This window comes from Mustela putorius, unplaced genomic scaffold, assembly GCF_011764305.1.
Source record: "Mustela putorius furo isolate JIRA1106 unplaced genomic scaffold, ASM1176430v1.1 tig00000174_pilon_pilon_pilon, whole genome shotgun sequence".
NCBI classification, from domain to species: Eukaryota; Metazoa; Chordata; class Mammalia; order Carnivora; family Mustelidae; genus Mustela; species Mustela putorius.
In genome coordinates, this window is record NW_025421304.1 from 22051593 (window position 1) to 22195771 (window position 144179).

The following is a 144179-nucleotide window of genomic DNA, read 5'->3' on the forward strand; positions in this document are numbered from 1 at the left end:
TGGGCTCTGGCATGGCACCAACTAGAACCTGATTTGCAAAGGTCAAAGTGGGTAGAAGAGGAACGGAATGTGTGCAAGTGTGTGAATGAGAAGTGAAGAAGAATGTGATGACCAGTGTGCACAGGAACACAAATGAGCCCTTTGCCTGCCTCTCTTCCTGGTGTTAGCATCGATGCTCTGCCACAAGCATCTTTCTCTTTGACTGCTGGAATTAGAAAACAAGATTAAGCCATTTTGCAATGAACATTGTACCCCAATATTCCCCAAATGTACCCCAAAGGCCACATTGGCCAAACCGTAGAAAGAACCAAGATGCCCTTCATCAGACGAATGGATAAGGAAGATGTGGTCCATATATACTATGGGGTATTATGCCTCCATCAGAGAGGATGAATACCCAACTTTTGTATCAACATGAACAGGACTGGAAGAGATTATGCTAAGTGAAATAAGTCAAGCAGAGAGAGTCAATTATCATATGGTTTCACTTATTTGTGGAGCATAAGAAATAACACGGAGGACATTGGGAGATGGGGAGGAGAGGTGAGTTGGGGGAAATCAGAGGGTGAGATGAGCCATGAGAGACTGTGGAGTCTGAGAAACAAACTGAGGGTTTTAGAGGGTGGGGGATGGGCCATTGGGTGAGCCGGTGGTGGGTATTATGGAGGGCATGTATTGCATGGGGCATTCACTGGGTGTGGTGCATTAACAATGAATTTTGGAACACTAAAAAAAAATTAAATTAAATTAAATCTTAAAAAAAAAAAGCCATTTTGCAAATTTCAGCTAGCCCTTGAAAGGAGTAGTCCAAAAATTCCAAGCCACTTTTGTAGCTGGGTTTTAAAAGCCTAAGACTTTTTGGTTTATTATAATTTAAGAATAATGAGTAAAGCCACCTTTTTTCTTTGGTTCCTTCCATCTATGGTTTCAATGTCATTCCCAGCTCTGAGTATTTAACTCTAATTTCTCACTCAGTGACAAAACTCCAGATTTGTTGGAACAATTTTGGCATTCAAAATGAAATGGGCTCCTTATATTACTGTGAAGCAAGGTACCCAGAAGCCTCTATGAATTTCCTATTTCCATATGCACCAGATTTTCACATTCTGAAATGTTTCTTATGGGAACATGAGAAAACAGTTATAATTAAACTTAAGTAGAGAAACTATATTTAACATACTCTCTGGGATATATTCTGGAGAAGTGGCCTTGAAGATGAATCCTGCCTTAGCAGGCACCTGGGACGCCCAGAGTCAGAGAGGTTCCCTCCCATCCTGCATCAGCTTGATCTTATATCTTATTAAGTAAAACAGATAATGATTATTTGGGGGCAAGGACAAAGAAACAAGGACCTTCATTTTGCCCATGTCCACATTTGACTTTCAAGCAATGCATACATTTTCCCCACTGAGACAGAAGTAGATTTGCATTCATTTACAAAAATGCCATCTTACTCAGGAATTAAAGCAAAGAATTTACTAAAGAATCATCTGCTACTTGCTTTGTGGAAGAAGGTAAAATAGTCATCAGATTCTGAGAAAGAAAAGGCAAGATATATCCATCTATCCATTGCCCACCTCTCCCACTCATTTTCTCCTACATCTACACCTATTAGTTTCCTATTCTTGCTGAAACAAATTGCCATGAAATTAATAACACCAATTTATTATTTTATAGTTATGGAAGTCGAAAACCTAAAATGGGTCACACTAGGCTAAAATCAAGGTGTCAGCAGGGATCCATTCCTTCTCAGAGCCCTGGGGGATGATACATTTTATTCCTTTTCTGCATCTTCAAAGTCAGAAGTATAGCATCTTCACATCTATCTCTGATTCTGAACTCATCTTCAGCCTCCCTCTTCTTCTCCTTCTTTTTTTTTTTTTTAAAGACTCTACTTATTTATTTGACAGGCAGAGGTCGACAAGTAGGCAGAGAGGCAGGCAACGAGAGAGAGGGAGAGAGAGAGAGAGAGAGAGAAGAGAGCCTTCTGCTGAGCAGAGAGCCTGATGTGGGGCTTGATCCCAGGACCCTGGGATCATGACCTGAGCCGAAGGCAGAGGCTTAACCCACTGAGCCACCCAGGCGCCCCTAGCCTCCCTCTTCTATTTATAAGGACCAGAGTAATTATGTCTGAAGGATATGAGCCATTTGAACAATTTGAACAATTCAGGATAACCTTCCCAGTTCAAGATCAGCTGACTAGCACCCATAATTCCACCGACAACCTTAATTTTCCCATGCCATGCTCCACAACACCTTCACAGCCTCTGGGGCTTGGGACACATTATTCAGTTTATCATACTCATCAACCCAAGTTTCCGGATTTCAGTTTAGTCATTTAAAAGGAGGGTAGACAATGGTGTGCCCAGCACTGTGCTAAGATAAAACTGCTCTACAGGGGAAAAATGTGTTTCCCTCAGTAATTTAATGGAAACTCCATGAATGTAATCTAGTCTATCACACAGCTCCCAGGTGAAATATGAGGCTATGGGAGGTGAAATGTCACTAGAAAAAGAGACTTGGGTTTTGCCTTATTTTCACCAAATGATGCCCTTGTACAAACAATTTATATTCCCCATCCACTTCACTCACTTATCTGAAAACAGAGTGAAACGTGTTTTGATTGTAAAGGTATTTCATGATCCATAATAAGTCTTGCTTTACCTAAAAATACTGCAAGGTGAGGAGGGAAAGTAACATTCAAATATGAAACTGTATTTTACCAGAAAATGACTTACCTGACATATGGAGGGCCTGACTGTATGTGAATAGTAATTCAAAAATTTAGATAGATTAACTCTTTAAGAGTATGATGATCCCAAGAAGTGTTTTAGTCTCTAATGTATGGTTTATAGGAAACAAACAAATTTGCAAAATATTTAATATTGAGTAAGATTTTTAAAAAATATCTGTGGAGCATAACAAGTAACATGGAGGACATGGGGAGATGGAGAGGAGAAGGGAGCTGAGGGAAATTGGAAGCGGAGGTGAACCATGAGACACTATGGACTCTGAAAAACAACCTGAGGGTTTTGAAGGGGCAGGGTGGGGAGTGGGAGGTTGGGGGAACAAGGTGGTGGGTATCATGGAGGGCACAGATTGCATGGAACACTGGGTGTGGTGCAAAAATAATGAATACTGTTATACTGAAAATAAATAAAAAGTAAATAAATAAATTTTAAAAATGGCTATGGCTATATCAAATGTCATCATATGAGAATCAACAGTATACAACAAGACAGATAAATATAAAGGAATGTCACAAACATGATGTTTAGAGAAACCAGACAAAAGCAATTATGTACCAAAAATAAGATTACACATTGCATGATTCTATTTTTTTAAATAAAATATAATAGAAGTCAGGGTAATGGTAGCATTTTGGAGGGTTTAGAAGCCAGAAGCAAGTACAAGAAGGGGAGATTCTAAGGTGCAGGTAATGTTTGTTCTTTGATCTTAATACTGATTACTTAATGCTTAGTCAGTGAAATGTGTAGTATTATATATTGATGATATGTGCATTTTTCTATATGTATTATGCTTAGGTATATTATGTATATTATTCTTCCATAAAAATTTTAAAGCTAGGTTTTCCTGAAAATTTATACATTTACCTTTCCATAAGTCACAAATATTAAGCATCACACATATATCTCAGGACTCAAAGTTACACCAAGAATTTCTCATTCACCAACACATCTCTAAATTATTTTTTAAAAATTGCATCATGTAGGAATTTTAATGAATTTTAAAATATATATTGAAAAATATTAAAAATCTGAGAAGCTTGTGGGAGAACCACCTATCAATATTCATGAAATTATCTGATAACTTAAAGGACAGAAATGCGATCCTGTTCTTTGAATAAGTGTTAATTTCATTTATTCTTCTCATGTCATTCCTTTTCTCAATTTCTCACTTAAGTTGAACTGGGATGTTATTAAAGCAAGTTAACTTTTTTCCCTCTTGAAATCAATTAAATTTTCATAACAAGCACTGGTTTCTGAAAAGGCATGTCTATCTTAAGATACTCTGTACTACCCTGCTCTAACGTGTGGAACAGGCCAATGTGACACCCCTGATTAGCTACTCACAGTCCAGAGTTTGACATAACCAGGGTATATTATCATGGAAGAGGAACACGATTTCCTTTTTAAAAAATTGAAGTGCCTGCATGATGAGACAGACACTGAAGTAAATGATCTTCTACTCTGTCATAATCGAGCATAACATACATATTTCACCAGGCGCTTTTATTGAAAATGATGCCTATTTTGCAGGTCAACACAGGCAAGTGATTTCTATAGGACCAATTTCAAGAAGGCAGGGATAGTCTTGTGGACACCTGGTCTTATATACCTAAGGAGATGAGAAAAGAACTCTTTGTGATCTGAGACTTAGAGAAGGTTAGTTCTGAGTCCTACAGTTGGGTATAATGTGAGAAGGCAAGATGTCATGGTTGTGAGATTTATGTATACACTTGCGTGCTTCGCTGAAACCAAACTACCTCTTGCTATCAATAAAGATTACGGGAGCAAATAACAGATTCTATACGGCCTAAGTTTTCAGTGAAATAATTTTTTTTTTTTTTATAATCTTGGATGTTCCTTTCTTGTTGGTACCTGGCCTTTCATCAATAAAGAGTGATAAGAATCCAGCATATAGCAGATGCTTGAAATTATGCGTTAAACTAATTACTGAGCAACTGGGTCAAACCAAATTAAAAAAGAACATACCTAAGTTGGTAAATTTTATGCTCCTTATCATGGGAAAGACGCGGCTATAGGCAGCTGCCTCAAAATCAGTGCTTGTGTTCAATTACTTGAAACATTTGGAAAGTAAACAAAACAAATCCCAGGAGCATTCCATGCCTAAAGTGATCATCAGGGAGATTGGTTTGATGGTCTGAACCATGCCTGGAAAGAAGTGGGTATTTGAATGTTTGGTTCCATTGACATGTGGAATATTTATATCCATAGACATGAGTACTTATGGAGATATCTCTATCTATCTATCTATCTATCTATCTATCTATTTCCAGTTAACATAGATTGATATACCCTGGATCACAAAACTAGAGTAATTGTGGTTGTTAAGAAATGAAAGTGAGAACCCTACATACTTGTCAAACTGCAATGCAGCCCAGAAGTCATAGCAGCCGGGGGAATGCCCATGGCCAGTTATGACCATTTTTTTTTTTTTGTAAGCATCCATTTACCTGTATTTACAAAGCATTTGTTGTGATTCACCATGTTCAAAAAGTAGAGGTAGCAAAAGGTGGAAGATAACCAGAGCCCTACTCCTTGGAACTCACTATTGTAAGACCTTATAATGCAAGTTTATTTATTCTTGTAGAATTGTTATTATATGATTTGTATATATGTTCAGTATCCTCTGAAGATTATTTAGTATAGTATACAATCAAAGACATCTACTGAGGACCTACTGTGAGTCAGACATTTTCATAGATATGAAACATATTTCATAACAGAAATATGTTATCATCCTTGTATTGGAAACACTTTCCTGTCCACCATCTGCCTGATAATCACATGGTGTGGACCACAAACTTCCATCAAACACTGCTGAGTGGTTCTCTCCTTCCCAGCATAATTCTCAATTTGGCCTTGAAAACCAGCCATCACTATTATCAGTTTAAACTTGCCCTCTACCTTCTGGTGGTCTGGCAACATATTTAGCAAATGTATCATAATCCAAAGACAATCTTAATTCTTTGGAAAACCTCCAGTGGCTTACCAGAAAGAATACTTTACTAAAATGGATAGTCCTTGGCAGGCATAGGCTCTGACCACTCTAATGTTTTCTCTTCTGTCTGGTCTTCAACTAAAAGAAAAGGAGGGAAGAGTCCTTAATAAAAGCTCGACACAGAGCATATGCAAGTGAGAGCAACTAAGGAGGCTAAATTCTTACCCAAGCAGCCAACCAAAGCCAAGGGAGCCTAACAAGTGGCCATGAGTTTGCTCTAGAATTGGTCCTAAGTATCAGGGGGCAGAGGAACATATTTGAGAAGAATTACATTAGTATGAAAGTTCAGCTGATCCCCAGGAAAAAAGTTAAAGACCTTACTAGTTTATCCAAATATATACTTTCATGAAAAACACGGGGGAGTTCAGTCAGGGCTGAGGGCAGACCTGAATTACCAGTGAAGAAGACACTTCTGACCTCAAGAAGATAACGCTATTACGAATTCGCATGTTAATTTTGAAAGAATGTCAGGTGCTCAGTTCACCTTTTAGAGCAGTAGCAAAGTGGGAGGCTTAAGCTAGGCAGGCGGGCATAAGAGGTTTTCTATCCTGCTGCCATTTCCGGCTATGGGGATTTCAGTAAGTCAGTAAACTACCTCTAGGTTTCTTCATCTACAAAATTACACTGAATTGAGAATTCCATGTGTCTAGTAAGAGTTCCCTGATGCTTAATAAAACAATACAATGTGTCATATATGTAAGACCTTACAATGCAAATTTATTTATTCTTGTATAATTGTTATTATATGACTTGTATATATGTTTTATATTGGGGAGATTGTGTGGAACTTAGGGTTATCATGACATGAATATGAAAATGACATATCATCTACTAAGCTAGTATCTAAGTGCCAGTTTCCACATCTTTAAAACTAGGGAAAAATGGGTCATATTTTCTGGGATATAAAGAATATACAATAAGACAATATAAATTATTGAACACCTTCTGGGCATTTGGAATGCCCAAACCATTTTACCCTCATTATGCTTCAAAGATGTTTCTCTTCAATCTTTGCTTTTTTAAAGTTAAGCTCCAATTCAGCTATCTAAATTACAATAGTTACAATTTTACTTATAATAAAATTATAATATTTAATACAATATACAGACTAAGAGATACAATCTTGAAAGAGATGTCTATTGAAAACCTGATCTAAGTATCAGAAAAAGCTACACAATAGTGAGTATCTGGTGTTTATTTTATTTTTATTTTTTTTAATTTTATTCACTCATTTGAGACAGAGTGAGAGAGAGCACAAGTAAGGGGAGAGGCAGAGGAAGAGGGAGAAGCAAACTCGTTGCTGAGCTGGGAGCCCAACAGGGGGCGTGATCCTAGGACCTGGAGATCGTGACCTGAGCTGAAGACAGATGCCCAATCACCTGAGCCACCCAGGCGCCCCACAAATATCCAATGTTTAGTCACAAGGAGTTAGCACAAACAAATTCCACCCCAAAATAAAGACATAACTATTTCCCAAAGGGATTGCATATTAACACACTAGTAAGTGTTCTTTTTGAAAAAAATATTTTATTTATTTTATTTGACAGACAGAGATTACAAGTAGGCAGAGAGGCAGGCAGAGAGAGAGAGGAGGAAGCAGGCTCCCCACTGAGCAGAGAGACCGATGTGGGGCTTGATCCCAGGAACCTGGGATCATGACCTGAGCCAAAGGCAGAGGCTTTAACCTACTGAGCCACCCAGGCGCCCTATAAGTGTTCTTTTAAAGTCTTTATTCTATTCAGTCCCTTATAACCAGAAACATAATCCTATGAAAGTGGTGGGAGAATGCATAGGTAAGTTAGATGTTGATTTTTCAGGACAAGAAGCTTTTTGGCACAACAGAGGTAGTAGAAAGTAGCAAAAGATCACAAGCTGTAGAATCATAATGACCTTGATTTAAACCAGATTGCACACTTACCAATCATATGACTCTGGGTGATATTCTTAAGTTTTGTTACCTTGTTTTTTCATTTGTAAATTTGGGGACATCCTGGGGACATATGTCTCTAAATTTACAAATTGGTCATCTTGCTTCTTCTTGATAAAACCCAGTACAAAGTGGAGGTATGGTGTATCCTTGTGGTTCTGCCTGGCCACAGAACAGTAGCTGTCATTTTCGAAGTTGTTTTTATAGACATTTTGAAGGTGGTATGATGCTTTCTAGGTGCTGATTTTGTCGCATGGCAATGTTGTCCCTCTGCAATTTGGCCTCTGATGAAAATCTAGCAAAATCAGCTACTAAATCCCCTCCTAATTATGCTTTATTCTTTGTTTCTTTCTTCTTCTTCTTTGTCTTTTGTCTTAAAGGAGGTGTGGTTGCATTCAGAAGTCTCTTCTAGAAGCACACACACAGCCACGAATGTGCACACACTTACACACATACTGTCCCCTATTTCTACCTGGAGTACATTCGGTCTGCTTGATCACCTGGTGTGATTTCTCTAGCCCCATAATCCCTCCTCTATCAGGCAGGCTATCTTTGCCTTCTGGGCCTCTGACCACCATGATACCACTACCTCTCAGGCTCTACCCAGAACAGTGTGCCTTACCGTCCTTCAACATTCCATGTAAAAAAAAAAAATTTTTTTTCAGGGAGGTGGGTTTTTTGTTTGTTTGTTTGTTTTTTGTTTTTCAGCCTCCAAACTAGGTTAGATTCTTTTATGTTTATTTGTACAGCAGGATGTCTTTCTTTCTTGACCTTCGAGACTATGTCATTAAGAACAGTAAAAAGTAATACTTGCAGAATGCTTCTTATCTCCTAGGTACTGAACTAGCTGCTTTTTATGCATTATTTCACTTAGTACTCATAATATTTCCATGAGTTATTTTCCCAACCTGTCATGTGACAACTTCTATTATTTTCTGAGACCTTAAGAAAATAAATATTTCAATTTCACACAATTAGTGAAATACTGAGCTGTTATTTTAACTCAGGTGAAATGACAAGGGAGACTATCAGTTTAAGCTACTACAACAGCCCTGCCTGACATTTTCTCTACAACCTCATGAGAGATGCTTAGCCCAGCCTACCCAGCTAAATAAATCCCAGAGGATTCCTGAGTTTCAGAAATGCAATGAGATGATAAATATTTGTTGCTTTTCGCTACTGCGTTTAGGGGTAATGTATTACACAGCAATAGATAACTTAAACACTTCCAAACCCAAATTTGGCACTTTCTTCCTATTTCACTTTTTTAGAACTCTAGTATGGTTAACAGAGAGTGTTACATTTCAGGTGTAGAATATAGTGATTCAAAAGCTCCATATATTACACAGAGCTCATCATGATAGGTGTACTCTTATTACCAAATTTTGCTAAAATTGCTAAATTTGATCATATGCTAAAAAGAAAAAAAATCAGGGCATCTGGGTGGCTCAGTCAGTTAAGTGTCTGCTTTCAGCTCAGGTCATGATTCTGGGGTTCTGGGATCCAGGGAGCCACGTGAGGTTCCCTGCTCAGTGGGGAGTCTGCTTCTCCCTCTGCCCCTCCCCCTGCTTATATTTTTCTTCTTCTCTGTCAAATAAATAAAACCTTTTTTTAAAGAATCAACCTTAATTATTTTTTTCTCCAATTTTCCTTTCTTATTGCCTTTTATATCCTTCCTTCTTTCTTTTCTTCCAGGTAGGGAAAAAAAAATAGTTCTTAAACTCTTCAAAATACCAGAACTTTCTGTTTGTTCCCTGAGACATACGGGACTTGAAAATAAGATGGCGCCATGAAATACTTGACTATAGGGAAAATACAGTGGTTACATCCAAGATGATGATTATTGACAAAAACAAAAACAAAACAAACCCTCAGTAGGAACAAAAGGTAAAGTACTTTCTTGAGCTTATATAATGTCCAGTACAAGGAAGAGTACACAGCGAGGGAACGATGCTGATTTGATCTAGAAAACTATAGGAAATTAGGTGATTAAAGGGGGCATCCATTGCATATAAATTTACATCTTCTACTTAAAATAAAGTCTTGGTGACATCATACAGTTTTCTACTCACCCTATTTGTAAACAGTATTACCGTGTACAAAGAAATCATTTTGGGAGGAAGCTAACTTTTTTTTTTTTTCTCTTTTTAAGTTCATTTATTGATATACCATTTTGTATGGACAATGAATAGATAGAAAGATGTACATTGACATGTACTTCTTCTCCTTTCCATTTAATCTTATATTATGTGATTTATTTTAAAAGGGAGAACAATAAGGTTAATGAGGAATAAACTCCTTAATTAAGATCACATATCTCATTTCCATACTAACAAATCAAACAGACTTTATGTCATATCGCTTTTGAAGTGAGGTCTTGTGTAAGAGCTTAGGCTCCACTGTGAGACCAATTTGTGTTATATCTTGCTGTGTGGCAAGGGAAAAGACTGCATCACCTCTCTGAGTCTCCAAAGTTTGAAGAATTGAACTACGATTTCGTTTTTCACTCTACAGTTATGGAAAAAGACTAAGTGAGATAATGTCCTAGAAAGTGCTAAATACTGTATTTGGTAACTAGAAAGCAGAAAAGACATACACTTTTCGTAGCTAAGAGATGCAGGGGGAACTATTTGATTTCGGAACTTTCACCAGGCTACTTCACTTCTTCATTTTCCCATTCTCACGAACTCTTTATTACATCAGTCTTCTCTAACAGATGAACTCCTGGAGGGCACTATTTTTTTTAAGTTTTATTTATTTACTTGACAGACAGAGATCACAATTAGGCAGAGAGAGAGAGAGAGAGAGAGAGAGAGAAAGGAAACGGGCTCCCTGCTGAGCAGAGAGCCCGATGTGAGGCTCGATCCCAGGACCCTGGGATCATGACCTGAGCTGAAGGCAGAAGCTTTAACCCACTGAGCCACCCAGGTGCCCCCATGGTTTTTTTTTTTTTTTTTTTTTTTTTTTTTTAATCATCCCTGGATCCAGAGCATCTTGTATAGTACTTGGTACCCGACTACAGTGATGAATGATCTGACCGATGTTTGGGAAGATTTCCATGAGCACTCAAAAATAGAACCTATTGATTGTAACTGGTGGCTTGGCCTGGATGGAGGAAAGGGAGGAACATCAGAGAAGCATTCCAAAGATAATGACATTTGAGCTGAGTCTGAAGTAGATAGGATTTGAAGCTCAGCTATGAGCTAGTGGCTTTTGCTCTCTTACTCAGCATTATGTATTTCTTCGGAATTGACAACATGGCACAGAGTGAAAGGGGCTATAGGTTATCCCTTAGAACGTTCACTTATACTAAATTGATGTGCCTGGCCAAAATTGAACTTATGTGAAGGACAGTGCAACAGAGGAAGTATTTCTAATTTATCTCATATCCCTAGAATATCATTAAATATAGATCTGTTCATTAATCTCATTGATATAATCAGAAGAGGCTTATAAACTAAGCTATGCTGTGGCAAGAGAGTTCACTGTGAATGTTTCTTCACGCTATTTTGGGCCACCCAATTAAGTTGAAAACCAAAGAAAAGGTCTAATTACCAAACTACCTTTGTTCTGTAATTGGGAATATATATTGCTACGAGTGCTCAACACATGAGATTAGGTTATCATTTGAAAATCAAACTAGTAAGGGTAAAGTTATTAGCACTTATAAAAAATAAATTGCTACCCAAAGTGCTGTAGGATGTTAACAGCAATTCCGGAATGTGAATATATCCTAAAGTCTTTCTGGTGAACACAATCAAACTTGGACCTTTCCCATATATCTATTCCCTCTAAAACCCTTGACCAAGAGATACGTCTTGTGTGCATTTTCATAATAGCAATATTTAGTATCAGGGAGATGAAGGTACTTGTTCAAGGCAACTGAGATTGGAATTTGAGATCAAATCTGTCTGATTCCTCCATACAGAAAGGTAATAGCTAAAGGGAGACATTCTTTTCTAGTCATATTCTTTTAATTTCTGCCCTGATCTCCACTCCCTTCCTCCAAGTACTTCTGTGTCCTTATCATTAAGGGGAGGACAAGGAAAGGAGGAAAAAAAACCTTACAGCATAAGTGTTATGTCTCCCTCCTTACTCTATTGATGCTGATGAAATAGGACAAGCAATTACTCCAGAAGCCCTTCGATTGCATGAAACATAAAATCCTGGCTACCCCGCATGTCAGTCAGCAGGACTAACCCTTGAGTGTCTATGCTGTATTTAGGGTGACAGCCACAAGTAAAAGAAGTTTTCCCTATCAAAACCCTCACCATGCAAGAAAAGCTCTATTATTCAATGGATAAATTCTTCAAAAGACAAAAACACATTCCCAAGAAGATATGGAACAGCTGGATGGTTAAAGAAACCATTGAAAAAAATAAGACTGCAAACCAGTATAGATTGTGAAATCACTGGAATATGTACAGAGAGAAGAAAACACGAAAGAGTATAATTTTCCCAATTAGTGTTACAAATATAAACCGAACAATTAGTGTTCCTCCAAGCACAGTTCAAGGACATTCAACTTCAGTATCACTTAGAGTGCTCTGTAAAAAAAAATTAAAAAATAAAAAAAAAAAGGGCGCCTGGGTGGCTCAGTGGGTTAAGCCGTTGCCTTCGGCTCAGGTCATGATCTCAGGGTCCTGGGATTGAGCCCCGCATCAGGATCTCTGCTCAGCGGGGAGCCTGCTTCCTCCGCTCTCTCTCTCTGCCTACCTCTCTGCCTACTTGTGATCTCTCTGTCAAATAAATAAATAAAATCTTTAAAAAAATTTAAAAAAATAAAAAATAAATTAAAAAAAATACAGATTCCCGGGGCACCGTGAAAATATTATTTTAGTAGCTAAGGGATATCTTCTGGAAATATTTATTTTTCAAGTACCTAGAATGATCATTAGCCACACAAAACTGTAAGAACCGCCACAATGGAGAGACAGTAATATTTGGAAGTCAACATTAGAGCAAGGTCCTCTAGCAAAACAGGACTTTGTCGTCCATTCATTAGGGCCAAATCTGAGCGGAGTGAACCAATAGTCCTAGGATGGTTGACAGAATTCATTCATTCTCTTTTGAACTTGCATGTACAGATCTGAAGCCAGGTTAGTGTTTGACCATGCCGCAGACCACAGCTGGGACTCTGCAATCTGAGTGGTGCTTCAGGAAAACGCCACACAAAATATTTGACAAAACTTTATTAAAGTAGGGCTTAGCGCCTTCTCTATATACAAAGATGCAGAAGTGAGGTTATTCGAGCTTCTGGCTAAATTCTAAAGGTCAAAAACCACTTCTCTGTTTAAGCGAGTGCAATTCTCTTCAGAAATCCTTAGTCTTCTTCCACATGAGACTTTCACCCCACATCATCATTTCGCAGAGAAATCAGCATCCCCACTTAAGAATTTGGAAACCATAGCCCTTGAGCATGTGCCAGTTTTCATCCCCCTCCTATGATTAATTTTTGTTGCTGTTTTTTTACGTTCCTTGACACCAAAGTTTGGGTGTCTAGAATAGAGTATCTTCTTTTTAATGTGTAGGGAAACAAGAAAACCCCAAGCTCTCTTTTTGAGCCTTAGAAAAAGCACAGCCCAGAATAATACATTCATTGTTTTACCAAGGAAAAGTATGTGATGGTGTCTGAGGAATACAGAGAGCTGAAATGAAAATGAGTCTGCAAAGGAAATGGAATGAAAAATAGGTTTGTTTGGTCACCCAGAAGCAAAACCGATCACGCACATATGCACAGGAACACACCTAAAACCGAGCAGCCACTTCAGACCGATTCCTGACACCAAAATGAAATAAAGATGGAACTTCAGGGGAATAAGACAAAGAGAAGGAGTGGAAATGAAGCTGCCAAGGAAAACAGAACTGATTTTGCAAAGGTCAGTGCAATACGGGATTAGTTTGGACTAAGCCTGTACTCCGGTGTAATTTGCAATATATTTCAACACTTCGGAACAAGTATTTCTAGCTACTTTTAATACCAGCTCTGAGCCATGACTATCTAAAGAGACAGTGGGCATTAAAGTTCACAGGGCTTGATATTGCCTGTATAAATGGAACCCAGCAGAATTTGATTTTATTTCCCTCTCCCTTTTATTAGGCCCATAGCCAATGACGATTAAAGTGTTGGGCCGTATCTGTCAGCATGCATGGATGCATGGGGATTATTGGTAACAGAATTTAAGTCTAGGAGCCAAGTTCCTCAGCCATAAGTCTAGAATACTAATTCTTTCTTTTTCATCCCCTCTATCAGACCTATGGCACTCAGAGTATCACTGGAGGAACCAGGACAAAAATTCAGATTTTTCATCTAAAACAATAGGGTTTAGGAAAGATTAAGGGGTCAACCCTGCAGAAGCGGGGTCAGGGAAAGGCTTGGACATTTTCTGTGTTATTGGCCCTTTAGAATCCAACTTCCTCTCCCGAGAACGACTCCAGTCTCCCTTTGGAAGAACCACCACCTTGAATCTAATCTTGGTTGGTGGCATTTTCAATGTCCTACTTCAAAAGCTCTAGATGTCATGCTTCCCCTGAAACTACCTATATGATTCGAAAATGGAGTAGTCCAGGCCCAGCACAGAAGAGGACATCTGTCAGGACTCTGAATCTTGAGCAATAGTCATAAGCGAGTTGGAATCAGAAGGCCCTATTCGTTTATTGGCTACAGAAGCTTGGACCAGAATGCCTCCTACCTAAACTTTGAACATGTTACCGCTGCCCGCATCCCAAAGTGACTTCATTACTGGCCCATTTTACTGGCCTTTTCCTTCAACTTTGTCTTTCCTCTTCATCTGTATCTCAGCTTTAAGCTGAGAGTTGTCCCCCCCACCCACCACCTCATTTTGGTTCTCATACTCACCCCTGTTCCTTTGTGGTATGCCCCTACCTGGCCAAGACCATTGGTGAAACAGCCTTGGGAGGCACATTCGTTATTTCATTTAATACTTCATTCAGCCCATTCGCTTCTCTTGCCATCAGTTCTGATTCTATTTTCTCTAGACATGGTAAGTATCTTCCCAACTCTGACCTCACTCAGTGTTTCCACTAATTTGAGTCCCCTTCAGTTGGAACTCCATTTGGCAACAAGTTAGGAAACAAAAATCAGTAGTTATATGGTGATTCAATGATGCCAACAAGACCTAAGTTACTTGTGTTTTGCTCTATATCCTTAGCATGTCTTTCCTGCTCTATGCTTACCGGTTAATTAATATTCCTCCTGACATCCCACTCATCTTAAAGGTGGGAGAAGGAGAAATATGATTCCCAGCTACAATGGAGTGAGAAGGTGTTTTAACCAAGGAATATCACTATCTTGAAAAAAATAAAAGTTTGAGTAAATGAGAAGATAGTAAATGTCGGTGTATCCCCTCCAGTTTCTGGCTGGTAATTTTGCCCCATCCCATTCTCTTTATGCAGCAACAGTTTTAAGAAAACTTTCCTTGGCATAGCTCTGACACTCCAAAGTCCACCCCCACCCCCAACACACACTCTTCCTTTCAGGACCTCTTCCGACTTTCTTTCTTGCATTGATTATTCAATGGTCACAAACATTAGATCAGGACAGCTGCTGTCACATATAGAATACTCAAATAACCTGGCAATATTTCTTCAGTGTGTTGGTGTCTTAGTCAACTCAGGCTGCCATGGCACAGTATCATAAACTGGGTGGCTTGTAAACAACAGAAATTTATTTCTCACCATTCTGGAGTCTGGGAAGTCCACGATAAAGGTGCCAGCAGATGTGATGCCTGTTGAGGGTCCACTTTTTTGTTCATAGGTGACCTTATTCTCCCTATGATCTCACATAATGGAAGAAGCAAGGGAGTTCTCTGGGATCTCTTTTATAAAGACACTTAATCCCATTCAAAAGGATTCCACCCTTACGACCTAATCACATCCCAAAGACCTCACTTCCAATTGCCATCAAATTAGAGATCATGTCTCAACACATGAACTTTGAAGGAAAACACGTATTCAGTATCTAGCAGTTAGTGGCTAAAAAATTTCCATGTGTTCTTTGGGGTCAAGACAGCTTCCTACAGTGTTAATTTAAGTACATGGGTTGACTAATGTGAGGTGACTAATGTGCGTTTGAGTTCAAGGCTGACCCTAACCAAGTGAAGTTCAGTCAATAACTGAATCTCTTTGATGTGCCATTTCCATATCTGTAAAATGGGGCAAATAGCTTCTACCATCAAGGGCTGTTAGGAATTAGAAATCTACCATGACCTGTGAAGTATCTAGCACAACGCTTAACATACTCTTTTTAGAAAAAAAAAGTGGACAACACCCTCAAAAGTCATACAGTGAGTCATATATGCAAGAGCTTTTATCAACTCAAGTCAGATTCACCTGTATACATTCTACTAATGTACAAAGATTAAATTCTTCCATCACATTCCACAGAAAGCATTCCTTGGCTTCCCGTGGAGCCATTTACGTCTGTACTTAAAAATAACTCTTTGTGTTTCTGTCTCCAGAACAAGGCTTTGAGCCTTCTACATACCCATTATTTACCCAAAGCATCTAACATAATGTTTGCTACACTGTGGTTGGCCCATGAATGTCTGTTTGACTGAACATAAATACCCTATTCATAAATATTCTACTAACAATAATACATTAGGCCTCAACTTATTCATGTATAAACAAGTAAAAAAAAAAAGTCCATATTATTGTTGAGAAGACTTAATTTTTAAAAATACACATAAAATTTGAAGCATGGTTTCTGGGACTCAATTGCTACATTTTCTTAGCTTTAAATTTTAAGCCAAATCACCACATTTATTAAATTTATAAGTGTACTCTAACCATTTATCCTAACTAATGTTAAAGCTTATCACTTGTAAACTCACTGACCAAGGTATATGTTCCTAAAATAGCATTAATGACATGGTTACTTTTAAAGGTCTCAGGGAGGATCACAAATGCTTAAAATACACCTTCTACATAAGCCTTAAAACTTTGTGCATCAAATGGCCTGGCCTCAGAGAGGTCCACCTGTTCCTTCAAAAGTTCACAAAGACTAAAATCAATAAATACCGGAAGGTGAACTCTGTTAAATTCTAGATCCATTTTAAGAAATTTAGAAATTCGAAACAACTCCCTAAACACATGAACAAAACCTGCAAGATATTTCAAGTTACACCTTTGCTTCATGTCTCCCTTAAAACTCCAGAGTAAGAAGACAACTGGAACTTATTGTTTCCTCAGACCTTCTCTTGAAACAAGTAATTGATTTAATTAAAAGTATTCCTTTTATCTTTCAAACTTGTAGAAAATTTTCTCTCTCTGGCTCAGGTAATAATAAAATCATGTGATTTATTTAGGCAATTCTGCTTACTTTCCACATTAAAATATTTATATTCTTTAACTCAGTAATTCTACTCTAAGAAGTGATCCTAAGAAAAAAATCAGAGATGCAGACAAAGTTTGAATTTAAGAAGGTTCCTTGTGGGGCACGTGGGTGTGTCTCAGTCATAAGCGTCTGTCTTTGGCTCAGGTCATGATCCCAGGGTCCTGGGATCAAGCCCCACATTGGGAGCCTGATCAGTGGGGAGCCTGCTTCTCCCTCTCCCACTCTCCCCGCTTGCGTTCCTGCTCCCGTTGTCTCTCTCTGTCAAATAAATCAATAAAATCTTTAAAAAATAAAAATGACAATGTTCTTTGTGAATGCATCTTGTTTGCATCCATTTCCTCCATATGATGGTTCCATCTATTTCTTTATAATGTTAATTATGTGGCAATTTAAATTTATTTGCCAATATTATTGTAACAATTTGGGAAAGCCCTTATGATAATATAGTAAAGTTAAAAAAAAAAAGCAAGACACAAATTTTATGTAGTTTTAATTATACTATATATGCCACTATGAGTATACAGGAAAAATACTAAAAAGACAGACATTATAATACTAACAGTGATTGTAATTTTTAATTGATATGATTGATATGATTATGGTTGATATTAATTTTCATATACATTTTGGGTATTTTCTAGCAGGAGCTTATTTTTTATAAGAAAAATAAACATTTTAATTACACTGGCTAAGTGCCTAATGAACATATTGAAATAAATTTCCTTTTATCTATGATGGCATTTTAGAGAATGTAGAGTATGAAGACTAGAGAAGCTTCTCTATTATAGGCAGATCAAACTCCAAGTGGTGGAAGTTCAGACTCTCTTTAGATTGAACACAATTTAACAAAACTCCCATGATTATTTTTCCCGAACTAGATTTTCAAAGAGATCTGTTATCTCTTAGCCCTGCCATCATCAGGTAGAAGATATTAATTTTTTATTTTTTTTTAAACATGTATTTTTATCCCCAGGGGTACAGGTCTGTGAATCACCAGGTTTACACACTTCACAGCACTCACCCAAGCACATACCCTCCCCAATGTCCATAATCCCACCCCCTTCTCCCCAACCCCCTCCCCCCAGCAACCCTCAGTTTGTTTTGTGAGATTAAGAGTCACTTATGGTTTGTCACCCTCCCAATCCCATCTTGTTTCATGGATTCTTCTCCTACCCACTTAAGCCCCCATGTTGCATCACCACTTCCTCATATCAGGGGGATCATATGATAGTTGTCTTTCTCTGCTTGACTTATTTCGCTAAGCATGATACGCTCTAGTTCCATCCATGTTGTCGCAAATGGCAAGACTTCATTTCTTTTGATGGCTGCATGTCCATCAGGTAGAAGATAAACACTATTTTTGTTTTGGTTGTTTTTACCACATTAAAGACCGTTTACTAGAATGGGTAGATTTGATTTTGCTCTTAACGGTACCAGAAATCGCTGTCTGCTTTTGGAAATCAATTGTTATTTTTATATCAATAGGGAAGCAGTGTCTCACCTGCAGGAATCTTTAATTGCTCTTGAGGTTTTTACAACCTTCCTCTAATACTAGGTTTGGATTTCATTTTGATGCTAGAGTTTTGTCATGCTGTCTCGGGTGGCCTTTTGCCATGGCCATTACTTAGCACTTTTACTCATCTCTCTATTTCTGATTTTATTCCTTCTGGACTTGATTTCTTGCTGCTCTGACACCTGCTCCAGCCTGAGAAACTGACAGCTCCAATTGTAAATCTTGCCCCAATGCTTTCCTTTCCCCGAGATGGAAAATAGCGTGTTCCAATGGGTGATAACACTTGAGCAAACATCGGGAATCCTGTCCTTTCCACTTTAGAACCCTACTGTTTAAAGACAGGCACGCTATACCCTTTGTCTGCTAAACCTTGCCCCGTACGACCCCCTCCCTCCTTTCAGCTGTCACCTTTGGCCACTCCAACAAACAAGCTCAATTCAGGTGACATCCCCTTGACGCAGCTGCCTTGAAACACTCTCCCAGGAATAGTCTCAGATCTGTGCAAAGACTAGCTTATGTGATCCGCTAGCATTCTGGGTTCCCTTCCAACAGAGCATGGTGCCTATAATCACTTGTCATTATTTGTCTCCCGGTGTTTCTCACCACGAACAATGGTTTTCTCCTTCTCCTCCTCGCACACAGCGAAGACTGAGTCAACGGTCAATGCATGAAAGAAGCAGCATAGACAACAAGGGAAAAGTGATCCCACTGATTTCTCTCATTTACTCTGAGAAAAACACAGGACTCAAATTTGATAAAGCAAACTCTAATTCTGAATACTAAAGCAGCAGCGATGCAAATGAAACTTCTAAAAGTGTGTCTGTGCGTGTGCAGAGCTCCGTACACTTCCTGTACACAGCGACACCCTCGTTGGCAGAGGCACCTGCATTGGACTCTTGACATTGCCCATGAATATTCTGATGATAAAATACGGCTTTTAGGAACCAGATGTCCTTAGCAGATTTTACTCAATTTAAGTTTTTGATGTAGTTCTCCTTTGAAAGTTTCAGTACTGAATTATCATGGATATTTCTAGCCGGGGGTATTTGAGGTCTATAATTTATTTGGAAACGAAGGACACCATTTGGTATAGCGAGTAAGTTCTGGGGTCCATGCTTTATGAAACATTGCTACCTATTTCTTTGTCCACTTCTTTTTCCCTCATGATCAAGACAAATATACAACTGGTTCTGCAACGTTTTTTCCTCCTCTTGCCATAAAATCTTTCCTTCCCCTGAACACTGACCAGCTTTTTCTTCAGTATTGTACACATGGGAGAACTATATTTTAACATGTTTTGCTATAGTAAATAGCTCCAGGATAACGTGGACTCTATTTCCTTGGTTGTACTGGAGCTAAAATTTGCATTTGGTATGTGCATCATTTAAAAAAGAAATGTTCTTTTAATAATAAAATTAGCACAGGCTTATTAAAAATAATTGGTAATACTGACAAAACTAGGTAAAAAATATACACTCTTAGCCCTACCAAATGCATTATTTCATTATTAATACCTTAAGTTACTTACTCAGTTTCCTTGTTCTGGGTGGGTTTATATTTTTGCAGTCATGTTATATATTAAAATTTTGAATTTATTTTACTTGACATTGCCATACTGCTTGGGTTCATATTCTAGCTTGGCTGTTCAGTACTTGCATGGCCTTCTTAAATTTTTCTTAAGTTATATAACCCATGTCTGATCCTACTTTCTCCTCTGTAACACTGGGATCATAATAATGGTTACCTCATAGACTTCTAAATAGTCCACGAGACACTACAAATAAAACACTTAATAGGCATTTCTCAGTGAAATTCAGGACAATGATAATAACAATAAAAGAAAAACAATTTAGGGGGCGCCTGGGTGGCTCAGTGGGTTAAGCCGCTGCCTTCGGCTCGGGTCATGATCTCAGGGTCCTGGAATCAAGTCCCTCATCGGGCTCTCTGCTCAGCAGGGAGCCTGCTTCCCTCTCTCTCTCTCTCTGCCTGCCTCTCCGACTACTTGTGATTTCTCTCTGTCAAATAAATCAATAAAATCTTTAAAAAAAACCCACACACACAATTTAGGCTATTTTAATACTCGTTCAGGGCCAGGCACTGCTCTTCATATATTTTTCCTCCTTGGGAGATGGGAGATAATAACATAATGTTCTGGGAATGTTCCTGACTTCCAGAAAAGTAAAGTGTGGCTTTGGAACATGCTACTTGGAGCTGTCTAACGCAGATGAATTTACTTCACTAATTTTGACATCATTTCCCAACCGCTTTTTAATAAAAGTGTAAAAAAGATGATTGCTAACGACCTTCCTTCCTCTGTGCCCAAACAAAGTTGTCAACTCCTAATCATGAGAGTTATTATAAATTATACCCCAAAGGGACAGAGAAAAGACAGAAAAGAGATAATGATGTTTCAGCGGGGTGTGAATCAGTGCTGGCTTGAAAGAGGCATTGCAAAGAAACCCTTGTTCAGTGTCTTCTGCTCGGTCAGAGGCTTAACCTCAGATCATCGCCCTGCTCTAACGCATCGTTTAACATCAAATATTTGTTTTAAATGTTTACCTCCCCAAACTCTCCCACTTCAGAAGGCTATGATGTTGTTCTCTCTCTCTCTCTTTTTAAATTTTAGTAGCAACTATGTAGGTTTATTAAAACCAGTCTGTTGCAATTCAGAAGACCCACTTTCTGTAGAGAGGAAAAAAAGGTATAGCAGTTAAATAATGGAAGGCAGGAGTTAAATTAGTGAAAAAAGAAAGGGAAATTCTCTGGGTTAGAGGTTGAGGGGAAAGAGAGAGGTATAAAACAGACAGAAAAACAGGCAGATGCTTTAAGGTATATACATTTACGTTACCACAAAAGGGAAGGTGGCCAAGAACATGGAGAAAGGCACATCAAAACGGTACTTAGGTTTTAATACAGGTGGTAATGGAACTGCTCAAGCAGCTCCAGACGCACGGCATATAAGACCCCGTTATGATGAGAAAAACAAACACAAAGGAGGCAAAGCTCACCAGAGCAAGGCCTGTGCATGTTGGTTTAGTGATTCTTACAGATTTCACAAAGACCTTGGGAAGTGTCTCAGCTTCTAGGGGGTTGAGTTCCCGAGAAAGATTATTTGCATTAAATATAAAAGGGTTTGCCTGAGCTTGAGTGCATTTTCAAGTTTCTTGCTTCTTTTGATAACCCTTGTCAGGTGATTTTTAAAAGTTCCAGGAACCTTGCGTCTATCTGTTCTACTCACTGGCATCATGTCCGGCAGCCAAGCCCATGTGACTAGGGGAAAATGGCATCTTCCACACCCGTTAACATCCACACCTATGTAACCAACCCCTAAAAGGTAAGCCATCTCATTTCCAGCAATTTAAGCTGTGCTTCCAGTCCTTACTATTGCTACCAAGATTAGCATATGAGTTGGGTCTACTTGTTAGTAGGATAACTAAAACAGGAAATTAATTGGCTTGGTAGCCATTCTCTCTCTTCTGTTTCTAATATATTATTGAAATGTATAAAACATAAAGAAAGAGGAACAATAAAAAGTGTATCACTCAAAATATTTTCACAAAATATATACCATCATGAGAACAGCTTGCTCGAACTGTGGAATTCCCCCATCTCAATGTCCCTCCTCATAGTCATTAGCCTCCAAAGGCTAACTAGTATTGCAACTACAAACCACAGATGGTCTGCTGTATGGTTTTTACTTAACGTAATATAAATGAAACTACCCAATGTGTGTGTGTGTGTGTGTTACTTCCCATTTAACATTATAATTGTGAGAGTCATCCTTCTTGTCATGTAAAGGTAAAGTTCATTTATTCCCATTAAATTATATGAATACATCTTAATTGACTTATCGATCCTACTGCTAATGAATAGTTAGGTTACTGGCAGTTGGGGGTTTAATAAATCTTGCTTATACAGCAGACCCTCCTTATTTACAGCTTAGTTTTTTGCAGTTTCAGGTATACAGCCTGAAAGTAGATGGTCCTCCTTTCAATGTACAGTCAGAATGTCAATACTAGCCTAACACTACTTATATACTTGGCTTCATCTCATCACACAGACATGTTATCACCTCACATCATCACAAGCAGAAGGATACAGTAAGAAGAGTTACAGTAAGATATGTTGAGAGAGACCATGATCATGTAACTTTTTTTACAGTATTTTGCTCTATGTGTTCCATTTTATTACTAGTTATTATTAATCTCTAATGTGCCTATTTTATAAACTGAACTTTATTACAGATATGTGTATGTAGAAAAAAATAAAATATACATGGTTTGGTGCTGTCTGTGGTTTCAGGCATCTACTGGGGGTCCTGGACTGTATCTCCCGCAGATGATGGGGACTGCTGTATATGTCTTCTTCTTCTGTATGAAAGTCTTACATTTCCTTTTAGGGATCATATGTATGTTTTCGTGTTGGGAATATGGCCTAGTTGTAGGGTCCACTTACATCCCACTTTATTAAAAACTACCAAACAGTTCTCCAAAAATGCATATATCCACTCACATTCTGACTATCACTGCATGGGTTTTCAGTCGCTCCATGTTTTTGCCAACATTTGGTATTGGTATTGTCCTTTTATTTATTTTTCATTTTTATCTATTGCAATGGTAGTAGAATTAAAGGAATTCCATTGAAATAACATAATGAAATTCATTGTTTTCAGATAAGGGTATGATTAAACACAGATTCCAAAGCACCTGCATCAAAATTACTAGAATGAATTTAACAAGATTGACTGCTAAAAGAGGAATGAATAACAAAGAACTGTATCACAACATATAGAGTTGCAGAATCACTATGGGATATTGCTGAAACTAATGTATCATTGTGTGTCAACTATACTTCAATTTAAAAAAAACACTGTAGGGGCGCCTGGGTGGCTCAGTGGGTTAAAGCCTCTGCCTTTGGCCCAGGTCATGATTCCAGGGTCCTGGGATGGAGCCCCACATCGGGCTCTCTGCTCAGCAGGAGCCTGCTTCCCCTCTTTCTCTCTGCCTGCCTCTCTGCCTCCTTGTGATCTCTATCTGTCAAATAAATAAATAAAATCTTTAAAAATAAATAAATAAATAAAACACTGTAAAATACAACTTAAAATAGAATTTACTGTAACATTCAAAATATCAACTATTTCATAATGATTCAAATAAGTAAGAGTTTTATGTAGAAAGAAGCTGTAATTGAGAGAAAAATGTTTAATTAAATAAATGAATGGATGGTAGTAATGAATGCACAACAGAGTGGATGCATTTAATGTCACTAAACAGTATACTGAAAAATGGTTAAAATGGTAAATTTTATGTTATGCGTATTTTATCAGAATTAAAAAAAAAATTAAATAATATAGTCTTCTTTGTGAGTCTCAGTCTTATAAAAATCCAATAGTCTCAACATTTCAATCTCCACCAAATCCCAACCAGATCTAAAGAGACGCTTTTGATCAGTGATTGTATGATTATACAGAAACGCAAAGGCCAAAAGCTGAACAAACTTGGAGGGCTAAAAATACTGAATATTAAGAATGGTGTTTAAAGGATAGTGGCATTCATAGTATTCATGGTACTTTAATTAGGCCAATATTGTTTGGATACAAAGAGAGACAAGGAGATAATACAAAGTCAGAACCTGACATATAGACCCTTGGATTATGACAAAGGTGCTTTGACAGAGCAGACTTTTCAACAAATGTTGATAAATCAATTAGATATCAATTTGGAAGAAAAATTATTAACTATGAACTAGGGTTTACACCTTACAAAAACAACAATTCCAGGTAGATTATAGATCTAAACACTAAAACAAGAGAGCTTCTAAAAGCAAACACATGCAAGTTCAAATTGGAGTTGGCAAAGATTTTTTAAACAGCACTTCATAAAGGAGAAGACTCAGAAGTTGTACTGCATTAGAATAAGAAATTTCTATTTATTTAAAATCCCCATTAAGCTATTGGAAAGAGAAGCCACAAAGTGAGAAAAAAAATTTTGTTACATATAAAAATATCAGTAGACTAATGCCCAGAATATATAAATACCTTCTACAAATCAATAAATAGGAAAGGCAATCCAATGTTAAAAAAAAAACCAAAAAAAAAAAAAAAAGTGGGAAAAGCCTTGACTAGACATTTAACAACGAAGGACAAACTCTTGTGTATTTATAAGATTCAATAACTTCAGTTGACATTACAATGGAAAGAATGTTCAGCTTCTTTGAATTTAATTATGGATCGATGTGTGTATCAAACAAAAGTAAATAAAATATTGAAAATGATTTCAACTACATTTCTTCTCTGAGGGTTCCCTTATTTAGAAAGATATTGATTCTGCTGTGACAAGGAGATAAACATTATAATTTTATTATTACTCTCCCAGAACAAAAATTATCTTTAATACTGTATAATTATAACAAATTTATAATACCTTCAAAATAATGTCAGGTATATTTACTATGTTAGAATGAACTTCTAAATATTTTAATTTCATCAATTAGATAATAAAGTGGAAATTATATTGAAATTAACTTAATTGATTTTCTAAGTGAGGCATGTGGTGTCATTAATATAGGACCAGTATCATTTATTTACTTATTTCCAAGTTTGCTAATAGTTTTCTGACAGAACAAATCTGTTGTTGACAGCCTCTAACTAAATTTGATTCCTTTCTGTCATTGCTTTTTTCAACACTAGAATTTCAATTTGGTTCTTTTATTATAATTGCTGCTTTTGTTATTATTACACTATTACTGCCTCTTTATTGATGTTCTCTATCTTTGAGACTTAGTCATCATTCATTTCCCTTCTGATTTTTGACCAAGCTCTTATTGGCTCCAACTGAAATTGCAGCTGCAATATTAATAATAATAATAATAATGTTAATAAATGAATCAAATTCTCATTTCTTGGCAACTCTCTGTAAATGGAGCTTTTCCAAAGAGCAGTGATACTCATCATAATATGAACTGTATTCCGAGGGTGGGGCTTTTTAACCAGGCTCCAAAAGAAGTCAGGCCTTCTCTTGGCTATGAGGTCACTGGCTTTTCATTACTACCACCATCAAGCCAGAGACCAGTCCCAAGTCAAAACACCACAGTACTGCTGTTCTTATGAAATCCAGTAGTTTTTCTTGAATAAATATAGTCAATACCTTAGAATCATTTCTAGAGTTCTCAAGGGGTAGGTTGATAGTTTTGCTAGTGTATCATTGCTTTCTTTGGGTAGAAGACTCCTCAAGGTCCTAACCCCACCATTCTGGAAGTCCTGTCTGGCCAGTATCATTTAAATGTTTGCTAAAGTTCTCCAGTGGAGTCAATGAATGGAAACACTCACAGTTATTTCTTCAGTGTTCAAGACAGAGTTTTGTCAGGACTCCTCACCTGCTTTCCAAATATATGCTATACATGATGAGCTTTATAGGGAGGTGTTAATTATATACATCCACAGCAAAATATGAAATAGGGAGTGAGCAAAATTGATTTAGAAAACAGTCCTTTGATCTAAATAAAAAGTCATGATTCAGAGGACTATATAAATACACCTGTTGGTATATGCATTGAATTGTTCATTTTGTGTTCAAAGTTTGAAAATAAGGGCTAACTTTTAAAGTAGATACTGAAGATTTTCAATAGATTCTGATTTTCTAGTTTTCGTATGGTCAGTGATATCACTGTAGTTTCAGTATCAAAAGTAAATGTTGACAAACTTCTTGGGCATCTTAAATTTTCATCATCTCTCATGTGAAATGGAAATTCAGTAACTGATTTTTCACTAGAAAATTATTTTATTTCCCAGGTCATTAATTCTAAGACAGCTCACTTAAAAATTCTAAAAGCGTGATTCATTATTCATATAAATATTTGTATGTGATTTTTAATTAACAAAAGTACTCATTATCAAGCACTTTGACTCCTCCTCCCAGAAGAGGAATTTTATATGATTTTATATGACAGAGGATGTCAATAAATCACCACAGAAAGTATGTTACATAGTAACATATAAGCTTTACAGCAGTGATATGTAGACTTCATTTCTCAGACACATTTTACTTATGATATTTTTGAAAGGAAGATGTTGATTTAAGTTGCAACTGGAAAGGTACAGGTAAGGAACAATGGATTGTCACTGGTTGATTTTCAATTTAACTACGTTGAGAAAACTTTGTTTTCATAATATATATCTCATGCACTCCTAAACAAGAACATGTGTAAAAAAAAAATTTTTTTTTTAAATCTGGGGCAAATGTTAAACCACGCAAAGAAACTGGTGTAAACTGGGACTATCTGGGGAAAACCAAGAGTTATTTACTTTACTAAAGATATCTGAAAAGGTGTCCAAACTCATTAGTCACCAGGACACGCAAATTAAAAACAATTCTCTTTTGAAAAAATGACATTCTATCTGAACAGATATTGTTTCAACCACCGAATTGACTCTCTGCATCTGACCTTGTTCCACTACCATTTCAAAAAGAGTGTGAATATTTTTATACTATATTTATTGTTTTATTCTTAGAAGATAGGAGTGCTTGACACAAAGTGTGTACTCATATGTTTATGAAATGATAGAGTGAGTAAATGATTGGTAAGAAATACAAATGAGTTAAGCTGGCAGAATTGTTCAAAATCTCCAAGTCTATTGATCCTTGTGGCGAAACCCAAGTCAAATGTACTGGTTCCAGGTGCCATCCTGAACCATCAGTGGGATGGTACTGAGTTAACCACTCATGTACAAAGAATATGCAGCTGGACTACTTGGGACCACTAGAATACCTACTTTTCTTTCACAATATCCAGATAGAGTTGAGATTGCCAATAATCTAATATGGCTTCATGAATATTATATGAGCAACCAAAGTACATCTATGTTGCTGCTAGAGAATTACATTGGTTCTAAAAACAAAAGAAAACAAAAACAAAAACAAAACACAAAGCAAGTAAGCTCAATTATGAACTCACGAAGAAAATCCTTTGGCCTCATATTGCCATGACCAAGCAAGATGGCTGAGACAGAAAGACATTCATTCAGTCATTACTGACAAGTAAATTATTCAATTCAATCTAACTACTTATATAGGACCCTCAGCTTCAGTATTTCAGACGTGAGGTTTTTCTTCTCAATAATTATAAACAAAGACGAGTTTGAAAATCAAGGCACAGGAGCTTCTGGGTGGCTCAGTGGGTTAAAGCTTCTGCTTTCGGCTCAGGTCATGATCTCAGGGTCCTGGGATCGAGCCCCGCATCAGGCTCTCTGATCAGCGGGGAGCCTGCTTCCCCTCCTCTCTCTGCCTGCCTCTCTGCCTACTTGTGATCTCTCTATCTGTCAAATAAATAAATAATCTTTAAAAAAAAAAAAAAGAAAAAGAAAAGAAAATCAAGGCACAGAAACATATCTACAGACTTGATAATGTCATATAGTTGGTGAATATGCAGTTAATTAAAACGATGTAGATCAGTTAAATATATCTTTCTTATAAAGTTGATCCTCTTCACAAAAACTTCAGTAGAAACAAGTTTCCACTGAAATTGTTCAGTGAAGAAAAATGTATCTGCGTCAGACTCATATTTCTGGCATCCTTAACAATCAACTTGGGTCTATACTGTTTTTATTTGAAATTTAGTGGGTCAGAATTTTTTAATTATTGGCAGACATTCCTGTTCTGTTGGAATAAGCAGAATTCCCAAGGTTATTAGTGAAGTCATCTTGCAGGGATTATATTTTAAAAGCCCTACCTATATGGGGAACATGCGATGGGTCAATGCTACACTGTGGATGGCTTTCTGTCTGTCATTGTGAAAAAGGGTAAATGATTCTTCAAGTAACTGTCGGAGATACTAGAGAGCATTTTGTTGTTTGTTATTTTCAATTTTTCCATCACACGCTGAAAATAAATTTTAAAAATTGAGACTTTGCTCATTTAAATGTATCTCAAATGATTACTTATCCCATAAGAAGATAAAGATTATGTTAAAAAAAAGTTGGAAAAGACAAAAAACAAATTCAGAAAGTCATATGGATAATATAACTACATCTGTGTTTTATCAATAAAACTTGATGAGGCAGAAATTATATTTTCTCCCGGAGGCACTGGAACTAGTGTACTCATAATGCTATGATTGTATTCCTGGTGTCACGAACGAGGTTAAAAACTATATCTATGGCATTATTCCCAGCATCCAGAATACTAATGTACTAGCAGGGGGTTATCTCTTCTGGGCTGGAAGGATTGAATTTGGGAAAATGAGAAGAATGTGGGTGATTAATCTACTTCAGACACCTGAAAAGTTTTAAAAAGGAAATACTACCTATATAAGTAAACCTTCTCTTTTCTCTCAGAGAATTTTCGTCTGCTCTTGAAGATACCACGCAGGCTCAGTCTGATCGACAGACACATGTCCACGTATCTCAAATTGGGGTTCAAGGGAAATCTACATTACAATGACTTGAAAAACTAATGAAAATGCAGATTCCCTGGCCCTACCCTTTAAAAGTAATGACTCCTAATCTCTGGGAAATGGCCCATAGAGTTGCAATTTTAACAAGCTTCCCTGATGATTTTGCTGTTCACTAAAGAAGGGGAAATGTTCTACTACCACCCGTGATTCTCAAACTTCACCATGTTCCAGAATTATCCTGGGACTTGTTAAAACACACGTTGCTGAACCCACCCCGTTTCTGACTTGTCACATATGAAGTACAAAGCGGGAAATGGCACGTCTAACAAATTCTTGGGTGGGACTAATGCTATTAACCAGAGCACACTGATTGGAGAATTTCTACTTCACAAAAAATGCTTTTCAAACTTAAGCATAAGCAGGAATTTGCCGGGAGATATTGTAAAACAAAGATTCTGAAGTCCTACCTCCAGAAATTTTGGTTCAGTAGGGTCTGGAGTGGGACCTGATAATGTATTTCTAAAACGTTCCTAGATAATGACTTACGGTGCTCTGCCAAGAACTAAAAATCTTCGACTCTATTAAGCGCTTGGACTATGGAATTGAATCAGTTACTTTCCCCCTGGTTTGTCTATCTATTTCCAGTTCACCAAATATAATGAAAGTGCTAAGTGGGAAAAAAATGTTTTCAATTCTATTCACAGCAGAGCAGTTATGAACACATAGTGTTCTAAAGGATGGTTGCCGGCTAGCTGGGTTGGCTATTTCAGCAGCCAACTCATCCCACAACCTGAGACACTTAATCTCATCTTACACAACTAGCAGTCCTAAAGCCTTGTTCTGATTCTGTGTCCACTGGATGGGACAGGAAAGAAAAGATATATCAAGTGCCCAACAGGTTAGTTTTTATTACAGATTAAGCTTTGTCTGGGGGACTGGCCGGTGGATGGGTGGTGTCAGTTAAAAAATTCTAACAAAATAAAATGAAGCAAAATCTATGCAGATGATGACTGATGCTAGTAAGAGAGAAATAACTGATTTCAAAAATTGTATGATTAAAAGTTAACATACTGAGTAATCTTTCATTTTGTTGAAAATGCTTTCTGTTGCATTTAAAATAATAACAATCAATAATATGTCAATAAAAAATTGTATATATTTTGAGGGGGGAAATTCACAAATTAGGTAGCTTACAAATCCAGTCAAGGAAAGATAATCTAATTTTTCCCAAATGTTTCCAGCTCAAAGGTTTCTGGTCAATGATATAAAATGATAAGCAAATAGTAGAATATGAGAAAATAACAATGATAAGAAAAAATAATGTTAAAAATATTATATTATCTGGGGTGCCTGGGTGGCTCAGTGGGTTAAAGCCTCTGCCTTCGGCTCAGGTCATGATCCCAGGGTCCTGGGATCGAGCCCCGCATTGGGCTCTCTGCTCGGCAGGAAGCCTGCTTCCACCTCTCTCTCTCTGCCTGCCTCTCTGCCTACTTGTGATCTCTGCCTCTCAAATAAGTAAATAAAATCTTTGAAAAAATATTATATTATCTATGTGGAAGTATAATGTGCAAGTTGGCCTAAAAAATATTTTTAACAAGCTTCAGATTGGCCATGGGCCAAAATAATATTTCACATTTTTGGTAATGCCACTTCTCAAAAGAGTAAATATTATCCTGATAACTAGTAAATAATATTAGTTGTATCTTTTTTTCTAGAAATTTTCATCTTAAAGGGAATGTACTAACATCACCATACCCTCTCTATTCCCCAATATACACACATCCCCATGGCAAGCAGAAGAATGCAACTTTGGTTTTATAATGAAATCAATGGGGGAAATAGAGAGAAATATATTTATGCAAAGCGAAAGTGAATGAGACATATTTTGTAACAGGTTAACCTGGTTTCAGTCATAAACAAACAGAAGGCAGAAAATAATTTACGCAAGATACAATTCAAAATCTCATTTAACTGTCAGAACAATTTACAAGAAATTCATTTTATAAATGAAAATACTATAGGAAAGGGACAGTCTAATATCTGGTTCATCTGGAAGCTTATAGGAATTATACCTGGTTCTTTATGTATGTTATCTAATTTTGTCTTCAGAATGGTAATCTATGAAATGGACCTCTGGGAAACTGAAGCAACTCTATCTCACAATTTAGAAAAACACCTACTTCAAGGGTTCTGGAATAGAATAAAGGAGTTAGTGCCTGTAAAATGATTAGCACTAAGCTTGGCATATAAGATATATATATATATTTGTGTGTGTGTGTGTGTGTGTGTGTGTGTGTGTGTGTGTGTGTATGAGAGAGAGAGAGACCCACACACATAAAATATATGTGTATGTATATAGGGGGCTATATATACACACATATATATTTTATATGTGTGGACTCTCTCTCTCTCTCTCACACACACACAAAACATGTATTTTGTACATGTATATGTACATATATCTGTACAAGGTGTATATATATGTACATATATGTATATAGGTATGGTCCTATTTACTATATATGGCATAACAAATTTGCATTTCTGTTCTTTGAATAAGAACAATTCAAGGTAGAGGCTGGTGATTAAAGAAATTATAATTTATGGCTTTGGAATAGTATTACTAAAATAATACTGGTATAGACCTGTGCCCTCTTTGAATTAAATAGTGCATTTATATCAGGAATGATTTTTCATCCATCTCTAAAGTATTCTCAAAAGATACCTCCCAGGGCGCCTGGGTGGCTCAGTCAGATCAAATCAGCCAATTCTTGATTTCAGCTCAGGTCACGATCTCAGGGTCATGGGACAGAGCCCCACGTCAGACTCTGCACTCACCCAGTCAGCCTGAGGATTCTCTCTTCCTCTCCCTCTGCCCCTCACCCTGCTCATACTCCGTGTTTCTCTCTCTCTCTCTCTCTCAAATAAACAAATCTTTAAAAGATACTTCCCTTGTCACAGGAGATATAAATTTGTATTTCTAAGATAAACGGAAAACTCTAAAAATCCACTTTGCAAACTTCTAGACACACAATGGTGTGCTGGCAAATGTATCTACAGAAATGTAAGGCATATACTATAACAAATATTACTGATGGCATTGATTCCCTTAATTTAACTGAGAGATACTTAAAATAAATACTAGAATATTTCAAGTTTATTGGCAGTTTTTTTATATCAAAATGAAACAGTGTTAGTTTTAGGAAATTGCTGTATTTATGGAACCTTGTTCTGAAATGCATCATGAAACTTCCAAGGGTTGAATAAACTGAAAAAGAAAAAGCAGTTATGAAACCTGGTGCCCAAAGATGTGTTTTCAAATGCCAATAGTCAGAGATAAAATTTTAGGAGATTATGATAATATTGATCAGTTGTTTTGAGATAATGTTCTCTTGCATCAATAGCAATAAAAGATGAGTGAGGAATGATTACATACTCCATGACGGGAAACTGTCTTGGGAAATATGTAGACAGATCCATTTTTAATTTTGGAGATTCTGTAATCCATTTTCATTTCAGCTCATAATATGTTGATAGTGGATTGAAGGAAAAAATGCTATTAGGACTACTTGTTTATACAATTTTCTGCAGTAAATGAATTGATCTTTTCACTTATTTGATTTGTGATGATGGCATCTGTCATGTTTCCTTAGGACTGCAATCCAAATTTTAAGAAACCTCTGGCACGAGGAGTGACAGGAAAAATAATGAAAGCTTGTTTCTAGTGTATTTCTTGATGGATGCTATCATTATCTCCTTTTTATTTGCTTAAAGGTTTTATTTAGGCATTCCTTGAAAAAAAAAAAAACTAGAGAAAAGCTATTTTCCAACAACTGTGGTATTAAGTAGTCTTTATTGAGGTCGATATCTAGTAATACTCATACTTTACTTTTTCTCCAATACTAAAACTTCCAGAAGATACAATGTGGCTTATTCAAATCAAGAAGGAGCTTGCTTCATATTGAGGGACTGGAAAATCTAAATGGCCTAAAGTAAAGTGTGGTGGAGTTCAGGTATGGATGTTCTTGGGATAAAGGAAAGAAAATACATTCAAATGCCTTTGGAAAATGTGTAAGAAATAAAAGGGAAAATAAACTCTAATTCTGGCTACAGTATTGAAGCCTCAGAGGTTGAGTGTGGAATGATTAGACTGACAGAAGTCTCTATGCCTTGACCATGTGATTATTTTTGAAGGCAGAATACTCAGGTACAGTTTCGTTTCTTTTCTTTTAGATGTATTTATTTGTTTTAGAGAGAAAGAGAGAGGGGGAGAGTGTGAATGCCCGTCAGTGGGATGAGGGGCAGAGGAAGTGAGAAAATGTCAAGCAAATGTCCTGCTGGTCACGAAGCCTGGTGCAGGGCTTGATCTCAGGACCTTGAGATCACGATCCAAATGGAAATAATAAGTCAGAGGTGTAACCAACGGAGCCACCCAAGAATCCGTGGAATATTCAGATACAGTTTCAAGTTGTGCCATCTCCTATTTTCCTGACATTGGTTAAGTGATTTAATCTCTGTGTTTCAGATTAATGATCTCTAAAATGAGGGTCATAATCATCATGAAATATATGTTTACTATGATAATGAGCAATGATGATGAGGAGAAGGACATCAGAGTCCACTGTGAATCTTCCCCCCCCCCCCCAGAAAGGAGATTGTACTACTAATAAGAAAGAGGAAATAATCAATTTATATAATCCTGCTATGTCTGGTAGCATCTTCTGGCAAATAAACCTTTCATTTTTATTTTATTTTATTTTTTATTTTACTTTCTTTGAATCTCAGATATCTCTCTGGATCCCTCCCAGGCCCTTGAGTCCCTAGCCATTGTGCCGGTGACTATTTCCTATTTCAGAAAGTGGTCTGCTGGTGAATGCCGGACAACTGGGCATTCTTTGGGGGAGTGGAAGAGGAACTTGCTTTATGACACTTGCCAATTTTCTGTGGTATAATACTCCCAACATTACCAATTGCAAGTTACCGTTAGTTTAATAATCACACCATAAAATACTTAAAAACTTAGCAACTGTCTTTAATGAGCCAGTTGAGCTGATACTACACATCATTATCAGGTCTTAAAACTTTTATCCCTGACGGTCTTTTAGATTTCCTTTCAGAACCACCCTCAATTCCACACAAATATCTAATGTGATGTCTTTTTCTGCAGACTCCTCTTTGCTCTCTGATAAACAGATTCACTCCTCTTCACTAACTTTGTAATAATAGCACGAATAACAAGCTGGATACCTTAAAAAATCATGAAATTAGAAGATTCATTAAGCTAACGACCTATTCCATTTTGTTTACTACTCCCCTTCGTGTGACCCTGGGGAAGCAAAACCAGACTAGGTTCTTGACTTCAATGAGCTTATATTTTATCGGAGACAGACTGATGAAAGAAAGAAAGAAAGAAAGACGGTCAGAGGAGGGGCACCTGGGTGGCTCAGTAGGTTAAGCGTCTGCCTTCAGCTTAGGTCATGATCTCGGGTTTCTGGGATCGAGTCCCACATCAGGAGTCTGCTTCTCTTTCTCCCCCTGCCCGCCCCCACCTGGCTTAGGCTCTTTCTCTCTCACTCTCTCTCAAATAAATAAAGTCTTATAATAAAAGTTGCAGAGGAAAGGTAAAAATTCAGGTGGATATGTGCTCTGGAAGAGATGTATATAGTCAAGTGAGTCAGCAAGACCAGAGATAGCTGCTGAGGAAGTGAGAGGCTTGGGGTGAGATCTGAGGAAAGCATAGGAAGGAACCATGAGAAAGGAGATGATGGAGCATTTCCGGCACAGGGAATGATGCAGGCAAACAGCAGAGGTATGTAAAGATCAGCCTGCAGGTGGTAAAGGCGATGGGATTCTAAATGGACTGGGAGAGTATCACTAGGTATAAAAACAAACAACCCCTAATATAGGAAGCCTTTTGCAGTGTCCACACTAAAGAATATAAGGCAACATGACCATTGCTCAGCTGCAGAACTGGTGATAGAACTTTCATTTTTTCCTGGTTTTCATTTAGCATAATTAAAAAAAAAAACCCTCAACTCTAATACCACTAAAATATCAAATGTGAATCAACCCCCCAAGTATGAAAGTGATTATTTTATAAGAGCAAATGGCAATACATATTATTCGATTAAAACTTTAAAATAAAAGTACTTGAGAAAAAAAAGATGAAATATCTTTTTGCAATACACACTGAAGTCATATGTGACCGTGCTTACATCAGCCTTACAAACTAGCTTCAGCTTTTTCCCAGAAAGTAATAGCTAAAGGAAGGCATTCCTTCTACCTCTTCCTGATTGCAGTTAATTATGTCATACTGTATTATTTATTCACTAAAGTAACAAAAATCTGTTTTACCCTCATCCAGATAAGGGGATTAATTATTAAAATGGAAAGTGAGATAATACAACTTAATACAGAACTATCCAAGGGAAGCTGGGTTTTCTCCAAATCTCTTACTCTAGTTTATCTTTCCCTTCTCAATCGCTACTCATAAAGGTACCATCCATTTCCACAAACACATCCAGAGACAGAAATATGCTTACACACATGATAATAGAAACTAATGTTAATGGAAAGCTGACAAGTGATCAGCATAGCTTTAAGTACTTGACAGGCAATACCATGTCTGTTCCTTCCAAATCCCATAAAGAATACAGAATCATTAATTCTTTCATAAATGAAAGAAACCCCAGGATGCAAGAAAGCAGAAAGAACCACATGAGAAATTAGGAAGTTAAAAGAATCATGTTCCCAATTATAATGGTCTGGGGTAAATTTAAAAAAAAAAGCTTTGAGTTTAAAAACACCCCAAAGCCATAAGGAAGATGTGGTCCATATACACTATGGAGTATTATGCCTCCATCAGAAAGGATGAATACCCAACTTTTGTAGCAACATGGACGGGACTGGAAGAGATTATGCTGAGTGAAATAAGTCAAGCAGAGAGAGTCAATTATCATATGGTTTCACTTATTTGCAGAGCATAACAAATAGCATGGAGGACATGGGGAGATGGAGAGGAGATGGGAATGAGGGAAATTGGAAGGGGAGGTGAACCTTGAGAGACTATGGACTCTGAAAAACAACCTGAGGGTCCTGAAGGGGCGGGCGGTGGGAGGTTGGGGGAACAAGGTGGTGGGTATTAGAGAGGGCACGGATTGCATGGAGCACTGGGTGTGGAGCAAAAACAATGAATACTGTTACGCTGAAAAGAAATTTAAAAAAATTAAAAATTAAAAATAAAACACCCCAAAGCCAGAAATATACAGCTGCACACATAGCTGAGTTTACAAACAGAATTAACATTATAAAGGGATTCATCATCATCATCATCATCATCATCATCATTATTTCATTCTTTCTGTAGATGAGCAAGATAATGAAATAGTTTGGTTAAAAAATTAATTATTCAAATAATCAGGAGAAGATACAGTTTTAGAATCAAGTTTGTAAACTGAAGATCAAGCAAAAAATTGGAAATAGCACTGGTGGTAAATAGATCCTAGTTTGACAGGTCTCGGTAGATATCTTCTCCTAGGACACATTATAATCAAAAATTACATGCAGTTTCCCTTGCTTGGGTTTTCTTGTTTACATTAACTACTGGGACTCTTTAGAGCTTAAATACCACAAGGAGACTAGAGTCTTGCTGACTATTCTAACATAGTGTATGCACAGCAACTTTTTTAAGAAGCGTAAATAGTTTTAGCAAAGGTGCCTTGGGCATATTACGAAGATGCTATTAGAAGCATGGTGCTTTCATAGTTATTGATTCTCACATGTATCTGGTAAGGGCTGAACATTCATACATATTTGTTTATTGGCATTATGCCAGAGATATCTTCAATTGTACACAGAGCCAAACTCAGCCATGAAAAACAGAAGGTTAATTCCTCCAAAATGTAACCATCCCTGGGTCTGTAGGAATGACTACAAGATAATGAAACTAATTGCTTAGCAAATGTTTGGGAATGTGTCATTACCTTCAGTTAAATCTTTAAAATTATTCAAATTTACTTCAATGAGGCTGTTGCACAATGTAATTTTTGAAAATAATATTAAGAAATTACATCATACAAATATTTATCTTCCTTTGCACTGCCCTTGGAGGTGGCAGTGATTTCTTACCTACAAAGATAAGCTAGAATTAAGCATCTTTTGGAATCTAATATGTGAAGGACAGAAAGTACATCTGATGTTAGACAAACCACTGTATCAAAATTAGGCACTGATAATAGTATGCTGGGGGGGGGGGATCAAGAGCCAGATTTTAAAGTCCAATGTTGATTATAAAAGCGACACAGTGACAAAGAGCATGTACCCAGCAGCGACCAGCAGTTGCTGGTATCCACAATGAACAACAAGAAATCCAAAACATTTTTTTACTAGGCAAAACTGGGTACACCATTCCCTCTAACACTAATGAAATCACTTTGGGAAAAGCAGCTACACTGGCCATCAAGACTTTCAATCCTGATATTGCAAAGTCAAAAAAAGAGAATGAAATTAGAAACTGTTATTTTAGAATCTAGCAGAAGTCTTAGATAATATGAATGTGCAATATATAATGTTTTTATCATTTTTTTAAAAGGTTTTACTTATTTACTTGACAGAGGAAGAGAGAGATCACAAGTAGGCAGAGAGGCAGACAGAGAGAGAGGGGGAAGCAGAATCCCCGCTGAGCGGAGAGCCCAATGCGGGGCTCGATCCCAGGACCCTGAGATCATGACCTGAGCTGAAGGCAGAGGCTTTAACCCACTGAGCCACCCAGGTGCCCCATAATGTTTTATAAATAAAGACAATAAGGCATATCTCTCATGCTTAGTGTCTAAGAGCTATACTGACTGCAATCAAATAGTTACTTCTTAGTAGTGAATTAGATTTTGAAAAACATTATTATAATTATAAAGTTCAATTCATTGGGCCTTCTGTTATTTTATTATTTTTTTTATCACGCATTACTTCCAGAGAGTTGTATTTGTTTATGTGGCTTATAGATCAGTTATGATATGCAATTGCAACAGGAAAATGAGTATTATTCAATATTAATACAGAGGGTACCAGGCAAGACAGAGGGATGATGATGGCGACAATGGTGATGATGATGGATTAGACACTTGGATTTAAGCTTCATTATGGTGAATAAGAAAAAAATAGCTACTCAGTAAGAATAAAACACAGGATGAGCACAAGCATATAGTTTTGAATAATTGTATAACAACTGAGGCATGATTCATTCATTTGGGTATGGAGAATTAGTATATAAGTCACAGAATGGGTATGTGAGAACATCTTAAATATGAGTCATATCTATCAACATAGGACAGGAGGGAATAGGTATTCCTGGAATGTATGAAGAAATGGCCTGATCATATGTCCAGACATACGAAAATTCATGCTATAATGGTGGTGAGAAACACAGTTAAATTAACAAATGATATATCAGTTTCTTTGTGGTAGAAATGGGGTCTTTGTGCTAGAGCAGAGACTGTGAATATCCTTTCTTCTTTGACTGAATAATAAAAGAACACCTATATTGGGGAGGTAATACACCAGATAAAGCTATCTCCATTTTGAAACATGCTGGCTGATTGGCATGGCCAATGGTCATGAAATAGGACTTCCACAAACTCTTTTCTAAAAGGAATTCAATTGGCAGGCTCCTTTTGCCTTTCCCTTTCCCTGCTTCTTCCCACTTTAAACATTAACTGGGTGACTGCTGTTGCAGCAACCAAATCTCATGATGAGAACCAGGGTCCCCTTTTAGGAATACAAGAGGTTAAGACTGTTTCTAGGGACACTGAGGACCCACAACATCCAGTTTGGACAACCTACCTCTAAGTTTTTAGTTATATGTGAGAAAAATAAATTCATGTCTTAACTCAGCATTTTTAAAGTTTTAAGATAGAAGAGTAACCTTAGAGATGGACACTGGGCGCTCAGAAATTATATGCATACAATTATAAGTCTAATTTTTGGTACAGATTAGGCAGTTAATATTTGTAGCTGTTATTACTACTGACAATAAAAACAGATGAGTCCAAGTAACAATAAAAACAGTTGAATTCAAGATGATTCCACATGTCTGTGTATTCTCAAGATCTGAGAAAGAAATTCCTCAAAAGGTATATCCAAGTTTATGATACACTGACAGTATCATCAGAAAATTAGGGGTTTTGTTTAGATGCTTATGATCAAATTTTTTTTTTGGAAAAGCAGGACTCGTTAATATTCACAGCCATGTCTATGGAAACCTATGGGGAATTTGTTTTAGAATCATTCTAAAATTTCAATACGCAGTAACTTTTAAAAGAACTTTACTTTGATATGCAAGTGTTACTTAAGTATCATCAACTTTGAGATTTCCAGGTATCTTTTTTGATATAGGACCAAAAAGCACAAAGTCTGTTGAATATGAAAGTACCAGAGCTTCTGCCAAAACCTTCCACATGTTTAAACCTGGTCTCATGGCCTGGGCCTGGGGCTACATTTTGACCAATATGCTCATCCTGTGGTTATTTTCAGCTCTTTCTTTGTGTGTGTGTGTGTGTGTGGTTTTTTTCCCCTAAACTTTGCCAACTCAGAGTACCTGAGGTCTGTGCTTGCAACACAAAGGTTTTCCAAATGAATTGCTAAAATTATTAAAAATCTGTGTGAACATTTGTTGGGATTTGTTACAAGCTACCTATTCAAAGGGGAGACAAAGTGCAGCCCATATTGAGAGAAATGGAACAGATGGTTAAAAACAAGCAATCTGATATTCCTGGACAATTACAATGTTTATGTGAATGAAAGAGAGGAGATTAGATACTTTTTCACTCCCCCCCTTCTCATGGAACATTACTTTGGAGTTTTCAAATAGCTTTTTCTTGTCTATTAGATAGCTTTATCCCAACATTACCATATAAAAAGGCAAACCAAAGGTCATTTTCAATTGTTACTTTTTAACAAATAAGAACACAGAGGCTCTAAGAAGTTAAATAACTCTTTAAATTACTGTAGGTAGTAAGTGCTTTATTTTCTTCCTAGAATTTATTACTACCAAGGAATAAATTTGCAAATATGTATTTATCTTTTAGTAAAATACAAGTACAATAAAGTCAGGTTTTCACTGCTTGATTTACCTCCACATCACCTGTGACTAAAATAGCAACTGTCTCTTAGTGGGTTACAAAAATAAAATGTATGTTGTGTGTACATATGCAGTGTCAGAAGAAAGAACTGAACCTAAGGCTGCCTTTTTTCTTTTAAAGATTTTATTTATTTATTTGACAGACAGAGATCACAAGTGGGCAGAGAGGCGGGCAGAGAGAGAGAAGAGAAGCAGGGTCCCTGCCAAGCAGAGAGCCTGATGCGGGGCTTGATCCCAGGACCCTGGGATCAGGACCCAAGCCAAAGGCAGAGGCTTTAACCCGCTAAACCACCAGGTGCCCCAGAACCTAAGGCTGCTTTATTCACAAAGCCCTGACTTCTGAGGAGTTTTGGTTGTAGTGATGTTGTCCTTGCAAGAATTTGAATACCTGAATCCTATCAAGAAATTCAGTTCTCTCTCACATAAAAAGAAAGTCATACAACAAACCAGAGCCAAATGGGAATCAAAGTTTCATTTTATCCATAGATGTCTAAGTGGCTAATATTCTAATTCAGATCCCAATTAAAGAGGCTGAGTAAAAACCCTGATCAAAAATAAAGCCTAATTACAACCTTTTTTTCTCCCCTCAGTCTAAATAATTGAGAGCAATATGCTTATATGCTTAGCTGTAAATGGAGGAGAATCAGAAACAGGAGGACCAGAAGGAGGAAAGAGAGACTGATACACCCCAACAATGAGACTGAGCTCAACTACACTCTCTCATTCAGGCTGTGGAAAAGTTAGTGTGGCCATTGTGTTCTGTTGGTCCAGGACCTAAAATGGCTGTTTAACAAGTGGATGAAAAAAGAGGAAGCACATGAAGAAAGAGTTAGGGAGGAGACTCATTTTTTAATATATTTTTTAACCCTTTGAGATAATAATTCCACTCATTATTAACTGCAGCCAAATTCCAGTATGTTTTGACGAGTCTTATCACCAATATGTTTCTTACAGGCTAGGGATAGAAAGGGAGGTTCATAAAGGACTTCAGTGGGCATATCTTGTGCGAAAGAAGGGATATTTTGGTCATCTCTTCCTACGATCTTCCCTTAATTAATCCTCAGCCAAAAACCCATTAAGTGAGCAGTTTCCTCTGGTTTGTTGTTCTAACACTGAGGAAGGGTTAAAAGGAGGGACTGATTCTCTAGAGGCCAAAATAAAAGATATCAGTACCTAAAGTTTGCCTCAAACCATATTTTTCCAGTACGCCTGTATACAACATTGTGTTTTGGTATGCTACACACAAAGTTTACAGTGTCTCTCTCTTCTGGAAAGACAAAAATCAAACAGTGGTATTGGAAAAAAAAAAAATCACTGGCAATATGAGACGAAATTGTAGAACTGAGCAAGTAATTACACCCGTCATTCAGTCTGATAGTTTAGCTACTCTGCATGCCCTTTTCTCCAATAAAAGTGATATACACCCCATGTGTCTTGGTAATTGCTTCTGGTCTTCATTTTGGTTTATGGAATAGAAAGTCTTGTTAAGTGCTGGCAAGGTCCTTAGAGGTTTTCACAAAAGGTATAGTTGATAAAGATTTACCAAGCACAGTTTTACCAAGCCATCATTTTTATATGTAAAAAAAAAGAAAATTAAAAAAAAAAATAAGGATAAGGAAGACAGAATGAATAATCCATGGTCACACACCTCAGTTACTGGCAACAATGATCTATAACATGAGTAAACTAAATCCTAGCCTGTTCATTTTTTATCTCATATGCTCACACAATTAATCTACTTCCAATTCAATATTTTGGATTTATTGTGCTGCATCCCTGATTTAGCACATACACATTTTTTTTTACTTCCATGACTTTCTCCAATTGAATACACACTTAAAATGCAGTGAAAGAGACCAATAATTATAATTTACTCTCATAAGAACTGTAGCTCAACCTCCCTCTGGGCTATGTAGGATTCAAATATCTCTCAAAAATGGCAAGATAGAAATAATTCAAAAGTAGCCTATGTTCCTCCTCATTGTTCCTGGTATAAAAATCTCCCCTTTCTTTCTTTATTCTCTTTCAAGCACTCTGTCATCTCAACTCAGTATCTTATGTTAAAATATAAAAAGTAAATAAAGCAAGAAAGAGAAGGAAAAAAAATAAGTATCTAGGTTTTTGTATTTTAGAACTACAGTCCTCAGGAAAACTATGAACATCAGGGAATAGAAAAAATGGAAGAAAAGAAATAAATGGACACAGAAAATGAGCAAGTCTCCTTTCCCTACTCCCCACACCACCTCTTGCCTGGATTGTGGAAAACAATATTATTTTCTGTGAAAGCAGGATGAAGAAAACAGATCACAGCAGAGTCTTCAATAAGTCCTATATGGAGATGCAAAAAAAAAAAAAAAAAAAAAAAAAGGCCTATTTCTTGTTCCCAGAGCAGAGTCTTTAGAGGACAACAAGACATCAGAGACGGAAAGCTTGCATGGTCAAGGTAGGCAAATTGGAACAAAGTTACCCAGGTGGAAATGCTTGTGTCCCAGCAGGACTCAGAATCAATATAGTATTCTAGTGCCTCCAAGTGGTAGATTTATGTACTAAAGAAAGCATTCAAAACTGAAAGACAAGAATTTAAGATTCTAATGTATCTGAATGAGGATCTATGCGCACAAATTGGAGAATAGAGCCATCTGCCTTCCCAACCCTAAATTTAAGTTATGTCCAGCCCTTCAGAAACAAAACGCGGACAGCCAGCTTCCAGCCAAAAATTTAAAAATAAATAAATAAATAAATAAATAAATAAGAAAGCTTCAAATAGACCAAGATTAAGTTTCTGCCACCACAGTGTTATAATGAAGATTTACAATGGAAATAATCTTGATTTAACTCATTAAAAGAACACAAAGAAAAATATGTCTTTGTTAACTGGGGTCCATACCTGTTGCGAAAGTAGCAATCTTCTCCCATGATCCAACACTCTGACAAACTTTGTCATTTCTCCAGGCAAATTCTGCAATAAAAAAATTACAGTCAATCATCTACCTCAAAATATTTGTTGTATGCCCTTAAAGCAAACTGTTTTGCTATCAGACAGATGGACACTGACGATGAGTCAATCTGTGAATATATACATGCACATTATGGTCTGCCATAAAAGGATATATGGAATTTATAATCTGATAATCCTGTAAAGAAAAAAAAAGCATATACCAATAACTGTGTAATTCCCATGCCCCTTCTCTGTTAAATGTTCATATCAGTGCTATTCTATCTTTTGGTAAACTGCATGGACCTACTTCTATTGAGCACATGAAGTCCTCAACGCTTCTCAGGCTCCCACCTGACCCCAGAAGGCTCACATCTGTCAACATTGCCTCTTCTTGAAGAGAATGACAGAAAAGAGAATTCTATGAATCAGAATATCCCCCGTTATCAGTAAACAGTATGTGTTCAGTCTTGTGTTTATCATAGAGGTTGACAGAAACTCCAAATAGAAAATGCAGAGAAAGAAAGAGGGGAAGAAGTCATCATTTGATTTCCTGGTAGAGTTAGCATGCTGGAAATGCAAAACATGTGTTTTGACTCCCCTTTCTAAGCAGTATTAACTTTTCATAATCTGAGGATGCTCTGTATAATACTTACAGAGACTGCCTTGCATTTTGCAATTTCATTTGTATTTTTATGGCTTATTTTTTAAAAATGTCTGATCCACTAATTAAACAGTAAACTCTACAAAAACAATGACCACACCTATTTTCTCTGCTTTACGATTCCAGAAATTATGATAGTAGATGACACATAGCAAATAAATGCAAGATAAATAATTTTGAATGGAATTTTAAATTATTTGTATTCTAAATTAGAATTGTTTCATTGACTCAATCAGCCAGTTGGAAAGTGACTAAGAATCATGATATGTGTTGGGTAGAGATGTATCCAGTATTGTGTGTGTGTGTGTGTATACATACATATATATATATATATATATATATTTATGAATAGTACATCTATATATGCAATGAAATATTACTCAGCCACCAAAAGGAATGAAATCTTGCCATTTGTACCAACATGGATAGAGCCAGAGCATATTATGTTATGGATAATAGGACAGTCAGAAGAAGACAAATACCATATGATTTCAGTCATGTGGAATTTAAGAAACAAAAGAAGTGAACATAGGGCAAGAAAAAAAGAGGGAGGGAGGGAGGGAGGCAAACAAGATGCTCTTAACTATAGAGAAGAAACTCGGGGTTACTGGAGGGGTAGTGGGTGGGGATGGACTAAATAGGTGATGGGTATTAAGGAAGGCACTTGTGATGAGCACTGGGTGTTATCTATAAGTAATGGATCACTCAATTCTACTCCTGAAACCAATATTATACCATAGGTAATTAAAATTTAAATAAAAACTTAAAAAAAGAAGGACATTTATTATGTTTTAGACTGAGGGGGGAAATCCCAGAAAGGAAAGGGATAGACAGAAAATAGGACTCCAAATTCTGTGTGTAAATTCTACCCAAATCTCCCTTTGTCTAGTAAACTACTTAGTGATAACTGAAAAGGTCAAACAAATTAAAATAATCTTAGACGTATCAAGAATGATGAAACTACTCCTGTAGTTTTCTCAAACACCAAAATATTTTGTAAGAAAATATTCCGAACAAATTCACATCAACAAATTTGACAATTTAGATGAAATGGACAAATTCCTTTAGAAAATCATTGTATAAAATTGAAGTAAGATAAAACAAAATCTGAATAGCCCTATGTGTATTAACAAAATTGAACTTGTTAGTAAAAAAATGTTACCAAGAAAATGTGAGCCCCAGATGCATTCACTGCTGAATTCAATCAAGCATTCAAGGAATAAATAACCCCAATCTTACACATAAACTTTCAGAATATATACAAGAGAAGGAAATTCTGGATTAATGCCATGAAGCCAACATAACACTAATATCAAAAACTTGACAAGAGATTATTTTCTTAAAGATTATTATTTTTAATAAAGATTATTATTATTTATAGATTATTTATTTATTTATGTGACAGGCAGAGATCACAAGTAGGCAGAGAGGCAGGCAGAGAGAGAGAGAGAGAGAGAGAGAGAGAGGTAGAAGCAGACTCCCTGCTGAGCAGAGCACCTGATGCAGGGCTCAATCTCAGGACCCGGGTATCATGACCTGAGCCAAAAACAGAGGCTTTAACCTACTGAGCCACCCAGGCGCCCCAACAAAACATTTTTATAAGATCAAATTACAGATTAATGTTCCCCAAGAACAGATGTGCAAACATCTTTAATCATTGTAAATTAGGGATGCCTGGGTGGCTCAGTTGGTTAAGCCACTGCCTTCGGCTCAGGTCATGATCCCAGGGTCCTGGGATCGAGTTCCGCATTCGGCTCCTTGCTTGACAGGGATCCTGCTTCTCTTTCCTCTTCTGCCTGCCACTCTGCCTGCTTGTGTGTACTCTCTTTCTCTCTGACAAACAAATAAAATCTTTTAAAAAATTGTAAATTAAATCCATCATATATTAGGATGATAACATACCATGATCAAACAGTTTGTTCCAGAAAAACACAGAATAGCATTTGGAAATCAATTAAAATAATTCACCATATTAACAAAAGAATAACCATATGTCAATGAATGCAGAAAAAGTATTTGATATGTGTTATCACCCAATGCCCACCGAAAATACAAACTTTCAGAAAATTAGGGACAAAATGATCTTGGTCTTAGAGATAAAGGGACTTATACAAAAAAACTGAGAGCTAACATCAGAGTTAATATGGAATGTTTTCTAATAATATTGGAAACAAGGCAAAGACCTCTTCATGGATCTGTGTAACAGAATGGGAATACGTGTGTGTGTGTGTGTGTGCATCTGTGCACACATTGTGTTTTCAACAAAGCTGTCAGGGTAATTCATTAGAGAAAAAGTTTTTCAGCGAACTCTGGGTGGAAGGATTAGATATCCACACAGAACAGGAAATAATAAATTTGGCCTTTACCTTGCACCATATGTACAAATGAACGAAAACTGATCATGGTCCTCCATATAAAAGTTTAACTTGTAAATCTTCTAGAAGGAAACATTGAAGAAAATCTTGATGACTACAGAACAAGCATTATTATTATTCTTTTTTAGACAGGATACACTTTAAAAAGTACAATTTGGAATTCATAAAATTTTTTTTAAATGTTACCTCTTTAACAGGTACATATTTGTAAAACATTTCTGATAAAGGAGACTTATTCAGAGCAAAGCAAAAACCTAAATATGGGAATGGACAAATGATTTAAATAGACTTAATGGGGTTCAGGATACCCCACACCCATATAGGGCACCTTGGCATACTGAATGAGCTAAAATAATTTGAGAAATAGAAGGTGCAGTAAGAAATTTCTGACCTTCCTCTGAAGGAGTTCATAAAATGCTCTTGTGAGACATGCCCTCCCTATAACCTGGAGAAAAGGAACATTCTTATCTCCATGGCACCTGGAGAAATCTGGACAGGACCTGGTTTGTCCCCTAGTTGACTACACTTAGATCACATCCTTTTCATCCGACCATGTTTTTCCATCACTTTGGTTTTCATCACGTTTAGCATTAGGACACTCAGGTTTCACTGCTTCCTTGGGTCTTCTTACCTTTCTAAGGCTCTTGTGTCATGCAAAACCAGTATTAAAAACCTTTGTGTGCATATCCTGTGTCACAGGAAATCAAGCCCAGAACTTAGAAGAGTAGAGGAAAAATATAGTTTCCTTCCATACAAAAATACCCCACAAGTGAAGAAAAATGATTGAACCATAAGGGGGAAAAAAATTCAAAATTATTACACATTGGGGAAATGCAAACTAAAACCACAATGGTATGCCACTACACACCCAGTAGAAGGTTTAAAATTAACTGAGCTGATGGTACCAAGTGCTAGCAACAACACTGACAAGAGCTCACATACATGTTAGTAAAAGTATTAAATGGTAATACCATTTTTTAGAACTCTTTTGAAGTTTCTTTAAAAAAGTTAAGCATGGGGGCACCTGAGTGGCTCAGTGGATTAAGCCTCTGCTTTCGGCTCAAGTCATGATCTCAGGGTCCTGGGATTGATCCCCGCATCAGGTTCTCTGCTCAGCAGGGAGCCTGCTTCCCCCCTCTCTCTCTGCCTCTCTGCCTACTTGTGATCTCTGTCAAAAAATAAAATAAAAAGAAATCTTTAAAAAAAAAAAGTTAAGCATGCAGTCACAATATGACCCCTATTTAGCAAAGATAAATGAGGATGTATGTCCACACGAAATGGTGTACATGATGACCACAACAGATTTATCTTTAACAAAAGACTGTATGCCCTGGGCAAAGGTAAAGTCATATACAATGACTGGAGGTTCAAAGGGTTGGATAGACTACAAAGTGACACAAAGAAACTTTAGGGGTGAAGCAAGTATTCTGTGTCATGGCTGTGGTGATGGTTCTGCCGACTGTGGTGACTGTATCTGTCCAAACTGACTGTTTGTACAATTTAAATGAATTCAGTTAAATATATATTACATGTGCTTATAATATATATAAAACACCACAATAAAACTCATTAGAGAAAAAAAAACTACCATGAGTAAACTTGAGCTCTGGACACCTAACTTTAGCAAATGAATTAGTTTATTCTAATTTCCTCTCCAGCAGAGAAGTCCCACTTACAGTACTCCAGGTTGAAAGATGAATATAAAATGAGAAATTGAGTGATTTAAGTATATAACAGGACTTTAACAGGGAAGATACATAATATCCATTTTCAAAAATAGAAGAGAATAAGGCCAACACCCAGAAACAAGAAAGAGTGGGGAAGAGAATGAAAAGAAAAAGAGAAATAGGATAACAAATCCATTCAAATTCCTAATCTAGCCAGCCCTATCTCCAAACGGCTTCCACCTCTTCCAACTATGGGATGTTAGGGGTCCGAAGCGTTTGAGCTGCACTGAGTTGGGTTTTGGCCACAGTTTATCTATAATCAATCTTTTGTGTACATGCCTTTATCAGTGTTCTGGAAGGTCTTTTACAATTTTAAAATTTCTGAACAAAACTTATTTGATACTTTCAATAAATGGTGTTCACTCAGTTGGCTATCCATGTAAGAAAACTATATCCTGCCCTCATCTCTTATACTCAAAAATCAATTACTGATGGATTGCAACTCTAAATATCAAAGACAAAACAGTAGAGCTTCTAGGGACAAAGAACAGTGAGTATCTTTATAAACTGAGGTACTTATATATACATATATACATGTATATATATTTCATCATAAAACATATACATATAAATTACTTCACAGTAACACTATTCATGTTAATTAAGCATGGAAAGCTTATGGGGTGTTCTAATGGTCTGATTCTTAGTCTGCATGCTGGTTATGAGGAAATATCCAGTTCATGAAACTTTATCAAGCTCAATACTTATGGTACATGTACTTTCTCCCATACATAAAAACACAGATACAGTAACTAGCAAATGAGTAATATGTGTCATCATTGTTGTTATCATGGCCTATGTCTTCACTGGAGAGGATGGTCCGAAAAATGGCTAGTGATCTCTATGTCCTACTTTATACTGTGCTTACACAAGCACTTAAAAAATTTTACTTTTTTAAAAAAATTTCATTTTAACCTTCCTTTCCTCTTCTTTATTGTAAGTTCCTTAAAGCAGAAATTATGACTTATTCTGTCTTTTTAAAAATTTATCTTCACCCTACAACAATATTAGTGAAGGAAGACATGTGCCTGCATTCACACATATGCAAACACACACACACACACACACACACACACTCCTGTAAAAAGAGACCCTCTCATTCTCCTGAATCCTGAATGCAGGTAGGGAATTTTACAAAGACACACAGTAAGAATGATCATCACTCACTTCTGCAGTGTTTTGACATTTATGTGGCACTAATATAATTGTAAAAAATAACGCAACCATTATTGAATCATTATTGGCGTATTCATTTTATGTTCATTGGTTGAAATCTGCACCATGTGCATGTTAAGAGTTTAGTTAGAGACTTAGGAGCACAACATTTTATTCCCAGAAGTAAAATGGAAACACTTAGAGAAGTTAGAATAATTACTGAATATTTTAAAAGTGCATGTGTGTAAGCATTCATGTTCCCCTGATTCTCTTATTACATGATTTAGCCTTGTTTCTTTGCTTTTTTCTTTAATTCCACATGAGCAAAGGGGTTTTTCTGTGCTAAAAGATAGCGCTTAGCATACAGAGAGAATCCCAAGCACTGCAAAACGTATTTTTATCCTTATTTATTATTAATGGTAATGATAAAAATAACTACAATGTATTGATTGCCAAACCTACAACCACCACTGTGGTAAAAGATTTATATTAGAACAAATTCTTATTCTGATATATATATGTGTGTATATATATATAATTTATTTATTTATTTATTTATTTATTTATTTCACTTCTACAGATGAAGAAACTGATGTCCAGGGTAATCTAAAACATACTCAAGGTCCCACAATAAATAAGTGGCAGAACTGAGATTTAAATACAGAATCTCCTGACTTTGTTCCACATTTCAAAGCAAAGATACTAATTCCAGAATAACTTACAAATAATTTGTTTTCTTCCTTTCTTCAGTTCTTCATCCCTCTCCTTCCTTCTCTTTCTTATTTTCCTTCCCCTCCCCCCTTTCTCTTCTAAGACATTGTTCCCTGCTGGTGAGATCAAAGGAAGGGTTTACATTGTAGGTTTAATAAAGGCTCTGAAAGGTAAACTGGGGTTTCTGTGGGCTCTCAGGAGGAAAGAATTTAAGTTGGGGGGAAAAGGAAGAGCAGAGCTCAGAGAGGAACGTAAATGTGGAGCACATAGGAACAGAGAATAATCCCATTTGGACGGAGTATAAAATTAATCAGAGTCAGTGAGAGGAGATGGGGCCATTTTGAAACCATCCCATCATTAACTTTGGCCTTGAGGCTGGATGTGTACAAGGTTGTGGTTATACCCCGACTCCTGGTCCTGTTGGAAGTAAAACAATGATGGCTAGTGGAACATTCATTTCATAATGACATCCTGGTGAGAAAAATGAACCAACAAGAGTTTGCTTTGCAGTAGATTCTACATGCTTCCCTCCAAGTAAGTTCAAACATCGCGGACTTCACCCACCTCCCACTGCAACTTGGGGCAGGGATTTCCAGGAAGGTGGGTGTGAAAGGTGAATGAAGAAGAAGAGTATTGTAGCAGTGACAGAAATATGTTTAAAAGAGTGATGACAACCATCACCAGCTGCTGGCTATCTACAGAAGTTTTGCAGAACAGAAACAAAGACTTGTGAAGATGTCCAGAGATCTTGCGGAGAGCTATGGGCATAAACCTTGAGTGCCTTTTTTAAGGAAAACAAAGCAAACAAACAAAACTACAATGAATATTGCCAGTCAAGTCAATCAGTGCGACCTATGAAGTCCCATATGTGATTTCTTTAAGCCCCAATTTGTGAACAGCCTGAGTCATGTGGAATCAGAAATGATCAGTCCTATAAATATCTTTGCAATCTTATAATTCTTCTTCCATTCTTCCTTTCTCCTTTCTTTCTAACTCCCTTCCTTTACTCCCTCCCTTTCTTTTTGCTTTTTAAGAACGTAATCTTGTGGGGCACTTGGATGGCTCAATGGGTTAAAGCCTCTGCCTTCGGCTCAGGTCATGATCTCAGGGTCCTGGGATCAATCCCCCGCACCGCACCGGGCTCCCTGCTTAGCAGGGAGCCTGTTTCCCCTTTTCTCTCTGCGGGCCTCTCTGCCTACTTGTGACCTCTGTCTCTGTGTCAAATAAATAAATAAAATCTTTAAAAAAAAGAAAAATGAATGTAATCTTGACACGGTCTCTAGAGATGATAGCAGGAAAATGAGATGGTAAGCAATTTCAAGGGTAGATATAAGCAATTCAGATTTAGAGTTTGTGTGTGTGTGTGTGCACATACACATGCACATGTGCACCCTAGATAATATACTGATATTCAGCATGTCTCAATTTCCTCTATTACTGTAAGTAGATGAATTCCTGCCATCTGCCTGGCTCTGTGCATTAACTCAATCCTCACAGACATTATCTGAGGTAAGTACCATCATTTTCCCCATCTTGCAGAAGCAGCAATTGAACTATAGTGAGGTCAAACTACCCCAAAGTGGCAAATTCAGGATGTTAAATAAGGTCACTGTCCTAAATTGCCCATTTCAATCAGAAAGTCAGAAAAAGGTAATGATGAAAGACGTTGTCGTTGGTATCACACAAACTGTGATATTACCAAGACTTTAGTTTAGTGGGTCAATTTTTTGCAATAAGCTGGTTTTTCCTACCCATCAAAGGATATATCTTAGGAAAATACTCTGTGGTTTGCCAGCCACTGTGATAAATGGAAATATAAAATGCTGGTTGTCTTCCAAGTGGTTTACAGTTTCCAAGAGCTGATCTAATTTAAGTAGTTGGAGAAAAAATTAAACAAACACAATTTGGTGGACATCTCCTTATTTTGTTGACCCTGCTCAGACACAAATGATGACTTTCCACTCAGCTAACTGTGCATTTGCAAAGCTGTCTTTGTAGACATGGTAGACAGAAAGCTTTTCACTGTCAAAACAAAGCTACTAGCTGTCTTCTCCGGTTATCAATGTTTTTAACACTAGCCATTTCAAAAGGAATCAGCACCAGTGGCTAGGAAAATGCCTGCTGGGAAGCCAGTGGCAAAAATCATCTCTTCTTAAATGAGAAAATATGTGACAAATGCACACTTACAATAGTGAGTTAGAATGCCTTTGGCAAGTCTGGAAGTAATACAGTGGAGCAGTATTTCTGACACTAAGTGCATACTCTTTATTTTGAGTTCAGGTATTAAATGTTAGCAAGGAAGATGACAATGAAAATTGGTTGAATACAAACATTGCCTAAGATGGTAAAATGAGCCAAACTGTATTGATATCAGATCCACCTTGTTTATATCTTTCCTAATGCTATTTTCATCACATCCTTATGCAAACAGTGCCTATGTGATATCCACTTTATAGAAAGGAGGACTGCAGGACATACAGAATCATTAACTTTCTCAAGACATATACTAGCCTTTGGAAAGATAGAAGAATCAAACCCAGGTGGTCTCATACTGGAGCTTATGTGATTACATACTACACAGCAGTGTCTCTCTAGTAACGGAAATCAGAGTCCTTCTTTCATTTAATATTCATACTAATCTTATAAACTATAAATGGCCAATATTATCTGTAAGGAAGCACAAAATTTCAGAGGGATTAGCTTTCCCAAGTGACATAGCTAATAACGAATCAGAAAAAGATACTGACCTAGAAGGTAATTTTTTTTCTGCTAATACTGATTATTCTGAAGCACTTTTTTGTGTGTTGTTGTTAGGAAATAATTATTCCTTTCTGAAATGCATGCAATGAAAACCTAATCCTAGTCATTCATGAAGGAGTGGTAAGCAAGATGTTTAGGCTAGTAAGAAGTTTAATTGTCACGGTTTCCAAATACCTTAACAATTTCAAAGCCTTACCAAAAGAACTTTCTACTGCATTTGCATTCTCTTTCAAAGAAAGCTCTCATGTGATTAGTCCTTTGTCCCCAGATGACAAGTTGCAAATGAGGCATTTTCCTTTAAAATGTTTTCAACTTGGGGAAATCATTTATCCAAGCAGGAGACTCTCCTCACTGACCCCAACACCTGGGAACCAGAAAACTTTGATCACCAAGCAATACTTCCTTGCATTTCAAAGAAATACCACAAAGGAAATTAGCATTGCAAGGTTAGTACTTGCAGCGGAGAGAAAGAATATTATTCTAAAGCTTTAGTATCTAGCCAGAGTGAATAATCACAGGTGGTTCAATGCCTCTGGCATTTACATCCCCTGGACTTACATGCTGATCTTGAATTAAAAACTGTATCCCTGTTATTTATTGAATCTTAACCTTAATGAAAATGTTTGACAGTAAAGCAATGGGCATTGATGTTGAAATTGAAGTATCCTTGCCACCTGGCTAATTGAATATCACATTTGTAATTAATTTGTGACCTATAGCACCCTTTTCATGGTGATAGTTATAAGTGTGCATATCACCTCTAAACACCAAGTGAAGAAATATCACTTTCTAGAAGCTGAACTTTGTATGCATACAAAAACAAAAAGGTCAGTTTGCATTATACAATTTAATGGTTTTCTTTGCTTTCTGGAATATTTATAATGCCAGCGGGTGGGTATCACTAAGTTGTTGCTGAAGTCCGACTGGAAACCAGCACGGGTGTAGCTCTTGGTGTTGGGAGTGTGAGCCAGAGAGACACATTCCTGACCTCATGGAATTCTCCCACAATTGGTTCTAGCATTTCTTCCTCTTGGAGAAATCTGATAAATTGATACTCATGTCAACCACTTTTACTCCAAAACGAAGCATAAGAGGTGATTCTTCCCCAAATCCACTTCCACAATAAAATTGTGTTTCCTCAATTTACTGTCAGAACCTTCTTATTAGAATAGTTTCTAATTATCTCTTTTTCTCGGGCTGATTTTCAAATCAGTCCAATTTCTTAGAAAGAAACCTGGTCCAAAAAACCTGGGGACTTTCGAAGTTCAAAAAACATAGCTGTTTACCTGAATGTGACAAGTCTAACCTCTTGTCTCCAGGCGCCATGACAATTATGGTAAAGATGGTCCAGCATTTGGAGACCAGTAAAAAGAACATTATTTGTGATACTCATTGCAGACTGTAAGGAAGACTTTATTGAAGGAGAACATTACAGCAGTGGTAGGGACCACTGTAATGGAGTCTTACGATGGGGAGGGAGATTGGGCTCAACTCTGAATACTGCGTGGGCAACTGGGAATATATATCCATGGACAAGACTGAGGGTAAACAGATGGAAACCCCAGAGCGTAAGGAAGAATTCTTGCTAATCTAACCCAACAGGATTCTTGCTGAAGGCAGGCCAGCGTGATCAGATATCAACTATTTTAGTAGCTGAAAATCATTCCAACTGAAAGCAGGACTTTGATAACAAAAATGGCCCAGAAAGATATCTAAATATTCAAGGTATCTCCACTTCAGGGATGTATAGGCTTTCATTAAAAAGAAAGAAAAAAGTTTCTCTCATGTGATGTCCTATCAAGTAACAACTTACATAGGTCTTTAATTTGAATTACTTATTTGCATACCCTACAAATTACTTATAAAGTGATACTGAGTACCACTGTTGTCTCCTAGAAGGAGGAAAAGAGAATGAGAATATGAGAGAAGGAAAAAAAAAGTAAGAAAAAAATAAAAGTAAACAAAGGAAATACTTCTCAGAATTAAAAGGGAAATAGCTATTATTAAAATCCAAAAATTGATGTCTCTCTTAAAATACACGACGCAATCTAGATATGATTTCCAGAAGATGATAGAACCAGCACACAATAACCAAGTGTAAGGACTCCGCATTTCCCTGTGTGGATAAGTATATGTTGTAAAATGTAAAACATGTATACAGTTGCTCCATTAATAAGGTGCCAACCCCTGCAGAACAAAAAATATATGTAGAACTTTTAGTTCTCCAAGAAACTTACCTATATACAGCCTACAGTTGACCAGAAGCTTTATCAATAGCAAACAATAGCAAACTTTGTATGTAATATGTATTATATACTGTACTTTCACAATAACATGTTACAGAAAAGAAAATGTCATTAAGAAAATCAGAAAGAAGAGAAAAAACATTTATAGTACTATATTGAAAAAAACCCGAATATACATAGACCCGCACAGTTCAAACCATGTTGGGTCAACTGTGCATAGAGCATGCAGATACATATGTATTGGGGCATCTATCTTGGACAATAAAGCTTTCCTTGGAGGTTCAATTTTCTTTTATCATAATTTCACAAATAAGCATGCTGAAAATATAGACAAATAGATGTGAACTGCTTTATTACTAATTTGGCATTTTATAAACACACGCTGAGTGCCGAGAGCTAAAGAAAGGTCTACGTTTACTAGAAACAAAGAGGTTACAGGGCTGAAATCTATGTGTGAGTCAAAAATGTGTTCCAAAGTTCTCCTCTAGTGTTCATGCAAGTGCTAGCATCACATAAATGCTGACTGCATCTCGAGGTGCTGTCGATTTTACCTTAAAAATAGATTTGAATTCATTTACCACAGGGCACAGAGGAAAGAAGAATGAATCAGGAGGATCTCAAAGTGAAGATGCGTAGACCCAAGAGACACAAGACATACAGGAAGTAAAATGTAATTTTGAGGGGGGAAAAAAATCATGAGATAAGATTGAATTTTTCGGTATAATTTTTCTGAAAATGCAATTTGTAACAAGTTATGTTGTCTGTAAAAGAATCCCTACTGCACTTCTAATGTGCTTTTTTAGTATCTGAAACATAAAAGCACATCGGAATACATCATGTGCAAACCATGGCATTAAACAGATTAGAAAAACTAAATGTCATACAGTAACATGGTCGGTTCTTGTGCAGTTAATTTAGTAGAAAGGCAGAGAATCGCTGCAGGAAACACTTTCTGTAGTTATGCTCCCTGCAGCTAAAATACCTTGTATACCTTTTTTTTGAAGGAACAATAACTTTGCTGAAGTGATAAATTTAAAGCTTATGTGGTTTTAGGATGGCACCTCAGCTAAATTATTCCTGAAGTGAGTTGTATATTGAGAGGCATAGATGTTAGAACAATTGAGCAAGGTCCCCAGCTTCCTCTACGGCCCAGAGTCCTCTGGCCATCACGTCCTTTATTAGCCTCATTGGGTATCATCTATTCCAATGAAATTAATACCTTGAAAAGAACTACTTTCTTGTCATTGACCTCCCACTCTGCGGAGTCTCTCTCTTTAAGGTTCTTGGTTTTTACACAGCCTTATGGTTAATGCACCGCACAAAAGGGGCATTTTTCTACCTTCACTTAAAAAAAATAGTACACTGAGACTTGACATTATCTGGCCACCAGGTTAAGAAAGTTAAATTGAGCATCACGTATTCTCCAGTGGTCTTAGAGCCAAGTCTATCACTCCTGTTAATTAGAGCTTTTCATGTGGGTTCTGACTGAAATCACCTTGGTTGCTTTCTTCAGCTCTCACCTAATTCTAATTAATCCCCTTGGATCATTACCCCAGCTCCAGCCTCCCATCGTCATCCCTACCTCATGATTCATCTCATTCGAAAAACTGATAAGTGGGCTACTAATATCAGCTAGGTAAGATGTATAATTGTAAGCTCACCACTACGCAGTTTGCTAATGATAAAGGATGGCTCTCCTTATGGCAAGCATTACAGAGTATCATTGCCTAATGCCCTTTAACTTGGGTAATTAAGCACATCAACAGTAGTGATAATTTTTTCACAGTGGGGGTTAAGGAAAAACTGGAACAAAAAAATATACCTTGCCCTGACCAAGCTGACATCTCTATAAAACTTAAGCAGACTTAATGAAAGTGCTTTACATATCGGTGACTAAGCAGTAAGTACTCTCTTGGCCTTCTGAATTCAGAACAAAGTCCACTTGTAGAAATTTTTAAGCCTGATCAATGATATATGAGGGGGGGAATGATGACCCCATCCCAACGATGTCCATACCCCAGTGTCTGGAGCATGTGAATAATATATTACATGACCAAAGCAACTGTAGATGTCATTAAGGTTTTGGATCTTGAGATCAGGAGATTATCTTGGAATGTCATGATAAGCCAAGGGTAACTTCGAGAATCTTAAAGGTTGTGGTCAGAGGGAGACATATTATCAAAAAGACAGTCAGTGACATGCAAAGCTGCTGGTTTTGAAGATGGAGAAATGGAGAAAGACACAAGAAATACATCCATCTCTAGAGGATAGAAAAGCCAAACAGCTTGTTTCCTAGCAGCTCCAGAAGGATTGTAACTGGGCTAACATCTTAATTTCAGCTCGGTGAGACCCCATGTTGGGTTTCTGAATGTACAGAGCTGTAAGATTAAAATTTTCTGCTGTCTTAAGCACTAAATTTGTAATAATTTGTTATAGCAGCAATAGAAAACTAATGCAGATAGGAATTTAGGAGAACATCTCCTTCAGTGTAAGAACCATAAGGGGCTTATTAAAGGTTGTATTCATAGCACCTATCAGTGTCTGTTGCATAACAGAAGCTCAATAATTATTTTTCAATCAATAAGTATTAATTGACACCCTACTAGGTGTCAGTGACTTCGTGTACCTACTATGATAAGAGCATTTTCTCACTGATGAGAAAATTGAAATTCATTTTGGTGAATTACTAGTTTCGGCCATGTAGCTATAAAACAAATTAAAAATTCAAATCACAGCTTTTTTGACAGGATGAAGCCTATGGCTATAAAAATGTTCCTAATTTCTGTAATTTTCACCTAGCTTCCTGAACAAATCTTTTAAAATTTTGGTCCTTATTGTGCATCCTCCAAATTTTTACAAGTGATAGCTATAGCTCTTCTCGCTCTTTGAAGAAGTTACAAATGAAATGAAAAAGACACTTGGAGTTCTTCGAAGGGCAAAGTAGATAAAACTAAGATGTTTGTTAAAATAATGAGAGCTAACATCTACATGATGCTTTCTACTTGCCAGCCATGGCTCTATTGACTTTTTTTTTACTTTAACATAGTTATTCTTCAAAATAACTGTAAAAATGGTGTAGGAAATGAAGGCAGAAGAAAAAGTTACTAAATTTCTTATACCTACAGCCCACTGACAAGTCCTTGAAACAGTCAGAGTGACATTCCTCTAGAAACTCAACTGCCTAGATGTTCACTCTTAGCTAAGCGCAAAAGGCAATCCTAGCCTGAAGACCCTCCCCACCCCACCAGGATCCTGTAACTCTACTTTAACATATAAAAATTCCTTTAGAAATTTCCTTTATCTCTAAACCCCTAAGATACATATTGGCAATCAGGTCCCAAGCATATTGTCCACTGATAAACATCTGAAGGGTCTCATGACCTTTTCCCCAAAATAGCTAGACCCCTCAAGGTCCTGAAAACCTTGCTTCTGAATTCCTTAGAGACTTACGCTATCCCTAACCCCCTCCCAACTTGAAAGTATATAATGGGCCACTCCTAATGACCCCAGTGCAGCTCTTTCTGCTCAGAGTCCTGTCCCCTCCTTTAATAAAACCACCTTTTTGCACCAAAGATGAATCAAGAATTCTTTCTTGGCTGTCGGCTTCAAACCCTAACATCTTTCCTACATTGAAAGGTACATGTTATTGGTTGCTTCACCTTGGATAAACAGTCAGAGGTAGTAATAATAATAATAAAATAAGTTCCTTGAGACCATGTTTTAGGAATGCCATGAGTGGGATACAAACCCATGAAATATGGCATCAAAGGTCACATATTTCACTAAAGAACCTTTACCACAAAGGGTTCTGACATAATGTCCTCTAGCCAGGAACCTTAGCCTTCTTTGCAAAAGATTTTTGCCAATCTGTTGAAAACTGTGGATTGGCTTCCACAAGATATGCAGAAGCATATTGTGGACATGTAAATTTTTATGGAGTGTATTTTGGGAATCAAAGACATAAGATTAGGGAAACATACATGGTAAAAAATAAATTCAGGATCTCAGATGCAGGATCACAATCAAATTACTTTTACAGTTGAATTTTGATTTGATATAGAGAGACTGGTGAACTATCACAGAGCCAATGAAATGTCTTCTTCCTTTTTACTCTCATTCACTTCTTGACCTTTGCCACAAAGTTATACTAATGACTTTCCTCTCCATTTAAATTTCAAATAGTGAAAAGATTCTGTATATCTAAAAATGTTACTGGCAAAACAACAGCAAAAAGCTATAACATATACACTAATTTGAGAACTCTTTTTTTTTTTTTTTTAAATTTTCAATTCAGTAGCATGTACTGGAAAGGACTGATTATGCTATTGTCATGTTAAGGAATTTTGAAACATTATACATTGCTGAGAACCAGCCTCCATCAGACAAGGTCTGCAGATATCTGGATAGAATGAGATATTGTTAGAAAAGCACAGGTTTAAGCAGCATTTGACCTACATTATGGCAATATATTTGAATATGAATGGCATTGTGTAGTTGCTAGCAGGGGTCCTGCCATTCTTCCACATGTTTCATCCACCACCCACCTATTAAAAAGCCTCTTTTCTTCCATGAGTGGATGATCGCTCTGTTTCCAGATGGATCCTAGGTTATGAAAAATGAAAATCCAGATTTGCATGGCAAGTGATTTCAAATATAACATTGCACATGAAATGATGAATTAATCTCTGTCTGTCTGTCTCTTTCTATCTTTCCCCACCTCCTATCATGTTACTCACACAATATGTCAGTGCAACTCTTCAACTCTAATTTCTAATAATAATTGATGAAAGAGAATTCTTGGTAGAGCGTACTGCCACTCCTTTGAAGGAAGATAGCACTTATTCACAATGGTCATCTGCTTCTTTAGAATTGTGAAGCAGAGAAACATTAATTGCCTATCTTTAATAAGGAATTGAAGAAAGAGATATCCATAGATATATACTAGCAGAGAGAGGTGTTTATGAATTTGTAACAAAGGAATACACATGATTTAGGGATGTAAAACAAATAACAGAATTCTAATATACCTAAAGAAAGGTTGTTACTTATCACAATATGAACATACTATGTTCATACTGAGTGCTCAGTCATTAGTGTATATCATTGGTTTCTACGGACTGAATACTGGAGCTTTACACTTCACTGGAGTGAAGTTTAAAGCTTTTGTGTTTTTTTTTTTTTTTTTCCCCCTTTGGTCATCATCTGTATTATCACAAATCTAGATTACTGACAATGAACATTTCACTTGTTAATAAAAAGAAGAAAAGAAATAAAATGTAACTCTTTATAGGCCATGATGGTAGAGATCAAATTTATCTAAGAAACAGTGAGTCACAAATCCACGATTCAAATATTCAATTTTGGGGGGCACCTGGGTGGTTCAGTGGGGTAAGGCCTCACCTTTGGCTCAGGTCATGATCCCAGGGTTCTGGAATGGAGTCCCACCTCCGGCTCTCTGCTCAGCAGGGAGCCTGCTTCCTCCCTCTCTCTCTCTGCCTGTCTATCTGCCTGCCTATGATCTCTGTCTGTCAAATAAATAAATAAAATCTTTAAAAAAATCAATTTTGGGAAAAATTATAATTTCCAAAATACAATGAAAAAGGTTATATGTATTATCTATAGGAGAAACTATAAGAAGTTTCTGGAGGCTGTGGAGAACCTGCCCTAGCTCACTGCCCTGGTTTGTTTACTTATGAATAGGTATGTTTTATAAGTTTGTAAGGAAAATCTGCCTTTACTATGTTCCTAGCATTTAGACAGAAAAAATTATACAGAAATATATATATATTTTTCTCATACAGGGAACTGACATATTTTCCTGAACTAGGCTTAAAATAATTTTCTTCTCTGAAAACCTGATAGACGATAGTCATGGATATTTTCTGGAGACAAGGCTGGAGGTGAAGGTGGGGTGGGCAACTCTCTGTAGAACTTTATTAATCTATGCAGAAGTGATCAAGGGATTAATATTGACTGAAATGAGCAATGAGCAACAGCTATTGTGTTTAACCTAATGTTCAAAATAGAAAGACATATATGTATATTTATCTTTTCTCAGGCAAAGATAAGAAAGAAATATGGGAACAGTTTAATCCCCTCTTCTTCTTCTTTAACAAATTAACTCTTGCCAGTTTTGTTTTCTGTTTTGTTTTGTTACATGCTTTCCTCCCTTTCGAACGGTATAATGAGTTTGGGGGAGATTCTTGCTGAGCCTCTTGGTGGATGATGTACTTAGAAATCTGTTTATGGGACTGTCTGATAGGACCATAGGGAGCTCTTGTTGAAATATACAAGGAGAAAGCAAAAGCTTATCTCAGCTTATCCTGGGAGATTACAAGACATTCAGAAACACCAAATTTCTTCTGGCTGGAAGAAAACTGATCATTTTTGTGCAAATAGGGATTTGATTTTATGCTGCATGTGAACATACAGGAGAAGCATGGCAGCTGATGGTAAATACCTTATGGAGGGTAGGCTAATTTTTTTAAAATTAAAAAAGAGTATGTCTTGGAGGAAAAGAGCAGGCCTTCTTAAAAATATGAGAATAGTTGATAAGATCTTTCCTGGCTGTTTAAATTCAGCTTCCCATTAAGTTTGGGACAAAACCAAAAGAAACATTCTATAATGCTAATTAACATCATAAAACATAAATAGGTAGTATAGATCTCATGGGTAATATTAAATATATGGTCATAGTCAGATTCTGCAATATGGTAACAGTGGTGCATAATTCACTTACAACTCCAGTTCAAAAGTTTAAAAAAAAAAAAAGGAGTAAAAAGAGCCACAACCACAACAATCTGTTTTTAGTTATACATTGTGAAAAACATATAAATTATAACAGCAATAATCTAAAATATGAGAGGGAGGAAAAGGAAAAGTATAAAGTTTACAAATTCTATTAAGGTTAAATTGTTATAATCAATTTAAAATACAGTGTTATAAGCTTTATATAAGCCTCATGGTAAACACAAGGAGAAACCTTATAGTAATTACACAAAAGAACAAGATAAAAAAAGTAAAAGCACTCTGATGCCAAAAGACATCAAAACACAAAAATGAGAGCAGGATAAGAAACAAGGAAAAACAGATCCACAGAGCAACCAGAAAATACAACAAAATTGCAATGCTAAGTCCTTCACTATCGATAATTACTTTAAATGTAAAGAGATTAAATTCTCTAATTAAAAGAAAAAGAGGATGGCTGAATGGATTAACACATGATTCAAGATGTTGCCTATAAAAGACTCACTTTCACCTCTAAGACACACATGAACAGAGTAAATGGATGGAAAAAAGACATTTCAAGCAAATGTAACCAGAAAAAAAAACCCAAAAAACAAAAAACAAACAAATAAACAAACAAACAAAAAAACCCAACAAACAAAAAACCCACACAGGGTAGTTATACTAATATGAAGCAAAATAGACTTTACACTAAAATGGCAAAAGGAAATAAGATTATTAAATAATGATTAATAAGTGAATACATCAAGAAGATATACCAGCTGTAAATATTGATGCACCCAACATTGGAGCACCTAAATATATGAAGCAGAAACTAACAGAGCTAAACAGAGAAATAAATAGTCATATAATATTTGGAGACTTTAATACCCCACTCAACAATGTATAGATAGTCCAGACAGACAATCAAAAAAGAAACAGCAAATTTGAACAACACTATAGACCAAATGCAACTAACAGATATTTACAGAACATTTCATACAGTAATAGCAGAATACACATTCATTGCAAGTGCTCATGGAACATTTTAGACAGACCGTATGTTAAGCTACAAAACAAGCCTTAGCAAACTAAAGACTGAAATCATACCAAGTATCTTCTCTTACCTTGGCTGCATGAAATTAGAAGTCAATAACAAGAGGAAACCTGGAAAATTCACAAAAGAATAGAAATTAAATTAAACAGTACTCTCTTAAACAACCACTGAACCAAAAGACAAATTAAAGTTTTTTGACCCAAAAACCCAAAATGAAATAAAGCAACAACACAACAATAAAACAAAACAAGAAGAAAAGAAACACAACATCCCAGAATGTTACAGATTAATTCCCGACACCCACAAAAGCTCTGTTGAAGTCCTAATCTCCAATACATCAGAATGTGACCTTATTTGGAAATAGGGTCATTGCAGATTAGTTAAGATGGGGTCATACTCGGATAGGGTGGGATCTTAATACAATATGACCAGTGTTCTCCCAATATGATGATGTAAAAACAAAGAAAAAGAATGTCATGTCAAGGCAGATGTGAAGACTGGACTCACACAGCTGCAACATAAATAAGTTCCAAATTTTGCTGGTGACACCAGAAAGTGAGAGAAAGGTATGGGTCAGAGTCTACTCCAGAGCCTTTGTCCTAAAAGAGGGTGTCCCTGATGACAACTTGAGTTTGACATTCTAGACTCCAGACATGTGACACAATACATTTCTATTGTTTTAAGCCACCTAGTTCTTTGTACTTTGTTACAGTACCCCTAGGAAACTGGTACATTGAAGAAGATAGCTAGTGGGATATGTTCCCAGGCAAAAGCACCTCTAATCTTTCAATTTCATCTTCTTATTCTTTATAACATTCTTTTTATCATCTCAAAAATTCCTTTTTTGTCTTAGTATTTATAACCCTCAGATATTAGACAGTTATACACCTAAGATTTTTTATAGCACATATTTAATTGCTGTGATTTCTCACTATAAATCAACTCTCAGTCCTTAAAACACTTCTAATGCCAATTGTGCAATACTTTCCTATTGCAAGGAAGTAGTAATGAGTTCCCTCCAACAGAAAAATGTCACCAAGCTCCAGTCTCTGAAATATTGAGACAGAGCCAACTGCCTCTCTGCTATACATCATAAGGCACGCCTAAAAAAGATACACGTCACGTTTTTTTTTTTTTTTTTTTCCTTACTAGATTGAGGTGCTAGACATGTTCCTCTGTTAGACATGTTCCTCACAGACTATAATCCAGTTTATAGAGAGTGTGAATTGTAATGTATTTAACTTTATGGGGACAAGTTTTGTTTTCTTCTTTTTTCCCTTCAATAGTGTTGCACATTGATTTTTTATTTTTAATTCTCTGAGGCTGTTTGAGAAATCAGTGGAGGATCTTCTGTCACAGTTCCTGAACAATTCTTCACTTGACTTTCTTTTGCTACCATTTGGTGTCACTTAAAAATTTCCACAAGATGATGCTTTATTGCTCTTTCACTGGAAAAGTCAGATAGATTTATATTCTAGACTGATTTATCATGGACTTCAGACCAGCACTGCCTAAAGGGAGTTATTCTTCCCTTCTGACAATGTGCCATGCCTACCAAATGGTCTCTGAGAATAGCTAGTCAGCAACAAATGATTCAAGGGCCAGGGACTGTGCTAGGGGCCAGCATCCTATATGAGGACAGGCATGAACCTTCCTTGATAGAGTTGAGTTTCATTGTCAAATCAGGAAAAGGGACAAAAAATAAGTAACTGCCATCATGCAAAATTTTATAGCAGAGATATTTATAGAGAACACCCTAACCAAGCATTGCTTGGTCAAAAAAGATTTGCTTGAGTAAACAATGTTTATGCTGATATTTCAAGTAAATAAGTATTAATCAAGTATGATTAATACAATTTTCAAAATGTATGTACTAGATACTTATAATTTTAAAGATTTCAAATTTCAAATTAATACAATTTTCAAAACGTATGTACTAGATACTTATAATTTTAAAAATTACTTTTATTTTTGGATTAAAAAACAAAAAGATATTATATAAATTTTCTAAGATAGTGTCAGAACTGGGGTTTCTAGGAGGCCCGTAACTCCAAAGCCCTTGATACTGACTACTACACAACACTCCTATGCTCCCTGCTCCCTGGGAAGTGTCTTTCCCCTATTTTTACTAAAGGTTCTTCTCAGTTACCCTATTTAGTAAAACTTTTCCTGATTATGAAGTCTTCCAAATGAGATAGTCTGATCCCACATCTGCAAAACCTCTGTTGTTCTTAGTGTGGATGTCCTTTATTTTAAGTGCATGTGTGCATGTGTAATAATAAAAATTATTCTGAGTCGTCTTTCATTCTTCTAACTTTAGCCATCATATATGTCTTTGAGTTCATTTAAATAGTGGTACTGGAATAAGGACCTATTTCAGTGTCCACAATTGGGCCCTCAGACAATGGGTCTATTACCACATATTCAGATGAATGTAGTTTCCTTCCAGGTACTTTGGGGGGCTAATGTCAGGTCACTGGATGGGTCCCTGGGTGGGAAGTAAAGGGCTTAAACCATTGACTGAGCAGGGCTGGAGGCAAGTCCCAGAGGTGTTTCAGGAAGTACAGTCAAGATTCAGCTCTGCAGATCTGGCTCTGGAGGCATGAATGGGCACGTACCCTTCAAGGACCCTGGTGAGACGAGAGTGCTCCCTGACTGCAGCTGGGTGGGGAAACGCTGTAGAGAGGGCCATATGGATTTTCTGAGGTACAGACAGAAGTATCCCCCACTAGACCTTTGGACCTGCAAGACTATCTGTGGACTGTGGGTCGAAGGGCCTGGAAGCAGCCCTAAGGCCCTTTAAATACCTCTAGAGGCACAAAGAATCTCTTGCAATAATATCCAACTTATATTATGTGGCTAGAATGTGCTTATTACTGAAAACAAAATTTTCCTCTCTAAATATAGTAATATTTTTCCCCAGAGAACTATTGTATAACCATCAAATCCTGATCACTCTTCAGCATTATTAATTTGAGTTACAAAGATATCACCATAAGAACATCTCATTTCAAATACAGAGGGAAAGGAACCTGCTCAAAAACCTAATACATGAGTGCTGTGAAGTGTGTAAACCTGGTGATTCACAGACCTGTACCCCTGGGGATAAAAATATATGTTTATAAAAAATAAAAAATTATATTAAAAAAAAAACCTAATACATACAGGAAGAAGGGGGGAAAAAAAAGAAATCCGTGTTCTAGGGTCAGGAATAATAGGCTTTGTAAGAATGAAGTTTAAAAGATATATATAAAACTAAAGTCTTCCATCCCAATAACGTAACATTGCCTAGAAGTATCAGCTTACTCTTGTATCCTATGAAAAATCTGTCTTTACCATAGCAATCCCTGCAAGATATGTTACCTATTATACTTCAGAGGTATGAAGAGATAAATGGGGCTGTGGTCTCTTTCAACAAAGAGCAATTTATTTTTATGAAGCTTTTTCCCATATGGAAGACTAGGATTTGACATCCCTCAAGAGTATCTCCCCCAACTACCCTGACACCATGTAAAAAGGGAACAAATAATTCCCTATGGTGCCTTGGCTTATACAAAGTTTTCTGATTTTATAAAGTGCTTTTATTCTATTGTGTTGTATAAAGTACTTAGTGAGGACATATCCTAGGATGCGGACATGCATGATCTGTTTTCTTCCACCTCTTGGGCATTTTGGCCCTTCCTCTGTGCTCTGTGCTTGCTGTCCTCCATTCGAGGCCCAGAAGAATACCGAACCTTGAGCTTGTCATTCCATAGGTTTTGGGCTGCTTGGCTTAGCATATGGTCCTTTATGTTTTCTATCACTAACCCCATTTGTGTCACTCATAGCATTACATTATATTACATATCATTACAGATATCTGTATTTTATTTGCTTTGTCTCCTTCAAAATAGCATCCTTCTATGAAGACAAGGGTCATATCTTGCCTTTGTGCTATGGTCTAGTACAGCACTGGAAACTTTCTAAGCATTTATATCTATAAGTGGAATACCTATGGAATACCTATATATTATATATATATTATATATATATATATATAGAATACCTATATGTTGAATAAATTATGACAATTCCTTAATTCATTTTTATTGAATTCTCAAACCCATAGCTCTATGACAGTTGAAAATCCTTGTACAACTTTGACTCCCCCAAACCTTACGTATGAACAGCATACTGTTTATCAGAAGTCTTACCAATAATATAAACAGTTGATCAACACTTATATGTTATATGTATCATTGCTGTATTCTTACAGTACACCTACAGAAAAGAACTGTTATGAAGATGATAAGGAAGAGAAAATAGATTTGTAATATTGTGGTGTATTTATATTAAAAAATCCATATAAGTGAAACCATGTGATTTAAACATGTGTTATTCAAGGTCAACTGCATTTTCTCTATAAGGTATATCTTAACTTTTTTGCTTTTAGAACACTAAACAGCACTATACTTGAGAACCATTTTAAACAGCAAAATCATCAACAAAAGTAAATAAATGCAAAAGGATATGGCATTAAACAGACCATAAAAGAAGTTACTTGTTTGCAATATAAAAGCTGAAAAAAGAAGGCGGAGCTTCTCCATGTTCAACCTCAGCTGGAAACATATGGGTAAAACAACTCAAATTTTTTACTGCTTTGTACATAACTGTGAATGACCATGAAAGTACGAGTCATGAACAGGCAAACGTGCAAACATGGAATTTGCAAATAAGGAGCAGAACTGTAGTTTGTCTGATATTACACACTATTAAATAGTGCTATAAGGACTTGGTTCTGAGATTTAGTAGCCTGCAATAAACAAATTTGACATATATATTCAAATAAAACCATCAAAAATTTAATCACTAGGCTTTTTGTTTTTGTTTTTGTTTTGCTCCCTATAGATACTGTTGGTGTGTGCATTTGTGTCCATGTATACATGTCAACAATGGAACATGTAACAATTTTTTTTTTATTCCACCATCCAGAGATATGTAATCCGAGTACTTCTTTCTAGTTTCTTCATAGGCATATTTTATTTACTTAATTTACACAGTTATATATTATATATCGGGATCCAATTTTGTATCTTACATATAGGATATGGTAATATAATTTATTCAGAAACACATGAAAGTCAAATTGAGAAATCAACACAGTGTGTGCCATTTGAACACCTTTTTGTGGTACACACTAAAAGAGAATGAGAAAATAGATGGTGGTATAAAACAGTGGTGTAGGGGAGGGCTCCAAGATGGCAGAGGGGTAGGAGACCTAAATTTTATCTGGTCCCAGGAATTCAGCTAGATAGTTATCAAACCATTCTGAACACCTGTGAACTCAACAGGAGATCGAAGAAAAGAATAGCAGCAACTCTGTGAACAGAAAAACGAACACTTTCTCAAAGGTAGGACATGTGGAGAAGTGAATCTGAGGTGATATACGGGAAGATAGACTGCAGAGGGGGAGGGGGGAGCCTCCTTCCGTGGGGTACCAGTAAGTGAAAGAGCAGTAGGGCACAAGATTGGAGGTTTTAGAAGTCTGCTCCCCTGAGGGACATTGTTCCCGTGGTTGAGCAGGGGATCAGACACTCGATGGAACAGCGTGGCCTCAGGACCCTCATGACCACAGAAAGACTGAGGATGCCTGAGTGTGGCAGACCTCCCAGGTATCAGAGTGGGAAAAACAGCTGCAAAGGTGGAGCTGAGGAGTGGGCTCTCTGCTCAGCATTGCCATAACCAGAATTCACAGCAGAGCCCAGCCACTGCTCTTCGAGCAGGGGCCCAACAAGAAACAGATCTGAGGACACTACCCTTCCTCCTCTGGGAAGAGTGGTGTGAGAACACACCACAGGAATCTGTTGGGGTTGGAGACTCCCAAGAGCGTCATGTGCCAGAGGTAGAAACACTCTGTCACAGGCCAGGTGAGCACAGAGTCCAGCCAGAGACCAGGGAGAGAGGAGTTGTTGACTGCTTTTCTCTGAGGACACATTGAGGAGTGGGGTCCTGAGCTCTCAACTCCTGAAAGATTGGGAGGCCACCATTTTCATTCTCATCTACAAGACAGGGATTCCCACTATCACCACTGCTTTTCAACATAGTACTGGAAGTCCTAGACTCAGCAATCAGAAAACAAAAAGAAATAAAAGGCATCCAAATCAGCAAAGAAGTCAAACTCTTACTCTTCGCAGATGATATGATCCTTTAGGTAGAAAACCCAAAAAACTTTATCCCAAAACTGCAAGAACTCATACAGGAATTCAATAAAGTGGCAGGATATAAAATTACTGCACAGAAGTCAGTTGCATTTCTATACACCATGAACAAGACAGAAGAAAGAGACAGTAAGGAGTTGATACCATTTATAACTGCACCCCAAACCCTTAAATACATAGGAATAAACCTAACCAAAGAGGCAAAGAATCTGTACTCAGAAAACTATAAGTACTCATGAAAGGAATTGAGGAAGACACTAAGAAATGGAAAAACATGCCATGTTTATGGATTGGAAGAACAAATATTGTGAAAATATCTATGCTACCTAGAGCAATCTACATGTTTAGTGCAATCCTTATCAAAAAACCATCAACTTTTTTCACAGAAATGGAAAAAATAATCCAAAAATTTGTATAGAACAAGAAAAGGCCACCAAATAGCCAGAGGGTTGTAGAAAGAGTAAACCAAAGCTGGTCACATCACAATTCCAGACTTCCAGCTCTATTAAAAAGCTGTCATTATCAAGACAGGATGGTACTAGCACAAAAACAGACATATAGATCAATGGAACAGAATACAGAGGCCAGCACTGGACCCACAACTCTATAGTCAACTAATCTTCAACAAGCAGGAAAGAAAGTCCAATGGAAAAAAGACAGTCTCTTCAACAAATGGTGTTGGGAAAATTGGACAGCCACATGCGGAAGAATGAAACTGACCATTTCCTTACACCACACACAAAAAATAGACTCAAAATGGATCAAAGATCTTAATGTGAGACATGAATCCTTCAAAATCTTTGAGGAGAACACAGGCAGCAACCTCTTCAACCTCAGCAGCAACTTCTTCCCAGAAACATCACCAAAGACAAGGGAAGCAAGGGCAAAAATGAACTATTGGGACTTCATCAAGATCAAAATCTTTTGCACAGCAAAGGAAACGCTCAAAAAAAACCAATAGACAACTGACGGAATAGGAGAAGATATTTGCAAATGACATATCAGATAAAGGGCTAGTATCCAAAATCTATAAAGAACTTACCAAACTCAACACCCAAAGAACAAATAATCTATCAAGAAATGGGCAGAAGACATGAACAGACATTTCTGCAAAGAAAACATCCAAATGGCCAAAAGACACATGAAAAAGCGCTTCACATCACTTGCCATTAGGGAAATACAAACCAAAACCACAGTGAGATACCTCTTCATAACAGTCAGAATGGCAAAAATTAGCAAGTCAGGAAATGACAGACACTGGTGAGGATGTGGAGAAAGGGGAACCCTCCTACACTGCTGGTGAGAATGCAAGCTTGTGCAGCCACTTTGGAAAATAGTATGGAGGTTTCTCAAAAAGTGGAAACTAGAGCTACCCTATGAACCAGCAACTGTACTACTGGGTATTTACCCCAAAGACACAAATGTATTGATCCAAAGGGGCACATGCACTCCAATGTTTATAGCAGCAATGTCTACAATAGCCAAACTATGGAAAGAGCCTAGATGTCCATCCACAGATGAATGGATAAAGAAGAAGTGGTATATATATATATATATATATATATATATATATATATATATATATATATATATATATATATATATAATGGAATATTATGCAGCCATCAAAAATAAATTCTTGCCATTTACAACAATGTGGATGGAATGAGAGGGTATCATACTACTGAAATAGGTCAGTCAGAGAAAGACAATTACCATACGATCTCATTGACATGTGGAATTTGAGAAACAAGATTGAGGATCATGGGAAAAAATGAAACGGGATGAAACCAGAGAGGGATAGAGACCATAAGAGACTCTTAATCTCAGGAGATAAACTGAGGGTTGCTGGAGTCTAGTGGGGTGGGAGGAATGGGGTGGCTGGGTGATGGACATCGGGGAGGGTACATGCTAAGGTGAGCGGTGAGAATTGTCTAAGACTGAAGAATCACAGGCCTGTACCCCTGAAACAAATAATTCATTATATGTTAATAAAAAAAATTTAAAAGAAAACAGGGATGTATACATATAATTACTATTTGGGATGTGTGTATATATACATACATGCCTTAAAAATGATCTTAACATATATACTGTTTTTTTTTTTAAGATTTTGCTTGTGATATGTCCTAAAAAACGTTTCCATATGAAAATATGTATCTATATTCTCATTTTGACTTCTCATATTTTATTCCATTTTATAAACACATTCAACTAATATTGCTCATTCCCTATTTTTGGACTTTCAATGTGTTCCTGTTTTTCATATTAGAATAAATGTCTTTATTAATAAATTTCTGAATATTTATAGCTGCCTGTTCCTTCAGTGAATCTGTAGGGCCTAACCAATTATTTATAGTTGTTTCAGAATTCTGATGCATATTGCTCTATTACCCCATTTAAGCATTTTAACAAATTTCATGCTCATTATAGAAGTATGAAAATATGTGTTTTCTAGAACATGAACCAGATATTATGGTGAGCTAAATCAGAGTATCAATTTAATTTTTATGTTTATCCAATTATAAATGAAGCTAAACAACTTTTATTTGATATTTTAATTTATGCTTTTGTGAAATGTCTGTTTATGTCCTTTGACATGTGAAGTGCTCATATTCTTTTCTAATTTTCCAATTAGTTTTTTGTTCTTTAAATGTTTTAAGTCTTTTTTTTTTTAGGTATAATTTATACAGTATAATTCACTCCACTTATAAAGTTCTGTGAACTTTGACAAACTCATATAGTTCTGTAAACTCTACCATAGTCAAGATATAGTCCCAACATTAAAAAGAAAAAGAAAAAAAACAACAAATGAACCCTTCCTGCCCTTTTGGGATCAATAATTCTTCCCAACTCTAACCCCTACAGACACAAATTTGTTTGCTTTCCATACAGTTTCACCCTTACAAGAAGTTATATAAATGGGGTCATACATTAGAGTCTGTCTTTAGAGTCTACTTTCTTTCCCTTGACATAGTTCATTTGAAACATATCCATGCTATTGTGTGCATCAGTAATTCTTTCTTTATTGATTGGATGATTGATTGTTCAGTATTATTCCATTGAGTGATGTCCTACAGATTTTATTTTTATATTTCCACCAGTGACAGACAGTTGGGTTATTTCCAGGTTATGGTAATTATGAATAACAATCTAGAAATATTCACATGAAGGTTTTATATGAACATATGTTTTCCTTTCACTTTGTTAAACAATTGGGGCTGGGATTGCTCAAATGGTAAGTGTATGTTTAACTGTAAAAGAAATTACAATTGATTTTTTCTCCAAAGTGATGAAACGATTTTGAATTCCTACCAGCAGTGTAGGAGAATTTAAGTTGTTCGCTATCCTCACCAGCCTTGGTATTTTCAAGTTTATTTTGTTGCAGTTGTTGTTCAAACCATTCTAAGAAGTTAGCTTCAAATGTTCGTTGAAAATATATAAAAATACATTGATTTTTTTATATATATTTCTCTTGTATCCTGCCACCTGGTTAAACCTACTTAATAGTTCTAGTAGCTTTTCTATATATTCCATTTGATTTTCTACATAGATGATTATTTTCTCTATGAGCAGAGATAGTTTGCTTTATTTCTTCTTTACATATCCAATCCTCCCCCCCCTCCCTTGCATCATTGTACTGGCCAATACATCCTGCATTACAATGAAGGGTGAGGAGATCAGACATCCTTGCCTTGTTCGCAGTCTTTGAGAAAGAACATATAGTCTCTCATCATTAAATGTGACATTAGCTGTGGGTTTTTTGTACGTGTTTTTTATCAGGTTGAGAGTGTTTCTTTTTATCACTGTTTTACTCAGAGTTTAATTTTGTTTACCATGAATAGATTTTGCCAAACTGTTTTTTCTTTAGGCTATTCACAGGTAAATTTTGACTGATTTTCAAATGTAAATCCAGATATATTTTTATAACTATGGACACAGTTTTTTATTGCCATGTGTGCTATCAGTATGTTTCATTCAATGATTTTCAAATTGACTCGATTTGAATTGATTATCAGCAATGAAACTGAATCAATAATCAAAAAACTCCCAAAAAACAGAAGTCCAGGAAAGATGGCTTCACAGGAAAATCCTACCAAAAATGTAATGAAGAGGTAACCCCTATTCTTCTTAAACTATTCCAAAAAATAGAAGAGGAACGAAAACTTCCAAATTCATTCTGTGAGGTCAGTATCATCCTGATGCCAAAATCAGATGAAGTAACACAAAAAAAGAGAGGACTAGGCCAATATCTCTGATAGTGTACATGCAAAAATCCTCAACAAAATACTAGTAAATACTAGTAAATTGAATCTAACAATATGTTTAAAAAAATCATACACCATGATCAACTGGGATTCATTCTCAGGATGCAGGGGTGATTCCATATTTGCAGAACAATCAACATGGTATGTCCTATCAATGAGAGAAAGGATAAAAACCCTATGATCATTTCAATAGACACAGAAAAAACTTTGACAAAGTACAACATCCGTTCATGATAAAATCCGTCAGCAAAGTAGATCTAGAGGGAACATACTTAAACATAATAAAGACCTTATATGAAAAACTCAAAGCTAACATCATAATCAATGGTGAAAAATTGAGAGTTTTCCCCCTACAAGGTCTGGAACAAGGCAAGACAAGACACTGCCACCACTTTTATCCAACATAGTCCTGGAGGACGAAGCCACAACAATTAGACAACAAAAAGAAATAAAAGGCCTGAGGGCATCCACATTGTAAGGAAGAAGTAAAATTCACTATTTGCAGATGACAGGATACCATATATAGAAAACCCTAAAGACTCTACCAAAAAACTACTAAAACTGATAAATAAGATTAGTAAAGTCGCAGGATACAAAATCAATGTACAGAAAGCTGTTGCATTTCTACATATCAATAATGAAGGTGTAGAAAGAGAAACTAAGAAAACAATCCCATTCATAATTCCACTAAAAATAGTAAGATACCTAGGAATAAATCTAACCAAACAAGTGAAACACCTGTACTCTGAAAAGTATAAAATATTGATGAAGGAAATTAAAGATAAAAACAAAGGAATGGAAAGACATCCATGTTTATAGGTTGGAAGAACGAATGTTAAAATGCCCATACTACCCAAAGCGATCTACAGATCACTATCAAAATATCAGGCTACCTACAGATCTATATCAAAATACCATCAGCATTTTTCACATAACTAGAACAAACAATCCTAAAACCTGTATGTGACTACAAAAGTCCCCAAATAGCTGAAGCAATCTTGAAAAAGAAAAGCAAAACTGGAGGCATCAAAATTCTAGACTTTAAGTTATATTACAAAGTAGTTGTGATCAAAGCAGTGTAGTACTGGCATAAAACGGACACATAGATCAATGGAACAAAACAGAAAAATCTAGAAATCATGGGTTTTATAACCCATGATTGTATAGTCAATTAATTTTTGGCAAAGGAGTTAAGAATATATAATGGGAAAAAAGAGACTTTTTCAACAAAGGATGTAAGGGAAAATGGACAACCATATGCAAAAGAATGAAAGTGGACCACTTTACTTGCCATACACAAAAATAAACTCAAAACAGATTAAAGACCTAAATGTGGGAGCAGAAACCATAAAAGAATCCTTGAAGAGGGGCGCCTGGGTGGCTCAGTGGGTTAAGCCGCTGCCTTCGGCTCGGGTCATGATCTCAGGGTCCTGGGATCGATCCTCACATCAGGCTCTCTGCTCTGCGGGGAGCCTGCTTCCTCCTCTCTGCCTGCCTCTCTGCCTGCTTGTGATCTCTGTCTGTCAAATAAATAAATAAAATCTTAAAAAAAAAAAAAGAATCCTTGAAGAGAGCACAGGCAGTAATTTCCCTAACATTGAGCATAGCAACATTTTTCTAGATATGTCTCTAGACACAAGGGAAATAAAAGCAAAAATAAACTATTGGGATTACATCAAAATGAAAAGCTTCTGAACATCAAAGATAACAAAGTTTTAAAAAACTAAAAGGCAAACTACTGAATGGCAGAAGGTATTTGCAAATGATATATCTGACAAAGGGTTAGTATCCAGAATATATTAAGAACTTGTGCAACTCAATATCCCCTACCATAATCCAATTAAAAGTGGGCAGAAGACAGGAACAGACATTTCTCCAAAGATCACGTACAGATGGGCAATAGACACATGAAAAGATACTCACCATCAGAGAAATGCAAACCAAAAGTAATATGAGCTGTCACCTCACATTTGTCAGAATGGCTAAATTCAACAACCCAAAAACAAGTGTTGGCATGATGTGGAGAAAAAGGAACCCTCTTTCACTGTTGCTAGGAATGCAAACTGGGACAACCACTATGAAAAACAGTGTGGAGATTTCTCAAACAGTTAAAAATAGAGCTACCCTATGATTTAGTAATCACACCACTGGGTGTTTACCTCCAAAATACAAAAACACTAATTCAGAGAGATATATGCACCCCTATGTTTATAGCAGCCTTAATTACAGTGCCAACCAGGCAAGCAACCCAAGCATCCACTGATAGATGAATGGATAAAGAAGACGTGGTATATAAATAAAATGGAATCTTATCCAGCTATTTAAAAAAAAATGTAATCTTCCCATTTGGAACACAATAGATGGAGCTAGAGAAAATAAGGCTCCACTAAATAATTCGAAGAAACTCAAATACCAAACGACCTCATTCATATATAAAATTTAAGAAATGAAATAAATGAGCAAAGAAAAAGAGAGAGAAACCCAGAAACAGATTCTTAACTATAGACAACAAACTGATGTGATCAGAAGGTAGGTGGGTGAAATAGGTGAAGGAGAATTTTTTTTAAAAGATTTCATTTCTTTATTTACTTGATAGAGCCAGAGAGCACAGGCAGGGAGGATGGCGGAAGGAGAAGGAGAAGGAGAAGCTGGCTTGCCACGGAGCAGGGAGCCCGATGTAGGACTCCCTCCCAGGGTCCTGGGATCATGACCCAAGTGGAAGGCAGATGCTTAACTGAATGAGCCACCCAGGTGTCTTGGTAGGGGAAGGAGATTAAAGAGTCCCCTTATCTCATGTGATGAGCACGAAGTAATGTAGAGAGCTGCTGAATCATGATACTGTGACCGTGAAATTAAAACAATGCTGTATATTAACTATGCTGTACTTAAAGAACTTAAAAGAAAAAAGGAACGAGAGGGGACGATGTTGTCAAGTAATGCAAGAAGTCCCCAATCTAGGAAACGCAGAATGGCAAAATAGAGACCTGAATTATCTCAAGGTTCATTTTAGGACTCGGTGGAAATGGGGTAGGAGGGAAGAATTCAGAAGTTTAAAAAAATAAAAAATAAAAAATATATATATGTATTTATTCTTTATTCATTTTAGACTCTTTATGTTATTAGATACAACACTGAAATATACATCTTTATGCACATGCTCATAAATATGTGTTCTTTATTGTTGAGGTATATATGGGAGTTGGTATCAATTAATTAAAATACATCAAATTTTTAAATGAGTTTTTATATATATTACAGAGATGCTATCCCAAAAAGTAATCCTAATTTACAATTGTACCATTAAAATTTAGGAGTTCCTGCTCACTGTCAGGGAAAATACGAATAATTTAACAGCACGTAATGTAATCTGGGTCACGAAGCCCTAAAAATATAGCACACATGATTTATATCATTTTTTGTTGTTGTAAGTAGAGTTTTCTTTAGCTTCTATTTTATGCTGAAAATCCAACTCACTTTTCTCTTTAACTATTAAATTTCATTTTTCCCCACAAATACTAGTAGAGTGAGTTCTATGAACCATAGCTCTCATTGTCTTTACAGTGTACTTATTTTCCTACTGTATTATTAAACTCTCTCCTTCAATAAATGGTTAACTGTTATTATTTTAAAATAGAAAATGAGAGATTCTAAATTTGTTACAAACATAGATACTTGTAACAGGACAGGGAACACTTTTTCTTAAACTCACCTGTAAATCATATATATGATATATACAGACACATAATATATAATATATATAATATATATTATTATATATAATATAAACATAAAATATATATATTATATATTATTATATATAATATAAATATATATACCTTATATATGTATTTATGTATCATACAGATAATAGTATATATTATATCACAGATACGTGCAAAAGAATATTAGTTAACATACATTACATAATAACAATCAGAAATTTGTTCTTACATAGTTCAGGTTTAGGGAGGGGTAAAAGTACAGTTGTGAGGTGACATCTGTGAGGTTACATCAGGGAGAAGCATAAAAAGGCAAATGTAAGGTAAGGGAGCATTCACCAAAGCAGATTAAGCCAGGCTGGGATCCTGGGAATAAATTCCCTTGGTGTCACTCATCAACAATCAAATGTTTAAAATGGACTACCACACAATGAAATAGCTGTTTCTAGGAAGTGGAAGATCTTGCATTTAATGGGATAAATGCCTTAAAGAGTGAACTCCACGCTTATCCTCCTAAGCAGTCCTGCATTGACTTGTATCAGATTCTATTTCTCTTCCACTAAATTGGAAAGCTTTTAAGGACAGTAAAGATCTTTATTATTTTTGATAGTTTAAAAAAACTATGTTTATATATGTGTTTATTGCTAACACATCTAGTCCAGTGTTAATGGATACATGCGATGTCTCTTCCACCACCGAAGTTGAAGAGCTTTGGAGTTGACTTTTTCTGTCTGATTGTTTCAGAGCACCTTTTTCCTCATTTCACTATTCTCCTGTTTTCTTCCCACCCAAGAGAACTCTTTATGTATGTAACATAACCTATTGATCACCTACTGAATGCCAGGCACTGTTTTAGGCACGGGGTGGACATTAAATATAGTTCACTGGATCATGTCCCAAAATCTTTGATGACTTGTCTTCTGCTATATCACTGATACAACTGATACAATGTTTGATATAGTAGAGGGAGAAGCTAACTGTTACAGTGCTTTTCTGATGGGCAAGAATAAAAGTGCTTTATATATACTTGGCTGCTACTTAATTTTTAAATAAAATTTATGTAAATGTATTTAAAAGAAATTTGATATCACTGCCTGCAATGGGCTGAATGGTATCCCCTCCCCCAATTTCATATGCTGAAATCCTGCCAACTCAGAATGTGACCTAATGTGATCCTTAGGGAGGGCCCTACGTCAATGACCCTAGTCCTTATAAGAAAATAAAATCTAGACACAGACATATACATAGGAAAACAATGTGAAGTCATAGGGAAAAGACAGTTATCTCCAAGCTGAAGAGAGAGGCCTGAAACAGATCCTTCCCTGTGGCTGTCCGTAGTAACACACCTGCTGATACCTTAATCCTGGACCTTGAGCCTCTGGAACTGTGAGAATGTAAATTTCTGTTGTTTAAGTCACTGAGTCTGTGGTACCCTTTTACAGCAGCTCGAGGAAAGAAATACCCTACCATAATTGTGAAATCACTTCTACTTGCAATATAGAAAATAGTTCTGAAAAAGAAATATAAATCTACTAAAGTTATAAATAGTACCTGGAAGGACTTTCAAAAAAATAGTCTTGCCTCTCAGACTTCTACAGAGCACACTGAGTCATAGGGCTTCAGAATATCATCTATGAAAATGAGTATTACACACAGAGACCTGTATCGAGGCCACAAAGCCTTTTCTCAAGCAGCTGCTGCTTCTTTTGACATGGCATTCAATCAACTCAGTATATTTGGAACTGTGTCAGGGTCTGCATTCACTGTATGAGGGAGTGAAATGCCAAGGCCTAGACAGCATTTACAACTGGCACAGTAAAAATGGGTACAACTGTCTCCAAGGACCTTTCCCACAGCCCCTAGGGCTGCTTGCATCCAGGAGGCATTGAGCTGAAGCAGGTATGCTGTCCCTGCCCACGCCCCTCACTTGTGACTGCCTCCAACCTGGGCCCCTGCCTGGACGTTCCCAAGTGAGATGTTGAGAAACGGGGCCCCTGGATCCAATTTGGGAAATTGGCTTGAGGCAGTAACTGTGGAAGAGAAAGAAGAGACAGGACGGTGAAGAACAATATGTAGGGAAACAAGGACAGCGCGTGGGAACATAGGAGGCATTGAGTGGAGAGAAAACAGAATAGCCAAAGGACATAAGATGAATAGAAAAAGGCATCTTGAAAAATGGGATTTGAATGAGAACAGAGCCAGAGAGGGGAAAAAAAAAAAAAAAAAAAAAAAAAAGAAACATTTTCTCTACCCTTATTTTTTTTTTTCTCCCACAACTTCTCTTTGATATGCTGATCTTTCTTGTTCTCTGCACCTGTGAAACCCCACCCATGCCCTTTCCCTCAACTTTTGCTAACCGGGCACACCATGTTCTTACTCCTTTCTCTCCGTTGCCTCTGTCTCGCTCTTCACTCTGATGTGAGGAAGAAGAAGAGGCGTGGGTTCTAATGGCCCCATTCCAACGCCACGAGGAATAACTCCCATTTATGATACTCTCAACTAATATCTAAATATTTTAAAAGCACTGATTGCCTAAAACCCATTTAGGATTTCCACAACAATGTAAAAATGGGCTTCATTTGGAATGAAGGTGGGTGAGGTTGGCTTCATTTCATAGAAGTCTGTATGCAGTATCAGCTGCCTAACGCCTTCTGGTATCCATTATAAAATGCCCCCACCTTCTAACACTCCATACACTACTTTTTGCTGTCATTACCTTCCAGTAATACTTTATTTTCACGAAATACATTCCATCAAAGTACTGCAGTCCTTCCTGAAAAAATTTCATCACTTTAGGGAAACACAATGAAAACTTTCTTGTTGTTGTTTTTAGTAAAATGAAGCTTTCCAATATTGCTATCTTAATTGCAAAATGATATACCACTTCTTAAAATGAGCATGGTCCGGAGCCAGAGAAGCTATTAGAAATGTATTCTCGGTATGATTTAATTATCCAACATCTTCCCACTAAAGCATAGGAAGAAGTTACTTGCATGTAAATTCTATTGACAGTGTATTATTCTTACCATAGAATTCTGCTTGAGGAAGGACACTTCCAATTACTTGTAGAAATATAAACAATAATATTTTAACCATGTATTTATTTAAGTGTTGGTCAGAGAAATATTTCTACAACAATCACAGGAGACTTATGGTAACCCTCCCAAAGTATTTGTTGCCACACAGTGGCACATTTTAGAAAAGCAGCTTTTTTTTTTTTTTTTTTTTTTGATTTTTGGTGTTCATTTCTTTCCTGATAAAAATTGTTGTCACTTGTCCTCCTTATAGATAACCAATTAATAAACATCATCTCTGGGTCAGCCATAATAGCATACACACACGTCATTTAATCTCCACAATGGGCCTGTTTGTACTGAACACATAAATGCACAGGATGAGGCAGAGAGGTGAGGCAGCTGATGCTAACGGTAGAAGACAGCTGGGAATCATATCCGCGTCTGCCAGTCCTGGTCCACGCCCTTTTGGGAACAGAAAACCTCTCTCCCTGTTTCTCGTTTTCTCCTTCTCTCCCCTTTCCCTTTTAAATCACTTTGGTTAAGATAGAGATGACATAATGTAAAATTCACTATTTTAAAGTGTGGGATCCAGTGGTTTTAACATATTCACTATGTTGCGCCACGATCACTACTAATTCCAGAGTATTTCCATCACCCCGACTGAAACTCGGTATCTACTACCTATTGGTCCCAATGCCCACTCTCATCTCATGGACTAACAAGTAATCTACTTTCTGTACTTCACCTCAATAGGACTTGCCTATTCTGAACATTTCATATGAGTGGAATCATAAAACCATAAAATACCTGTTTCCTTTGCCTAACATAACATTTTCAAGGTTCACCCACACTGTAGCATGTAACATTGCTTCATTTCTCTTTATGGCTGAATAATATGTCATTGGATAGATATATATTCTTTTGTCTATACATTCATCAGTTGATAGATACTTAGACTGTTTTCTCTAACTCACTTTTTTTGTTTTTTTTTTAAAGATTTGTTTTGTTTATTTGAGAGACTGAGACAGAGAGAGAGTGAGTGAGTAAGCAGGGGGAGGGATAGAGGGAGAAAGAGTCAGACTCCCCACTGAGTGCACAGCCCCATGCAAGGCTAATCTCAGGACCCTGAGATCATGACCTGAGCCAAAGTCAATGGATGCTTAACCTACAGAGCCACCCAGGGACCCCTCCCTAACTCACTTTTATTAACATAATCATATCAGGGTGTCCCAAGAATATTGAAGGGTCTGAGATTTTTACCTTACTTAAAAGCTAACAAGTCAGCCTAACATAGATTTATGGCCACTGGCAGAAGACATGGGTCCCCTTGATCAGAGACATAGGAGTTAATTGCTCATGGTACAGCAATCACCATGGGTGTCAAGTACTTGCCAACATTTTGTAACTACCAACAGAGTCTTTGATATTTTATTGGACTTTTACTTTGATAATTGGAATATGGTTTGGTCTGGAGAAAAACAGTCTTAAAAGATCCCACTGGTCCACCATAGGTCAGCCATTCACTGAATTTTTAAAATATATGATTTAATTCCTATGACATATGCAATTATTTATACTTTTCTGACATTACAAATGATGAAACTATAGGTCTAAAAATTCAGGTGACTTGTACAGACATTCGCAACTAGTACAAGGTAGCGCTGTGATTCAGCATCAGGTTTAAGCTGATTCCAAGTAATTTATCTTTCCACTAATATTCTACAATTCAAGGATGATTGTGGGTATACTGAAACAGAGCATTAAATGCAATCAAAAACAGACTCATTGAAGCAGAGAGCAGAATGGTGGTTAATCTGAAAGAAGGTACAGTAGAAGTCAGGAGATGTTGGTCAAAGGATACAAAGTTTCAATTATGTTAGATGAGTAAGTTCTGGAGAGCTAACGTATGGCGTAGTGAGGACAGTTGACAATATTGTATTGTGTAACTGAAATGTGCTAAAATGGTCGATCTTACACATTCTCACCACGGGAGGGGGGAAAGAAAAAAAAAAGGAAGAAAGCTGTAACTATGTGAGGTAATGGATGTGTTAATTAGCTTGACTGTGGTGATCATTTCATCATATGTATATTTATCAAACCATCAAGTTGTGTATCTTAATAGATCACATTTCTATGCATCAATTATACCTTAATAAAGCTGGAAAAAAAAGGAGTTATTGTTATATTAACAAAGCAGGTGGTTTCCGACAGAGAAATTAAAAACAAAACAAAAGGTATATCCCTAAGAGTACAGGGAATGCTCAAGAAATGTGTCTCCAGTTTAAAGTATTGCAAGCATTTGGTATGGCAGATATAATGGTGGCTTAAAGGATAATACTGAAAACTCACTTAGGACTGTGATGATCATATGAATATATTCATGTGGCTTTCAAACTGGTTTTGTTAACAGTCAATGTTGTAAACAACACATTACATTGAACATCATTACAGAAAGCAGAGAATGTGCTCAGAACTACAGACATGGACCCAGATCCCAAATTACTAGGATTACCTCACACGGACTCCTGAAGCAGCTTCCAGGAATGCTAAGTCTCTGGATGTCACAGTTAAAAAGCTCCCCATCCAACCCAATAGCCTTTGTTACTGGTGAGGAAGCAAAGCCCCGAGAGCTAAAGCAGCTTGTGAGTATGTTAGTGACAGAAGCAGACATTGCTCATAAATATTTCAATGCTAGTGCAGCAAAATGTAGAACTGAAGAAATTTCCAGGTGAATAGATTAAAATTAAATTCTATTTAAAGAATTAACCTGTCAAGAAGAAAAAAAAATGTAATAGTTACACATGACTGTCTGTGTCTTTTTGAATTTATTTAGTTGGGGGCATAACTAGACATCTTCAGAGAACTGTTTGATTTACCATCACCTATTTTTCAGAGAATATAGGAGATACAGTTATTGTGTCTTTTATAAGTGAGTGCATTTTGGAGTGAAAAAGGTCCCTGCTTCATATTCCACTCCTAATGCATTGAGCAACTTATTTAGGTTTTTGAGACCGAGATTTCTACCTATAAAGCAGAGATAATAATATTAGTTGGCTCTTTAAGTTATGGTAATTATCCAATAATGTAATCCACAGAATGCCTTTGTACAAGAATGTGAATCAGGAGACATGGGTTCTAGCTATGCACTTGACACTTACTAGCCATGCTACCTTGGACAGGTCATTCAACTTCTCTAGCCTCTTATTTGTAAACCCAGAAAAGAATCTCATTCATTGTTTCTTCCAGGGCACAATCAACACAGAAATTTCCATGACATTTCATGACCTTCTACCAGGTAAAAAATAGCACCTATTCTATTTTTAAAGATGTCCTTTGGTCAGGTGTTTCAGTGGAAGATCTTCTGATCGCTAAAAAGAAATTCACAATTTATTGCAAATTCAAAGAAAGACGAAGCCCCCTTCACTCCTGCAGAACACGAGTCTTGACATCATGAGTTTACATTTTATGTTACTAATTGAATCCATGTTTTCACTATTTAGCTTATCAATAAGTCTAGGAGTCAATTCTGTGCGTATAGAGATATGTAATGCAAGATCTAAAAGAGAGCTTTACTGACATTTTGTAGCCTCATTTCTTGATGGCAAAGATCAAGAATTTAATGAAGACAACGGGGATATCTGAATAGAGTATAAGCCCATTCGGACTGAACTCCTTCAGAGTTTGGTGACCGGGATCACTTCTTCTGCTGAGTCCTGGGAAGGGAGTGAAAAAAGAAAGTAGAGATGGCCTCGTTAGGCTTTGCAGTCGATCACATCAGTCTCAAAGTCAGGTTCTTTTTCACTCAGAGCAACAGTATTTGTGGGTGCATAATAGGCACCCTGCCGATTTACAGGACATAATACAATGAGCCAAATCCGAGAAGGTTCTATGTCAGACACTAAAATCACAAAGGGATAATAGAAATAATGAGAACCGAATTAAGGATAATCTCTCAGTACACATACTATACTTGTATTTTGCTCCAATCATTTATTTGTTAATTCTCCATGTCTTTTCCTCTAACATTCTTTTTCTGTAAGATTTGCTTATAAATATCAGACCTCCAAAACCTTACATGCTGGCATCCTACACTCACGCTTATCAAAAAAAAAAAAAAAAAAAAAAAAAAAAAATCCAAGTGTTCGCTTATGACTTCGTATTTTACATTCTGACCCTGAAAGTCTTCATAGCAAAATACAAGAAAAGTGCAGAGACCCGAAAAGCTCTTTGAATACGCTCCAGTATTACCAAGCCTACAATGATTCACCGGCTGCCCCTGTGCCACCTCACCTTCCTAAGGATCATGGAGGACAGTTCTGTGTTGGAAGGTCAAACACTGTCAATGGCAATCCCTAGTATACCCTGGCATTGTCTTTATCAACCTTTTTTCCATCTATGAAAATGAGCATTTGTTCTATCTACCTCAGAGTATGTTGGAAGACTGTAATTAGATAATGATACATACAGAGAGGGCAATATGTGGATTAAAAAAAAAATACAACCTTTGTCATAATGACTATTTTTTTTTTTTTAATTTCCTACCTTGAGTACCCCTCCTTCTTAAAAAAAAATAATCTAGAAGTGACTACTTGGTGACCAATGATGAAACAGGCATCTCTGGAAACCCTCTCCTACGCTTCCTTTTAGCTGGAGTTCCATTGTTATTTCTGCAGGTGTGACTGACTCTCCGCTCTGACTACTCTGGTCCCCAAAGAGCGGGCACTAGATTCCGTGTTTTCTCTCAATCATCATTGTCATGTTCTGGAATTCATGAACAGATGCCTTCACTTCCTTCAATTTCAAAGCTTCTGCTTTCTCTCTTGCCTTATCTTTAAAGGGTTCTGTTTTTTGTTTTATTTATTTTAAGAGAGGAACAAACCCAAGTACAGAGATTGATTTCATACACATCAGAGGATGTTCATAAACACTGTCTGAGCTGACTCCTTTACAGCTCACTGAATGCCTTACCAATGAATCTTATTTTTAAAATAAAATTCTATAACTATAACATAAATTCTTCTCTTTGGCCTTCAGGTATCTAGAGATCCTACTTTGTAAAATTGGACTCTCTGGCACGACTACTATTACCCAATTACCTGTCCCTCCCATTTCTGATCTCTGTCCTGGCTAATAGCTTGGCTCTTCTCCTGGGAACTTCTCTCCTGCCAACTCCGGCACATTTGGCTTAAAGCACCCAAGAGCAGATTTCTTTGTTGGTAACTGGATTTGCTCCAAAGGAGACTGAGTGGAACTAAAGTATCTCCCTCCTATCCCACTTTACTCTGCCATGCACAACTCATCAGGCTATAGGTGTAGGAAGTCCATGCATAAAATTGCTCCTTGCTCGTGGAATAATTATCATCAGGCTCCAAAACTATACATCCTTTTCTCCTTCAGGGCCTTAATCATGCAATTAAAGGCAGAGGTTTGAAGTCACCCACAGTAAGTGGCACACCTGGCTTGGATTTGGGTCAAATAATTTCAATTCCTATGCCTCTGATTCTGAATAAAGAGAGGGGTAACATAACTGAATTAATAGTAGATGTAAATATATGCAAATGTCTAGCACTGAGCAATTCAATAAATGGTAACTAGGTATCATCATCATCACCTTCTCTTTTCTAAATTCAGATTTCTTACTCCATTCACGTGTCAAGCACCTCCAATTCAGGACCAGGCTTGCAGGATTCCACTGCAGAGTCAGAAAGGAGAGTACGGGAGCCCACTCTGTGCAGAGCAGTCCTTCCCCAACTTTGCTTCATAGGAGAATCTACCTGCGGAGATTTTAAAACTTCACAGGCCCAGGCTACAACAAGTGCGTCAAAGTCTACGGGCAGGACACAAGACTAGCATTAAAGTTCCCTGGGTGAACCCACTCTGTAGCCAAGATTGAGAATCACGATGCTGCACATAGCCAGGGAGAATGTCAGGTCTAGCTAGAAGGAAGCTGAGCGTTCCCTCACTATTTTCTGAAAGACAGTGATACTTTTTTATGGCAGGAGTTCTGTTCAGTGGAACAAGAAGCAAGGTCAGGCAGACAGCTGACCATCTGAGAGAAGGAAGAAGCTGGAAGACATCTGGGACAGAAGGTTGGTTAAGACAGGGTCAGAGTGCCTGAGTTAGACTCTCTGCTCAGCCATTAAATAACCGTGTACCTTTGGCCAAGTTACTTAATGAGTGTAAGTTTCAGTCCCCCCTTCTTAAAAGAGGATAAAAATAGCAATGAGGTCACAAGTGTGTTGTGAAGATGGAACAAAATTATATTAGTTAACGTAAGTCATATAATAATTTCTATGTGTATACACAGAGTATGTATCTATTAAAGGGTGCAATTGCCATTGTTTCTATCATTATTATTGAGAAACTGGAGGGGACAGTTCACCACTTGGTCTCCTAATCTTGCTTCTGAGGTCCCATGAAAGTGGAGTCAAGGTGTAAAGCAACAATGTGTTAAAATGCTGTTACAGAGCTTGCATTGACTTTGAATCACAAGCTGGCACTTTGGGAGCAAGCAAGTTAAAGTAATGATTCGGGATCAAAGGAGTGTGCCTTCCCCAAGTACGGTATCCTAGGTCCGGGCGGGCAATCAAATTTCTATCAAACGTTCTTCCTGTCATGCTTCTCAAATCCTATCTCTTTAGTGACGGAAGGTGTTTCAATCAGATTAGACGGCCTCTGTGGCTGCAGCACACACCTGTCATCACACTAGCGGTGCCAGACTTCTGGGGCACATGAGCCTCCTCTTTCAGGGGCTCAGAGACAGTAAATGACACAGTCAAGGATGGACTCCAGTCACTGGCCGCTAGGGCATCTGAGCCCAGGAGAGAAGGACCCAAAGTTGTCCTCTTCCCAATATAACACAAAGGACAGGGTTGGAAGAAAGGACAGTCGGGCTACAAAAATAGAGAGAAGAGAGACGGTGGTAACATCCTCCTCCTGGCAGCTTTATAGTTTCCTTATCATCTTCCTGGCACCGCGGTGCCCTCCTGCTCCCTTCCCTAGCTATCCCTCTGGTGGTGGCAGTGCCATTCAATCTCTCTGTCAATGTGTCTCTCTTTTCTATAAGAGAAAAAGATAAGCACATTTTCAAAAAGGAGCACAAAGGGAGCTTATAGATCTTGGCTGAATAATTATTAGAACTCATAGGCTCCATTTAAAGATTTGGATAAGAGTCCTACACATGGGACTGAAGATAGAAAAGTGGCTTGAAACTCCGTTTCCTGCACAGCCACTATTTGCATAACCAACAGGACACTGTGTCAGCCTTGGATGAATTAGATTTTTCACAGAGAAGGTTAAGACAAGAACAAGGGATTATGGTATATTCTAATGAAGCATTGGACCCAGTGATTCTGCCTCAATGTAGTTGAATAATTGCCTGCTTGTGGGGGTTTCGATGATTTGCCCAATTATATATGCTTTGGAAAAAAACTAGAGTGTATCGGTGGTGATTGCTATACAGCAATGAGTGCGAAATCGTTCATTAAAGCTGCACATTTTGATAGCTTCTGGCTCTCTGAAGTTTCTGATTTGAAGCTCTAATCACTCCTGCTTATTCTCGACCATGAGTAAATTATTTGAGAAGCTTCAGACATATTTTACTCATCATGAAAATGTACACTTTCTTCCCAAATGAAAGGAAAATAAGATATTACTTTCAAATGGTAAAATAAAAAGCTTTAAAACAACTTGTGCCTGAAACGAGTTCTGAGCTCCATCCATGCTAAATGGGGAGAATCCACAACATGAAACAAAACAAAATGTATCAAACACTTGAGGTTGCATTAGGTTGTGGACAATTAAAATATGGAGAGCACATGTGTTCCACATTCAGGAATTCTGTTAATATTTTCATGCTATCATAAAAACAGAATGTGAACTGCCCAAGATTAGACACCACAGAGCTATAACTTTTCCAGAGGTGAAAAGTGTGAGTGTGTGTGAGTAGAGGTGTGTGGTTTTCATGTGTAGGACAACTCTTCATCACCATGGATAATGGTAATAACACAACATCATTGATAATGATAACTATTAATACAGTTTAGTGAACTCATCTAAGGACTTTAGGTGCTGGTGATATAGAAATGGATAAGACACAGGGCATGATTCTAAAGAACTCCCTGCCTGGTCCATTTGGGACTATATTTCCAGTTTTGTACTGCTGTGAAGATATGCCACAATACGACACAGAAAAGTGTGGTTTAGAGCAAATATCTGAATACATCCTCACTCCTGGCTGGGACATGTAATATTTGTAATTGTCTACACACAAAAAATAATGTAGCCTTAGTTAAAAGACCTTTAAATAGTGAAAATTATAGAAATAATTTTATGAATAAAATTTCATTTAATCTTGAAAACATTTAAGGAATCGGATCAAGTATTTTATTCTTATTGTTTCCATTTTACATAGTAGAAACTGGGGCCTAGAAAATGTGAGTGATTTACCCAAGGTCAAGATGAATTATGAGGAAGTCTTGTTATCAAACTCCATTCTGAAGTCTTACCACTATGCCACGTCATGTACCAAATACTACTTGGTGCTTCAACATTTCTGCTGAAGAGAAAGGATTATCATTTTCCCTCAAATGTTCATTCAAAATATACTTTCTGTGAGGCTTCTAGATGCTAGTCATCACCTACCGTAAGCAAAGTAGACACAGCTACCTCTTTTCTTGGGGTATCCCAATTATAAGAGACAAAGTGATAGGAGGAAACTACCTTGATAATCTAATATTATTGGGCTTGTTTCCTACAATACTACTTCCTATAAGATACAAGTTTGATCCTTACATGTCAAATGTTTATCACATAACTACCCTTGAACTTGGAGTCAGACGTCCTGGGTTATCTTTCTGGGGTTACCACTTACTGTTTGGTTTAGGACCTTTTACTCTTTCTGTGAACATTGCTGTCTTTACAAATAACAAGGAAACAATGGCACCTGTCCAAAGCTATCTCACATTGCCATCGAGGGGATCTAGTGAATAGTAATTCCTCAAAGCACTTTTTGACCAGTGGTATATAACATTGTGTGCTATACATCCTTCCAATTCCTCCTATGGGCTTAGCTCTCTAATGAAGATATGCTTTCTTTTCTTATCTCTCTCTCTCTCTCTCTTTTCTTTCTTCCCCAACCTAATCTAGTGCAGGCCAAGAATACAGAAATGCAGTACAGCCTAATTGCATCTATCTCATGTGAAATTTGTTTTTTTTTTTTTAAGAACATATATCAATATCTGAAGTGTTATGGGAATGATAATGTTGGCTCCACATCCTCCAGATTGGTAATTTGGCTATTTAAATTTGCTAACCATTATGCATTATGCATCAGAATACCACGGTACACTTTAGCATCTGCTTTACGACAGAAAAATGAAGGAGGTAGGGCAGAATAGCACAATTACAGGAAAAAGTATGTTTTGAGAAACGGTTTCTATACATTCATCGTTGTGAAGTTCATATTACCTAGGTTATCTGAATATCATAGTTGAAATATTTGCATTAATAAGTTTTATTGTTTTTCATTTTAAGATAGGAAGATATTTAGATACCTAACATCTCTAAAGGTTATGTGAAACTTAATTATTAACCTAATGTGTCTCACAGGCCAAGGTTTGTAAATTATAGTCTTTTTTTACGTTTGATATCTTAGCAGTTTTTATCAATTATGCCGTAAGGTACATTAGGGGCTTTGGAATTCCATTTATTAAGTATTTCACTGATAAACCTCTTTCGAGGTTACACCTTGATCTGATTGAAGACCAACCGATCATGTAGAATAAAAATTTCTAGAAATGAAGGAGGCAAGATTTCCCACCGGGCTCAGTTTACAGCATCCTGCATAAATCTTCATTCCCTGCCCGAATTACAGATCAGAAATGTATTTGATTCTGCACGGCTCTCCCTACCAACACCTACTTACTTAGAGATAAACGCCCAGCTGATCTGCACCTCCCTTTCTTTCCCAGCACACTTGACAGGGTGAAACTATTCAATCCCCTGGGCTAGGTCAGAATCCGTTGAAACAAGAAACATCGGAACAGGATTGTAATTCGTACCCCCAGCTTCCCTGACAGCATGGTGACTTTTGCTTGCCATCCAAATATTCAAATCTTTTTACACAATTTGTCTCCAAAGTGAAGCTTCGCTTATGAAGCAGACCGTCCTCTCCAAGTGGCAATTCTTTCCTGTTCCCATGCTGAGAAGCCAGCAGCAGAGTTCAGAAACCAAGGCCTTCTCAGGGCTCTATCATTTACGGGGGAACAACGTATCAATCTGTGCACAAAAGCAGCCCAGGAGACAAGGGCTGACCATCAAGACTGAGTATTTCTGCAGTAATAAGGCAGTTGACAAAGCCACCTTCTCCGCAGGGAAACTGGAGAAGCAGCTGCTAATTGCTCTGTTTTATAAGCACTCTTACCTTCCTTTAAAAAAAAAAAAAAAGATGTTGACACAACTTCCCACAGATGTGCATTCTAAATCCCACTGCAATAGGTTTTCCTTGCTTTCCCTCAGGAATTTCCCAGAAATTCTATTTCCAGGTGGAAAAAGATCATTTTGAACTTATCCCCTCATTCTTAATGACAGTGGAGAGAATGTTGATATTTCTCTGTTTTAATTTTAAATAAATGGAACTATATTTTAAGATAAAAGTTTTACAAATTGCCCCTCTCCCTTTCTTCAGAGGGTCTTATGTATAAAATTATATGGCACTCATGCTGAGAAATGGCCAAACAATCTGGAGAGAAACAGAAACATGTTTCATTTTCTTGCACATTTGTTTAAAAGGGGACTCTGAGATCAATGAACATTTTTTAATTATTGTCCTTCCAAAACTTCTTCCCCTAATACTTCATAAAATGCTGACAGGAAAAAAAAAAACCAAAAAAAAAAAAAAAAAACCCAAAAAACCAACTGTCTCTTTACAGTTTCCCCAGAGAACAGTCTTTTTAAAATATGTTTTTTTAACAGAATGTTTCATAACTATGAATAGGCCTCTTGAGAAAATAGTGAAAGACATTGTCTCCACTTAACCAATATAAAGACTGAATTCTCAGAAAAGAATCCCACTCAGATTATTTAACCATGACTACAATTTTTAGTACCCAGAGAGTTCTATGTTCAGTGCTAGGTACTGGGATAATGAGACAGTATGGCCTTGTATTCAAGAATAAGGAACACTCATGCAGCAGGACAAGGTGACACGTAACTGACAGAAAAGACCAGGATGGATAGATGTCATCAGCAATGGTCACCTGTTGGCTCTTATTCATTAAATACTTAAGACAGATAACTTACATTTGAACACTAGGTAGGCAACTTACTCTTCCTTGGTTTTGGAAAGGTTGCCTGATCTCCTTGTACTTTGGTGTTTCCCTTTTTTAGCAGAGATAATATCAGAAGCTATTTCACATGGTTTTTGTTAAAAATGAGTCAGTTATATATAAAAAACTCAGAAGAGTGCTTAGTATCTAGGAAGCATTCAGTAAGTGTCTTATATCTGGTATACACAAATGCAAGTAGCAATTAAGGACATATTTCTAATAAAAGACATACCCTAGTTAGTAGTAATACCTAGATACCTAGATACAACTAATAGAAGTGACATACAGATAAACAGTTTTTGCAAGGCTGCATTAAATTCTATGATCCAGTATGGGGTCTAAATGAAGCAGCGGGCACATGCATAGACCCTCTGATCTAAACATTTAGGAATGATGGGTGACATTTGAAATGAGGAGACAAAATGATGTAACTGCACTCAAATTCAAGTAAAGTGTATTTTTGTATCAGGCACTTAATGAAAACAAGTAAGGAAAAAAAAATCATCTTTCTGTTCCCCATGTCTGTAACTATGCAGTCCTGGATAGCTTAAACCCAAAAGGATGAAGGGAAAATAAAGTTACTCCAATTGCTTTAAGTCATGGTCTGAGATAGGAATTTCCTGACTCTGGAGATATGACAAGAATAAAGGAACCAGCATGTCCTTGAAATTTATCAACACATCTTCAGTACCAGGAACTGTGGAAAAGTGCAAAATAAAGACATAATTATACACAAGAACTTTTCCTAACCACAGAAATTCAAAAGGGAAAAAAACAAAACAAATAAACAAAAAAACCCGTGAAGAATATATTTCAACATGAATGGAAGTAAATTCAAATGGAAAGCATGAGAGAGCTGAAAATAGTGAGTAAAAAAATGTAACCAATTCTTGGGGCGCCTGGGTGGCTCAGTGGGTTAAAGCCTCTGCCTTCAGCTCAGGTCATGATCCCAGGGTCCTGGCATCCAGCCCCACATCGGGCTCTCTGCTCAGCAGGGAGCCTGTTTCCTTCTCCCTCTCTCTCTGCCTGCCTCTCTGCCTACTTGTGATCTCTGTCTGTCAAATAAATAAATAAAATCTTAAAATAAAAAAAGAAATGTAAGCAATTCTTAATTATAATAACTACATAAGTGCTTATGATAAAAACAAACAAAAAATGCTCCCATGTCTTCAATGGTGAATTGTATTATTAAATATTTGAGGAAGAAATAATATCAAGCAATGAAACTTCTTCAGAATATAGAAGTAGGAAGACTCCCAGGTCATTATATGAAATCCACATTACACTCACAAAACCAGGATAAGTCCTTACAAGGAAGCTAAATTACAAACCAGTGTACCTCATAAGTGTAGGCCCAAAATCCCTTTAAAAAGGTAAAATGAGCCTGTCACTACATAAGAAGTTTAACATATCATGATCAAGTGGGATTTGTTAAAGGAATGTAGATTAGTTTAATGTGAAAAAAAAAAAAAATCAACTGAGGTAATTCACAATGTTAACAGAATATATGAGAAAACTTTATCACCTCTAATATATGCAGAAAATACACAGACAAAACTCAGTGACCTTTCATTTTATAAACATATACTATACATTATATATCATATATAATATAAATATTATAGATATAAAAATAGATAAAATGAGAACCTCTCAGCAAACTTGAAATATAATGAAATTTCCATATTTCTTATAAGGGGCATCAGAAAAAAAACATACCTGTTATTATAATCAATAGTGAATAACTTAACTGTCTTATTAAAATTGAGAACATGGCAAGAATAAAACTGTCTCAAATTTTATTCATTACTATATTGGAGGAATTAGCCAGAACAACCAACAAGGCAAGAAATAAAAAGCATTCAGATTGGAAAAGAAGAAGTAAAATTATATTTGTAAGCAATATCATGTCTGCACACATTTATATGGGATCTACAAAAATGTTATTAGAATGGATAATGATCTTTAACAAGGTCTCAGGATAAAAGGTCAATATTAAATATATATATATATATATATATATATATACACACACACACACACACACACACACACACACACGACACATATATATCTCCATCTTCTGTGTAATGGGGAAACTTTAAAAGCATTCTCAGTAAATAAAACACACACCAAATTTGGGTTCCATTATTATTTCTATTTCACATTTACTGAATATACTGGGCAATATAATAAGGTAAGTAAAATAAATCATAGCCATATGAATTGTAAAGGAGATTAAAAACCATTTCAACTTTTAGAATGTATGATTGTTTACATATGTTCAGACACTTTGCTTTATACTAAAAATATAACATGAGGGTAAAAAATGACAAAAAAAGGACAAAACAAAAATAAAAATATAACATGCATGAAAAATATTATTGTGGACGTTAGTATTAACTAGAAAATGCAAAAGGAAAAAAGAAAACTTATACTGCAACAACATGTAAGAATATAAGTAAAGCTGTGAGAAGAAATAAAAGATACTGAAGGAGTTAAAAAAAGAAATGAGTGAGTGGAGAGACATACCATGTTCATGGATGAGAAGATTCAGTTGTTAAGACAGCAATTCTTAATTTTAAGTTCAATGTGATTTCAATCAAAATCACAGTTTAATGCACCTGAATGAGTATGCCGTAAAATATAAATGGAAGAACATAGAATCAATTTGCAAGAAGACTGTTGAAAAAGAACCATGTGAAATCACTTGTTCTACCAGATACTATGCCTAATTTAAAACTATAGTAATTAAGATAAATTGGTTGAGGAGGAAGGGAATAGAGACCAAAACATAGACTAAGCGAACTAAGTACAAAAACCAAAAACTAAAACTAGATTTGGGACATAAATGATTAAAATACCGACTTTAATATATAGTGTTAAACTAATTTATTATTTTTATAGGATAAATAAAGTTAGCTCTTACCTCACACATAATTCCAGGTTTACTAATGGTCTAATATCAAAAGCAAAATTTTAAACTGCTAGAAAAGTACCTGTAAAATAAAATCATCTTAGTGTATAGAATGGATTCTTAGACTAGACAGAAAAAGCGAAAAGCATTAAAAATTGAAGATTTTTTATTATGTCAAAAATGAAATTTGTACAAAATAAAAGATGGGTAAAAGACAAGCACAGACTAGCATAGCATACTTGTAATATATATAAATGAAAACTATTTTATATTTAAATTGTATAAAAATCATAAAAAATCTATATGGAAGAATAAACATCCTGTTACAAAAATGGACAAGGATAGTTCATAGAGGAGGAAACCTGAAAGGCTAATAGGTATAAAAAAGTAATTAGTCCTTCTTAATCAATTAAATACAAATTAAAACAAACATTAGTTATCATTCTTTATATACTCCTCTGTGTGGTCAGAAGAAATATATTTTTTTTAGGATTTATTTATTTGGGGGTGGGGAGGAGCAGAGGGAATGTGAGAATCCTCAAGCAGATTCCCTGCTGACTGGGGAGCGTGCCCTGGGGATTGACCCCAGGACCCTGAGGTCATGACCTGAGCCAAAATCAAGATTCGGGGGGGGGTGCCTGGGTGGCTCAGTGGGTTAAAGCCTCTGCCTTCAGCTCAGGTCATGGTCCCAGGGTCCTAGGATCGAGCCCCACATCGGGCTCTCTGCTCAGCAGGAAACCTGCTTCCTCCTCTCTCTCTCTCTCTCTCTCTCTCTCTCTCTGCCTACCTGTGATCTCTATCTGTCAAACAAATAAATAAAAAAATCTTAAAAAAAAAAAAATCAAGATTCGGACACCTGACTGACTGAGCCATCCAGGCACCCCCAAAATACCTTTTTAAAAGTGTGATGATACTAATGTGTTTGCGTATGTGAAGATACCTCCTCTAATTGGGATGATCAATTACACCGGTTTGCTTAGGTGGGTCATGAGATCCTCTGTGTCAAAACTGGGGAAGTTCCAGATAAATCAGAACTAGTGGGTCAGCATGGTGGGATTTAAATTAGTAAAACAACTTCAGAAGGCAATACTTCAATGTTTAATATTAGAATGGTAAGCACTGCAACATGAGAGAGGGAGGAAAGGAAAATGTAGGGAGGAAAGGAAGGAGTAAGAAAGGAGTATGTTCAACTAAAAGAGAAGGGACTTTGGTACATGTATCAGAATCACTTACAGAGCACCTGTAACAAAGAACATATAGAGTCAGGCTTATTGCAGTAGAATAAGACTTGGGCCTTTGTATTTTTTTTTCTATTTCCCAAGTGATTCTGATACCCACTGAAGTATGAAAACACCACATCAGATATAGATATATAGATATCAGAAAAGATAAATTTCCACATCTAATGTTGGGCAGGAGTAGCAAGTTGCTGAGTGCCATATAAAGTATCATTGGGTTTACTTAAACTTTTAAATCCTCCAACTGTATTATGTTTAGGGATATATAAGTGTGTATTAAATATTAAAATGTGCCTGGGAATGATAAATACAAATTCACATTTGTGATTACCTTGGTAGAGGGTAATAAAATCACAGAGTTTTTGCAAGGGGCCTTCAACCGTGTCTCAGATATCTTATTTTTTCCCAAAACAATAAAACTGCAGTCAACATGGCGTAATGTTAAGATTCAGCATAGTAAGAAACTGAATTATTTGTATATTTGAAGTATTTCACAAAATTATTTTAGGAATATAGAACTATGAAAATATTCCGATCCCTATTTTGTGAAGGCATATTTAACAATTTGTGTGGTTATACAAGAAATGGCATAGACATAGATTATCATTATCCACTGCTACATTTATATCTGATAAATACTAAAAAATCTCCTTGGGCTATGATAAGGCAGGGTGATATAATTATGTGAGATTCCTATTATCCTGTGTTTCAATTTTGTATTTTATCAGAAATGCCATTAACACAGTAAGTTACTAGCATATGACTAGAACTTGTGGGCACAGTTGTCAGATTAGCTGGGTGACCATAAATGAGTTCTTTTGCTACTTTGTTGCTTCTTTGTTACATACAGTATGATAAATACCAATAATAGAGTGTACTAACAATTGCATTTACTCTTCAGAATAAAACTATTTTATCACTAAGAGACTGTATGAATGCATACTATGTCCACACAAAGACTATAGAAATTCTGACTTTTAATCATTTACCATTGATTATTATTCTTCTAACCTATGGAAATAGGAAAATTGAACAGTATAAATTAACTTTCATCATTAGTGATACAGTGTAGTGAGTACTGTTCAAGCAATGGGCTTCCTTTGAAAGTAAGTGAAACAAATAGAATATGTCTTAATACTACCTCATCTGTCTGGGTTGGAGTGAAGTTGCTTAACGAACATCACCTCTCACAGAAAAGATGACAGGAATGGTTCCAAATTAGACTTTGCAGAATCTGTTGGAGTAATCTGGCTAGAGTGTGAGGTGCACACCTTATAAAGTTGTAAGAAAAACAAAAAGTCCTCATCAATTATTGAAAAAGGTCATTTCAGATGAGCTTTTGTAGGCTCATGCAAAAGACTGCTTTCTTTCAACTGTCAGTTTGATTTGAATTGAAGTTTCAATATATAATCTGTTACAATTTACACTGCTTCTAAGACTTAAAAATAACTGCTGGTAAATAAAAAATATATTGTAGCAACTCAATGGTAAAACTGGAAAAGTGGTAGAGTGTCAAAGAAATAGAGGAAGTCCATGTTTGCCTGGGATTGGCTCTGGGTTTGTTTGCTTGGCTGTTTTGTAGAGGTCAAGATTTACTAATATGGGAATAATTCCAGACTTCTCAGCCAAGTTGAGTCCTGGACTTTGGTGACAGGAAAACTATAACCTAGGGGTAACAGTGTCACACAATGAAGCACAGAACAACAGAACAAGATTAGATCTTTTAGAATTTACTAAAAAATTGGTTAAGCCTGTTATATGAACTTGGATGAACTCCATGGGGAAAAAAACAAAACAAAACAAACAAAAAAACCCCACAGAAATATATGTTTGAATATTTCTAAGACATTAGCAACAATAAAAGTTTTTATAAGCTTTCATTTAATCTTCAAATAAATAGAAAAAAAAAGTCTACTTGTTTTTTTAAAAACATATAATGTATTATTAGACCCAGGGGTACAGGTCTGTGAATTGCCAGGTTTACACACTTCACAGCACTCACCGTAGCACATACCCTCCCCAATGTCCATAACCCCACCACCCTCTCCCTACCCCCCCCACCCAGCAACCCACTTTGTTTCACTTATTTAACATTGTATCTCCATTTCCTCATATCAGGGAGATCATATGATAGTTGTCTTTCTCCAATTGACTTATTTTGCTCAGCATAATACCCTCTAGTTCCATCCACGTCATCGCAAATGGCAAGATTTCATTTCTTTTGATGGCTGCATAGTATTCCATTGTATATATATATATACCACATCTTCTTTATCCATGCTTTGGATAAAGATAAATCTGTTGATGGACATCTGGGTTCTTTCCATAGTTTGGATATTGGGGACATTGCTGTTATAAACATTTGGGTGCACATGCCCCTTTAGAGCACTACATTTGTATCTTTAGGGTAAATACCCAGTAGTGCAATTGCTGGGTTGTAGGGTAAGGCTACTCATTCTTATTAAATTCAAAACAACACTATCTACAGTTTATGCTATTTTTCCAAAAACACTTCCTGGAAAAATGGGGGATGGAGTCTGAAGTTATGTACTTGGGTAGTGGTTCCTGGGTTATAAATAAGAGAAGAGCTGGAATTTTAAAGACCAGAATGTCCTAGAAGCCACACATGGATTAAGAACAGTTGGGCAATAAAAGAAGGTGTCCTGGTTAATTTTTGCAAACATCTTTACACATATATCTATATTGGCATATAGTTCATCATTTGGGGAAATGTTGACTCAATTTTTTCTACCTGCCTGATTATTCAAACACACCTGATACTTCTAGTAACATAAAACACTTCAATGAGCTTATACTTGGAAACCTTGGAAGATTTTTTGCCCTCTCTTTTGCTTTCCTATTGTTAATTTGGGAGGCAGACAATTTAGGATAATTTATTCATCAAAATGGTAAAAGAGGGAAAAACTAGAGATTATTTGTTTATTCATTTGATTAAGGAACTCACTCTTATATGAATAAGCTATCTTCTTTTCCTTTTAACATTGTTGAATTTTTCTAAGTTAAAAGATACATCTAAATTAATACTTCTATTCTTATATTCTTTATCAGTGTAATATAAGGTTTTCAAAAGCTGCAAATTATGTGTTTTGAAATCTTCTGGTAAAAGTCTCCGTTAGAAGGAGTTATTAAAAAACCTCATGGTAACTCTGGATTTGGTAAGAGTGTAAGGTCTGGAATCACATTCAAACACCACTTGGAAATCTTCTGAAAAGGCACTGAAGAAGAAATGCTGACTCTCTGCCTTAAATGTGTCACCTCATAAACCTAAATGTGTGTGCCAAGAGTTGAGACTGCCTGTCATTTTCCTAGATTCATGCGGAAAGAAATATCAGTTGTTTCTTTTCAACATTTTAGGCTGACCTGCTTCACCTTTTAATCAATTTGAGTCACAGCTTCTTTTACTAGCCCTTTTCAAATGCACATGTCATCTTTAAATGTTTTAACTCGAGTTAATAACATAGGGATGAAGATCTGGGCTGAGGAAGGCTCGGACACTAAATACGTTTCACTGACGTTCAAACTACATGAAAGTTACCAGTTAACTCCTTGGCCAGATGAGCTGTCCTGACAGACTCCCAGAGTTAATCAATTCATCTATAAGGACAATGAAAATACTGGTTCTCGACACGAGCTGCACATTACAATCACCTGGGAACACGTTCAACTACTAACATTGAATTTCATCCCAGACCATTTAGATCGGGATGTTTGGGAGTAGACTCTATGCATCAGTGAATCTCTAGGGTTTCTAATATGCCATCTATTTTGAGAACCATCGGTAAAGAACAGTAGTCTCAAATATGCGTCCTACATAGCATCAGTATCTTCTTAGGTACTGATGGCAACTCAGTATAGTGAATCAAAATCTGGTGGTCAGGAGTGATGTCACTAACATGCTACAGTAGGAAGCCGTAGACCCTGTTATCCATGGAGACACCAAATTACAAAGATGGACCTCTATGAGAACCCCAGAGAACAGTTAAGAAGTTGCAGAACTTCAGGTCAGTGTAAAGCCAAAAATAAATGCACTGAAGTGGGTAAAACAATTCACCGTATTCACCTGCCACAATCTTCCACCCCAGCACTCAGCATGGCATGATCACAAGAAAACTCCCAAGTCCTCACTACTCCTTTAGGAATGAAAGAGAAGAGTAGAATGTGCACATAACATTTTGACATTCTGAAGGACTTCCCAAGGGTCTGGTTTCTGTCTCCCCTGATGTGAAGTACTAATGGAAACTGACTGAAAACCAAAGAGAGCGCAGTGCATTACTGAAACCAGAAAGACTGCACAACTACAGAAAGATACTGAGAGGAGTAAAAGATTATGAAATCTTGAAAAACACACCTGGCATAACAGTTTGGCTAGGAAATTACACACACAAGCTGAGGAAGAGCTATCTCTATAAAAAGGTTGAAAGTTCCCTAGAATCTCTAGATGGGCTGACTGGTGAAGGTCTTCCCTGATACAGAGCCAGTTAGTAAAGACTGGGAGATGGGAATATCTTTCAATACTCAAGTCTGTCTGTTTTCTTTTTCTTTCTTTCTTTCCTTCCTTCCTTCCTTCTTTCCTTCCTTCCTTCTTTCTTTCAGGATTTTGTTTATTTATTCTAGAGAGAGAGAAAGAGAACACAAGCCATGGGAGGGGCAGAGAAACAGGTTCCCCATTGAGCAGGGAGACCAATGTGGGACTCAATCCCAGGACTCTGGGATCATGACCTGAGCTGGAGACACTTACCCAACTGAGGCTCCCAGGCTCCCTCAGCTACCCAAGTTTCAATAAATGATAAGGCATATAAACAAACAGGAATATACAACCGAATTAAAAAAATAAATCTCCAGAAACTAACTGTATAGATTCAGACCTCTATGAATTCCTTGAAAAAGAATTCAAAATTAATCTTAAAGGTGCTTAATGAGCTAAGGGAGAAGACAGATTAACAACAAAATTTAAAATTAGGAAAGCTGTTCATGAACAAAATTAGAATATCAATAAGAATATAGAAACTACAAAAAAAACAAAGAGAAATTTTGGGGCTGAAGAATATAATAACTGAACTGAAAAATTTATTGGAAGAATTCAAATCAGACTTGGTCAAGCAGAAGAACTAATTAGGCAACTTGAAGAGAGGTCATTAGCAATTGAGGCAAAAGAGCAAAAAGAATTAAGAACACGGATAAGTGAAGAGAGCCAAAAGAGAGATAACAATAAGCATTGCAATAATAATATGCATGTCAGAAGGCCAAGGAAGAAAGAAAATCACAGACAATATATTTGAAAAAAAAAAAAAGGCCAAAAATGTCTCAAATTTGATGAAGGAGGTGGGTATACAACTTTAAGAACCTAAATAATTTCCAACTAGGTAAACCCTAATGAAGTTCATTAGGTACACCTAAATGAAGTTCACACAGATAACATTATAACCCAATAGCCACAAGTCACAGAGAAAATCTTGAAATCAGGAGAAAAAAGTCATTTATCAAACAGAAGGAATTAAGAGGATAATATTACCCATGGATTTCATAGCAGAAACTTTGGAGGCTATAAGGGAGTGGGGTGATGTATTCCAAAGGTTACAAAAATAAAAGTAAAACCTTCCAACCAAGAATATTGTATCTGAAAAAGCTGTCCTTCAAAAATGAGAAAGAAATCAAGACCCTCTCAGATAAACAGAGGCTCAGATAAACAGAACCATTACCAATACACCAGCACTATAAGAAATGATAAAGGGAGTCCTCCAAGTTGAAACAAAAGTTTGCTAAACTGCAACACAAAACAATAAGAAAATAAAAAGCTCTCTGGCAAAAGAAAATACATAGACAAATACAGAATTCTGTAGGATTGTAATGGTAGTGCATAAATTGCTTTTTATTCTGGTAAGAATTTTTAGAAAGCATAAAAAATCTATAAATCTATATAAATGAATACAATATGTAAAAAAGAAGTCATTGTGACATCAATAACAAAGTGTAAAGAGTAAGTAAATGTAAAGGAGTAGAGTATGAGTTAAGTTATTGGTTTAAAATAAACTGTTTATAACTTTAAGATATTTTACATAATCCTCATGCTAACCACAAAGAAAATACCTTTAGAAGATACATACTCTCTCTTTCTCTCTCTCACACACGCACACACAAGTAATAAGAAAGGACTCAAACTACGTAAATACAAAGAAATCAAGGAAACACAAAGAAAGTCAGGAAGAGAGGAAAAAAATAGCAAAATAGTTCTAAGTCATCCAGAAAAAAAGAACAAAATGGCAATAAGTCCTTCCATTTAAGTAATTGCTTAAAGGTACCTACACTAAATTCCCCAACCAAAGGACAAAGATTGACTGAATGCACAAATAAAAAATCTATCTATGCAGTATAGAAGACTCATTTTATTATGTACATATGTATGTACAGACCAGACTTACCTAGATCTAGTGAAACATACAGGCTGAAAGTAAAAGAATGGAAAGAAATATTCCATATATACGCTAACCAAAAGTGAGCAGGGTGAAACCATATTTATATCAGACCAAAGTAGACCTTAAGTCAAAAATTATTATAAAAACAAAGAAAGAAATTATGTAATTAGAAAGAGGTCAATTAAGAAGTTAATTAGAAATATATTTATACACTAAAACAAGGGCTTTGAAATACATGAAGTTTATGCTGACATAACTGAAGGGAGGAAATATACAGAAACACCATAATAATTGGACATTTGAACATCCTAATTTCAGTAATTGATAGAATGGCCAGATAGAAGATTGATAAAGAAACAGAAGGCTTCAACAATAGTACAGATCTATTGGACCTAAAAGACATATGCAGAACATTACACCCAACACCACAATACACAATCTTGTCAAGTGCACACGGGAAATATGAGAACTTTGTAAACATATCAGATTTATTTTTTTTCTGACCACAACAGAATGAAACTAGAAATCAATAGCAAAAAGAAAACTGGAACTTTCACAAATATGTGGAAATTGAACAACACACACTTAAATAACCAATGGACCAAAGAAGAAATCACAAGGGAAATTAGAAAACATATTAAGACAGATGAAAACAAAAACAAAATATACCAAAAATCATGGGATACTAAAACAACACTAAGAGGCAGTATTATGCCAGTAAACATTTATGTTTAAAAAAAAAAAAACAAAAAAAAAACCTTCAAATCAACAACCTAAATTTATCCCTCATGGAACCTGGGGAGGGGGGGGAACGAAATCCAAAGTTAGCAAAGAAAAAAAAAAATAGTAAAGATTTGAGCAGATATAGATGATAAAGAGAAACAGAAAAAAAAAAATCAACAAAACTAAGAGTTGTTTTTTTGAAAAGACCAACAAAATTGACAAACCCTTAAATAGATTAAGGAAAAAAAAAAAAAAAAAAGGAGAAAACTCAACCAAAATCAGAAATAAAAGAGGAGACATTACAAGGAATGGCACAGAAATTTTTGAAATTTCTTCATGATTCAGCCTTGGTAAATATTAATTTCCTAGGCATTTGTCGATTTCACCTAGTATCCAATTTATTAAAATCTCTATGGTGAAATGGACTAATGCCTAGGAAATTAATATTTACCAAGACTGAATTGTGAAGAAATTTCAAAAAGAAATCTAAACAAACATATGACCTAAGGAGATTGAAACAGTAATCAAAAACCATGCAACAACAACAAAAAGCCTAGAACTGGATGCCTGGGTGGCTCAGTCAGTTAAGTATCTGCCTTTGGCTCAGGTCATGACCCCAGGGTGTTGGGATGCAGACTTGTCCCTGGTTCCCTGCTGAGCAGGGAGTCTGCTTTTCCCTCTGCCCCTCCCCACAGCTCCTGGGTATGTGTTCTCTCTCTTTCTCTATCTCACACACTTGCAGGCTTGTACTCATACTCTCTCAAATAAATAAATAAATAAACAAAATCTTAAAAAAAAAAAAAAAAAGCCCAGGACCAACTGGCTTCACTGGATAATTCTAATACACGTTTAAAGAATTAACACCATTCATCCTCAATTTCTGAAACCGAAAGAGAAGGAGAGTACTTCTAAACTTACGTAATGTGACCAGCATAGCCCTAACACCAAAGCTAGACAAAAGAAAACTAGGGATCAATATCCCTAAAAATCTTCAACAGAATACTACCAAGGCAAGTTCAACAGCACATTAAAATAATTATACATCATGTCCAAGTGGGATTTATTCCTGGAAAGCAAGGAGGGCTCAACATGCAAAAATCAATTGATGTATTATATCCCATAAACTGAATAAAGAAGAAAAAGTACTTGATCATCTCAATTGTTGCAGAAAAAGCATCTGAAAACAATTCGTCACCCCTTCATGGAGACAAACAAACAAACAAACAAACCACTCAGGATCCTTGAAATAAAAAGAAACAACCGCAATATAATAAAAGCCATATATGAAAAGCCCATAGCTAATACCATAGTCAATAGTGAGACACTGGAAGCTTTTACTCTAAGATCAAGAACAAGACCTCTGTACCCTGTCTCATCACTTTTATTCAACATAGTACTGGAGGTGCCACCTAGAGCCATTAGAAAACTAAGAAAGGCTTTGAATTTGGGAAGGAAGAGATAAAATTATTTCTGTTCATAGTCAACATGATCTTGTATCTATGAACCTGAGAGTTAGCCTTTGCAAATTACACTTTTAAGAAACTTCCCAGAGTGGGGGTTGGTTAAGATGGTGACGTAGGAAGTCTCTGAACTTTCTTCCTTCCACAGACACTTTGAATGTACAGCTAAACACAGGGTAATTATCTCTGAAGGAAAATCAGAAACTAGCTGAGTAACCCCTGTGCATGGGCCAAATGAGAAAACACCTACACCGGAACTGGTGGGAAAGAGTAAAGCACACTCTGATCATATGCCTCCCCCCACCCCAGCCCCCTGAACATCATCCTCATACAATCAGGAGGGAACTCCCCACTGCCAGCTGCTCCTTGAGGAGGGGAAGGTTAGACCTTTTCTCTAGTGTCCCAATTTAAGACTGCCAACCTAGGGATGGGACCCCAAAGCATCTAGCTCTGAACCTGCATTCAGGAGATCCACAAGACCACAGCAAACAAAGGAGTACTTGTTAACATGCATATGAGGACTCAGGGAGGCTATACCCCAGGGCTTAGCCAGAGAGAGCAGGCAAAATCATCCATCTCCCAGATTCTCCCCCAGAAGTGTCTTCTATATACTTTAAAAGCTGTTGCCTGTGGGTAAGGTTGCTAATTGAGCATTTATCTAGGTGCTGGCTGGAATCCTCCCCAGAGTCTGAGAAAATGAGCAGACAGTTCCCCTGCCATCTCTCTACAGCCTGCTCCAATTTTACCAAAATCTCCCTGGAAGGAGCTTGTACACATGTCTGCATTCCAGTCTCTGTGCAGCTGCCTGGGGGACCAGGCCCCAGAATACTGTGTTCTGATAGCTAACAGGGCTTCCATTTATGAGTCCCACAGGCCTGTAGCACACAAAGAAACAGTTCTTCATCAGTTTTCCCCACAGGACTCAGTGCTGCAGAAGCATGCAAAACACTTGTCTCCTAGTCTTTCTCTGAAAGAGGTCTATCTGCATACCTCAAAAACAGCTGCCCGGAGGTTAAGATTCTAATTTATCACTCATCTAGGGGCCTCGCTATGCTCCTCTGCCAAAAAATCTTCAACAGGGAAGCTAGTAGACACCCGTCTAACTCTCTCTCACCTTCTCCAAGTTGCCAGTGTCTCCCTGGAAGGAACACTTCACAGCTGTGGCTGCTGCCTGAGGGACAGGACCCAGATTGCCCGGTTCTGATAGCCAACGGGAGCTTCCACTCACAAGTCCTGGAGGGCTGGAGCAAACAAAGCCACAGTTCCTGATGGGTGCAGGAATACTCCCTTGTGGCTACACCCAGGCCCAGCACAGCGAGGGCAGGCAAAAACATCCATCTCCCATTTTCTACCTGGAAGAGGCTTCACTACATGCTTTCCCAGCTGTTGCCTGAGGATCATTTCCAATCAGCCTGCATCCAAGCGCCAAACGTGATACTTCCCACTGGTACGCTGACAGGTCTTGGCATACCTGTGACTGCTGTGAGCCACAAAGAACAAAGAAGGTATCTTGAACAGTAACCAAGGTTTCAGAGACAACCAGAAGCTCAAGCTGGGCTGATTAACAAGGCTCGTCTCCCATGGGAGACCATTCTGTCAAGAAGAGGAGAGAAGGCTGCTCTGCCTCATGCCGGAAACCAGCACAGAGTCAAAGGAAATGGAGAAACAGAGGAGTATACTGCAAACCAAAGAACAAGATAGATGTCCAGAAACCGATCTTAATGAAACAGATAAAAGTGGTTAACCAGATAGAGAGTCTAGAATAATGGTAATAAACATGGGTGTGATGGGAAAAGTGCACATGTAAATTGTCATGGTTAAATGTCTGTATCAACTTGACTGGACCATGATGGCCAAAATATTTGGCTAAATATCGGTTAAACATTCCTTCTAGGTGCATCTGTGAGGAGGTTTCTGGATGAAATTAACATCAGAAAAGGTAGATTCAGTGTGGTAGAATATCTTTCCCAGTGCGGGTGAACCCTATTCATTGAAAAATTGAACAGAATGAAAAGCTGAATAAAAACCAATTCTTTCTGTCTGCCTGGTTGTCTTTAAGCAAAGGCACTAGTCTTCTTCTCCTGCCTTTGGACTCAGATTTAAACTTAGACTTGCACTCAGACAACCCAACACCACGGGCTCCAGTAATTCTGAGGCTTTCTTATCTAGATTGCAGCCTTATCCTCAGTTCTCCTAAATTTTGCGGCTTGCTGACTGCAGTTCCTGGATGTCTCAATCCCCATAATAAATGCATGCGCCAATTCTTTATAGAAAGTATATTTATAAATTAAAAATTATTTATACATACATAGTTTTGGATAAGGAAGATGTGGTCCATATACACTATGGAGTATGATGCCTCCATCAGAAAGGATGAATACCCAACTTTTGTAGCAACGTGGACGGGACTGGAGGAGATTATGCTGAGTGAAATAAGTCAAGCAGAGAGAGTCAATTATCATATGGTTTCACTTCTTTGTGGAGCATAACAAATAGCATGGAGGACATGGGGAGTTAGAGAGGAGAAGGGAGTTGAGGGAAATTGGAAGGGGAGGTGAACCATGAGAGACTATGGACTCTGAAAAACAACCTGAGGGTTTAGAAGGGGCGGGGGGTGGGAGGTTGGGGGAACCAGGTGGTGGGTATTGGAGAGGGCACGGATTGCATGGAGCACTGGGTGTGGAGCAAAAACAATGAATACTGTTACGCTGAAAAGAAATTAAAAAAAAATAATAATAATATGGGAAATAAATATGCATAACCACTCTTGGCCTCTTCCGCCTTGGGTGCTGGGACCTAGTCAGTTTCCTCTCAGTATGGGAATCTATTTTCTACTGGTGTTATAAAATAAAATGTCTTTGAAGGTCTAAGGAAACACAGAAAAGCATCTCTTCCACTCCAGAGAAGTGGTGAAGATCATTCGAAAAAATGAGGCTGGGGGTAATATATCAAACTTGTGATTTGTAAAGATTTGTCGACATGGTTCAAACCACTGCGTATTCGGCATCTGTGCAAATTACTCAGCTTAGATTACTCAGACATTTCTCTTCTTTCCTCTTGCCTCCTCTGACACGGACCTGAAAAATCTCTTTTTTACTTTCTAATTGATCATCTGCACTATATTTTCTGAAGACCCTCATGTCAACATTTAGGCAAGTGAAATGCCAGTGCCATTGCAAATGGGGGAATAAATGTGTAACTTGAACATTTTTATAATAATTACATTAGACAAAAACCGCATTCCAGGGAGTTTTTAATGGGTCTAATAGAGGCCCAGAGACTCAGGGGAGCAGAAGGCTATAGGCCAAAGAATTTCAACCACCCGAGAAGAAAACTAATGGCCCATTAAAGCACACCCTGGAGTGCTTTATCGCTGTCATTGGAATTAGAATATATATCTTTGTTTTAAAATAGAATGCTGCTTTGATGACATTTTAACATGTTGCCTGCCTTTTCTCCACTGACTATCAGTACCTTAAAAAGTCAAGCAGGAATTAAAATAAAACAGAAGGAAATGAAAACTTTGATTTCAAAGAGAAACTAGAGGCATTACAACTAAATTATTTTATAGGGCTATGAAATTATGTTCCAATATAATTATTTTCCAAAGGAATTGGGAGAGAAGGTATTTGGATTGTGGATGTAAACAGGAGGTTAATGCAATCCTAAGAAGATGATGCCTGGAATAACTTTCCATTGATTGACTTTGGATTTTTAAATGACTATATATTCAAGTATCTCTGAATTCCTTTTCATTAGGAAGGTTTTAGCATTTAAATTGATCCATAAAACTTGTTGGTAACACACGTGTGAAAATTGCAAAACCAGTAACATTTTTTAAAGGACATTTTGTTTGGATCCATGAGAAAGCACTCCTTGTCTTGAATGCATAACCTCTGAAAAACAGCGGTCTGTCCCTCTGTATTCCTTAACTGTAGGATCCTGCTAAGTCAGATGAGTTTCAGCAGTGCCCTGCATATTAGGGCACATTTTTCATGAAAAACTAATAACAAGATCTCATCATCAACTCCTATTTAATCAGTGTTGATAGAAGGACCATAAAAATGACTAATGAAGAAGAAACTTTAAAAAACAAGGCTTGGAAGGATATTGAGACTTGATAATCCTGGACGGTGAGTTTATATGTCCCTATATGATTTCATATTTAACTAAAGAAAGCATTACATAATCAGTAGCCAGTTGGATATATTATCCCAGAGGAATGTCTCAAAATGTACCAAAAACAATAAATGTAACTAAGAATTAAATCCTTAGTAATGTGAATGTGAAATAGACAATCTTATTAGAAAGATAATAGATGAGGATTAAATGCCATTTTGTATATAATGGGATAATTCTCATATTTAAGAATCAGTGTGTTAATATTCACATTATCCATTGGTTCTTATTGCACAAGGTAGGGGTGTGTGTGTGTGTGTGTGTGTCTTTAAATCATTAAGAGATAAAATCTCTAACAGGAGGTGACTCTCACATCTGTGCACATAGACCCAAGTTTGAATGACTGTCAAGATCCACTTGCTTCAGCTCAAACATAGATAGCCCTAAAAAAGTGCCCCTCTGAGCTATATGTAATGCCCAGCTATATTATCCAGATATCTATGAATTTAAGTAGCATAATCTTGATCAAATTTTCTCTTTAGTATAATACTCAACCAGCAGAGAATTGCTCAGTCATAAATATATACCCAGAAAAAAGAAAAAAAAAAAAAAAGAAGAAGAAGAAAGAAAGAAAGAAAGAAAGAAAGAAAGAAAGAAAAAAAGGAAGATCTCTCAGCTGCTTAGTAGAAACAGTTGAACATTTTCCTGTTACACTTGTTTTCAAGCACCACGCCCTAAGTCCGGTTGTGCATTCACAGATTTGCTGGAGTATTTTGCTGAAAGAGTCTTAATTTATTCACAGATGGACCCCTGCATGACAAAAGAATTTCAGTTTGTGTAAATCCCAGATACAGATGGGGTGGCTTAGAGACGATGGAAAGGTAAAGTTGATAGAACCAAAAAAACTGAAACAAAACCAATCCTGTAACTATAGTTAATATAAAAACATTAGTGATCGACACCTTCAAGTAACCTTTCCTGATCTTGAATGCCACCAAAAATCACAGTTTCCTTAGGCAAAGGTTGGTCCTCCTAGAACACTTAGAAAATTGTACTTTTCAATTTATATTTAATACATATATTAATATGTATAATGTGGTCTAATAGCCAAATAAAGATGAATGATCACTGAAAAAGAGAATTTTAGAGAATTAGTGCATAGTAACACTTTCAATCTATATATTAATCACATTCAGATTTCCAATTAGACATTCTTAACTGTACTGGAAGCTAATTTTCCTTAAAAAAAATTGAATTTTACTTCACCTCAACTCAAGAGAAAAACTGCGAAAAGAGAGCTTATATCCATTTTATTAGATGTTTGTAAGTGTGAATATTTTTTCTCTGACAATAATCTGAAGTTTATGCAAATAAATTAGTGAGCAAAGGAGAATATGTTAAGCTTGTAATACAGATATATTACTAAAATAAACATGGTTTATGTAGTTCTCAGTTGATAATTAATCTTTTAGTAGGTATAAATAATGGGATTTGTTTGGTGTAAAAGTGGTGACTAAACCCATTTGTTATTTCTATTTATTTCAAATGACTTACAAGAATGCAATTAATTGTGGGCTCTCAAATACAGTTCTTTATAATTGGTGATGTGATATTATTAAAACTGTCCTTAGGCATAGGAGAGATTGGTTGTTCTGTAATATCAATTTCCCAAATTTTGTGAATATAAACAACAGCATAAAAAATATTTCTTTTGTTAATAAATTCTGATAATGCCCTTTTGATCTTCATGGTGGTGTCTGTACAGAAAATAGACAACAAGATAAGATTGGTGGTAGGAGGAATCTATAAAAGTTTATGCTGATTATTCCAGAGTCCAGTTCCATGATCATCAATGTAAAAGGCAAGACAGCAGAAAGGCCTAAGATCAGGTGCCATTAGACACGGAGAAGACTAATCTGGGATTGACGAATTGGGAGCAGTATTGAATCTGGAAGCCAAGGGCACTAGTGCTATTTTGGGATCTATCATCCATGCATCGCATAATGCAAACTCTTTGTGACACATTAAGTTTGGCTCTCCTAGCACTATTTTCAGACCGCCCATCATGTAAGAAGTTGCCTTTAAATATCTGGATTTTTATATCTCCAGGAAATTGCCTTTAAAGATGCCAAGTCTAGATCTCCAGAAAAGCAAAAACCACAGCAACTTCTAAAAAAGCAGATACCCCTAATTTGTCATCTGTGACTCCACAAGTCTTTGAAACACATTTTTTTGTTGTTGTTTATTAATAGTTCCATAAGGTTAGTTAGGTGTTCATGGTCCCTCTTTTCTAAATCCCTTTAATAAAGTGTAAAGGATAAGATCCCAGGATCCAGCCTGAATCTGAAACCTCCCTCTGCTCATTATGATAACTGCTAGGTTAGGAGCAAATTTCTTAACTTAGTCTTTCTCAGAATCTCCATCTGAGAACAGGGATCATAATAATACAAACTCACAGAGTTGTTATGAAAAATCAGAGAGGAACACATCTTGCATAGTTCTTGGCACTTGGTAGGTACTCAATAACTTTTGTTATTTCTTTAAACTATTTTTTTAAAAAGATTTTATTTATTTATTTGACAGAGAGAGACACAGCGAGAGAAGGACCACAAGCAGAGGGAGTGGGAGAGGGAGAAGCAGGCTTCCCGCTGAGCAGGGAGCCTGATGTGGGGCTCCATTCCAGGACCCTGGGATCATGACCTGAGCAAAAGGCAGATGCGCAATGACGGAGCCACCCGGGTGCCCCTCTTTAAACTATTATTTGATGTAAGAACCAGGTATCCTTGAAGAAATGGCCGATTCTAGGCCTAGAACAGGAAACGGATAAGATGATGCATCTGTGGTGCCGGCAAGTAAGAAAGTGCTCAAATACAAAATAAAGCAAAAAAAAAAAAAAAAAAAAAAAACCCCTCAATGAAGGCGGTATATCCAAGGACACAAGATTCAAGTTGGAGTTCCAGCAGGCAAAGCTAGAACATTTTAAACCACAAAATAGATTATAACCCAAAGTACAAAATAGATGCATGTGAGTCCATACTGAAATAAACAAATGATTGAATAAATAAATGGGAGAGAAGAAACAAATGTCCCTTTCAGGAAAAGCATAAATACTGTATGTAATTATTCTGTTCTTAAGGAGGCAAAGCATTTCTCCCAGTCCTTAGGTGTAAGCTGCAGAGAGTAACCTTCATTTAAAGAGTACAGTAAGAAACTGAATGAGAGAGAAAGTGTTTTCAGAGAAACCTGAGAAACACGATTTCATCTGGGTGCCCAAGTTCCACATCAATAGCACCATCAATAAGTCACATCTATTCCATGTGTCCTTGATATGGAATGGAAATAGTGATTTATCTCTATGGTCTGTGCCCCGTAAAAAAACATAACCCTAGTTTCATCATGAGAAAAAAATCAGAAAAATTCCAGTAGAGGGACATTATACAAAATACTTGACTAGTACTCCCTAAAACTGTCAATCTTATCATAAACAATCAAAGTCTGAGAATCTGTCACAACAAAGAGAAACCTAGGACACATGTCAACTGAATGGAAGACGGTATCCTGGAAGAAATTTGGGAAGAGAAAAAAGACATTAAGTAAAAACAAAGAAAATTTGAAAAGTATGAACTTCCGTTAATACTAATGTATCAGTATTGGCTCATTACTTGTAACACATATAAAATACATTAATACAAAATATTAATATTGTAACACATATAAAATACATTAATACAAAATATTAATAATAAGGAAAATGATATGAGGCCTATGGAACTCTTTTTACTATCTTTACAATTTTTATGTAAATGTCAATGATTCTAAAAATTAAAATCTGTTTAAAAATATTTCAATGTCCAATACTTACTAATTCAATCACTGTGTCTCTATTCAGAAATCTGACTGAAGCATTCTGGGTCAAAGTACAATTTTGTTTCTAACAAAGTCATAATTTTGTGGATACATAAGCATGTGGGTCTTGGTTTTGTGAGACCGGTGGGTCATGCCTTTTGGAGGATTTCCTTTGAAGAGTAGAATGAAAACTTAATACCAATGTAATTTTTAGTATGCACATGTAAGTTCAAGTCCATTGTAATGTCTTATTAAGGCCCATACAAGTGAGTGTTCCTGAAGTTTCAGCTTCATTAACACCCTGGTAAATATACCTCTGAAGTAAAACTGATCTAACAGGGACCTGAGAATAAAAAGAATATTATTATTGGAGAAAATGATGGGTATCCACTTTTTGTTGGTCTCTACGTCCTCACACATACGTAAGGTTATACACACTGAATTTTTGTTTCATTGAAAGTTGATGTAGACATGGATTAACTGCCTACTTCCTGATATGTAGCAAATATTCCCTGTCTTATCACCTAACTTGGCACAGTGAGAATTTCTCCTTAAATCCAGGAGACCGTGGAATTCAAAGCCCAGGGGAGGGGTTGGCTTTTGATAAAACTTCTGAAGGAAATCTTCCATTTCAAGAAACAGAAGGGGAAGCCATAAATGCAGTACAGAGGAAGGCTTCAGTTACCATGGGATGCCAAAGAGAAGGAAATTTCTGTTGGTTTCTGTTTTCCCAGTAGATTATGTTTTAGGTCTTTAGCTGAGAGTGAGAAGGACAAGACTCCATAGGAGCTTTGAGAGACGAGGGGGTGTGAAGAAGGGATTGTGGAGAGGGAAGACAAAAAATAACGTACAGTTGGATTGCTCAGAATACTTAGTCATTCAGCATGTGTGATCATAAATTTAAAGTAAGATTACTTAGCACAAGTGTGTGCTTTTCCAGCAGCAGAGCTCATCTGTTAAGGGCAGGCACAGACTTTATCCTGGACGGGGGTATTTACCAGACAAGCCTGGTAGAGAGAGGGGAACAAAACGGCCACAAGTCTCCATAAAGGTGTGAAAACAATGACAGGTCTTACGGAGCAACTTAAATTCCACAGCATGCCATCTTTTCTATACTTTCTTTTGCCTGACATAATTATTTCTTTGGTAAAGTCATGATTGAAGGCTCAGGTTAAATGTTATCATGGCTTCCTTTTCTGTATTCCCAAGGAGACCTGTGTTTCCTTCTAGCATTATAATAATTCATGGTAATTATCACATATATGTTTTAAGAATGGCTTCATATTAGTTATAATTAATTATATTACTAAAATGAAACACCTGTTACCATTCACTTATTTATTTAAGATTTTATTTATTTATTTGACAGACAGAGATCACAAGTAGGCAGAGAGGCAGGCAGAGAGAGAGGAGGAAGCAGGCTCCCTGCTGAGCAGAGAGCCCGATGCAGGGCTCGATCCCAGGACCCTGGGATCATGACCTGAGCCGAAGGCAGAGGCTTTAACCCACTGAGCCACACAGGCACCCCTATCTATTTATTTTTAATGTATTTATTCCCACCCTCTTTAAAATATAAAATCCATTTGCACAAATATTTTGTCTTGCTTATGAAGATACTGCTTGATCATACAGTAGTTGCCAGATTTCTTTAAATGTATTAATAAGTTTAATATGAGAATGTAAATGAGTGGGTAGGGCATGGGTTTCTACATTATTATTCATGAATTCCTGAGGGTTAGCACAGTATCTGTTACTTTACAGACTTGCAATAAGTGCTTGCTCAAAAATAAAATAATCTGAATCATGTACTATATATAAAGCTTGATATAGAAGATATATAACTGTTTATTCAGCAAGCCTTTCCTGTGCATGCCTATGATGAATTTCTCTGCTACTAGTAATCTATTTAACACAATCATATAGGTTTGACTCTCTTGAAATGGTTGGCTATTGTAGTTTTTGAAAAAGTATTGTGAAATTCTTAATACTCATCTGTGCTCTCAATTATAATACTTTGGGATATTTAGTGTTTAAGCATGAATATCCACATATCAAATGTAACATTTCTCTTTAGGAAGGGTCAGTCCTGGTTTGCTAAAAACCCCTAGAGAGGGCAATAATGACAGTTCCTTTATTTTGACAGTAAAAGTATTGGAACAAATACTCTTTCAGGTTTATGGAAGTATAATACAAATTCTAGTTGTCCCCTTAGTCATTAACTTGATCATGTAATCATGCCTTCAAGGCTGTGCTTAGAATAAGAAGGAAAGAATGGGAAAGAGAGTCTGCAGAGAGATTAGCAACACTTACAATGACCAATGTCTGGCAAGTCTGCATCAATAAAAGGTACTTCAGAAGTGGTATGTAATTCTTCAGGTTTTTTTGCGGGGGAGGTGTGGTGGGATGGGGGGTAATAGAGAATTTTCTCTCTGAAAATAACCTGCAGTGGGAATGATCCTCACATTACCTAGACTTGATCTCATGGATAATTGTCTTAATTCTGCCAGAAAGTATATTTCTACTGTTGGCCATCACCACTTTTGTAGACATGAAAGTGCCTTTGTTGATAACTTCCAATACTGTGAGTACCTCACAGGCAGTGCAGAAAAGCTCTAAAAGCTTGATGAGAATTCTTGACAGTGAACATTTAATGGTGATGTGAGCTTAATAAGGAAGTAAGAACTCTCCTGAAAATTGGATTCTGGTATTTCAATCCATCAGGGGAGACCACAACACTTGTATCTTGAGCTCCGAAATGGAACATATTCTCCATACCAATGGACATTATCAGCGGAGAGATAAATAATTGATGTGAAGATTCTGTGAGGCTGATGACCAACTAAAGAGTAAAGATTCTCTTTTGTACAAAAATTTGAGGATTCACTTCCTATATTTCCAGGCATACATATTTTATGAGTAATGATATTATTTCCCCTCTTTTCCTTTATATTTTCTACCCCTTTTTTCCTCTTTTCAATCTCTATTGTCAATAGGTCTGGATTTGAACAGCTGCTCTCAATTACCAAGTCTTTGACCTTGAGCGAGTTATTTAATCTTTTTGAAACTACGTTTCTTTTTTTTTTTTAAACAGCAGAACTTTCAACTGATTTTGGTAATTTATCAAAACCAACTAGTGCCTGAGACCCTATTAGCTGCCCTTTCCAACCCTCTTCCATACCCTGACCACTCTTTTGTCCTTGCATGTTTATTAGACACAAGCACGTGCATGTGTGTTTGTATGTGGGGGTTGGGGGGATGTCTACACGGGGTAGCTTCTGTTTATTGAGGTATGTGGGGGTGCGGGGGTGTCTACACAGGGTAGCTTCTGTTTGTTGAGAGCTAATGATATTTCAGGCACACTGCTTATATTTTTACATGGAGGATCTTACAGTATAATGAGAAATAACTTTATGGCTGATTAGTTTTAGTTTCAGATATATCATAAAAGCTACCAAGGTCAGAGATGGAGTCGGAGTTTTGACTGGGGAACTAGACTTGCCTGCCCCTAATACCTTAGGTATTAATCTACCTTCTATCTCCCATTGTACTAGCTAGCCAAAATGAAAGCTTACAAACCAAAATGCAATTGAATATTATACTTTTACATAAATAGCCTAATAACTATAATATTTATTAGTTTTAAAGCTAAAGCAACCACAGATTAACAAAGCCACTAATTTTTCCAAGTTCAAAAACTCGCAAGGAATTTTGGGCCAGACACAGATCTTGGCAATGGGTACACAGGGATGGAGAATGGGTGGTCTTTTTCCTAATGAAAGAAAGGGACACGTGTAACAACAAATACTGTGAGAACGGGTAATTTCATTGTGCATAGAATAATATTACTTTAGGTTGTAATTCCTCCTTCCTACAAGCTCTTAACCACTTCTGAGCTTCCTTGGCCTGTGACAAGAAGAATGTGTACCTCATAGGGCCATCTGGAAAATTAAGTGAGCTAACATGTGGGACAACAGAAGCCATTATGCAAACATAGTACATTGTTGTAACTGAAACACAGGTTCACATGAGCATTTCATGGGAGCACAAAGGTATTGCAGACTGGCTTCCCTGGAGGCAGCCTACAAAATGGAGACAGACCCTCAGGATATTTACTAAAGGGTGTTTTGAGGATTTACACCTGTGGAGGGGCAAGAGCAGAGATAGGATCAGGCAGCAGTCCCTGAGCTGTCCTTCATCCCCAGGAGACCAAGCCCCTAAAACACCCTGGAGCTGCAGTGTTCTTTCAGAGTTGGGGTAAAGGGAACAGTTTTTACAACTCCATGTTCCCTACGCATTTGATGCAAGCAGCCTCAGAAAGGAAGCATGAATTTGGACAAAGAAATTATTTAAACCAAGACAATCCCCTAATGAGTGCTGAAGCTGACAGACATCTTAACTTAGCACTCCTGGAAGATGGGAGAATAATTTTAAATTCCAGACTGGAGGTCTGGATTGTGTATCAGAGAAGGGAAGGCATTTCAGTGCCCTGGTAGGAGAGAAGTGTTAATAAAAGGCTACACATGAGAGGGGATATTTGATTTGGGGCTTAGACTTGATAAACTCTGAAACTTCTATTGACACACGTGCACACAGAGTGAACCCCTTAAACAGCAGACATTTTATATGTTTGATCTCATACTGCTTAATACCGAAGAGAGAGCTGAGAGACGAATTGTTGCATTCGAGTAGTTTCTCTCTTGAGGAGGTAATTTCACCTGGTAGGATGATAGCCTTTCATGATATATCTGTATTGTTTCTCTGATATCATTTAGACTTTGCAGGAGTGAAACGTAATGTGAAGGAAGTCTCCTTTAGCTCGTGAACATACTCAGAGGTCATTGGTAAATACCAACTATAACCATTTTTAGAAAAGTTGGCACAACAGTGTATGTTTTTATTCAAGGGCAATGGCACAAATTTGCTCTTGTGTTGCCTTAACTACTTCTTGAGGTCTTATTTTTCTTCCAAACGACCCTCTAACAGACCGTTGTAAAAGTCCTGCCAACTTGTGGTTTGCAGAAGATAAGCTTCCAAAAGCACTTTCTAATACATGTTCCTCTCACAAACTTATCTTTACGAATGAATGGGTGGGATACGTGTGCATTATGACCTCCTGCTTTATGCGAAATTTTATTCCAAAAAAGCATCCATTCAACCTAACTTATCAATGCATTTTTTTTTAAAGATTTTATTTATTTATTTGACAGTGAGAGAGAGAGAGATCACAAGTAGGCACAGAGGTAGGCAGAGAGAGAGGCAGAAGCAGGCTCCTTGCTGAGCAGAGAGCCCAATGTGGGACTCGATCCCAGGACCCTGAGATCATGACCTGAGCCGAAGGCAGAAGCTTAACCCACTGAGCCACCCGGGCATCCCTTATCAATGCATTCTTATACTAGTTTATAACTTTTCTATTTTTCACTGACCTGCCCATTTTCTAAGCACATAGGTGATAATGTGGAATTACTTCATTTACTTGAGGTTAGCCAACAGTCATTTCTCCCGGCACTTACTGCAAAAGAGAAACAGCTTCACTTCAATAAAAACCCTACACTTAACTGCTGTTAGACCTGAATTGTTCCTGATGTGGAGATACCCTGTTTGAGTCACCAGAAATATTTAGTCACATAAGGAGACTTGGGACAAAGACCTCACCAAGCAGAGAGGAAATACATTTAAGATGTATTAAAACGCAAAAGATTACAGCTTTATTTGAGCAGAAGGAGCAATTTATATAAAGATGAATATTGACTTATATAAGTTGGAATAAGTATTATCAATGCAATTATATTTACAGATTGGTATTCTGTGATGCCCTCCATGCTGGGGAGACTTTAAAGCTGTTTCCAGTTTATCCCAAGCCTATAAAAGACATAATATTCTTATATGACAAATACTATAGTTGCTTGTTTGAGCACTAACATATAAAGCACACAGCACACAGACATTTCAAATCCTAGGCATTTGACAACGGAGAGCTCAGAAAACAGAGAGACAGAGTCTTTTTGGCAACTTTTCTAAAGCCCCCGGTTAAGATGTCATGAACTTTCAAGTCAAACACATGTAAGGTGGGTCTCAGCTCTACATTTTCTATCTCTATGCAGACTGTTCCTTTCGACTAACCTGTTTCTAATTTGTGTTCTGATTACTTGCAGTGACATTTTCTGTCACTGTCAACTCAAAACACAGAAGCTAGGCCTCCAATGCGATTTAAAGGCTCCACTGCAGCTGGGTCCCATCAGTTTGGTCACAACTTCTGATGCCTGGAGATCTATGCACCAGTGTTAGTAAGACTGGCACTATTTAATTCTCTGAAGAAGTCACTAGTTCTATCCAACGGAGACACCATTTGCTTTTGCTGCTCAGAGTCATTAAAAAAATGCTGATTTTTGCATTTGGATTGTGTCCTGTAAGAAACTGAGTGAGGTCTCAAGAGAAGAAGGTAAGGACCAAAGGCATGATAGTACTCTTCACCAAGACATCAACCTGGAACCAAGCTGGACATGAAAGATGGAGGAGGTCAGATGAATCAAGGCGTCCTTCATTTGACCTCTATACACCATCTCTAGTAGCCTGTTCCAACAATCATCTCCACCTCAGATGAACCTCCTTAGGTTTCCAACAATTTAGCCTCTGGCAGTGGCCAAAAATCAAGTAGATAACACTCACTGATAGGCAGCCAACCAGACTAGCTAATGCCCTCTAATTTTTACAACCAAGACTTCAACCAGGGCATACATAGCTAAAGAATCAGAAAATTGGTTGCTGAGGATCAAATAGTATAAAAATTTATCACTAGGTCTGTGAAGTACTCAATGAAGTAGTTTAGCTATTTCTTACAGTCCCTGTGTTCCTCAGACCAACAATGTATTTATGACTCAACTGCTAAATAATTTTTTTTCTAACAGCACTGTTCCCTTCTCAACTAAAGAGAAAAATGGTTCCTCTACGTTATTGATCTTTTAAGTAATGCATTGTAGTGTGATTGTTGGGGGTGAGGGGTTAAAGAAAGAAACAGGAAAGGAAAGTGATTTTTTAAGAAAAAATAATGTGGACTTTGAAGTTATACAGATCTGAATTCTCCTCATCGTCAACTTGACAGAACAAAGATATTAACAGAGAGAGAAGCCTAAAAACCAGAGGTCATGTATAGATGTCCATCACCATCTAGCTCCATGATTTTGGGTAAATTCTATCTCCTTTCCAAGCCCCATCTGTAATATTGAGATAATCATCACAACCAATTTATAGAGTTATTGTACGATCAGAGGGCTTATCTAAATAAATCAGCAGCTAGCATTTAAACACTCAGGAAGGGGTTGCTATGAATATCGCTACTCTGTAAGACAGTGGAGTGACCTTCTGCTATTTGGCCTTGTCCCGTAATATCTATGTGAAGCTCTTACTTAGGTTAAGCTGTATTGACTCAACTTTCAACATTATTATTTTTATGCCCTTTTTTGTCCCTAATCCAGGCCTGGATGATCAAACTGGTCAAATAAGCATGCTTACAACACCAGAAAAGCAGGTAAGATATGTATCCAGAAAGCTTACAGAACTCATTACCCCATCATGTTGTCTTCCCGAATGTGATGGTAACACCGTGTGGCAGCATTTCCTGCGAAGTCAAGGTCTCTCCAGAGAAGGTGTGCATCTCTACCCCAGGTTAGGAAAGAAAATCATATAAAGAAATGCTTTGGGGCTTCTTTCCAATTCTCTTTCACAATCTCTCTCTCGCTCTTTTAACTCTAGGAATACCCTAGCTCTGGGAAAATAACTATCCTAGGTGTAATAGGGATTAGATAACTCCTTATAGGAATTCTGTTTCCTACTTATAACCTGCAGGGGAAAAGGACGTAGAAAGAAAATTATTATGGGGAGCACAGATAAAACCATTACGCCTTGACTTCGAAAAATTAAAATACAATCATAGTTCATAGATAATTACAGCACCATTAAGGTAATGAGTTAATTATTATATTAATTGGCTGGTTAATGAATTCCAATCTGGATTTTATAAAACTGAATTTAAATAGGGGAATAGTATGTTATGAATTTTCTCTAGATTATCTTTACATAAATACAATGTTTCTGGGGTGCCTGGGTAGCTCAGGTTGGTTAAGTGTCTGCCTTTTGCTCAGATCATGATCCCACGCTCCTGGGATCAAGGTTAGGCTCCCTGTTCAATGGGGAGCCTGCTTCTCCCTCTCCCCTGGCATACGCTCAACCTCATGCCCTCTCTCCCCTACATCCCCTCTTATAAATAAAAAAAAACCTCTAAATTTTTTTTTTTTTAAAGAGTCTCATGCTCTACCGAATGAGCTAGCCGGGCGCCTAATTTTTTTTTTTTTAATACAGTGTTTCCCCATGAATTCCTGATGACATATTTATTCCCCTTGACTAATACTTTGTAAACACTTAAATAAAAAAGCATAGCAGAGTGGGGTGAGGGGCTGGAGTAACCAGGTGATGGGTACTAAGGAGGACATGTGTGGTGCTGAGCACTGGCTGTTATACACAACTAATGAACCGTTGAACACGACATCAAAAACTAATGATGTACTATATGCTGGCCAGTTGAACATAATAATAATTAAAAAATAAATAAAATAAATAAATAAAATTACTGCATTAAAAAAAAGAGAGAAAGCATAGTTAGACACCAATGATTATAGCAACTTTAAAGACTAAAGGTGTAATTTGACATATTATGTCAGACTTGCTGTAACTAGATTTTTTTTTTTTTTAAAGATTTTATTCACTTATTTGACAGACAGAGATCACAAGTAGGCAGAGAGGCAGGCAGAGAGAGAGGGAGGAAGCAGGCTCCCCGCTGAGCAGAAAGCCCGATGTGGGGCTCGATCCCAGGACCCTGGGACCATGACCTGAGCTGAAGGCAGAGGCCCCAACCCACAAAGCCACCCAGGTGCCCTGTAACTAGATTTTTATTTATCAAAATAAATAAGTAATTTTTGTCTTAATTCTCTTATTTTATATTTGTGGCCTTTGCATTCGTTTTGAGGTTGAAGCATACTCAGTTCTGCACGGAACCAGGCATTCTAGTACTTTTAACGCTTGTTCTCTTTTCGGGTGGTCTACCAGAAACTGAAACCGTGACTCCATCAATCCTGGGCTAACTCTGCCGGACGTCTGCATGATTTAGTATTCAGAGCATGGGCTAGGTAGTTTGAGAGCCTAAATTCCCATATAGTCTCTGCCTGTAGCATTGTGGAAAAACCACTTAACCTTCTTAAGCTTGTCTCCTCATTTATAAAAGTAGTATCTGCTGCTCAAGCAAGCAGAGCCTTTACCATAGTTACAGCCATTGAAGTTCACAGATTCCCAAGAAGGAAAGACTTGATTTGCTGAGGGAATCCATAGACAGACAGATAGCTATCTAGATAGATTTTTTTCCTTTTTGTTATCACAAAAATATGAATAGACATATCCAACCCTCATTTAAAAAGAAAAGGCTCTCTGAATAAGAAAGCATTAGTACTACAATATTCTATTATCCTCCGTAGTATAATAAAAATGCATGTGGATCTAGATATGGATATAAATACATGTCTGGTCTTTGTCCCCTTTGTTCCCCACACAGAACTTCACAAACCTTTGGAATTTCCAGTGATAGGGTGTCTTTGTTATGTAAATGAGGCGACTCCTTCCGGGGCCCAGAGAGAGCATCAGGATGAGGGCTGGGTGACAGGACAGCCAATCAAGTGGCTGGAGAGTTAGAGCTTTCAGATTGAACAGTTGGAGATGGAGTTTAATCCTGTGCCCAGTGATGCCATCAGTCATATCTACGTAATGAAACTTTGGTAAAAACTCAAACAATGAGGCTCAGAAAGCTTCTCGGTTGGTGACCATACTGATGCAGAGACTCGGGGCAGTGGCCAGCCTCATTCCACAAGGACAGAAAACCCTGCTTTCAGGACCCTTCCAGGCCTTGCCACTGTGGGTTTCTTCCTCTGACTATTCATCTGACTTCGCTATAATAAAATGGCAATTGTAGGTACCACTGACCCTATAAAAACATGGGTTTGAACTGCATGGGTCCACTTAGACATCAATTTTTTTTTTCATAACTACAGTACTGTATTATAAATGTTATTAAAAAAATCATAAGAGAATATACATCTTTTTTCTAGCTTACTTTATTCTAAGAATACAATCTATAATATATATAACATAAAAAACACATATTAATTGACTACTTAGGCTATTGGTGAGGCTTAAGGGAAACAGGCTATTGATAATTAAGTTTTTGTGGATAAAAAGTTACATACAGATTTTTGACTTCATGGTGGGGCTGTCAGTGGCTCTAATTTCCACATTGTTCAAGGATCAACTCAACAGCAATGAGTCCTGAGTTCTGTGAGATATTCTAACAAATTATCAAACCAGGTGAGACACTGCAGAAACTCCAGAATGTGTAGCCAAGCTGGGCAAGAATGTAGGTTGCTTGCTATCACCCAACACTTGAGGACAGTGTGTGAAGTGGGCACGGTCTTGTGCAATGGCACCCCTAATCTATGGGGTCATAGTTAACTGTGGTTAGTTAGTGTCAGAACCGAAATAAATTGTAGGGCACCTTGTTGTCAGAGCACTGGTGATAGAATTCAGCATCCTACGATCCTTCACAAGTGGGAGGGACAAAACAACAAAGGGAAAGAAGAAAAAAATACCCCAAGATATAATACAGATCTTGGAACCTCGTCAAGTTCCAGTACCAATGAAGCAATCAGTTCATGGAACTAGTTATCGTAGCTCAATAAAAGGAAGAACAAACTATTTAAAGACACTAATAATTACCTGTTAAAGAGATGCTGGTTGTGTACACCTAATGTTAACTCTGGAGCCTCAGTGACTCCTTATTCATAAAGTTTGAAGTTTGGAACAGGCCCCTAAGTTTGAACGAAGCCAACTTAAACCACTGTGACCTGATACATGGAAAGTACACACAACAAGCTTATGTTGCATGTTAGATCCTTAACAAATGGTTCTTCCTTTCTTCCTTCTCCCTGCCCCCCACATTGTAAAACCCAAATTTCTCTTATCCTGATGTTTCCCAGAGTGTTCAGAATACTGTGCTTGATACTCTCGGGTGATCAGCTCACGTTCTCAGCGTTGAGAGGCACTACACGTGGCCGACATTCTAATCCCATCTGCGCCACTACGAGTATCCATGACCTCTCTTCTCCAGAAAACTTCACATTCAACACTTGTTGAGCTACTCAATCAACGCGACACAGAGTATTCCGTCAGGCAACAAAAAAATTAACGAGAACCTGAAATCTCTGTGATGACAGAAGAGCACATTCTTTCCTCAGAAGCTCACTGATTTCAAATGGGGACACCAAGGAAATATAAGACTTACATGGCATATATGCAAAGGTTACATAACAGATTCTTAATACACAGGAGTAAAAGAGCTTTCTAAAAACTCACTGAATCCTATCCAAAGTGTTCAGAAGAATCTCTGTACAGAGATTCTGGAATAGCTTCTCCAGAATAAATAGGTTAAACATAAATTCTGAAACAATTACTAAGCTGTACCTTTTTTTTTTTCTGTTGGTCTTGCTTTTGTTGGTAACTTTTTGTAATGCTGTTTTTTAGCTCAGAATTCAATAATTATTGTCTTAAGAATCATGCTAACTCAAAATTAAAGATAACAATTTGTTCTCAGTTTAGAGAACCTTAAGTGTTTTACTATCCTGTTGTAATTTACTTTTTCCATAAGATACCAGAGTTTTAGGGGTGCCTGGGTGGTGGACTCGGTGAAGTTTCCAACTCTTGGTTTCAGCTCAGGCCCTGATCTCAGGGTCCTGAGATTGAGCTCCTCGCTCATTGCAGAGACTGCTTAAGTTTCTCTCTCCCTCTGTCCCTGCTTCTCCCTTTTTACTCACTTGCTCCCTCTTTCTCTAAATATATATATAAAAGGGGCACCTGGGTGGCTCAGTTGGTTAAGTGTTTGCCTTCAGCCCAGGTCATAATCCTGGAGTCCTGGGATCGAGCCCTGTATCAGGCTCCCTGCTCAGTCAGGAGCCCGATTCTCCCTCTCCCTCTCCCTCTGCTCCTCTGCCCGGCTCGTGCTCTCCCTCTCTCTCAAACAAATAAATCAAGTCTAAAAAAAAAAAAAAAAAAAAAAAAAAAAGATACCACAGAGTTTTAGAAATACTAATGGTTCTTAAAACACATGTCTAGATGCACGACTTAATTTTCCAAATCTACAAGGTAAAATTAGAGAGAAATAACACTAACACTAACACTCACCCCTAGATGTGTAATGTCTTCAAGAAGATTGGACAGAACACAATTTAGGTAGCACACACCACGCAAAGACAAAGGATGGTCTTTCACAGCCTGAAAATTTTGATTATAATTCTTACTGTATAATGGCATCACTGCAAAATCAAATATACGTATTTACCTATTTTTCATTTGCACTCAAGAGAAGTCATTCGGTATATGCGGAGAGCTTAACAGCAAGGAGGGAAAGGTCTTTCTGAGCACAAAGACATCCAGTACATCAGATAAAACATTAAAAGTCCCAAGAGGCCCGGCAGGGATAACACCTTCTTCCAATACCTGCTCCTAAGCCACGAGCAACTGGGCTACCCATGTGACATGTTCACTGAGGGAGGTTTTGCGCTTCATCCCTACTGCGAGAGAGAACTCCTCTGTGGGCCTTTCTTCCACTTCCAGTGTTCAGCAGCGGAGAAGAAGGAGTGAGTGGTGCAGAGGTTACGTGAGCAATGCTTTCTCTAAGGTTTGGAAATTGTGAATGTTACATTATTTTCAGGATCACTGCCCCTCCACACTCCCTGATACCGTTCTGAGTCGTAGCACCAATTTCCTCAGAATTTAGGACACTCTGTGACTTCTCACACTGAATCAACTACTGCAAATGGGCACCAAGAGGTTTGACAATCTTTCTGGAAGTCAGACCCAGGGAAATAAATTGGAAGACAACCTTTCTTTAAACCACTCGGCAAGTGGCCGTCAGGCCTTTTTTCTCTCGTTTTTGCAGCCGCTCCAAGAAACTTAAGAAAGAGAGGTGGCCCAGAGCACCCTCCCTGCCACAAACACTGAGAAAGAGACACAGAGGTAATAGTTTCTGTCACAGAACAGAACAGTCTGGGATGGCTTTTCCGCAGGAGTTACAAAAGTGAGGCTAACACACTCAGTGTGAGCTCCCGACTGCGGCCGCCGTGAAGATACAGAAAAGCTCATGAACACTCACGTTCCGGGCACGGCGGCCACTCCAGGCGCCACAGGGAGGAGACGCCGCGTGTGTCTTCAGTGGCCCCATAGGTAAGAGCGGAACAGGAGAGAGGTCCTCGCTCCCGCTGGGCGGGTGACTTCAGGTGACCCCTGCAGGCACGCATGTTCGGCATCAATGAGAGCTAGCTGACTCACCTGCTCCAGGCTTCTGCTGCGGTGTCTATCGTAGATTTTTTTTTTTTAGAGGATTTAAATTTCTTCTGCCTGGCTGTACTGCCTATTTGTTAACTGACTTAAGTACATTTTTTGAATACTCTGAGTCATTTCTAATTAGTGACCTAAAAGTGAGTGTAAACACTAAGAACACAAGTCCTGAAGAGTTACTTTTCTAGCCAGCTGGCCCACTCCCCACTCCACGACCAGACCTTTGACCTCTTGCTTTTGCCTCTTTTAAGTCCGATTTTTAATCTCTGTCAGCTGTGGGAACTGTCCCTGGACTTCCCTCCCAGAAGGCCATGATTTAATCAGAACTGGTATGCTTTGGTTATATCAGAGTATCAACACCCTGTTGGAATTCCTGTAGGAATTTGTTGGAAATGGAAATTCTATGGTCCCAGGCCATTCCCGAGTCAGGGATTCAAAGGCGCAGGGCACAGCGATCTGGCTTTCCACGAGCTTTCCAGGTGATAGTGGGGAGAACAATTATGGTATACAAATTCTCCTATTTGAATCAGCCTTTCTTCCTGAATCCAATTACATTACCTCGCTGGTATTAGCCCTTCCTCATGGGGGCATTGATTAGGACCTGCAGAGAGTGTTAGCAGATGCCACTAAGCTGGGCCAGGGGTGGGGCATGATCATAAAACAAAAGAATAAGCACACACAGTCATCCCTAATTAGAAACTATACCCATAATGACAAGTAGAAATGAGACCCTCAATCCCAAACACTAACATTTATGTTAGGGGATAATAGAGTCCTATGTTGGGGTTGGAAATACAAGGATGGTAGGGAGGAAGAGGGAGAAGAGAGAAAGAAGGAAGAAAGAAGAAAGGGATGAAAGAGGGAAGAGAAAGGAATGGAGGATGGTACCCAAGTTCACTTTTCTACCTTTCTCTTTTACATTTGTACCCAGAGCTCGTCAGTCTAGTCAGAAGGATCCAAAACAGAATCTAGAGGAATCATTGTTCTAAGAGACAGCTGTGTTGATGGAGGCAGCAGAGGGAGACTAAGAGGGAAGAGACTTAGAAGGGTGGCCAGTGAAAAGGTGAGTGTAGTTTGCGTGAAAGCTAGAAGTCCTGATGTTTCACCCGAATCACAGCTCAGCTAGTGGCTGCTTATGTCCTTGGATTAGTTGGCCTCAGTGTAGGCACAGCATCATCAAGTGGATGGCCTTGGTCCCCTCCCGTGCGCAAGTTAAAGACTCGGTAACCCAAAGAGACAACATAACAGATAACGTTTACATTTCATATAACTCTTCTCTAATTATAACAAAATAATTACACCGCATCTCAAGCCCTTTCCATCTGCCATTATGGGTGTTGTGAAAAAGAGAAAGTAGTGTTCTCTCCAATGTTACCTTGACAACTCATATTTTTGTAGAACTACTCTTGTAATACGGTAAAAAGAAGGTGGACTTTGGGATGCAAAGAGGAGTGATCAAAATGCGATTCTTCCCACAGAACAGCCCTGTGACACAGCAAGTGCCTTTACCCATTTTTGCCATAATTTATTCATCTGCAAAATGGGGTAACTTCTTGGGAAAGTAAGTGAGGAAAAGTGCATTCATTTAGTGTGTGGTGGCCCAGAAGTCTCCGAGATGGGAATGAACTTGTAGGTTTTGCTGTCTTTTGAGCCTTTCTGGCTCAAAAACATCATCCTCGCAGTGTCTCAGAGTGGAAGGACTGTGTTTCTCACTTCAAAGAATTCTCAGATGAACACGTGGAATGGAATCCTCATGGTTTTGTATATCCTGTGATATATCAAGACCACTGGCAAGCTTATTTTAAGAAGCCAAATTATGATCAGAAAAGGGTTTGGTGGATAAGAAATCAGGGGTAGAGGAGGATGGGTTATGTGTTTCTAGTCTCATGAGATCTGGCTAAAAAAAACCCAGTTCAGCTGCTTCTGCATAGATATTATCTTGAAATGGGGCTATTATGTTTGCCTCACATTGTCCAAGGCACTCTGTTCCCAGAGTAGTCTTTGAATGGGTACTGTCTACCTCGATATCCTAGATTCTTCCCTTTTTTTGGTCCTTTTTCCTAAGCAATCCCCCACTGATTGGCATTATTTAAAAGAGGATATTGTATCATATATTAATTTAAAAGGTGACATTTGAAATAAGGCAAACATAGTTTCACATCCCAGCTCTGTTGACTACCAGTGTGTGACTTTGGAAAGGTAACTTAATACTTCGTATCTGAACATATTACAGGTAAAATATCTTTAACCACTGTGCTTGCCTTATAGCTAGTTTTTTTTTTCAAGTATGTAAAATTGTGTTGGCCTTCTCTTCTGGTACCATTATTATCCCCACTGTACAGATTAGTAAGTGCAGGTTTATAGAGGTTTATGACTTAATACGGCAACAGTGGTAAGTGGATGATCCAAGATTCAAACACAAACATGACTCCCAAACCTACTTGCGTAACCACTACGCCATGGGGGAAGCTGACAAGTTACTGTGTGAAACCTTCTAAAGTAAAGAACGGGCTTGGTGGCATAAACTCTAAGTCTATTATGCCTGACAGGAGTATGGTGAAGAAATTGTTCTATCTGACATCTTCCTTCATGCTAAATACTCTCACTATCTCTATTGGATCCTTGTGTTTTCATGCTAATGTCCCTTACTTTGTCTACTTTAGCTTAACTGACATTTGGCTACCATGATAAAGAAAAGCTCACATATGTCCGTCATGAGAGGAACCATCTAGCTATGATGTCTGAGATGGCCATCTTAGTTTTGCATAGGTGCCATTTTATATGGGTTAAGACAGACACAAGAGCCTTAAGCCCCACAAAATCCTTCCTGCTTGCCTCTCTCCAAAGCCCTTCCCAATCATCTCGGCTCCTTAACCCTGTAGTGTGTTAATTTGAGATGCCCTGATGGTATTCTGTGCTAGATGTGTGTATGACAATGACTAACCCCCACAAACCTGTCTACACAACTGCAGTCACATAAACTAATCAAACTGCCAACTGACCCATTTTGTTCTCCCTTCTCCCTAGTTGTATGAATACTTTTGCTTCTGTGCCTGGCTTGATTCCCTGTTTGCCTCCGTCTCCACTCGTGGAGACACCTCTTCCATCCAGTATCCTCTGCTATGCGAATGTTAATAACTGTTTGCCTCTTAGATACCTTTGGAGCCTGCGATGTCATTACCCCAGCCATCCAATAAGTTCCAGAGTGGGTTACCGCCAAAGCTCTTGGTCCATGTAAAATACTCTTTAAACAGCATCTTCCTATTCTCATACACAGTTCCCCTTTCAAAAAAAAGCTTTATAAGAACCCTAATCCTAAAGTAAGTTCAAAGGAATGGACATCACCTGAAAAATGATATAAAATTTAACAATTCCTTGACTTTTTCTTCTCCCCCAACATCTTCTTTTCCTCTTCTTTTCTGTGTTTTCTGAAGCTGTCAAACTCTCCCTTGTTAACTAAGGTATACCATAGTTCTTTCTTTATCAGTTTTGATCACCAATTATACAGTGGGACCAGAGGAACCAGATTAAACTATTGCTAAGTTTAGTCACCACAGATGTTTTTCCTTTACCATCTTGGAGTGTGATTAGATAGAAGACATCAATTCTCCATGTATGATATCTTCTTATTAACATTCATCTCAGTTTTTTTTTTTTCAAAAGTACTATTACTTTTCAAGCTCGGGTCTTTAATTCTTCACTTCTTTAATATGCCAGTAGCCTCCACTTGGTTCCAGTACTACAAATGAACCTCTGACCTTCACCAGCACACATACAGCGAGAGTGTGAGAGGGAGAGAAAGAGAGAAGGCATCCTAGAGCATATGCACACATTCCTTCTGTCCTTCTTTATAACCCCAAGTGTTTACCATCAATTACAAAAAGAATTTGACATTCCATTGTAACTTCGAACTGATCATTCCAAACATTCTGTGCATCCAGTTTTATGTTTTTCTACTTTGAGAGTTCCCATCCTTTCTCTCTTTCCATTCTTGGGCTTTCTTGAACAAAGAACACACTTTCCTGTTCCAAATGCATCTGCTAAAATCTCGTCCTTTCTTTTTTTCCCAATTTTTAATTTTGAAAAATTCTGAACTTACACTCCCATTGATGGAATGGTGCCAGGACTTTATTACATTGGCTTTAAGGTTCTTTGCTCTCGCCCCTCCCAACACACACACACACACACACACACACGCACACTCTCACACATCCACATGTGCATGCACACCCAAGATCCACTTGATATTGAGTGATAGACATTTTGACACTTCACCCTTAAATAATTCAATATTTGTTTCATAAAAACAAGGGCATTATCTTATATTACCACAATAATATTATTACACCTGTCAATCTAGTTTTAATTTTAGTCACTGCGAAGTTAGATAGTTCTTGATGGCACTGAAAGCTGACTGTCTCATGTGCCTTGCAACATATCTTGATGCTTTCCTCCTTCATAATTGTACCTGAGCCTCTGTACTTGGAAATGCAGGTGACAAAATACCCCAGTAAGCGACCCTCAACCAATAGAAGTCCTGAAGCAGGGGCACCTGGGTGGCTCAGTGGGTTGGAGCCTCTGCCTTTGGCTCAGGTCATGATCCCAGGGTCCTGGGATCAAGCCCCGCACCAGGCTCTCTGCTCAGCCGGGAGCCTGCTTCCTCCCCACCCACCTGCCTCTCTGCCTACTTGTGATCTCTGTCTGTCAAATAAATAAATAAAATCTTAAAAAAGAAAATTACTTAAAAAAAAAGAAAAGAAAAAAAAGTCCTGAAGCAGTGGATAAATATCCTAGCCCTTTCTTTCAGATGCATTCCTGGAGTATATTCTATAGTGCTCATCAGAGAATTCCTGGAGGAAGAATTACCTAAATACACAGAATAAACAGCTACATTAAAGCTCTACCATTTATATGAGGACTCGATTTTCCTCTCTCACTGTGTCCCCTCCATTTTTTTCCCTGGGGTCACCTTTCAAATCAACTAGCCACACACAAATTGTTATCTGAGGCTCTCATCTTGGAAGAATCAAAACTAAGCTTATCCCCAGACAATACTAACATTGATTTAATATTATTATTTAATATCCAATTCATATTCAAATGTCTTTAATTGTCCAAAAATGTTTTTTTTTCCCCCTCAATCCAGGATCTGATCAAGGATCACATATTCTATTTCCTTGTCTTTAAGTTTAATCAACCCATCTCCATCATTTTTTGTTTGTTTGTTTCTCTCATGGTATTGATAATTTTAAATAGCTGGCATCAGTTTCCTGTAGAATGTCTCACAATCTGAATTTGCCTAATTTACCCTTCATGATTATTAAAGGTTAAGCACTATGTAAGAAACATTATTGAATCATATCAGAAAAGAAAATCCTTCCAATTTTTGAAGACTCAGTTCTATCTTTGCATTGGAAACCATTTTGTGTTGTTCATTCTACAAGTGATCCTACTCTGGATAAACTATGAAATCTTAGAGCATGGGTTTTGTTTCACACAAAAGGCGTTGCATACATATTCCACTAGGACAGTAAGTCCAGAAATTTATGACTGTGTCTTGGTCACCTCTGCAGTTTTTCCAAGTGATTTTTGAAATGTTGATGGGTTTCAACTGAATGAATTAAAATATAAATAACCCCAACACAAGTTTTTGAATGTTATAATAACTCCTTTCCCAAGTATGTTCATTAGCACAGTGATACTATTTTTCTCCACTGAATAATCTATAAGAAAAAAAATAAACAAACAAGTTTTAACATAGTTGAGGTCATCTCACCACAGGAAACTAAATAAAATGTTTATCCATAAACACATGTGTCTACATACATATATGCACATAAACATACATCCACATATACATTTCTATGAGTTTTTGATGCTTCCTAGAAGGAGGTAGTTTCTTTTTTTTTTTAATTATGAAATATGGTCTGCTATTTCAGTAATTGAGTATTAAAATTTCTGACATTTTCATCTTTAGAAATACAGCCCATTCACAACCAGTTATTTGTTAAATTTGGAAACTATTCATTTTCTTGCTAAGTTTCTCCCCTTCGAGATGTACATACAATGCAAGTTACAGCACCAGGGTTTTTTTTTTTTTTTAACACATCATATAGAGAAATGAACTTGAAATCCATGTGGTGAAGAAAATAAATTTACCCTCTACCCTAGTTTTTGCAATGACAGGGTATCTTATTGATCTCCTACTCTTTGCTCACCTGCAAGGCCATTATGTGCTAACTAAACATTACATGAATTGACAGTCTTTTTTTTTTTTCCTTTCCTTTTTTTCCCCCTCCATCTACAATAGCACCACAAAACCTGCCACTCAAAGTGTCTCTACAAGGGGTTATCTATTTCAAGTTGTAAAGGAGATTGTATTGGGGGGAAGGGAGACATTTCTCTTAAGAGAAGTATTTCTATTATAATATTGCCCTGTCAAGCATTTTATCCTGTGGCTACTTAAGCTCTGACAGGAATATGGTACTTCAGTTTTCTTCAAAACCCTAATCACTCTAATCCTTCAAATACTCATTTGGCTAAATAGATTTTCCTGGTTGTTGTTATCCTATACTATCAGCCATTTTGCTGCCATTCTTTTTTTTCAGTCCAGCCCAGCAGAACACCACACCTACCAGCCCTTCCAGATTAGCCATAACCCAACCTCTAAATTCTTTACCAGTTTTCAATGTCCATCCTTAACTCTTTGAACCTACTTCTGTCTCAGCTAGCTTTCATCTGATTTCTGGCTTTTGACGCCATTTACACAGAGGAGCACCTGTCTTTTTCATTCGATGCCTGCATCTCTCGTTCATCCACATTCTTACTGTCATTTGCCCATCAAAGACCCAGGCATTCCGCTCTCCTTTCCTGTTCTCACTATTCCCACACTAGGGAATCCATTGGTTCTATTAGTGTTTCATTTGCTTGTTTTTGGTTTTGGTTTTGAAACCTTGCTGCCGTATCTGCAGAAGGTAGAAAGAATTCAGAGAGATGTGATCCACCCCCCCCCCCGCCAAACTGCTTTGGATTAGGTGAGAATCACAACTTATATTTGTATAATTATTTAGGAATATGCCTCTGTAACATATTTTGGTTTCCTCCTATTTTTACAATATTCCCCAAATTACAGAAATACCAATTTTCTTCAAAAATGAATAATGCATTATTCTTCACTTGTTTTAGAAACAATCCCCTGAAGTAGGTAAGCCTTGGACTTTCATCATGATACAAATTGATTTCAATTGATTAAATTGAAAACAAGTTAAGCAATGGGGTCAAAGTCACATGACCAACAAGTGACTGTGTATGGGCTTAGTGACCAGGGCCTAAAGTCCACTACAAAGTCCTATCTCCAAGCCATACTAAATAAAGGAGATGTTGCCATCACATTGTAATTCTGAGCATGAATTGACCAGTTATGTCATATTTGGGTTCATCTTTTCTGGTCTCTAGAATCTCTGAATGTCAAAATGCACAATTAGTTATATGCCGATGCTAGCAATTTGGGGAGAATGATTAAATTTGTTCTCAATGCTATAAACTTTTGTATACAGCTATAATGTTGCTGAAAAGAAAACCGAATGCTAATTGGAAAGCATCTGCATTCTCTTCAAGAATGTTCACATTTTTTTAAAAAAAAGTAAATCACAAGTCTATTTGCAAATACCTTGAAAATTTTGCGAGTAAATCATGACTTTAGCCGGAAAGTTTTGTAATCCTGTTCTAGAATCACAGCATTAGGGAACTATTTATTATGCAATTGCCCACATGTGCCTGTGAATGATAGACATATAGGACGTATTATTTATAGGAAGCAATATCTTGCTTTGGTCATTTAGACATTTGCTCATGTACTCCTTTTTTCAAAGCATGTATTTATTAAGTGCTTAACTTTCTACTAGATTCTCCTGTTACTGAAAACTTAAGAAATCAGCATAGATTTTTGCCTATAGTCTTGTTATTCAAGGATTTTTCTCCTTCATACAGTCTTCTACATTTGAGAAGGAACTCTTTTATTGTCATTGTTATTAAACTGAACAACTTCCTTTGTCCCCTGGACCCTCTCCCGTATAACATAGCCACAGACGGAGGCAGAAAGCTTAAAACTTAGAAAACAGAAATGGAAGCTGAAGAGATTTGGATTTTGTTTTATTCTCATCTATTGGGGGAACTGTTAATAGTTTCAGCTCTTATCTTGCTCTTTTCAAATCTCCAGAGATTTATCTACTGAGCAGTATGCCTGTTCAGGGGGACAATATGTTTTATTCTGCACTTGATAGTGGTGGGCAAGATGAAACGTTGCCAAAAGGAAACAAAACATAAAAACAGAGCGTTTGCGCTAAGCTGAAAAATGAATTCTCTAGAAGAATTCCATGCCCTAATCCCTCAAACCTGTGAATGCTACCCTTATAGGACAAAAGTAGGTCTTTTTGGATGTGATTAAGTTAAGGAATGTGAGGTGATATTATCCTGGGTTAGTAGGGGGAGCTCTAACTGCAATCAGAAGGGTCCTTAAAAGACAAAGAGAGACACATTGAGACATGGAGGAAAAGGCTATGAGCAGACGAGTAGAGCAAATTGAAAACGCCAGCCTTGAATTTTGGGATGATTGAACCACAAGCCCAGGAATGTCTGGCAGCCACCAAACCTGGAAGATGTAAGGAAGGGATTGTACACTGGAGCCTCCATTGGGAACGTATCCCTGCCCACACCTTGACTTTGGCCCATGATACTAATTTTAGCCTCCTGTCCTCTAGAACTGTGAGTGAATAAATGTGTGTTGTTTTAAGCACACAGGAAGTTTGTGGTAATTTGCTACAGCATCCTCAGGAAACTAATACAGTACTACAACCTAACCTATGATGGATAAATATTATTTTAATAAGAACACTGAAAAAATACATTGGGTTTTCTGAGTTCATTGTGAGGATTTAGTAGTTGACAAATACTCTGAACATCATTTTCTTTAACCCTACAATGGTGGCAAAGTAGTGCCTTTTCCCCGGTCCAGCCGTGATGGAGTAATTGGATTTACCCTCTCTCCTTAAAAGCTAGAAAACTCAGAAAATACATGTTTTTGAAAGATAATGAGTTAATGGAATTTTTTTAAAAAACTGATTTATTCATTTGACAGACAGAGATCACAATTAGGCAGAGAGGCAGGCAGAGAGAGAGAGAAGGAAGCAGGCTCCCCGCTGAGCAGAGATTCCCAATGCAGGGCTTGATCCCAGAACCCTGAGATCATGATCTGAGCTGAAGACAGAGGCTTAACCCACTGAGCCACCCAGGTGCCCTGAGTTAAAGGGAAATTTTAAGGAAGAACAAGACCAAGAGCTCAGTATATTAGCATCACTGAACAGATCATTTGTTACTCACATGACCCTAGAAGAGGGGTCCATGCCACGTGGTTTGGGGGGCTTGGGGAGATGGGGATGTACCGGTGTCAGTCAGGTGGCAGCCAGAGAGGAGGAGCTATGGGCAAAAGACTTCATGGTGGTTTCTTCAGAAAGAAGCAGGTGAATGGGGGTAAGCAGGCTTAGAATCTGCAGGTTTGGAAAACTTTTATGGGCTCTTTGGCCCAAGAGTTGTTCCTCTTTGCCTGGTAAGTGGTTCTGCGTAACTCAGACAGGTGGATGCTGGCCCAGAGAATAAGGGACAATCGTAGGTGGTGGTTGGAATGCGACCTCTGTACTGGTTGGTTTCTATCTAGAAAATGAAAACCCCCGGGAGGAAGACCAACATATATTATTATATTAAGTTGTCTACAACTACAACTATTAAGTTGTCTACAACCAGGCATATCCAATGGGTGCATGTAAAGCAGATGTTAAAGTGCCAAATTACAGAAGCTAGAAACATGGTTAATGTAATATATGAAACAAAGACTTTTAGACATTGTATAGTAGGGAGCATACTTTAAGGGAGGGAAACAAAGAGGCAGGCCCTACGGTTGTCCCAGCTTAATGCTGGGAGAGAATTTGTAGGCCAAAGCACAGGTATGGTATAAACCTATACAAAGTCCAGAGGTTTCACTGAGTTGAGGAGGCAGCAGTGAGTCCTGTGGCAGGGCAGAGCTTGGAGTAGGAAACCCCTGGCCAGAATTAGAGTTCATAAAGCTATAGGAAAGGAGGATTTGGCTAAGTCCTAATCTTTGCATTCTTGTGAGTAATAATGGAGTGTGTTCTGTTCGGTTTTTATTCTGCGTACCAAATGGTACAATATTTTCTAAAGGAAAACTGTGATAAATTAAAGAGGTATGATGTGAACCCTGGAGAAACAATTAAACATAACAAAGTAGTTATAGCTAAAAAAGTCAATAGCAGAGATAAAATGGGATAAAAATATTCTATTAATCCATAAGAAAGGAAGGTATACAGTCACTTGGGTATTTCTTTCCTTCTTTTGGAAACAAAGAAGAGAGGAGACACATAGAAGAAGGAAAATACATGAAAGAAGAGAGGGAACAAATAGAAAAACATAGCAAAATGACAGATTTAAAAATCCACTGGGAGGAATATGAAACCTAAATGGTCACATGAAGACAGAGATGATCAGATTTGATAAAGAACCAAGACAAAAATCCTATGATGTCCGCAAACCAACCTACTCTAAATGACTTTAAATACAAATAGGTAAAGTAAAAGGATGAACAGCTCTAGCATTATAAATACGAATAAAAGAGAAAGCTGGAGTGTATACATTAGTAGTAGATTTCAGAACAACAAGTATTATCAAGAATAAAGAATGATATTTCACAATGATAAAATAAATAGTTACTTCATCAAGAGAGCAGGACAAGCTTAAATACGTATGCATCTAATAATAAAGCATCAAAGAACAGGAAGCAGAATATGACAGAACGGAAAAGAGAGACAGACAAATCCATAACTTTAAGTGGAAATCTCAGTGCTCTTCTGGCAACAGTTTATAAAAGAAATGAACAGAAAATCAGTATCTCAAACACCTAACTAACTGCATCAGTCCGATTGACCTGACATTTTAAAAATATAGCACCTGAAAAAAGAAAACTATGCATTTTTTTCAATTGCACATAGAACATTCACCAAGATAGACCATATTTTGAACCATAATACAAGCCAATAAAAATGAGAAGACACAAATTACCAGCATCAGGAATGAACAAACATGACCCAAACATGACCACAGATGTCACAGACATTCAAAGGCTAACACAGGGATACTATGAATAAAAGCATGCTCATACATTCAATGGTTTAGATGATATGGAAAATTTCCTAAGAGACACAAACTACCAAACCTGACTCAAGAAGAAATAATCTAAGGGCAGCTGGGGGGCTCAGTCGGTTAAGCATCTTGCCTTTGACTCAGGTCATGATCCCAGAGTCCTGGGATCAAGCCCCATATCAGGCTCCTTTCTCAACAGAGAGCCTGCTTCTTTCTCTGCCTCTGCGGGCAGCAACCCCAGGTTGCACTCACATTCTCTTTCTCTGACAAATAAATAAATAAAATCTTAAGAAAAAAATACAGGAAGAAGAAATAATCAAAATAGCGCCGTACCTGTTAAATAAATTAAATATCTACCCACAACTTCCCCAGAGATTAAAATTCTGGCCCAGGTGGCTCCATTGGAAAATTCTACTCCATATGTAAGGAACAGTGGTACCAATTGGCACTAACTATTCCAAAATAGAGAAGAAGATACATTGTTCAACCCTTTCATTACATCATTACTCTGAAAACAAGATTAGGCAAAATAATTTCAAGAAAATTTGAGGTCGATACCCCTTGTGAATACAAAAGAAAAATTCTTTATTTTAAGATTTTATTTATTTGTTTAATTTTAGAACTTCTAATGGATATATACATTACTGCCTTACTTAATTGTTTTTGGCATTTCACACGTGACTAGTGATACTTTTCCATTCTTAATGGGTTTATTTGCCACTTAAACTATACTTTCATGAAATATTTTTTTAAATCTTTTGCTCATTCTTTTAAAAATCAGATGTTAGGGGCACCGGGTGGCTCAGTCTGTTAAGCATCAGACTCTTGATTTTGGCTCAGGTCATGATCTCAGGGTCGTAAAGAACTTGTATTTAGATACATAAAAACTCATACACCTCGAAAAGAATATAACATCTGATATTTATTTGTTTATGTATTTATTTTTGTACAAAGAGAGAGAGTGTGTGTATACATGAGCCGTGGGGAGGCACAGAAGGAGAAGGAGAGCGAATCTTAAACAGACTCCACACCCTATAAAAAGCCCAGTGTGGAGATCAATCTCAAGACCCTGAGACCATGACTCTGGGATCGTGACCTGAGCTGAAATCAAGAGTCTGATACTTAACCGACTGAGCCACCTAGGTACTCCCCCCGAGCATGGAGCCTATGGTGAGGCTGGAATCCAATTCCAGGACCCTGGGATCAGGACCTGAGCCAAAGGCAAATGTTTAATTGACTGAGTCACCCAGGCGCCCCAACTTTTTGTATTTTTTAAAAATCTTTCTTTATGTAGCCTTACTGAACTCACTCTTAGGTTTTAGCACAAATTTTGGATTCTGTAGCATTTTCTGCACAAACATGTTCTATATAAAACATGCCATTTGTGAGTAAAGACAGATTTTGTACTTGATTTCAAATATTTATGGTCTTTATTTCCTTTTCATATGCTTGCTAGGTTGTTTAGTACAATGTTGAATGGAAGAGATAAGAAGAGGTACCCACTGTGTTTTTCGACTATAGGAGGAACGAATAAAGTCTTCCACAATTAAAATAATGCTAGTGGTTGATTTTTCATGATTATCCTTAATTGAGTTGAAGAATTTTATTTTTTATTCCTTTGGTGAATTGTGTCAGGTTTTTTTTTTTTTTGGTTTGTTTGTTTGTTTGCATTTGCATTAATTGAGATAATCATATTTTTAGCATGTGAATGTGGAGAATTACATTGATTTTGAATATTAATTTGTTCTTCTTAGGGTAAACTGACTTGTTCATGATTTATCTTTTTTGTATATTGCTGTATCTGTTTGCTTATATTTTGTCAAAGCATTTTTCTTCGGGGCACCTGGGTGGGACAGTTGGTTAAGCATCTGCTTCAGGCTCAGATCATGATCTCAGAGTCCTGGGATAGAGCCCTGCGTCAAGGTTCCTGCTCATCAGGGAGTTTGCCTCTCCTTTTCCCTCACCCCCTCCTTCCCCTACTTATGTTCCCTCTCTCTCTCTCTCTCTCAAATAAATTAATAAATTCTTTTAAAAATACTAAAAAATTATGAAGTCTATTTAATTAGTCGTACTAGTTAGCAAATGGAAATTAAAATGAAAATAATTCTATTTACAGTTGCTTGAAAATTAATAAAATGTTAGGGGAAAAGTATCAGAAAATATAAGACTTGTATACCGAAAACTATAAATATTACCTGAAAAACATCAAAGTAGATCCAAATAAATCTGAAGATTTGTGACCAGAAGTTTTAATAGTTGAGATGTCTATTTTTCCTAAGTTCAGCAATAGATTCAACTAAATCATAATCAAGATCCCAGCCTATCTATATATAGATAGGCTGGGATCTATCTATCTATCTATCTATCTATCTATCTATAGACATTAACAGGCTGGTACTAATATTTCTGGACTTTCACCCTCATTTATGACATAATATAAAGTTAAGGCAGTGTAGGCATCATGCTATTAGCATTAAAGTAGACATGTAGATTATGTAACAATTGAATTAAAAAATAGACTCACATTTATGGGGTATTGATTTTCAATGAAGGTGCAAAGACAATTCAATGGGAAATGATATTTTCAAAAGTAGCATTGTCCTGTTCAGACATCAATATGCAAAAAAGTGAACCTCCTCCATTTGAAAGTGATCTCAACGTGGATCTTTTTTTTTTTTAAGATTTTATTTATTTATTTGACAGACAGAGATCACAAGTAGGCAGAGAGGCAGACAGAGAGAGAAGAAGGGAAGCAGGCTCCCCGCCGAGCAGAGAGCCAACGCTGGGCTCTATCCCAGGAGTCTGGGATCATGATCTGAGCTGAAGGCAGAGGCTTTAACCCACTGAGCCACCCAGGCGTCCCTCAATGTGGATCTTAAACCTGATTGTTAGTGTCAAAACTACAGAACTTCAAAGAAAACAAGGGAGAAAACGAAAGTGATCTTGGGTCAGGGAAAACAGTTTAAAATAAGAAAATAAAGCATGATGTATTTAAAAAAATGATATGGGAGACTTTATCAAAATTCAAAAGTGCAGATTTTCAAAAGACACTAAAAGAAAAGCAAAAATTCAAACCATAAACAAGAAGAAAAAAAATGCAAGACATATATATGATAAAGAACTTTTATTTAGAATGCATTAAAAACTCTTACAACTAATAACAATATAACATCTGATATGTATTTATTTATATATTTCTTTGTTTATTGAGAGAGAGAGTATGCATGTGTGCGCTCGAGCTGGGGGGAGGGGCAGGAGAGAGAGAGAGAATCTTAAACAAGCTCCACGACCTGCACAGAGCCCAATGTGGGGCTTATTCTCAAGACCCTGAGACCATGACCCTGGAATTATGACCTGAGCTGAAATCAAGAGTCTGATGCTTAACTGACTGAGCCACCCAGGAGACCCTAACATCTGATTTTTTAAAAGAATGCGCAAAAAAAATTGGAAAAAAAATTCATGAAAATACATACTAAAGGGCAAATAAACCCATTAGAAACGGAAAAGTATCATTAGTTATGTGTGATATGCCCCCCCCCAAATTACAGTGAGGCAGTAATACATAACCATTAGATGGTTTAAAATTAAAGAGTTATAGTATCAAGTTTTGGCAAGACCACAGAACAACTGAGTCTCTCATATACAGCTTGAAGGAATGAAAAACAGGGCAGCAATTGTGTAATATGGTTTGGTTGTTAATTATAAAGTTAAAAATGCTTATATGATGCAGCAGTGCCAGCTTAGGTAGCTACCCAAGAGATTAAAAAAAACCTGTAAATACTTATATTCACAACAGCTTTCTTTGTAACAGCTAACCCTGGGTAATCAACTGGTGTAATCAACTGGTGAATGGATAAAAACATGGTGGGGGGAGCCTGGGTGGCTCAGCGTGTTAAGCCTCTGCCTTTGGCTCAGGTCATGATCTCAGGGTCCTGGGATCGAGCCCCACATCGGGCTCTCTGCTCAGCGGGGAGCCTGCTTCCCTTCCCCTCTCTCTGTCTGCCTCTCTGCCTACTTATGATTTCTCTCTGTCAAATAAAAAAAAAATAAAATCTTAAAAAACAAACAAAAAAACATGGTGGTATATCTAAGTAAAAGAATAATGTTCAGCAACAAAACAAAGTAACTACTGAGATTTGCAACTACATGGATGATGAATTGCGAAGGTATTTATACTAAGTGGACGAAGCCAGACACAAATACTATCTACTGCATGATTCCATTTATATGGAATTCTAAAGACAGTCAAACTGTAGTGATATAAAGGACAGTACTCATTGTCAGGGCAGAGGGGACTGGGGGAAGGATCAGACATCCAACTAATGAGGTAGGATGAGACCATTGGGGGTGATGGAAATGATAGTCTATGGGTGATGGAAATGATGTCTATATCATGGTTGCTGCGGTGGTTACCACATTTGTCAAAACTTATCCAATTGTACACCTAAAACTGGTAAAAATTACATATTATTTATATTTAATATTTAAGCACATATGTGCATGTATATTTGTATTTCAACATAATAAAGCAACTTAGAGCAAAATAATGTCTGTTCTAATAACTCAGTATGACGTTTGGGGAGAAAAATGGATCATATATGTGCGATATAAAGTAGCCTTATAATCTGCGCTTGTATTGTTAGGCGAAGGCATCACTGAAATCCAAAGAGACCTTGTTCCCTTATGCCTGTTACAAAGCACTTTTCCCCTACTCATGTGGAAAGGAATATGATTCAGTTTAAGTGCTCTCCACTGTGCAAGATTATTTTTCAGGAGAAAGAAATCAATGTTCAATGCAGGCAACAGAAATGCTTCAGACATATGTTGATTTGAGGTTGCTTACCCAAATATTAATCTTCATTTTTATTAAAGGTTTGATGTTTGGCATTGGCATTGCCACTAAATGTAATGGATTAAATTATGTGAAAGAAATCACAAAATATTGATCGTTATTCCAAGGCTGACTCGGAAATTACTTATATTGAGATCTAAAAGATTGTGCCAAAGTCACGGACTTTTGCATGAGCATAGAGGAAATATTTCTATTAAATCTGCAAACAGTTTACTGAGGGAATTAGAACACTGAAGTCAAAACTTATATTTTGGGGCACCGGGGTGTCTCAGTTGGATAGGTGTCTGCCTTCCACTCAGGCCATGATCCTGGGGTCCTAGAATTGAGCCCCCTGTTGGGCTTCCTGCTCAGTGGAGAGCCTGCTTCTCCCTCTGCTCCCTGGTTGTGGTCTTTCTCACTATCTCAAATAAATAAATAAAAATCTTTAAAAAAAAAAAACAAACAAACCCCAAACTTGTATTTTCAGTAGGTTGAATAAGCTTTAATGAGATTTTCCCCCTAATGTAAATATAGTAAAGCAAAATAAAATAAGATGCCATAAAATATATTAGGATTTCTCCAACAGAGAACCCCTTGAAACTTCAAGCATTTGTGTCTTACTCCAGATCCCTTATCTCCTGAATTAAATCTTATTAGAAATTCCAGAAGAAAAAAAAAATCCAGAAGATAAGCCAATTAATTTCCTGGGGAGAGAGAATTAAAAAAAAAAAAAAAAAGCAAAGAAGTCAAAATTTCTCATTTGTTATTGATGAATATAATCTACATTCTGGGCAGACTTTCTGAATAAGCACTGGTTTATCAAAAGCAATCCTAGGAGGGTATATTGAAAAAGGATTTCTCTTCATTTGCAGTTGTTTCAAAGGTGACTCCATCATCATTGTCTGAAAGACAGTCGCTCCTCAGTAACAAATTATTACAGCTAAATGAATCCCAGAGGTTGACTGCTAATGTAGAACAAAGGGGTAAGAATGTGTTCGGTGACTCAAGATCTATTTTTCATCACTGCATAATGTTTTGCTTCACTGATCTATCACAAAACAACAGCTGCTGGGCTGGAGGCAGAGTGCACCCCAGGAGTGGCAAACACCTCTCTCAGTGACTAGGAATCTGGGCTTGCCTCAGGCCCTTTGAGCAAAGTCACTGACTTAAGGAAGGAGGACTAGTGGGTTCACGTTACCTTGAATCTTCTGCAAAAGGATTGACTGATGCCTCCTACCTCAGCGTGACAAGTCTGCAACAGCCCCAAATCCTCCTGGATCTGCATTATTATCACAGACATGGCCCATTTCTCTTGGAGGAAAGAGTCTTTCGGAGGATAGCATTTTCTTTTCTTTCTTTTTTGTTTTTTAATTTTATTTGTTTATTTGACAGAGATCACAAGTAGGCAGAGAGGCAGGCAGGGAGAGGAGGAAGCAGGCTCCCTGCTGAGCAGAGAGCAGGATGTGGGGCTCGATCCCAGGACCCTGGAACCATGACCTGAGCCGAAAGCGGAGACTTTACCCACTGAGCCACCCAGGGGCCCCTGAGGAGAGCATTTTCAAAAAGCATCGTCCACTCTGTCCACAACCGTGGTATTGTAAGATTGCTTTTTTCTGTAAGCCATTCAGATGAAGGATCTCTTCACCCTCTTTTCTGTGATGCTTTTACACCCTGCCCATTTCTTCTCTCTACCCCTCCCCTGATTCCACACTACCATCAAATACCTGCTTACAAAGTAGATTTTGTTTCATATATAAGTTATCCTAATTAACAAGAATCTCTGTTTCCATCTCCAGATGTTGGAGAATGACCTTCGCATGCATTTTCTGTGTATAATTACTGCAAACAGCTACAATGCTTTTTTAAAAAAGGTTTTTCAAAGCAAATTAATTAAGAATCATAGGAAAATGAGCACTTTTTTTCACCAAAGAGGCAGTGAAACAAAATTTTGTTGTTGAGAAAAAGAAAAGAAAAGAAAAAAATCCTGATTGGAGTGTGCATTATCATTATTTAAAATGAACATCCCTACCATAATTTTCAGTATTAATTATATTTTCAGATAGATTACAGATTTCAAGAAAAGAGCCGCATATTGTTTAATTCTTCTTACCATACTGTTTAAAAAATACTGTTAGTGGAGAGATATGCTATCGGTTCAAATATAGGGAAAAAATAATAGTATAAAATAATTTAAAATTAAAATTAAGTGTCCAAGACCTTCCTTTTCTAGGATGATAGAATTATCTAGCATTGAATTTAATTGCAAGGGATTGCTATGACAAAGGAAATACTTCTTATCCCTGTCTTTTCTTTTTTCTCATAATGTTGAGATCTATAATTTTTAAAAGATTTATTTATTTATTTGAGAGAGAGAGAAAGAGCAGTGGGGAGAGGCAGAGGGAGAGTGCAAGCAAGAGAGAGAGAAGCGGACTCTTTGCTGAGCAGGGAGGCTGATGCAGGACTCAATCCCAGGACCTAGAGATCATGGCCTGAGCCAAAGACAGATGCTTAACTGACTGAGCCACCCAGGTGCCCCGAAATCTCTAATTTTTGCAATCTGATCAAGTTTAGAAATCCTATAACTATACCACAGGCCCATCCATTTTGATAACAAATGCAATAATCTCATATTCTACAAAACTCTCCTGTTAAATAAGCCCACTTGTTTTGTATGTTTAAAGCCATGTTCTACCCATCCACCCATCAATCCTTCATTTGTTTAGACAACAAAAAAGTCACAAATCACTCATGGTATGCCAGAGATATTATCAGATGCTAGAGATGCAAAGATAAGAAGTCAGTGTCCATTATTCAGGATTAGGTTTTAATGGGAGGGCAGACCTCAAAACTACAGCATATACCAGGTAATGAGCTAAAACAGACCTATTGCAAAATAGAAGCATATAATCTTCTTGAAAGTATTAGGTAGATTTAAAGTAGAAGTAGCAGGCGCCTGGGTGGCTCAGTGGGTTAAAGCCTCTGCCTTCAGCTCATGATCCCAGGGTCC